We start from the raw sequence: 144,179 nt of genomic DNA, 5'->3' as shown, positions 1-144,179 counted from the left end.
TCGGCCTTGGCAGACGACGTTGCTGGCATTTCATCGTCTCGGCCATGACTAGTGGCAGCAGCTTCAGCACGAGGTGGAAGTGGATCTTGATCTTTCCCTAATTTTGGAACCTCAACATTTTTGTTCTCCATATTTTAATAGGCACAACTAAAAGGCACCTCAGGTAAACAATGCAGATGGATGGATTGGATACTAGTATACAATTATGGACGGGCTGCCGAGTGCCGACACAGAGGTAGCCACAGCCGTGAACTACCGCACTGTACTGTGTCTGCTGCTAATATATAGACTGGTTGATAAAGAGATAGTATACTCGTAACTAGTATGTATGTATAAAGAAAGAAAAAAAAACCACGGTTAGGTGGTATATACAATTATGGACGGGCTGCCGAGTGCCGACACAGAGGTAGCCACAGCCGTGAACTACCGCACTGTACTGTGTCTGCTGCTAATATATAGACTGGTTGATAAAGAGATAGTATACTCGTAACTAGTATGTATGTATAAAGAAAGAAAAAAAAACCACGGTTAGGTCACTGGTATATACAATTATGGACGGGCTGCCGAGTGCCGACACAGAGGTAGCCACAGCCGTGAACTACCGCACTGTACTGTGTCTGCTGCTAATATATAGACTGGTTGATAAAGAGATAGTATACTCGTAACTAGTATGTATGTATAAAGAAAGAAAAAAAAACCACGGTTAGGTCACTGGTATATACAATTATGGACGGGCTGCCGAGTGCCGACACAGAGGTAGCCACAGCCGTGAACTACCGCACTGTACTGTGTCTGCTGCTAATATATAGACTGGTTGATAAAGAGATAGTATACTCGTAACTAGTATGTATGTATAAAGAAAGAAAAAAAAACCACGGTTAGGTCACTGGTATATACAATTATGGACGGGCTGCCGAGTGCCGACACAGAGGTAGCCACAGCCGTGAACTACCGCACTGTACTGTGTCTGCTGCTAATATATAGACTGGTTGATAAAGAGATAGTATACTCGTAACTAGTATGTATGTATAAAGAAAGAAAAAAAAACCACGGTTAGGTGGTATATACAATTATGGACGGGCTGCCGAGTGCCGACACAGAGGTAGCCACAGCCGTGAACTACCGCACTGTACTGTGTCTGCTGCTAATATATAGACTGGTTGATAAAGAGATAGTATACTCGTAACTAGTATGTATGTATAAAGAAAGAAAAAAAAACCACGGTTAGGTCACTGGTATATACAATTATGGACGGGCTGCCGAGTGCCGACACAGAGGTAGCCACAGCCGTGAACTACCGCACTGTACACTGGTTGATAAAGAGATAGTAGTATACTCGTAACAACTAGTATGACGACGGTATAAAGAATGAAAAAAAAACCACGGTTAGGTGGTATATAATACAATTATGGTTGGACGGACTGCCTGCCGAGTGCCGACACAGAGGTAGCCACAGCCGTGAACTACCGCACTGTACACTGGTTGATAAAGAGATAGTAGTATACTCGTAACAACTAGTATGACGACGGTATAAAGAATGAAAAAAAAACCACGGTTAGGTGGTATATAATACAATTATGGTTGGACGGACTGCCTGCCGAGTGCCGACACAGAGGTAGCCACAGCCGTGAACTACCGCACTGTACACTGGTTGATAAAGAGATAGTAGTATACTCGTAACAACTAGTATGACGACGGTATAAAGAACGAAAAAAAAACCACGGTTAGGTGGTATATATTATAATACAATTATGGATGGACGGACTGCCTGCCGAGTTCCGACACAGAGGTAGCCACAGCCGTGAACTACCGCACTGTACACTGGTTGATAAAGAGATAGTAGTATACTCGTAACAACTAGTATGACGACGGTATAAAGAACGAAAAAAAAAACCACGGTTAGGTGGTATATATTATAATACAATTATGGATGGACGGACTGCCTGCCGAGTTCCGACACAGAGGTAGCCACAGCCGTGAACTACCGCACTGTACACTGGTTGATAAAGAGATAGTAGTATACTCGTAACAACTAGTATGACTATGACGACGGTATAAAGAAAGAAAAAAAAAACCACGGTTAGGTGGTATATAATACAATTATGGATGGACGGACTGCCTGCCGAGTGCCGACACAGAGGTAGCCACAGCCGTGAACTACCGCACTGTACTGTGTCTGCTGCTAATATAGACTGGTTGATAAAGAGATAGTATACAATACTACTAATATACTGGTGGTCAGGCACTGGTCACCACTAGTCACACTGGCAGTGGCACTCCTGCAGCAAAAGTGTGCACTGTTTAATTTTAATATAATATTATTTATCATGTACTCCTGGCTCCTGCTATAACAACCTGCAGTGCTCCCCAGTCTCCCCCACAATTATAAGCTTTATATACAATACATTGATGTGCAGCACACTGGGCTGAGCAGTGCACACAGACTGAGTCACTGTGTGACTGTGTATCGTTTTTTTCAGGCAGAGAACGGATATATTAAATAAAACAAACAACTGCACTGTCTCTGGTGGTCACTGGTCACTGTGGTCGTCAGTCACTAAACTCTGTCTGCACTCTCTTCTAATCTACAGTATCACAGCAATCTCTCTCTCTCTCTCTCTTCTAAATCTAATCTAAATGGAGAGGACGCCAGCCACGTCCTCTCCCTATCAATCTCAATGCACGTGTGAAAATGGCGGCGACGCGCGGCTCCTTATATAGAATCCGAGTCTCGCGAGAATCCGACAGCGTCATGATGACGTTCGGGCGCGCTCGGGTTAACCGAGCAAGGCGGGAAGATCCGAGTCGCTCGGACCCGTGAAAAAAAACATGAAGTTCGTGCGGGTTCGGATTCAGAGAAACCGAACCCGCTCATCTCTAGTCTGAACTCCGGCTTCCCAGCAGCCATTCCCCAGCGATTCCCAGCTTCACTTCATGCTTCACCTGTGCTTCTAAGTACAATAGTGCATTTCTATCTGCGAACCCCAGCTTCACTCAAAGCTTACCAACGATCCCAAAGTAACCATCGGTGTTCCGTCATCGATTCCAAATCACCATCTGTGTTCCGTCATCGATCCCAAGTATTTCTCTGAACTGTGTTTCCTATTACCAGTACCAAGTCATCAGTATTCCTCTGAACTGTGTTTAATAAAACCTTTGAACTTTCCCTTGTTGTCGTGGTCACTGGTCACGCCTTCGGGAACTTGTTCTAAAGGTTCCCTGCATGTCCAAGAACTCTGTACTGCCTCCGAGGTACACATATATACCTCAGCCCCTACAACTGAGGCTTCCCACTGGTCAGCACCAGCCCTCAGTTGTGACTAGAGATGAGCGCCGGAAATTTTTCGGGTTTTGGTTTTGGGTTCGGTTCCGCGGCCGTGTTTTGGGTTCGACCGCGTTTTGGCAAAACCTCACCGAATTTTTTTTGTCGGATTCGGGTGTGTTTTGGATTCGGGTGTTTTTTTCAAAAAACCCTAAAAAACAGCTTAAATCATAGAATTTGGGGGTCATTTTGATCCCAAAGTATTATTAACCTCAAAAACCATAATTTACACTCATTTTCAGTCTATTCTGAATACCTCACACCTCACAATATTATTTTTAGTCCTAAAATTTGCACCGAGGTCGCTGTGTGAGTAAGATAAGCGACCCTAGTGGCCGACACAAACACCGGGCCCATCTAGGAGTGGCACTACAGTGTCACGCAGGATGTCCCTTCCAAAAAACCCTCCCCAAACAGCACATGACGCAAAGAAAAAAAGAGGCGCAATGAGGTAGCTGACTGTGTGAGTAAGATAAGCGACCCTAGTGGCCGACACAAACACCGGGCCCATCTAGGAGTGGCACTGCAGTGTCACGCAGGATGTCCCTTCCAAAAAACCCTCCCCAAACAGCACATGACGCAAAGAAAAAAAGAGGCGCAATGAGGTAGCTGACTGTGTGAGTAAGATAAGCGACCCTAGTGGCCGACACAAACACCGGGCCCATCTAGGAGTGGCACTGCAGTGTCACGCAGGATGGCCCTTCCAAAAAACCCTCCCCAAACAGCACATGACGCAAAGAAAAAAAGAGGCGCAATGAGGTAGCTGACTGTGTGAGTAAGATAAGCGACCCTAGTGGCCGACACAAACACCGGGCCCATCTAGGAGTGGCACTGCAGTGTCACGCAGGATGGCCCTTCCAAAAAACCCTCCCCAAACAGCACATGACGCAAAGAAAAAAAGAGGCGCAATGAGGTAGCTGACTGTGTGAGTAAGATAAGCGACCCTAGTGGCCGACACAAACACCGGGCCCATCTAGGAGTGGCACTGCAGTGTCACGCAGGATGTCCCTCCCAAAAAACCCTCCCCAAACAGCACATGACGCAAAGAAAAATAAAAGAAAAAAGAGGTGCAAGATGGAATTGTCCTTGGGCCCTCCCACCCACCCTTATGTTGTATAAACAGAACATGCACATTTTAACCAACCCATCATTTCAGTGACAGGGTCTGCCACACGACTGTGACTGATATGACGGGTTGGTTTGGACCCCCACCAAAAAAGAAGCAATTAATCTCTCCTTGCACAAACTGGCTCTACAGAGGCAAGATGTCCACCTCATCATCATCCTCCGATATATCACCGTGTACATCCCCCTCCTCACAGATTATCAATTCGTCCCCACTGGAATCCACCATCTCAGCTCCCTGTGTACTTTGTGGAGGCAATTGCTGCTGGTCAATGTCTCCGCGGAGGAATTGATTATAATTCATTTTAATGAACATCATCTTCTCCACATTTTCTGGATGTAACCTCGTACGCCGATTGCTGACAAGGTGAGCGGCGGCACTAAACACTCTTTCGGAGTACACACTTGTGGGAGGGCAACTTAGGTAGAATAAAGCCAGTTTGTGCAAGGGCCTCCAAATTGCCTCTTTTTCCTGCCAGTATAAGTACGGACTGTGTGACGTGCCTACTTGGATGCGGTCACTCATATAATCCTCCACCATTCTTTCAATGTTGAGAGAATCATATGCAGTGACAGTAGACGACATGTCCGTAATCGTTGTCAGGTCCTTCAGTCCGGACCAGATGTCAGCATCAGCAGTCGCTCCAGACTGCCCTGCATCACCGCCAGCGGGTGGGCTCGGAATTCTGAGCCTTTTCCTCGCACCCCCAGTTGCGGGAGAATGTGAAGGAGGAGATGTTGACAGGTCGCGTTCCGCTTGACTTGACAATTTTCTCACCAGCAGGTCTTTCAACCCCAGCAGACTTGTGTCTGCCAGAAAGAGAGATCCAAGGTAGGTTTTAAATCTAGGATCGAGCACGGTGGCCAAAATGTAGTGCTCTGATTTCAACAGATTGACCACCCGTGAATCCTTGTTAAGCGAATTAAGGGCTCCATCCACAAGTCCCACATGCCTAGCGGAATCGCTCCGTGTTAGCTCCTCCTTCAATGTCTCCAGCTTCTTCTGCAAAAGCCTGATGAGGGGAATGACCTGACTCAGGCTGGCAGTGTCTGAACTGACTTCACGTGTGGCAAGTTCAAAGGGCATCAGAACCTTGCACAACGTTGAAATCATTCTCCACTGCACTTGAGACAGGTGCATTCCACCTCCTATATCGTGCTCAATTGTATAGGCTTGAATGGCCTTTTGCTGCTCCTCCAACCTCTGAAGCATATAGAGGGTTGAATTCCACCTCGTTACCACTTCTTGCTTCAGATGATGGCAGGGCAGGTTCAGTAGTTTTTGGTGGTGCTCCAGTCTTCTGTACGTGGTGCCTGTACGCCGAAAGTGTCCCGCAATTCTTCTGGCCACCGACAGCATCTCTTGCACGCCCCTGTCGTTTTTTAAAAAATTCTGCACCACCAAATTCAAGGTATGTGCAAAACATGGGACGTGCTGGAATTTGCCCATATTTAATGCACACACAATATTGCTGGCGTTGTCCGATGCCACAAATCCACAGGAGAGTCCAATTGGGGTAAGCCATTCTGCGATGATCTTCCTCAGTTGCCGTAAGAGGTTTTTAGCTGTGTGCGTATTCTGGAAAGCGGTGATACAAAGCGTAGCCTGCATAGGAAAGAGTTGGCGTTTGCGAGATGCTGCTACTGGTGCCGCCGCTGCTGTTCTTGCGACGGGAGTCCATACATCTACCCAGTGGGCTGTCACAGTCATATAGTCCTGACCCTGCCCTGCTCCACTTGTCCACATGTCCGTGGTTAAGTGGACATTGGGTACAACTGCATTTTTTAGGACACTGGTGAGTCTTTTTCTGACGTCCGTGTACATTCTCGGTATCGCCTGCCTACAGAAGTGGAACCTAGATGGTATTTGGTAACGGGGGCAAACTGCCTCAATAAATTGTCTAGTTCCCTGTGAACTAACGGCGGATACCGGACGCACGTCTAACACCAACATAGTTGTCAAGGCCTCAGTTATCCGCTTTGCAGCAGGATGACTGCTGTGATATTTCATCTTCCTCGCAAAGGACTGTTGGACAGTCAATTGCTTACTGGAAGTAGTACAAGTGGGCTTACGACTTCCCCTCTGGGATGACCATCGACTCCCAGCAGCAACAACAGCAGCGCCAGCAGCAGTAGGCGTTACACGCAAGGATGCATCGGAGGAATCCCAGGCAGGAGAGGACTCGTCAGAATTGCCAGTGACATGGCCTGCAGGACTATTGGCATTCCTGGGGAAGGAGGAAATTGACACTGAGGGAGTTGGTGGGGTGGTTTGCGTGAGCTTGGTTACAAGAGGAAGGGATTTACTGGTCAGTGGACTGCTTCCGCTGTCGCCCAAAGTTTTTGAACTTGTCACTGACTTATTATGAATGCGCTGCAGGTGACGTATAAGGGAGGATGTTCCGAGGTGGTTAACGTCCTTACCCCTACTTATTACAGCTTGACAAAGGGAACACACGGCTTGACAAATGTTGTCCGCATTTCTGGTGAAATACTTCCACACCGAAGAGCTGATTTTTTTGGTATTTTCACCAGGCATGTCAACGGCCATATTCCTCCCACGGACAACAGGTGTCTCCCCGGGTGCCTGACTTAAACAAACCACCTCACCATCAGAATCCTCCTGGTCAATTTCCTCCCCAGCGCCAGCAACACCCATATCCTCCTCATCCTGGTGTACTTCAACACTGACATCTTCAATCTGACTATCAGGAACTGGACTGCGGGTGCTCCTTCCAGCACTTGCAGGGGGCGTGCAAATGGTGGAAGGCACATGCTCTTCACGTCCAGTGTTGGGAAGGTCAGGCATCGCAACCGACACAATTGGACTCTCCTTGTGGATTTGGGATTTCGAAGAACGCACAGTTCTTTGCGGTGCTTTTGCCAGCTTGAGTCTTTTCAGTTTTCTAGCGAGAGGCTGAGTGCTTCCATCCTCATGTGAAGCTGAACCACTAGCCATGAACATAGGCCAGGGCCTCAGCCGTTCCTTGCCACTCCGTGTGGTAAATGGCATATTGGCAAGTTTACGCTTCTCCTCCGACAATTTTATTTTAGGTTTTGGAGTCCTTTTTTTACTGATATTTGGTGTTTTGGATTTGACATGCTCTGTACTATGACATTGGGCATCGGCCTTGGCAGACGACGTTGCTGGCATTTCATCGTCTCGGCCATGACTAGTGGCAGCAGCTTCAGCACGAGGTGGAAGTGGATCTTGATCTTTCCCTAATTTTGGAACCTCAACATTTTTGTTCTCCATATTTTAATAGGCACAACTAAAAGGCACCTCAGGTAAACAATGGAGATGGATGGATACTAGTATACAATTATGGATGGACTGCCGAGTGCCGACACAGAGGTAGCTACAGCCGTGGACTATTGTACTGTACTGTGTCTGCTGCTAATATAGACTGGATGATAATGAGATGTAGTATGTATGTATAAAGAAGAAAGAAAAAAAAACCACGGGTAGGTGGTATACAATTATGGATGGACTGCCGAGTGCCGACACAGAGGTAGCTACAGCCGTGGACTACTGTACTGTGTCTGCTGCTAATATAGACTGGTTGATAAAGAGATGTAGTATGTATGTATAAAGAAGAAAGAAAAAAAAAACCACGGGTAGGTGGTATACAATTATGGACGGACTGCCGAGTGCCGACACAGAGGTAGCTACAGCCGTTGACTACCGTACTGTACTGTGTCTGCTGCTAATATAGACTGGTTGATAAAGAGATGTAGTATGTATGTATAAAGAAGAAAGAAAAAAAAACCACGGGTAGGTGGTATACAATTATGGATGGACTGCCGAGTGCCGACACAGAGGTAGCTACAGCCGTGGACTACTGTACTGTGTCTGCTGCTAATATAGACTGGTTGATAAAGAGATGTAGTATGTATGTATAAAGAAGAAAGAAAAAAAACCCACGGGTAGGTGGTATACAATTATGGACGGACTGCCGAGTGCCGACACAGAGGTAGCTACAGCCGTGGACTACCGTACTGTACTGTGTCTACTGCTAATATAGACTGGTTGATAAAGAGATGTAGTATGTATGTATAAAGAAGAAAGAAAAAAAAACCACGGGTAGGTGGTATACAATTATGGATGGACTGCCGAGTGCCGACACAGAGGTAGCTACAGCCGTGGACTACTGTACTGTGTCTGCTGCTAATATAGACTGGTTGATAAAGAGATGTAGTATGTATGTATAAAGAAGAAAGAAAAAAAAACCACGGGTAGGTGGTATACAATTATGGATGGACTGCCGAGTGCCGACACAGAGGTAGCTACAGCCGTGAACTACCGTACTGTGTCTGCTGCGACTGGATGATAAATAATGATATAAATATATATATATATATCACTACTGCAGCCGGACAGGTATATATTATATAATGACGGACCTGCTGGACACTGTCTGTCAGCAGAATGAGTTTTTTATAGAATAAAAAAAAAAACACCACACAAGTCACACGACGAGTGTTTAACTTTTTCAGGCAATCACAATATAGTATACTACTAACTATACTGGTGGTCAGTGTGGTCAGGTCACTGGTCAGTCACACTGGCAGTGGCACTCCTGCAGCAAAAGTGTGCACTGTTTAATTTTAATAATATGTACTCCTGGCTCCTGCTATAACCTATAACTGCTCCCCAGTCTCCCCCACAATTAAGCTGTGTGAGCACAGTCAGATATTATACATAGATGATGCAGCACACTGGGCTGAGCACAGATATGGTATGTGACTGAGTCACTGTGTATCGTTTTTTTCAGGCAGAGAACGGATTATATTAAATAAAACTGCACTGTCTGGTGGTCACTGTGGTCAGTCACTACTAAACTCTGCACTCTCTACAGTACTCCTAAGCTCCAGTAAATCAAGTGTCTCTGTCTCAAATCAATCTCACTCTCTCTCTTCTAATCTAAATGGAGAGGACGCCAGCCACGTCCTCTCCCTATCAATCTCAATGCACGTGTGAAAATGGCGGCGACGCGCGGCTCCTTATATAGAATCCGAGTCTCGCGAGAATCCGACAGCGTCATGATGACGTTCGGGCGCGCTCGGGTTAACCGAGCAAGGCGGGAAGATCCGAGTCGCTCGGACCCGTGAAAAAAAACATGAAGTTCGGGCGGGTTCGGATTCCGAGGAACCGAACCCGCTCATCTCTAGTTGTGACACTATCTCCTTGACTCCCTGAATACACCAGCAATCTCCCTGACTCCCTGAATACACCAGCAATCTCCCTGACTCCCTGAATACACCAGCAATCCCCCTGACTCCCTGAATAGACCAGCGATCCCCCTGACTCCCTGAATACACCAGCGATCCCCCTGACTCCCTGAATAGACCAGTGATCCCCCTGACTCCCTGAATACACCTGCAATCTCCCTGACTCTCTGAATACACCAGCAATCTCCCTGACTCCCTGAATAGACCAGCGATCTCCCTGACTCCCTGAATAGACCAGCAATCTCCCCGACTCCCTGAATAGACCAGCGATCTCCCTAACTCCCTGAATACACCAGCAATCTCCCTGACTCTCTGAATACACCAGCAATCTCCCTGACTCCCTGAATAGACCAGCGATCTCCCTGACTCCCTGAATAGACCAATCTCCCCGACTCCCTGAATAGACCAGCGATCTCCCTAACTCCCTGAATACACCAGCAATCTCCCGGACTCCCTGAATACACCAGCAATCTCCCTGACTCCCTGAATACACCAGCAATCTCCCGGACTCCCTGAATAGTCCAGCAATCTCCCTGACTCCCTGAATACACCAGCAATCTCCCGGACTCCCTGAATACACCAGCAATCTCCCGGACTCCCTGAATAGTCCAGCAATCTCCCTGACTCCCTGAATACACCAGCAATCTCCCTGACTCCCTGACATAGCAGCAATCTCCCGGACTCCCTGAATACACAAGCAATCTCCCTGACTCCCTGAATACACCAGCAATCTCCCTGACTCCCTGAATACACCAGCAATCTCCCTGACTCCCTGACTCCACCAGCAATCTCCCTGACTCCCTGAATAGACCAGCAATCTCCCTGACACTCCGAGATACATACATTCACATTGGATCATCAGAGCCCGTTCCCTGTATTGGGTATAAGGCACAATGATCCATATGGCTACATACATTATATATAAGGTTTCTCATGGCCACTTACAGTATATGGGGGGAGATGTACTAAGCCTGAAAAGTGATAAATATCACTGTGATAAAGCACCAGCCAATCGGCTCCTAACTGTCATGTCACAGGCTGTGTTTGAAAAATGACAGTTAGGAGCCGATTGGCTGGTGCTTTATCACAGTGATATTTATCACTTTTCAAGCTTAGTACATCTGGCCCATGGAACCTCCTGTAAAACACAAACACATCCTGCAAAATATCACTGTCACCTACTAACGCTGGGGTTATTTACATGCGGCTGTCAGTCATGTGTACGACGCACCTCTCACATGTAGCCGCGCACATCCGCTCTGATGGGTGTCACTGTCACATCTCCCTGACCGGCTTTAGCAACAGTAGGCGAGTATAGGGTAGCAATCTGGGAAGCAGTCAGGATACCGACGCCGGAATACTGACGCCCTTTTGATTGCCAAATCTGGCATCCAGAAGAATACAACATCCCAGCGCCCGAATACAGACAGCTGGGTTCCTGAATGTGGAGACACCAGGCCGCACGTCAGATAAACTGCGCAGGGGGGGTGTTAATGCTTTTACCACTTCTGATCGGTCATTCAGCCTTTCACTTTGTGCAACACACAGACTAGGGAGTAATTGCTACTTTCCACCACTAGATGGAGCTATAATACCTGGTAATTCACTTTTATGTCCAGCTATGCGATTATGATATTACTACAATAGTCCATATATGGCGTGATCCCGGCTATACTTTATACTATACTAAGGCTGCGGATGTGAGGTGATAAAATCGTCTGAATCCGCACTGCGATGATTGATTACATTGCACGGAACGTGTGACAGACGGTGAGACCCTTGTAGCCGGTGGAGCAGACTCCTGAGCCCGGCCCCAGCAAGCAGCGAGTTACAGCCAGGGGGCACAGTAGAGCAGAAGCTATCTAGGGACCTGAGTGAAGGAGAGAGCAGCCTAGGGATGGCCATTGCTGGGTTACTCATCGATGGTCACCATCAATGGGTAACCTCAGTGCTGAGAAACCATCTGCAAAGAATCCATTAGTATCGTATTTAGAATGTTTGCAGTGTGTGGTGCCAGAGCCGGCCCTAGCCAATTTGATGCCCTAGGCAAAATTTTGTCTGGTGCCCCCTAGCTCCGCCGCTAGTTCTGCATCTGTACCTGCAACGCTCAGGTAGTGGGGCCCACCGGGGGGTTACCCTGTGGGCCAGTTCAACTCTGCACAATGCCACACAGTAATGACCATAATACATATAATTCCACACAGTAAAGGAACCTTACACATATGCCCCACATTAGTAATGCCCATAATACACATAATGCCACACAGTAATGCACCTTACACATATGCCCCACATTAGTAATGCCCATAATACACATATACTGCCACAGATACTGCCACACTTGCTGGTTATACAAAAAGATCAGTATCAAACATGTAGAAACTGTCCATTCTCTTCACTATTCAGTGTGTTTGCTGGTGTCTGTTACTGCATGCCCTTTACTTTATACTGTGGGAGCTAAATGCTCTGCCCTCCAGTCTGATGTGTCCGAAAGTCACGCTGCACTGATGTTTCATATAGAAATAGCACAACGCAACTTACTGACCACGTTACAATGCTAGATGGCAGGGGAATTTTACGGTATGGACTGACTAGGAAATAAAGTGTGGGGAGAACACTGCCCATGTTATGTCACTGCAGACACCTGGGGTTTGCACAGGGATAAGGGACACACACAGGATGGCAGGGCCCCCCTCCCCCATGTGCACAAGCAGTATAGGTGATATCAGGTTTCTGTGATGCAGTCTTCCAAAATACACGTGTTATCATAAGAAGCCATCCAGTAATAACCTTATATAGTCAGTAAACATGTCACAGGTCCAGGAATTGCATTTACTGGGCTTCTGCTGTCTGTCTGAGGTCTCACAAGTCAGGGGCATTCAAGCATGTCAGAGGAAGTTTAAGGCACAGTGTGCATTTTTTTGACAAATGTAAACAGCAGTGTATACAAGTACTGATTGAATACATTTGGAAAGTAACAGTTAGTTTGCGGACTGTCCCTCTCAGCATGAGATGCTGCAGGGACATGCTTGGATGCCCCTAGACATGCTTGAATGCCCTAGGCAAATGCCTAGCCTGCCTATAGCTAAGGCCGGCTCTGTGCGGTGCACATGGGCCCAGACCGCACACACTGCAAACATTGTTATCAATACTTAATTACGTGTATGTGTGTGTGCGGGTGTGTATGTGTGTGTGTATGTGTGTGTGCGGGTGCGTGTGTGCGTGAGTGCGTGCGTGCGTGCGTGTGTATTTGTTTAATTTAAATTTTTCCTTTTACAAATGGGACTGAAAGCGTAAACCTGCCGGCTGGGGCATGCCCACAACTACTCAGACTGGCCCGTCAGATGGGTAAGTTGCCCCTTGGTCATATATAACTGTAGGTAAGGGGAACAGCGACACACGGGCCACGCCGTCTCTCGCTGATCATGTGACAGTATTACAGATGCTTTGCTGCAGTCGGCTAAACATTAACCGCTCTCCATACCGCGCAGCGCCAGGCACACTGTCCTTGACACGGCTGATATGAGGGTGAGAACGGGCTGCTGTACTAGTTATATATAGGAGACATATCTGCTGGGAGAGCGAGACAGACCCTTATTCTCCAGGAACCAAATCTCTGTATGACTAGTAGCGTCACGTGATGACATCACAGTGTTATATATCAGGACGCCAGCACCAGGGCGGTCAATGGGTTGTTTTTTTAATGGAATATGTTTTTATTGGCAATACACGCAGTGAATGCAGAATGTGTCACATCCTTGTTGTCATGTATATCCCAGCGACCTACGATGCCCATACACCTAAAGATGTAATATCAGGGCCTAGCGATCGCAGTCTGAATCGCTATGCTGAGGGCGCACTACGCGTGCGTACCCTGAGTGCCCAGTGAGATGACAGGCAGAGGCGGTCGTGGGACAGGAGGGGGCGTGCCAATGACTTTAGAACGCCTCTGGCGGGGCACAGTCCGGACATCGTAGACGTGTCCGGACCGTTGTGGGGACGGGCCGGTTCAGGTTGCTATCGCGGGCGGGGGCGGAGCTGGCATCAGGGCAGGTGTGGAGGCGGCACTGGGAGATGACATCATCTCCGCGCCGCCTCTCCCTATGCAGTGAACGGGTCCCTGGTTGCATCAACTCGGCAAAGCGTTCACACTGCGCCTGACCTGGTATTTAACTCCGGAATAACACTGCTGTATTCCCGGGTTGAATTACCGGGTCAGGTGACCTGGGAATTCCACCATGGCCCCTTTCACACCGCACACCGACACGTGTCGACCCGGCAATATTCCAGGTCGATACCGGGGTATTTTTGCGGTATGAAAGGGGTATAAATGATCCAGTGTTTTCTCTATCTGCCTGCTATGGGGACATACATGATATAAGTCAGCGGTTTCCATACTTTGTTGAATCACGGCGCCCCAGAGTATCATCATTGGTTCCCGCCTCCCCTTCACCAAACTCAGTCGTCTCTCATCCTAACCCTCTGTGGCCCATGTTTCACTTTCATCCGTGTCACTCCTGTCCCCTCCACTTAGACTGTAAGCTCTCACGAGCAGGGCCCTCTTCCCTCATGTGCTTTTACGTCTCTTACCTAACCTATCTTCTCTTCAATACTCCCTTTGATGGCACCAAATTCTTCGGTTTTCTGCCGCGTTGATACCTATGTCAGTGTCGCCTGCTGACGCAGCTATGTGTATATACCCTGTACTTGTCCTATATTGTATTGAGCTGTAAGTCACTGTCTACTTGTTTTGCTTATTTGTTGACTCTGTAAGTGGGCACTGTGGAACCCTTGTGGCGCCATATAACTAAAGGAGAATAATAATAATAATAATAATAATAATAATAAGCCAAAAGTCTCTCATTAAGAAATGTAGCAGAAATGAATAGATGAGTGAAATCTGCTTACCTGGCGTCCTGACGCTCAGTCATGTGATGGTGGCCAGGGCCGCGCTTCTATTTCTCCATGTTTTACGATTGTTAGCCAATAGCACTTTTCTCAGAGATAATGTTATTTGGTCCTGGACCACCAATCCGTGGCTCCCCTGCAAGTGCCCCGTGGTACACAGTGTGTAACCCCTGCATGGTGATTATCTGCCGCAGTCTCCTAATCCTAGTAGTGTATTAGATGAAGAGGTAATATTCTATAGCTGCAGTTATTTCAGCTATATACTATATGGTAACTTCTAGATGCTTATGGGTGCCCCGGTAGGCTTTGGGCGATCACCCGATCATCTGCCTAAGAGCCTGGCAATGCCCTTGTGGTGGGCACACCTCTGCAGTAGTATGGCACTTCTTTTGCAGGATGCCCCATTTCCCTTTGCCCTAGCCTGCTGACCAAGGAACACATTTTCTTCTCCCAGTCGATAGTCCGGGGTTTATTTATTGCTCTTTTCACCTCATCCTTTTGTGGGTTTTTTTGTGTGTGACTGTGTCATGTTTGTGGGGGTTTGGATGAGACCCTTATGGGACACCCACGTCCTAAGATGGATCTACCATTGGTGCAGCAGGTGCATTGCACCGGGGCCCCAGGACCCAGACCAGCAAGGAGTTATCCCCTGGCCCCCACAGACCATTTTGAGCAATGTCGGCTGAATGGCCCGGTGCAGAGAGCAGGGTGGGCCCCACTGCCTGAGGGACTGGCCCCTTACCTTAGGTAGGCGGAGCTGACATTGTATGTGCCGGACTGATCACCTACCTGTGTTGATGATCACAGTCACTTACTGCCTCGTAGCAAGACACAGCTGTACAGTATTTCGGACACACTGCTGTCTGTGACTACCCGGCATCTCACATCTGACCGAGCGCCACACTGAGGAAAGCACACGGTGCGGGGGGTTCCCAGTCACAGACGGAGCAGAGTCCGCTGTGTTCCTGCCCCCACCAAGGTACATGCCCCCTGTTCTCTGCACAACACAGGACATTGTGCTTGTACCACTGTTACCTACTATATCTCCCTGTCGCTCACTGCCTCTCCCTGTCACCCACTGTCTCTCCCTGTCACCCACTGCCTACCCCTGTCACTTACTGCCTCCCCTGTTACACACGGTCTCTCCCTGTCACCCACTGCCTCTCCCTGTAACCTACTGCCTCTCACTGTCACCTACTGCCTCTCCGTGTCACCTACTGTCTCTCCCTGTCACCCACTGCCTCTCCCTGTCACCTACTGCCTCTCCCTGTCACCTACTGCCTCTCCGTGTCACTTACTGCCTCCCCCTATTACCCACTGTCTCTCCCTATCACCCACTGTCTCTCCCTGTCCACCTACTACCTCTCCTTGTTACACACTGTCCCTCCCTGTCACCCACTATCTCTCCCTGTCCACCTACTGCCTCTTCTTGTTACACACTGCCTCTCCCTGTCACCTACTGCCTCTCCCTGTCACCTACTGCCTCTCCTTGTCACCCACTGTCTTTCCCTGTCACCCACTGTCTTTCCCTGTCACCGACTGTCTTTCCCTGTCACCGACTGTCTTTCCCTGTCACCTACTGCCTCTCCCTGTCACCCACTGTCTTTCCCTGTCACCCACTGTCTTTTCCTGTCACCTACTGCCTCTCCCTGTCACCTACTGCCTCTCCCTGTCACCCACTGTCCTTCCCTGTCACCCACTGTCCTTCCCTGTCACCCACTGTCTCTCCCTGTCACCCACTGCCTCTCCCTGTCACCCACTGCCTCTCCCTGTCACACACTTTCTTGCTCTGTCACTTACTGCCTCCCCCTATTACCCACTGTCTCTCCCTATCACCCACTGTCTCTACCTGTCCACCTACTACCTCTCCTTGTTACACACTGTCCCTCCCTGTCACCCACTATCTCTCCCTGTCCACCTACTGCCTCTCCTTGTTACACACTGCCTCCCCCTGTCACCTACTGCCTCTCCCTGTCACCCACTGCCTCTCCCTGTCACCTACTGCCTCTCCCTGTCACCCACTGTCTTTCCCTGTCACCCACTGCCTCTCCCTGTCACCTAGTGCCTCTCCCTGTCACCCACTGTCTTTCCCTGTCACCCACTGTCTTTCCCTGTCACCCACTGCCTCTCCCTGTCACCCACTGTCTTTCCCTATCACCCACTGTCTTTCCCTGTCACCTACTGCCTCTCCCTGTCACCTACGGCCTATCCCTGTCACCCATTGCCTCTCCCTGTCACCTACTGCCTCTCCCTGTGACACACTGTCTCTCTGTCACTTACTGCCTCCCCTTTTTACACACTGTCTCTCCCTGTCACCCACTGTCTCTCCCTGTCATCCTTTGCCTTCCATTGTCACCCTCTGTCTCTCTATGTTAACCTTTGCCTCCCCCTGCCTCTCTATGTTAACCTTTGCCTCCCCCTGCCTTATGCTGTCACCTCTGCCTCACCTGTTGCTGTGTGGCATATTGTGAATATTGGTTGGGGTGGAGGAGGGGAGCCCAAATTTCTGTCCCTCTTCCCAAGTTTCCTGAGGATCTCTCCTACTGGGGAAACCCAAACAAATGAATTCCCCATGGAAAGCTTCAGCCAACCGTGAAGAGAAAGGCTGCAACCCCGAGCCTTGTGGTAGAGGAAAGCCAGAAGACCCTCGACCCCGAAAGAGGTAAAGAGATGTGTTACCGCTTATCCTGCAAATAGTTGGCTGCTACATTGCATACGCACGTGGCAGAGATTATATGCCACAGCATGCAACCGCTTCTATTGCTTTGGATGGGAGCAGATGCATACACACAGGTGAATAGTGTTGGGCATGCTATTACCGGCACAATGTCTACATTAATGTTCAGGGCGTTACTAAGTTCTTCTACTGCTCCCCCTGACTCCTGCACTTCCTCCAGTGTTCCGCAGAGCGGGAGACTGTGTAATGCATTTGGAAACCCCCCCTCTAGAACTCCTGCGCTTGCCACCGGTGTGAAAGGGTCAACCCGGTTTGAAATTCCCGGGACTTCAACCCAGGAATTTAGCAGGGTCAGAGACCCGGGAATCACCCCCCTTTCACACAGACGAAATACCCATGCTGATCCGCAAATTACCAGGGAGAAATTCTTCACCTGGTAATTTGCTTGTCTGTGTGAAAGGGGAGTCAGGCAGGGACCGGTGAAACGACCCGGCACTGAAATGCCGGGTAAAAGCCGGGATATTCCGACATAATGCCGGGTAGAAGCCGGGATATTCCGACATAAGATTGCAGCTTTATTTTTCTTTTTGAATTTCTACAGAGGGGAAGCAGTTAAAATGCCGACTGTTGTGATCCCGTCATTCAGGATACCGACACCGAAATCCCAACAGCTGACACCCATAGAGTGGGAATAGATCCTGTGGTGAGTGCAAGGGACTATGGCCCTCATTCCGAGTTGTTCGCTCGCTAGCTGCTTTTAGCAGCATTGCACACGCTAGGCCGCCGCCCTCTGGGAGTGTATCTTAGTTTAGCAGAAGTGCGAACGAAAGATTAGCAGAATTGCTACTAAATAATTCTTTGTAGTTTCTGAGTAGCTCCAGACCTACTCCCAGATTGCGATCACCTCAGTCCGTTTAGTTCCTGGTTTGACGTCACAAACACGCCCTGCGTTCGGCCAGCCACTCCCCCATTTCTCCAGACACTCCCGCGTTTTTCCCTGACACGCCTGCGTTTTTTAGCACACTCCCGGAAAACGCTCAGTTACCTCCCAGAAACGCCCCTTTCCTGTCAATCATTTACCGATCAGCAGTGCGACTGAAAAGTGTCGTACGAACACCAGCAAAACTGCTAGGTTTTTAGTTAAATAACTTAGTGCATGCGCCCTGCGTACCATGCGCATGCGCATTTAGCAGCAAATCGCAGCATAGCGAAAATCGGCAACGAGCGAACAACTTGGAATGAGGGCCATTGAGAGTCGGCATCCCGTCTGCCGGTAAAACGTATGTAATCCCTCCAGAGTCTGGTTTCAGTGGCTGAAGTTGCAGGTCTCGGGGATGTCTCAGTATTTGTCACTTACTGCCGGTGGAACATAGAGGTGACGCCGCAATGAGGGAACCAGGCGATGAATACCGCACAAGCGTCAGAATTACGTGGAAGTAAACAAAGCTCTGTCTTTGGTGATGACACATTCTCCCAGAAGCCGACAGGTGCACTACATATACACCACTCTAGGCGGTGCCTGAGCATATATGCGTAGCTCGTGCCTCGTCTGTCTGATAGCGCCCTGCCTCATTTTATTACTGGCTGTAAGCTGCTGCCATAGGAACACATGTAAATAAGTCCATAATATTATGATGGAGCATACGTGGGGCTAGTAGCAGCGACCGCACTTATGGCTGTAGGTGGACGCAGCTCTTCCTGACCACAGAATGACCAGATCACCGGTGACTGAGACCCTGCGGTTATCTGGTGTCCGCACAACGGAGCGTTCCACAGGGGCAGCACCAAGCACAGTTACTGTACTCAGCTGCGCGACAGAGACCCCGCACACTGGCTGCAATGCACGTGCGCGACCCTTCACCTTACGCAAGTTGGGCGGCGGTGTCTCTGCGTTTTGTGGGCAACACAGATGTGTCTGGACTGTTTTCAGGACGGCTGCATGACATCACACACAGTCGCTCTGAGACGAAAAATGAGGGTGGACCGCCCGCCAGCGCAGCCAGGGGTCAACCTTAAATCAAATCACCCGCAATTAAATTGTGAACGCATTGCGGGGCAGCGTCACACACATGCTGTGCGTTCTTGCTCTGTGTTGGGCGGCCCCAGCATATGAGTAGATGGATGTAGATCTGGCTGCGGGAAGCAAAACTGCGCCATTTCTGAATAACCTCTAAACCCAGCCGGTGTGTAACATGCCGGTGTGTTGTGTGCCGGTGTGTTGTATGCTGGTGTGTTGTATGCCGGTGTGTTGTATGCCGGTGTGTTACATGGCAATTCTTTATTTATTAACAGTTTCTTATATAGCAGCATATTCCGTTGCGCTTTACAATTAGAGCAACAGTAATAGTACAAAACTGGGTAATATCAGACAGACAGAGGTAGGAAGGCCCTGCTCGCAAGCTTACAATCTATAGGGAAATAGGCATTGATACTAGAGATGTGGACCGGAAATTTTTTGTGTTTTGTGTTTTGGTTTTGGATTAGGTTCCGCGGCCGTGTTTTGGATTCGGACGCGTTTTGGCAAAACCTCCCTTAAAATTTTTTGTCGGATTAGGGTGTGTTTTGGATTCGGGTGTTTTGTTTTTTGTTTTTCAAAAACCCCTCAAAAACAGCTTAAATCATAGAATTTTGGGGTAATTTTGATCCCATAATATTATTAACCTAAATAACCATAATTTCCACTCATTTTCAGTCTATTCTGAACACCTCACACCTCACAATATTATTTTTAGTCCTAAAATTTGCACCAAGGTCGCTGGATGGCTAAGCTAAGACACAAGTGGCCGACATAAACACCTGGCCCATCTAGGAGTGGCACTGCAGTGTCAGGCAGGATGGCACTTCAAAAAAATAGTCCCCAAACAGCACATGATGCAAAGAAAAAAAGAGGCGCAATGAGGTAGCTGTGTGACTAAGCAAAGCGACCCAAGTGGCCGACACAAACACCGGGCCCATCTAGGAGTGGCACTGCAGTGTCAGGCAGGATGGCACTTCAAAAAAATAGTCCCCAAACAGCACATGATGCAAAGAAAAAAAGAGGCGCAATGAGGTAGCTGTGTGACTAAGCAAAGCGACCCAAGTGGCCGACACAAACACCTGGCCCATCTAGGAGTGGCACTGCAGTAACAGACAGGATGGCACTTAAAAAAATTGGCCCCAAACGGCACATGATGCAAAGATAAAAAAAAAAAAGATGTGCAAGATGGAAGTGTCCTTGGGCCCTCCCACCCACCCTTATGTTGTATAAACAGGACATGCACACTTTAACCAACCCATCATTTCAGTGACAGGGTCTGCCACACGACTGTGACTGATATGACGGGTTGGTTTGGGCCCCCACCAAAAAAAGAAGCAATCAATCTCTCCTTGCTCAAACTGGCTCTACAGAGGCAAGATGTCCACCTCATCATCATCCTCCGATATATCACCGTGTACATCCCCCTCCTCACAGATTATCAATTCGTCCCCACTGGAATCCACCATCTCAGCTCCCTGTGTACTTTGTGGAGGCAATTGCTGCTGGTGAATGTCTCCACGGAGGAATTGATTATAATTCATTTTAATGAACATCATCTTCTCCACATTTTCTGGATGTAACCTCGTACGCCGATTGCTGACAAGGTGAGCGGCGGCACTAAACACTCTTTCGGAGTACACACTTGTGGGAGGGCAACTTAGGTAGAATAAAGCCAGTTTGTGCAAGGGCCTCCAAATTGCCTCTTTTTCCTGCCAGTATACGTACGGACTGTGTGACGTGCCTACTTGGATGCGGTCACTCATATAATCCTCCACCATTCTTTCAATGGTGACAGAATCATATGCAGTGACAGTAGACGACATGTCAGTAATCGTTGGCAGGTACTTTAGTACGGACCAGATGTCAGTTTTCGCTCCTGACTGCCCTGCATCACCGCCAGCGGGTGGTTTTGGAAATCTGATCCTTTTCCTGGCAGCTCTAGTGGCGGTAGAATGTGAAGGAGGAGCTGTTGACGGGTCACGTTCCGCTTGACTTGATAAGTGTCTCACCAGCAGGTCTTTGAACATCTGCAGATTTGTGTCTGCCGGAAAGAGAGATACAACGTAGGTTTTAAATCTAGGATCGAGCACGGTGGCCAAAATGTAGTGCTCTGATTTCAACAGATTGACCACCCGTGAATCCTGGTTAAGCGAATGAAGGGCTCCATCCACAAGTCCCACATGCCTAGCGGAATCGCTCTGTTTTAGCTCCTCCTTCAATGTCTCCAGCTTCTTCTGCAAAAGCCTGATGAGGGGAATGACCTGACTCAGGCTGGCAGTGTCTGAACTTACTTCACGTGTGGCAAGTTCAAAGGGTTGCAGAACCTTGCACAACGTTGAAATCATTCTCCACTGCGCTTGAGTCAGGTGCATTCCCCCTCCTTTGCCTATATCGTAGGCAGATGTATAGGCTTGAATGGCCTTTTGCTGCTCCTCCATCCTCTGAAGCATATAGAGGGTTGAATTCCACCTCGTTACCACCTCTTGCTTCAGCTGATGCTCCAGTTTTCAGCATGCGGTGGCTGAATGCCGAAAGTGGCCTGCAATTCTTCGGGCCACCGACAGCATCTCTTGCACGACCCTGTCGTTTTTTTTTAAAATTCTGCACCACCAAATTCAATGTATGTGCAAAACATGGGACGTGCTGGAATTTGCCCAGATGTAATGCACGCACAATATTGCTGACGTTGTCCGATGTCACAAATCCCCAGGAGAGTCCAATTGGGGTAAGCCATTCTGCGATGATCTTCCTCAGTTTCCGTAAGAGATTGTCAGCTGTGTGCCTCTTATGGAAAGCGGTGATACAAAGCTGCTACTGGTGCCGCCGCTGCTGTTGTTGCTGCGGGAGGCAATACATCTACCCAGTGGGCTGTCACAGTCATATAGTCCTGAGTCTGCCCTGCTCCACTTGTCCACATGTCCGTGGTTAAGTGGACACTGGGTTCAACTGCATCTTTTAGGACACTGGTGACTCTTTTTCTGACGTCTGTGTACATTCTCGGTATCGCCTGCCTAGAGAAGTGGAACCTAGATGGTATTTGGTACCAGGGGGATACACTACCTCAAGAAATTCTCTAATTCCCTGTGAGCTAACGGCGGATACCGGACACACGTCTAACACCAACACAACTGCCAAGGCCTGAGTTATCCACTTTGCAGCAGTATGACTGCTGTGATATCTCATCTTCCTCGCAAAGGACTGTTGGACAGTCAATTGCTTACTGGAAGTAGTACAAGTGGTCTTCCGACTTTCCACTCTGGGATGATGATCGACTCCCAGCAGCAACAACAGCAGCGCCAGCAGCAGTAGGCGTTACACTCAAGGATCCATCGGAGGAATCCCAGGCAGGAGAGGACTCGTCAGAATTGCCAGTGACATGGCCTGCAGGACTATTGGCTTTCCTGTGTAAGGTGGAAATTGACACTGAGGGAGTTGGTGGTGTGGTTTGTAGGAGCTTGGTTACAAGAGGAAGGGATTTAGTGGTCAGTGGACTGCTTCCGCTGTCACCCAAAGTTTTTGAACTTGTCACTGACTTACGATGAATGCGCTGCAGGTGACGTATAAGGGAGGATGTTCCGAGGTGGTTAACGTCCTTACCCCTACTTATTACAGCTTGACAAAGGCAACACACGGCTTGACACCTGTTGTCCGCATTTGTGTTAAAATAATTCCACACCGAAGAGCTGATTTTTTTTGTATTTTGACCAGGCATGTCAATGGCCATATTCGTCCCACGGATAATAGGTGTCTCCCCGGGTGCCTGACTTAAACAAACCACCTCACCATCAGAATCCTCCTTGTCAATTTCCTCCCCAGCGCCAGCAACACCCATATCCTCCTCATCCTGGTGTACTTCAACACTGACATCTTCAATCTGACTATCAGGAACTGGACTGTGGGTGCTCCTTCCAGCACTTGCAGGGGGCGTGCAAATGGTGGAAGGCGCGAGCTCTTCCCGTCCAGTGTTGGGAAGGTCAGGCATCGCAACCGACACAATTGGACTCTCCTTGGGGATTTGTGATTTCGAAGAACGCACAGTTCTTTGCTGTGCTTTTGCCAGCTTAAGTCTTTTCTTTTTTCTAGCGAGAGGATGAGTGCTTCCATCCTCATGTGAAGCTGAACCACTAGCCATGAACATAGGCCAGGGCCTCAGCCGTTCCTTGCCACTCCGTGTCGTAAATGGCATATTGGCAAGTTTACGCTTCTCCTCAGACGCTTTTAATTTAGATTTTTGGGTCATTTTACTGAACTTTTGTTTTTTGGATTTTACATGCTCTCTGCTATGACATTGGGCATCGGCCTTGGCAGATGACGTTGATGGCATTGAATCGTCTCGGCCATGACTAGTGGCAGCAGCTTCAGCACGAGGTGGAAGTGGATCTTGATCTTTTCCCATTTTAACCCTCAACATTTTTGTTCTCCATTTTTTAATGTGTGGAATTATATGCCAGTAATATTAATATATCAATAGCAATGGCCTACTGTACTGTACTACTATATACTGTTGGTCACCAAAATGCTGCACTGTACTACTATATATACTGCTCACAACAATGCAGCACAGATATGGATACTTGAAGTGACACGGAGCTGCAAGGTACAGCAATGGCCTACTGTACTGTACTACTATATATACTGGTGGCATACCTCCCAACTTTGTCCTGTGTGGAGGAGGGACACACGCACGGTGAAGCCACGCGCGCTCCCGGAAAGGGGCGTGACCTACAAAAGGGGGCATGGCTTGGGATGACCCACGGTCACGAGCCACACCCCCGTTTTCATCACTGAGGAGGCATGCCCAGCGCTCTGTGAGCCGCTGGCATGCCCCCTCTCCCTCTGACTCCAGTGAATAGACGCTGTGCGCATGCGCACAGCGTCTATTCACCGCTGCTCTGCTAAGCAGGGCAGCGAGAGACAGAGCCTCCCAACTGCTCCCCCCCACCGCGGGACACTGCGGCCCGTGGGTGGGACAGCGGGACAGTCCCCAAAAAATGGGACTGTCCCGCGAAAATCGGGACAGTTGGGAGATATGTGGTGGTCACCAAAATGCTTCACTGTACTACTATATACTGCTCACAACAATGCAGCACAGATATGGATACTTGAAGTGACATGGAGCTGCAAGATACAGCAATGGCCTACTGTACTGTATGTCACAACTGAGGGCCTGAGCTGACGGGAGGCAGCCTCAGTTGTAGGGGCTGAGATGTACCGGAACCTGGGAGGTTGTATCAGACCCCTGGACATGTAAGTAACATGAATAATAACTGCCCGAAGGCGTGACCACGACAACTTGGATAAAAGTCAATGATGTTTATTATGACAACTCCGCAACACAGCAGCAGTAAAAGAAAACGTAAAAGTCAGCAAAGAATAAATACAGTTCCTGGGTACTACAGGATGGCAGGAGCCACAGGGCACTGGTAGTGTGAGATAGTTCTTATGATCTTCTAGATGGAAAGTCCTTACCAGGCCCGACTGTAGCAATGGAGATAACCCAGGATTGTGCCAGCTGGTGTTCCAGGAAAAGCTGGGTTGCTGAAGATAAAACAGCTGCTGTGGATACTGGCTGGAACCAGACTGTTGTTAGCACGGAGTGGATACTGGCTGGAACCAGTTAAATAATAAATGAACTTGGGAGCGATGAAATATGAACTGAAATGTAGAACTTGAGAGCGGAGAAATAATAATACCGGTGGAGAGTGGTAAAGTGTAGAAAGGACACCGGCCCTTTAAGGGAAGCTGTACTCTGCTGGAAGCTGAGCTGGAAGCAGGTAATGTTGTAGCTGGAAACAGATGAATCCACAATGGATTGGAGAGTCAGGCTACACCGCAGGTGGAATGCTGGTGCGGGTCTCTATGGTGGAAGTCTTGAGACAGGAGCTGGAACCTGGAAGACAATCACAGGAGAGAGACAAACAGGAACTAGGTTTGACAACCAAAGCACTGACGCCTTCCTTGCTCAGGCACAGTGTATTTATACCTGCAGCAAGGAAGGGATTGGCTAGGCAATTATGCAGATTATCAATACTGAGAACAGATTGGTGGAAATGATCAGCTGACAGAATCCAAGATGGCTGCGCCCATGCAGACACTTGGAGGGAAGTTTGGTTTGTAATCCATGTGGTAATGAAAACAGTAATGGCGGCGCCGGCCACCGGAGACAGGAGGCGCCAGGCTGACAGATGCACATCCAACCACGCGGACACAGCGGAGGCCGCGGCTGACGTAATCGCCACTCAGACACTCTGCATGCAGAAGTTCAGGGACGGCGGCGGAGGCCGCGGGAGACGCCATGCCAGGTGTAATATGGCGTTTACTGTGACAGCGTCCCAGAGTGACAGGAGAGGATACAGGAATGTACACATCAGGATAACAGATGGGATCCGGTCCTGGAGCGCTGAGCCAGCCTTAGGAGGCATCTGATGGGTAAGAAATGGCGTCCAGATACCCGGATCGTGACAGCACCCCCCCCTTTAGGAGTGGCCCCAGGACACTTCTTTGGCTTTTGAGGAAACTTGGAATGGAATCTCCGGACCAAGGCAGGAGCATGGACATCAGAAGCATTGGTCCATGAACGTTCCTCAGGACCATAACCCTTCCAGTCAATAAGATATTGTAGTTGACCGTAACGGTGACGTGAGTCCAGGATCTTGGCCACTTCATACTCAACGCCTCGTTGAGTTTGGACTTTCGGAGTTGGAGGAAGTGAGGAATGAAACCGATTCAAGATCAGCGGTTTCAACAGGGAAACATGGAATGTCCTGGGTATTTTTAAGAAGGGAGGCAACTGGAGTTTGTAAGCAACAGGATTGATGACTTGTTCAATCTTGAAAGGACCGATATAGCGAGGTGCAAACTTCATACTGGGAACTCTTAACCTCAAATTCTTCGTGGATAACCATACCCGATCACCCACCTTGAGAGCAGGAACTGCTCGACGCTTCTTATCCGCAAACTTCTTGTACCTGAACGATGCCTTGAGCAGAGCTGATCGTACGCTCTTCCAGATATTGGCAAACTGATGCAAGGTGATATCCACTGCGGGAACAGAAGTTGCTGGAAGCGGTTGGAACTCAGGGACTTTAGGGTGGAATCCAAAGTTAGTGAAGAATGGTGTTGAAGCAGATGAAGAATGATACTGGTTGTTATGACAGAACTCGGCCCAGGGAAGTAATTGAACCCAGTCATCTTGAGAGGAGGACACATAGATGCGGAGGAAGGCCTCCAAGTCCTGATTCACCCTCTCGGTTTGACCATTGGTCTGAGGATGGTAAGCCGTGGAAAACTTTAGCTTGACTTGGAGGACTTGACATAAACTTCGCCAGAATTTGGCTGTGAATTGAACTCCTCGATCAGAGATAATTTCTTCAGGAAGACCGTTGAGTCGGAAGATCTCTTGTATGAATACTTGAGCCAACTTGGAAGCTGACGGAAGACCGGTGAGAGGAATGAAGTGTGCCATCTTGGTGAACCGGTCAACTACCACCCAGATGGTATTGAACTTGTTGCACATGGGTAAGTCTGTAATGAAATCCATCGACAAGTGGGTCCATGGTCGACGGGGAACGGATAGTGGAACCAGTTGCCCCGCAGGCGACTGGCGGGATACTTTATGTTGGGCACACTTTGGGCAAGATGCAATAAACTCCAAGACGTCCTTTTTCAGAGTTGGCCACCAATAGGACCTAGAGATAAACTCCAGGGTTTTTTGGATACCTGTATGTCCGGCAAAACGGGAAGCATGGGCCCAATGCATGAGCTTCTTCCTTAGCGTCGGCTTCACAAAACTTTTCCCTGATGGGGGCGTAGAGTCCATCCCTACCGTGGAGAATGCCAACGGACTTATAATAGGATACTTGTCTGAAGACTCTGACTCATTTTCTTGCTCCCATGAGCGGGAAAGGGCATCGGCCTTGCGATTCTGAGAGCCCGGACAGAACTGGAGTTTAAAGTCGAACCTGGAAAAGAAAAGTGCCCATCTGGCCTGACGAGGGTTGAGACATTGTGCGCCTTTCAAATATAGAAGGTTCTTGTGGTCTGTAAGGATGGTGATTGAATGAGAAGCTCCCTCCAACAGATATCTCCACTCCTCTAGAGCGAGCTTGATGGCTAGCAACTCCTGGTCGCCAATGGCATAGTTGCGCTCCGCTGGGGAGAACTTCCGTGAGAAGAAACTGCAAGGATGTAAATGGCCATCTTTAGCCCTCTGAGATAACACCGCTCCTACTCCAACGGAGGAGGCATCCACCTCTAGGATGAAAGGAGAGTCGATGTCAGGCTGTTTCAGGACAGGCGCAGAGATGAACCTCTGTTTTAAAAGATGAAAAGCTTGCATGGCTTCTTCAGACCACTTGGACGGGTTAGCACCCTTCTTGGTGAAAGCAGTAATAGGCGCCACAATGGTGGAAAAGTCTCGTATAAACTTTCGGTAATAATTGGCGAACCCTAAGAACCTCTGGACCCCTTTGAGGGTTAAGGGTACCGGCCAATTCTGAATTGCTTGTAGTTTCTCAGGATCCATCTCTAGTCCGGAACCGGACACAATGTATCCTAGAAACGGAATGGACTTGACTTCAAAGACGCATTTCTCTAATTTGCAATAGAGATGATTGACACGGAGACGGGACAGAACCTCCTTTACCCAAAAACGATGTTCCTCTAAATTGTTGGCAAAAATGAGGATATCATCTAGATAGACCACGACATGACGGTATAGAATGTCTCTGAAGATCTCATTGACGAAATGCTGGAAGACAGCTGGAGCATTGCTCAATCCGAAGGGCATGACGAGGTACTCATAATGTCCGTCACGGGTATTAAATGCGGTCTTCCACTCGTCACCCTCACGGATCCGGATGAGATTGTATGCACCTCGCAAGTCCAGCTTTGTAAAGATGGTAGCTCCGCTAACTCTGTCAAAGAGCTCAGTAATCAGGGGTAAAGGATAACGGTTCTTGATGGTAATGTCGTTCAAACCTCTGTAGTCGATGCACGGCCGCAGACCACCATCTTTCTTTTTTACAAAAAAGAAGCCTGCGCCGGCTGGAGAAGAAGAAGGTCGAATGAACCCCTTTGCTAGGTTCTCTTTAATATATTCCTCCATAGAATGCGTCTCAGGCAGAGACAACGGATAAGTTCGGCCTCGAGGTGGAACCTTCCCTGGAACGAGATCAATCGGACAGTCCCATTCTCTATGAGGAGGAAGGATATCAGCAGAAGCTTTACTGAACACATCCGTGAAATCTTGATATGGAGGAGGTGGAACATCAGACGACCTGGGGGAGGAAGAACAGACAGGCAATACTTTAAACAAACATGTCTCAGCACAGGAGGAACCCCATGCCAGGATTTGCGTAGTCGTTCAATCAATTGTAGGATAGTGAAGACGGAGCCATGGAAGGCCCAGGACCACAGGATGTGTGGCTCTTGGAATCACTAAAAAAGAAATAAGTTCGGAATGAAGAACTCCCACTCTCAGACGAACTGGTAGAGTCCTTAAAGAAATAACTGCATCAAAAATTTTGCTGCCATCCACGGCAGTTAAAGAAATGGACGAAGGAAGTCTCTCGGTGGGTAGGGACCACCGTTTAACATAGGCTTCGGTAATAAAGTTCCCAGCTGCTCCGGAATCAAGGAGGGCAATGACGTTCCGATAACGTTGAGCAACTTGAAGCGAGACTGGGAGATTACAATCTTGAGAAGATGGAGAGGAGATCATTACTCCTAGCCGGCCCTCTCCTTGGCGAGCTAGGATTTGGAGTTTCCCGGACGTTTGGGACAGGCATTAATGGTGTGAGACGGAGCTGCACAATAGAGACAGAGAAACTCGGAGAGACGTCTTCGGCGCTCAGCAGGAGTTAAACGGGAACGGCCAAGTTGCATGGGCTCATCTTTAGATGGTGACAGTTGACGAGGAGGAGGAGCAGAAGATTTTGGAGCAGATGATCTTCCACGCTCAGTTGCTCTCTCTCTGAAACGTAAATCAACTTTCGTGCAGAGTGAGATTAGCTCATCTAACTTAGAAGGTAAGTCTCTGGTAGCTAACTCATCTTTAATACGCTCAGATAAGCCATGCCAGAATGCAGCATACAGGGCCTCGTTGTTCCATGCCAGTTCGGACGCCAGGATCTGGAACTGTATCAGATATTGTCCTACAGTACGTGACCCCTGGCGTAAACGGAGAATCTCGGATGAAGCTGAGGTTACCCGGCCTGGCTCGTCGAAGATGCGCCTGAATGTTGACACGAAGGCAGTGTAGGAAGATAGCAGGGTGTCGGACCTCTCCCATAACGGTGATGCCCAATCAAGGGCTGAGCCACTGAGAAGAGAAATAATGTAGGCAATTTTTGTACGGTCACTGGGAAAATTGCCAGGTTGTAGCTCAAACTGAATCTCACACTGGTTGAGAAATCCCCTGCAGAATCTTGGAGATCCGTCAAATTTTGCTGGCGTTGGAAGATGAAGACGTGGAGCAGAAATGGGTAAGGTGGGTGGGGTTATAGCTGGAGTCACTGTGGTTGACGCACCAGACGCGCCTGATCCACGGAGAGTTGTCTGAATCCCATCCAGCCGAGTAGAGAGATCCTGGAGACAGCGGATGATGTGGCCCTGTGCAGCCTCCTGATGTTCTAGTCGGGCTGCCAGTTCTTGCATCGGCCTGGCCGCTTGATCCTGGTCTCCGGCTGGATTCATTAGGTCAGTGCTTACTGTCACAACTGAGGGCCTGAGCTGACGGGAGGCAGCCTCAGTTGTAGGGGCTGAGATGTACCGGAACCTGGGAGGTTGTATCAGACCCCTGGACATGTAAGTAACATAAATAATAACTGCCCGAAGGCGTGACCACGACAACTTGGATAAAAGTCAATGATGTTTATTATGACAACTCCGCAACACAGCAGCAGTAAAAGAAAACGTAAAAGTCAGCAAAGAATAAATACAGTTCCTGGGTACTACAGGATGGCAGGAGCCACAGGGCACTGGTAGTGTGAGATAGTTCTTATGATCTTCTAGATGGAAAGTCCTTACCAGGCCCGACTGTAGCAATGGAGATAACCCAGGATTGTGCCAGCTGGTGTTCCAGGAAAAGCTGGGTTGCTGAAGATAAAACAGCTGCTGTGGATACTGGCTGGAACCAGACTGTTGTTAGCACGGAGTGGATACTGGCTGGAACCAGTTAAATAATAAATGAACTTGGGAGCGATGAAATATGAACTGAAATGTAGAACTTGAGAGCGGAGAAATAATAATACCGGTGGAGAGTGGTAAAGTGTAGAAAGGACACCGGCCCTTTAAGGGAAGCTGTACTCTGCTGGAAGCTGAGCTGGAAGCAGGTAATGTTGTAGCTGGAAACAGATGAATCCACAATGGATTGGAGAGTCAGGCTACACCGCAGGTGGAATGCTGGTGCGGGTCTCTATGGTGGAAGTCTTGAGACAGGAGCTGGAACCTGGAAGACAATCACAGGAGAGAGACAAACAGGAACTAGGTTTGACAACCAAAGCACTGACGCCTTCCTTGCTCAGGCACAGTGTATTTATACCTGCAGCAAGGAAGGGATTGGCTAGGCAATTATGCAGATTATCAATACTGAGAACAGATTGGTGGAAATGATCAGCTGACAGAATCCAAGATGGCTGCGCCCATGCAGACACTTGGAGGGAAGTTTGGTTTGTAATCCATGTGGTAATGAAAACAGTAATGGCGGCGCCGGCCACCGGAGACAGGAGGCGCCAGGCTGACAGATGCACATCCAACCACGCGGACACAGCGGAGGCCGCGGCTGACGTAATCGCCACTCAGACACTCTGCATGCAGAAGTTCAGGGACGGCGGCGGAGGCCGCGGGAGACGCCATGCCAGGTGTAATATGGCGTTTACTGTGACAGCGTCCCAGAGTGACAGGAGAGGATACAGGAATGTACACATCAGGATAACAGATGGGATCCGGTCCTGGAGCGCTGAGCCAGCCTTAGGAGGCATCTGATGGGTAAGAAATGGCGTCCAGATACCCGGATCGTGACACTGTACTACTATATATACTGGTGGTCACCAAAATGCTGCACTGTACTACTATATAGTATATACTCATGGTCACACAACAATGCAGCAGATATTGTGCACTGATCAGGATACTGTCTAGAACGGAGTCTGACACGGAGCTGCAAGATACAGCAATGGCCTACTGTACTGTACAACTATATACTGTTGGTCACCAAAATGCAGCACACTGAGCACAGATATTTGCAGCACACTGAGCACAGATATTTGCAGCACACTGAGCACAGATATTTGCAGCACACTGTGCACAGATATTTGCAGCACACTGAGCACAGATATTTGCATCACACTGAGCACAGATATTGAGCTTTTCAGGGAGAGAACGCAGCCACAACCTCTCCGCTCAATCTCCAATGCACGAGTGAAAATGGCGGCGACGCGCGGCTCTTTATATGGAATAGGAATCTCGCGAGAATCTGACAGCGGGATGATGACGTTCGGCCTCGTTCGGGTTAACCGAGCAAGGCGGAAAGATCCGAGGCTGCCTCGGACACGTGTAAAACACGTGAAGTTCGGGGGGGTTCGGATCTCGACGAACTGAACCCGCTCATCTCTAATTGATACACAAGGATATATGCTACCTGTTGCATAATGGTCCACCAGATTGCTAGGTTCTTAATGGGTTGTATGATGATACCCCACAATGTTGGACAAGTGTCAGGAGGGTGTGAGAGTAAAGAAAGACAAGATATGTGATGTTATGTATACTGTACAGAGAGGATGTAATTAGATAGGGAAGCACTGAAGGTTATGTGGGTGGGTCTGGAATTTGATAGGCTTGTCTGAAGAGGTGAGTTTTCAGGGAACGATTAAAGGTTTGGAGACTAGAGGTGAGTCTTATTGTGCGTGGGAGGGCATTCCACAGAGTGGGTGAAGCCCGGATAAAGTCCTGTAAATTTGAGTGTGAACAAGTAATGAGTGTGGATGAGAGACGTAGATCTTGTGCAGAGCGGAGAGGTCGGGTAGGAAGATATTATGAGATGAGTGAGGAGATGTATGTTGGTGTAGTTTGGTTAATGGCCTTGTATGTAAGTAAAAGTATTTTATATTGAGTACGGTAGAATACCGGTAACCAATGGAGGGACTGACAGAGCGGATCTGCAGACGATGAACGTCTGGCAAGGAAGATTAGCCTCGCAGCTGCAGTCAGAATGGATTGTAGTGGTGAGAGCCTATGTTTGGGAAGACCGGTCAGGAGACTATTACAATAATCAATGCGGGAGATAATGAGAGCATGGATTAGAGTTTTAGTAGTGTCTTGTGTATAATATGGGCGTATTTTGGATATGTTTCTTAGATGTATGTAACATGATTTAGGGACAGATTGAATGTGGGAAACAAAGGACAGATCAGAGTCAGGGATGACACCTAGGCAGCGAGCTTGTGGGGTAGGGATGATTGCCGAGTTCTCAACAGTGATAGAGATATCAGGTTGGAAACTACTATTGGCCGGTGGAAATTCTGTTTTGGAAATATTAAGTTTGAGGTGGCGAGATGTCATCCAAGATGAAACAGAAGAAAGGCATTCAGTGACACGGCCCAATACAGATGGTGACAAATCAGGGGAGGATAGGTAGATTTGAGTATCATCAGCATACAGATGGTACTGAAATCCGAAAGAGTTGATTAGTTTCCCAAGAGATGAGGTATAGATAGAGAAAAGCAGAGGACCTAAGACTGAGCCTTGTGGTACTCCAACTGAGAGAGGTAGAGAAGAGGAGGTGGAATCAGAGAAACGAACACTGAAGGAGCGATTAGATAGGTAGGATAGGAACCAAGTAAGGGCTGTGTCCTGAAGACGTAGGGATTGCAGTGTCTGTATGAGGAGAGAGTGGCCAACAGTGTCACAGGCAGCAGAGAGATCTAGAAGAATAAGTAGAGAGTAATGTCCTTTATATCTAGCAGTGACCAGATCATTCACTACCTTACTCAGTGCTGTCTCTGTGGAGCGTTGGGCACAAAATCGTGACTGAAGTGGGTCCAGTAAGCTGTGTGGGTTAAGAAAGTGTGTGAGGCGAGTGTAGGAAAGTCTCTCAAGTAGCTTGGAGGGACATGGGAGCTGAGAGATGGGAGAGAGGCATGGGAGCTGAGAGATGGGAGAGAGGCATGGGAGCTGAGAGATGGGAGAGAGACATGGGAGCTGAGAGATGGGACGGGGGAGAGAGGCATGGGAGCTGAGAGATGGGACGGGGAGAGAGGCATGGGAGCTGAGAGATGGGATAGGGGAGATAGGCGTGGGAGCTGAGAGATGGGACAGGGGAGAGAGGCATGGGAGCTGAGAGATGGGACGGGGAGAGAGGCATGGGAGCTGAGAGATGGGATAGGGGAGATAGGCGTGGGAGCTGAGAGATGGGACAGGGGAGAGAGGCATGGGAGCTGAGAGATGGGATGGGGGAGAGAGAGGCATGGGAGCTTAGAGATGGGACGGGGGAGAGAGGCATGGGAGCTGAGAGATGGGACGGGGAGAGAGGCATGGGAGCTGAGAGATGGGATGGGGGAGATAGGCGTGGGAGCTGAGAGATGGGACGGGGGAGAGAGGCATGGGAGCTGAGAGATGGGACGGGGGAGAGAGAGGCATGGGAGCTGAGAGGTGGGACGGGGGACAGAGGCATGGGAGCTGAGAGATGGGACAGGGGAGAGAGGCATGCGAGCTGAGAGATGGGACGGGAGAGAGGCATGGGAGCTGAGAGATGGGATGGGACAGAGACATGGGAGCTGAGAGATGGGACGGGAGAGAGGCATGGGAGCTGAGAGATGGGACGGGAGAGAGGCGTGGGAACTGAGAGATGGGACGGGGGAGAGAGACATGGCAGCTGAGAGATGGGACGAGAGAGGCATGGGAGCTGAGAGACGGGACGAGAGAGGCATGGGAGCTGAGAGATGGGACGGGGGAGAGAGACATGGGAGCTGAGAGATGGGACGAGAGAGAGGCATGGGAGCTGAGAGATGGGATAGGACAGAGACATGGGAGCTGAGAGATGGGACGGGAGAGAGACATGGGAGCTGAGAGATGGGATGGGAGAGGCATGGGAGCTGAGAGATGGGACGGGGGAGAGAGACATGGGAGCTGAGAGATGGGACGAGAGAGGCATGGGAGCTGAGAGATGGGACGGGGGAGAGAGGCGTGGGAGCTGAGAGATGGGACGGGGGAGAGAGACATGGGAGCTGAGAGATGGGACGAGAGAGGCATGGGAGCTGAGAGATGGGATGGGGGAGAGAGGCGTGGAAGCTGAGAGATGGGACGGGGGAGAGAGGCATGGGAGCTGAGATGAGACGGGCGAGAGAGGCGTGGGATCTGAGAGATGGGACGGGGAGATGCTTGGGAGCTGAGAGATGGGACGGGGAGAGGCATGGGAGCTGAGAGATGGGACAGTAGTTTGAGAGAGAGTTAGGGTCAGAAGGTTGTATTGTCAGAATAGGAGTAATCACTGCATGCTTGTATAGAGAAGGATAGATACCAGTAGACAGGGAGAGATTACAGATTTTGGTTAAGGTTGGGATGAGCACAGGAGACAGAGCTTTACTAATTTGTGAGGTTATAGAGTCAAGGGGAGAGGTAGTAGAGTAGGCAGATGAAAAGAGTGCATATACTTCATCTTCATTTGTAGGATCAAAGGAAGAGAAGGTGTTAGAGGGTAGTGATGAGCGGGTTCGGAGCCTCGGGATCTGAACCCCCCCGAACTTCACCCATTTTACACGGGTCCGAGGCAGACTCGGATCCTCCCGCCTTGCTCGGTTAACCCGAGCGCGCCCGAACGTCATCATCCCGCGGTTGGATTCTCGCGAGATTCGTATTCTATATAAGGAGCCGCGCGTCGCCGCCATTTTTCACTCGTGCATTGGAGATGATCGTGAGAGGACGTGGCTGGCGTCCTCTCAGTTTCTATGTTCAGTGGCCTGCAAATTGTGCTGCAAATATCTGTGCTCAGTGTGCTGCAAATATCTGTGCTCAGTGTGCTGCAAGTGCAAATATCTACGTTCTCTGCCTGAAAAACGCTCCATATCTGACTGTGCTCAGTCTGCTGCAAATATCTGTGCTCAGTGTGCTAATTGCTTTATTGTGGGGACTGGGGACCAGCAGTATTATATAGTAGGAGGACAGTGCAGAGTTTTGCTGACCAGTGACCAGTGACCACCAGTATTATACGTTCTCTGCCTGAAAAACGCTCCATATCTGTGCTGCATTGTAGTATATAGCAGTACGGTACAGAAGGCCACTGCTCTACCTACCTTTGTGTCGTCAAGCATACTATCCATCCATACCTGTGGTGCATTTCAGTTTTGTACAGTTTGCTGACCACCAATATATACTATATAGCAGTACGGTACAGTAGGCCACTGCTCTACCTACCTCTGTGTCGTCAAGTATACTAGTATCCATGCATACCTGTGGTGCATTTCAGTTTTGCACAGTTTGCTGTCCACCAGTATATAATATATAGCAGTACGGTACAGTAGGCCACTGCTCTACCTACCTCTGTGTCGTCAAGTATGCTATCCATCCATACCTGTGGTGTATTTCAGTTTTGCACAGTTTGCTGTCCACCAGTATATACTATATAGCAGTACGGTACAGTAGGCCACTGCTCTACCTACCTCTGTGTCGTCAAGTATACTATCCATCCATACCTGTGGTGCATTTCAGTTTTGCACAGTTTGCTGACCACCAGTATATAGAGCCAGTTTGTGCAAGGAGAGATTGATTGCTTCTTTTTTGGTGGGGGCCCAAACCAACCAGTCATTTCAGTCACAGTCGTGTGGCAGACCCTGTCGCTGAAATGATGGGTTCGTTAAAGTGTGCATGTCCTGTTTATACAACGTAAGGGTGGGTGGGAGGGCCCAAGGACAATTCCATCTTGCACCTCTTTTTTCTTTCATTTTTCTTTGCATCATGTGCTGTTTGGGGATTATTTTTTTGAAGTGCCATCCTGTCTGACACTGCAGTGCCACTCCTAGATGGGCCAGGTGTTTGTGTCGGCCACTTGGGTCGCTGAGCTTAGTCACACAGCTACCTCATTGCGCCTCTTTTTTTCTTTGCATCATGTGCTGTTTGGGGACTATTTTTTTCAAGTGCCATCCTGTCTGACACTGCAGTGCCACGCCTAGATGGGTCAGGTGTTTGTGTCGGCCACTTGTGTCGCAAAGCTTAGCCATCCAGCGACCTTGGTGCACCTCTTTTTTTCTTTGCATCATGTGCTGTTTGGGGACTATTTTTTAAATCTGCCATCCTGTCTGACACTGCAGTGCCACGCCTAGATGGGCCAGGTGTTTGTGTCGGCCACTTGGGTCGCTTAGCTTAGCCATCCAGTGACTTTGGTGCACCTCTTTTTTTCTTTGCATCATGTGCTGTTTGGGGATTATTTTTTAAATCTGCCATCCTGTCTGACACTGCAGTGCCACTCCTAGATGGGCCAGGTGTTTGTGTCGGCCACTTGTGTCGCTTAGCTTAGCCATCCAGCGACCTTGGTGCACCTCTTTTTTTCTTTGCATCATGTGCTGTTTGGGGACTATTTTTTAAATCTGCCATCCTGTCTGACACTGCAGTGCCACTTCTAGATGGGCCAGGTGTTTGTGTCGGCCACTTGGGTCACTTAGCTTAGTCACACAGCGACCTTGGTGCAAATTTTAGGACTAGAAATAATATTGTGAGGTGTGAGGTGTTCAGAATAGACTGAAAATGAGTGCAAATTATGGTTATTGAGGTTAATAATACTATGGGATCAAAATGACCCCCAAATTCTATGATTTAAGTTGTTTTTGAGGGTTTTTTGTAAAAAAACACCCGAATCCCGGACGCGTTTTGGCAAAACCTCCCTGAAAATTTTTTGTCGGATTCGGGTGTGTTTTGGATTCGGGTGTTTTTTTTCAAAAAACCCTAAAAAACAGCTTAAATCATAGAATTTGGGGGTCATTTTGATCCCAAAGTATTATTAACCTCAATAACCATAATTTCCACTCATTTTCAGTCTATTCTGAACACCTCACACCTCACAATATTATTTTTAGTCCTAAAATTTGCACCGAGGTCGCTGGAAGACTAAGCTCAGCGACCCAAGTGGCCGACACAAACACCTGGCCCATCTAGGAGTGGCACTGCAGTGTCACGCAGGATGGCCCTTCAAAAAAACACTCCCCAAACAGCACATGACGCAAAGAAAAAAAGAGGCGCAATGAGGTAGCTGTGTGACTAAGCTCAGCGACCCAAGTGGCCGACACAAACACCTGGCCCATCTAGGAGTGGCACTGCAGTGTCAGGCAGGATGGCCCTTCCAAAAAATACTCCCCAAACAGCACATGACGCAAAGAAGAAAAAAAAGAGGCGCAATGAGGTAGCTGTGTGACTAAGCTCAGCGACCCTAGTGGCCGCCACAAACACCTGGCCCATCTAGGAGTGGCACTGCAGTGTCAGGCAGGATGGCCCTTCCAAAAAACACTCCCCAAACAGCACATGACGCAAAGAAAAAAAGAGGCGCAATGAGGTAGCTGTGTGAGTAAGCTCAGCGACCCTAGTGGCCGACACAAACACCTGGCCCATCTAGGAGTGGCACTGCAGTGTCACGCAGGATGGCCCTTCAAAAAAACACTCCCCAAACAGCACATGACGCAAAGAAAAAAAGAGGCGCAATGAGGTAGCTGTGTGAGTAAGCTAAGCGACCCTAGTGGCCGACACAAACACCTGGCCCATCTAGGAGTGGCACTGCAGTGTCACGCAGGATGGCCCTTCAAAAAAACACTCCCCAAACAGCACATGACGCAAAGAAAAAAAGAGGCACAATGAGGTAGCTGTGTGACTAAGCTCAGCGACCCAAGTGGCCGACACAAACACCTGGCCCATCTAGGAGTGGCACTGCAGTGTCAGGCAGGATGGCCCTTCCAAAAAATACTCCCCAAACAGCACATGACGCAAAGAAAAAAAGAGGCGCAATGAGGTAGCTGTGTGAGTAAGCTCAGCGACCCTAGTGGCCGACACAAACACCTGGCCCATCTAGGAGTGGCACTGCAGTGTCACGCAGGATGGCCCTTCAAAAAAACACTCCCCAAACAGCACATGACGCAAAGAAAAAAAGAGGCGCAATGAGGTAGCTGTGTGAGTAAGCTAAGCGACCCTAGTGGCCGACACAAACACCTGGCCCATCTAGGAGTGGCACTGCAGTGTCACGCAGGATGGCCCTTCAAAAAAACACTCCCCAAACAGCACATGACGCAAAGAAAAAAAGAGGCGCAATGAGGTAGCTGTGTGACTAAGCTCAGCGACCCAAGTGGCCGACACAAACACCTGGCCCATCTAGGAGTGGCACTGCAGTGTCAGGCAGGATGGCCCTTCCAAAAAATACTCCCCAAACAGCACATGACGCAAAGAAAAAAAGAGGCGCAATGAGGTAGCTGTGTGAGTAAGCTAAGCGACCCTAGTGGCCGACACAAACACCTGGCCCATCTAGGAGTGGCACTGCAGTGTCACGCAGGATGGCCCTTCAAAAAAACACTCCCCAAACAGCACATGACGCAAAGAAAAAAAGAGGCGCAATGAGGTAGCTGTGTGACTAAGCTCAGCGACCCAAGTGGCCGACACAAACACCTGGCCCATCTAGGAGTGGCACTGCAGTGTCAGGCAGGATGGCCCTTCCAAAAAATACTCCCCAAACAGCACATGACGCAAAGAAAAAAAGAGGCGCAATGAGGTAGCTGTGTGAGTAAGCTCAGCGACCCTAGTGGCCGACACAAACACCTGGCCCATCTAGGAGTGGCACTGCAGTGTCACGCAGGATGGCCCTTCAAAAAAACACTCCCCAAACAGCACATGACGCAAAGAAAAAAAGAGGCGCAATGAGGTAGCTGTGTGAGTAAGCTAAGCGACCCTAGTGGCCGACACAAACACCTGGCCCATCTAGGAGTGGCACTGCAGTGTCACGCAGGATGGCCCTTCAAAAAAACACTCCCCAAACAGCACATGACGCAAAGAAAAAAAGAGGCGCAATGAGGTAGCTGTGTGACTAAGCTCAGCGACCCAAGTGGCCGACACAAACACCTGGCCCATCTAGGAGTGGCACTGCAGTGTCAGGCAGGATGGCCCTTCCAAAAAATACTCCCCAAACAGCACATGACGCAAAGAAAAAAAGAGGCGCAATGAGGTAGCTGTGTGAGTAAGCTAAGCGACCCTAGTGGCCGACACAAACACCTGGCCCATCTAGGAGTGGCACTGCAGTGTCACGCAGGCTGGCCCTTCCAAAAAACACTCCCCAAACAGCACATGACGCAAAGAAAAATGAAAGAAAAAAGAGGTGCAAGATGGAATTGTCCTTGGGCCCTCCCACCCACCCTTATGTTGTATAAACAGGACATGCACACTTTAACCAACCCATCATTTCAGTGACAGGGTCTGCCACACGACTGTGACTGAAATGACGGGTTGGTTTGGACCCCCACCAAAAAAGAAGCAATTAATCTCTCCTTGCACAAACTGGCTCTACAGAGGCAAGATGTCCACCTCATCATCATCCTCCGATTCATCACCGTGTACATCCCCCTCCTCACAGATTATCAATTCGTCCCCACTGGAATCCACCATCACAGCTCCCTGTGTACTTTCTGGAGGCAATTGCTGCTGGTGAATGTCTCCACGGAGGAATTGATTATAATTCATTTTAATGAACATCATCTTCTCCACATTTTCTGGAAGTAACCTCGTACGCCGATTGCTGACAAGGTGAGCGGCGGCACTAAACACTCTTTCGGAGTACACACTTGTGGGAGGGCAACTTAGGTAGAATAAAGCCAGTTTGTGCAAGGGCCTCCAAATTGCCTCTTTTTCCTGCCAGTATACGCACGGACTGTCTGACGTGCCTACTTGGATGTGGTCACTCATATAATCCTCCACCATTCTTTCAATGGGGAGAGAATCATATGCAGTGACAGTAGACGACATGTCCGTAATCGTTGGCAGGTCCTTCAGTCCGGACCAGATGTCAGCATCAGCAGTCGCTCCAGACTGCCCTGCATCACCGCCAGCGGGTGGGCTCGGAATTCTTAGCCTTTTCCTCGCACCCCCAGTTGCGGGAGAATGTGAAGGAGGAGATGTTGACAGGTCGCGTTCCGCTTGACTTGACAATTTTCTCACCAGCAGTTCTTTGAACCCCTGCAGACTTGTGTCTGCCGGAAAGAGAGATCCAAGGTAGGTTTTAAATCTAGGATCGAGCACGGTGGCCAAAATGTAGTGCTCTGATTTCAACAGATTGACCACCCGTGAATCCTTGTTAAGCGAATTAAGGGCTCCATCCACAAGTCCCACATGCCTAGCGGAATCGCTCTGTGTTAGCTCCTCCTTCAATGTCTCCAGCTTCTTCTGCAAAAGCCTGATGAGGGGAATGACCTGACTCAGGCTGGCAGTGTCTGAACTGACTTCACGTGTGGCAAGTTCAAAAGGTTGCAGAACCTTGCACAACGTTGAAATCATTCTCCACTGCGCTTGAGACAGGTGCATTCCACCTCCTATATCGTGCTCAGTTGTATAGGCTTGAATGGCCTTTTGCTGCTCCTCCAACCTCTGAAGCATATAGAGGGTTGAATTCCACCTCGTTACCACTTCTTGCTTCAGATGATGGCAGGGCAGGTTCAGGCGTTTTTGGTGGTGCTCCAGTCTTCTGTACATGGTGCCTGTACGCCGAAAGTGTCCCGCAATTCTTCTGGCCACCGACAGCATCTCTTGCACGCCCCTCTCGTTTTTTAAATAATTCTGCACCACCAAATTCAAGGTATGTGCAAAACATGGGACGTGCTGGAATTTGCCCATATATAATTCACACACAATATTGCTGGCATTGTCCGATGCCACAAATCCACAGGAGAGTCCAATTGGGGTAAGCCATTCTGCGATGATCTTCCTCAGTTGCCGTAAGAGGTTTTTAGCTGTGTGCGTATTCTGGAAAGCGGTGATACAAAGCGTAGCCTGCCTAGGAAAGAGTTGGCGTTTGCGAGATGCTGCTACTGGTGCCGCCGCTGCTGTTCTTGCGGCGGGAGTCAATACATCTACCCAGTGGGCTGTCACAGTCATATAGTCCTGAGTCTGCCCTGCTCCACTTGTCCACATGTCCGTGGTTAAGTGGACATTGGGTACAACTGCATTTTTTAGGACACTGGTGAGTCTTTTTCTGAGGTCTGTGTACATTTTCGGTATCGCCTGCCTAGAGAAATGGAACCTAGATGGTATTTGGTACCGGGGACACAGTACCTCAAACAAGTCTATAGTTGGCTCTGCAGTAATGATGGATACCGGAACCACGTTTCTCACCGCCCAGGATGCCAAGGCCTCAGTTATCCGCTTTGCAGCAGGATGACTGCTGTGATATTTCATCTTCCTCGCAAAGGACTGTTGGACAGTCAATTGCTTGGTGGAAGTAGTAAAAGTGGTCTTACGACTTCCCCTCTGGGATGACCATCGACTCCCAGCAGCAACAACAGCAGCGCCAGCAGCAGTAGGCGTTACACGCAAGGATGCATCGGAGGAATCCCAGGCAGGAGAGGACTCGTCAGAATTGCCAGTGACATGGCCTGCAGGACTATTGGCATTCCTGGGGAAGGAGGAAATTGACACTGAGGGAGTTGGTGGGGTGGTTTGCGTGAGCTTGGTTACAAGAGGAAGGGATTTACTGGTCAGTGGACTGCTTCCGCTGTCGCCCAAAGTTTTTGAACTTGTCACTGACTTATGATGAATGCGCTGCAGGTGACGTATAAGGGAGGATGTTCCGAGGTGGTTAACGTCCTTACCCCTACTTATTACAGCTTGACAAAGGCAACACACGGCTTGACAAATGTTGTCCGCATTTCTGTTGAAATACTTCCACACCGAAGAGCTGATTTTTTTGGTATTTTCACCAGGCATGTCAATGGCCATATTCCTCCCACGGACAACAGGTGTCTCCCCGGGTGCCTGACTTAAACAAACCACCTCACCATCAGAATCCTCCTGGTCAATTTCCTCCCCAGCGCCAGCAACACCCATATCCTCCTCATCCTGGTGTACTTCAACACTGACATCTTCAATCTGACTATCAGGAACTGGACTGCGGGTGCTCCTTCCAGCACTTGCAGGGGGCGTGCAAATGGTGGAAGGCGCATGCTCTTCACGTCCAGTGTTGGGAAGGTCAGGCATCGCAACCGACACAATTGGACTCTCCTTGTGGATTTGTGATTTCGAAGAACGCACAGTTCTTTGCTGTGCTTTTGCCAGCTTAAGTCTTTTCATTTTTCTAGCGAGAGGCTGAGTGCTTCCATCCTCATGTGAAGCTGAACCACTAGCCATGAACATAGGCCAGGGCCTCAGCCGTTCCTTGCCACTCCGTGTCGTAAATGGCATATTGGCAAGTTTACGCTTCTCCTCAGACGCTTTTAATTTAGATTTTTGGGTCATTTTACTGAACTTTTGTTTTTTGGATTTTACATGCTCTCTGCTATGACATTGGGCATCGGCCTTGGCAGATGACGTTGATGGCATTGAATCGTCTCGGCCATGACTAGTGGCAGCAGCTTCAGCACGAGGTGGAAGTGGATCTTGATCTTTTCCCATTTTAACCCTCAACATTTTTGTTCTCCATTTTTTAATGTGTGGAATTATATGCCAGTAATATTAATATATCAATAGCAATGGCCTACTGTACTGTACTACTATATACTGTTGGTCACCAAAATGCTGCACTGTACTACTATATATACTGCTCACAACAATGCAGCACAGATATGGATACTTGAAGTGACACGGAGCTGCAAGGTACAGCAATGGCCTACTGTACTGTACTACTATATATACTGGTGGCATACCTCCCAACTTTGTCCTGTGTGGAGGAGGGACACACGCACGGTGAAGCCACGCGCGCTCCCGGAAAGGGGCGTGACCTACAAAAGGGGGCATGGCTTGGGATGACCCACGGTCACGAGCCACACCCCCGTTTTCATCACTGAGGAGGCATGCCCAGCGCTCTGTGAGCCGCTGGCATGCCCCCTCTCCCTCTGACTCCAGTGAATAGACGCTGTGCGCATGCGCACAGCGTCTATTCACCGCTGCTCTGCTAAGCAGGGCAGCGAGAGACAGAGCCTCCCAACTGCTCCCCCCCACCGCGGGACACTGCGGCCCGTGGGTGGGACAGCGGGACAGTCCCCAAAAAATGGGACTGTCCCGCGAAAATCGGGACAGTTGGGAGATATGTGGTGGTCACCAAAATGCTTCACTGTACTACTATATACTGCTCACAACAATGCAGCACAGATATGGATACTTGAAGTGACATGGAGCTGCAAGATACAGCAATGGCCTACTGTACTGTATGTCACAACTGAGGGCCTGAGCTGACGGGAGGCAGCCTCAGTTGTAGGGGCTGAGATGTACCGGAACCTGGGAGGTTGTATCAGACCCCTGGACATGTAAGTAACATAAATAATAACTGCCCGAAGGCGTGACCACGACAACTTGGATAAAAGTCAATGATGTTTATTATGACAACTCCGCAACACAGCAGCAGTAAAAGAAAACGTAAAAGTCAGCAAAGAATAAATACAGTTCCTGGGTACTACAGGATGGCAGGAGCCACAGGGCACTGGTAGTGTGAGATAGTTCTTATAATCTTCTAGATGGAAAGTCCTTACCAGGCCCGACTGTAGCAATGGAGATAACCCAGGATTGTGCCAGCTGGTGTTCCAGGAAAAGCTGGGTTGCTGAAGATAAAACAGCTGCTGTGGATACTGGCTGGAACCAGACTGTTGTTAGCACGGAGTGGATACTGGCTGGAACCAGTTAAATAATAAATGAACTTGGGAGCGATGAAATATGAACTGAAATGTAGAACTTGAGAGCGGAGAAATAATAATACCGGTGGAGAGTGGTAAAGTGTAGAAAGGACACCGGCCCTTTAAGGGAAGCTGTACTCTGCTGGAAGCTGAGCTGGAAGCAGGTAATGTTGTAGCTGGAAACAGATGAATCCACAATGGATTGGAGAGTCAGGCTACACCGCAGGTGGAATGCTGGTGCGGGTCTCTATGGTGGAAGTCTTGAGACAGGAGCTGGAACCTGGAAGACAATCACAGGAGAGAGACAAACAGGAACTAGGTTTGACAACCAAAGCACTGACGCCTTCCTTGCTCAGGCACAGTGTATTTATACCTGCAGCAAGGAAGGGATTGGCTAGGCAATTATGCAGATTATCAATACTGAGAACAGATTGGTGGAAATGATCAGCTGACAGAATCCAAGATGGCTGCGCCCATGCAGACACTTGGAGGGAAGTTTGGTTTGTAATCCATGTGGTAATGAAAACAGTAATGGCGGCGCCGGCCACCGGAGACAGGAGGCGCCAGGCTGACAGATGCACATCCAACCACGCGGACACAGCGGAGGCCGCGGCTGACGTAATCGCCACTCAGACACTCTGCATGCAGAAGTTCAGGGACGGCGGCGGAGGCCGCGGGAGACGCCATGCCAGGTGTAATATGGCGTTTACTGTGACAGCGTCCCAGAGTGACAGGAGAGGATACAGGAATGTACACATCAGGATAACAGATGGGATCCGGTCCTGGAGCGCTGAGCCAGCCTTAGGAGGCATCTGATGGGTAAGAAATGGCGTCCAGATACCCGGATCGTGACAGCACCCCCCCCTTTAGGAGTGGCCCCAGGACACTTCTTTGGCTTTTGAGGAAACTTGGAATGGAATCTCCGGACCAAGGCAGGAGCATGGACATCAGAAGCATTGGTCCATGAACGTTCCTCAGGACCATAACCCTTCCAGTCAATAAGATATTGTAGTTGACCGTAACGGTGACGTGAGTCCAGGATCTTGGCCACTTCATACTCAACGCCTCGTTGAGTTTGGACTTTCGGAGTTGGAGGAAGTGAGGAATGAAACCGATTCAAGATCAGCGGTTTCAACAGGGAAACATGGAATGTCCTGGGTATTTTTAAGAAGGGAGGCAACTGGAGTTTGTAAGCAACAGGATTGATGACTTGTTCAATCTTGAAAGGACCGATATAGCGAGGTGCAAACTTCATACTGGGAACTCTTAACCTCAAATTCTTCGTGGATAACCATACCCGATCACCCACCTTGAGAGCAGGAACTGCTCGACGCTTCTTATCCGCAAACTTCTTGTACCTGAACGATGCCTTGAGCAGAGCTGATCGTACGCTCTTCCAGATATTGGCAAACTGATGCAAGGTGATATCCACTGCGGGAACAGAAGTTGCTGGAAGCGGTTGGAACTCAGGGACTTTAGGGTGGAATCCAAAGTTAGTGAAGAATGGTGTTGAAGCAGATGAAGAATGATACTGGTTGTTATGACAGAACTCGGCCCAGGGAAGTAATTGAACCCAGTCATCTTGAGAGGAGGACACATAGATGCGGAGGAAGGCCTCCAAGTCCTGATTCACCCTCTCGGTTTGACCATTGGTCTGAGGATGGTAAGCCGTGGAAAACTTTAGCTTGACTTGGAGGACTTGACATAAACTTCGCCAGAATTTGGCTGTGAATTGAACTCCTCGATCAGAGATAATTTCTTCAGGAAGACCGTTGAGTCGGAAGATCTCTTGTATGAATACTTGAGCCAACTTGGAAGCTGACGGAAGACCGGTGAGAGGAATGAAGTGTGCCATCTTGGTGAACCGGTCAACTACCACCCAGATGGTATTGAACTTGTTGCACATGGGTAAGTCTGTAATGAAATCCATCGACAAGTGGGTCCATGGTCGACGGGGAACGGATAGTGGAACCAGTTGCCCCGCAGGCGACTGGCGGGATACTTTATGTTGGGCACACTTTGGGCAAGATGCAATAAACTCCAAGACGTCCTTTTTCAGAGTTGGCCACCAATAGGACCTAGAGATAAACTCCAGGGTTTTTTGGATACCTGTATGTCCGGCAAAACGGGAAGCATGGGCCCAATGCATGAGCTTCTTCCTTAGCGTCGGCTTCACAAAACTTTTCCCTGATGGGGGCGTAGAGTCCATCCCTACCGTGGAGAATGCCAACGGACTTATAATAGGATGCTTGTCTGAAGACTCTGACTCATTTTCTTGCTCCCATGAGCGGGAAAGGGCATCGGCCTTGCGATTCTGAGAGCCCGGACAGAACTGGAGTTTAAAGTCGAACCTGGAAAAGAAAAGTACCCATCTGGCCTGACGAGGGTTGAGACATTGTGCGCCTTTCAAATATAGAAGGTTCTTGTGGTCTGTAAGGATGGTGATTGAATGAGAAGCTCCCTCCAACAGATATCTCCACTCCTCTAGAGCGAGCTTGATGGCTAGCAACTCCTGGTCGCCAATGGCATAGTTGCGCTCCGCTGGGGAGAACTTCCGTGAGAAGAAACTGCAAGGATGTAAATGGCCATCTTTAGCCCTCTGAGATAACACCGCTCCTACTCCAACGGAGGAGGCATCCACCTCTAGGATGAAAGGAGAGTCGATGTCAGGCTGTTTCAGGACAGGCGCAGAGATGAACCTCTGTTTTAAAAGATGAAAAGCTTGCATGGCTTCTTCAGACCACTTGGACGGGTTAGCACCCTTCTTGGTGAAAGCAGTAATAGGCGCCACAATGGTGGAAAAGTCTCGTATAAACTTTCGGTAATAATTGGCGAACCCTAAGAACCTCTGGACCCCTTTGAGGGTTAAGGGTACCGGCCAATTCTGAATTGCTTGTAGTTTCTCAGGATCCATCTCTAGTCCGGAACCGGACACAATGTACCCTAGAAACGGAATGGACTTGACTTCAAAGACGCATTTCTCTAATTTGCAATAGAGATGATTGACACGGAGACGGGACAGAACCTCCTTTACCCAAAAACGATGTTCCTCTAAATTGTTGGCAAAAATGAGGATATCATCTAGATAGACCACGACATGACGGTATAGAATGTCTCTGAAGATCTCATTGACGAAATGCTGGAAGACAGCTGGAGCATTGCTCAATCCGAAGGGCATGACGAGGTACTCATAATGTCCGTCACGGGTATTAAATGCGGTCTTCCACTCGTCACCCTCACGGATCCGGATGAGATTGTATGCACCTCGCAAGTCCAGCTTTGTAAAGATGGTAGCTCCGCTAACTCTGTCAAAGAGCTCAGTAATCAGGGGTAAAGGATAACGGTTCTTGATGGTAATGTCGTTCAAACCTCTGTAGTCGATGCACGGCCGCAGACCACCATCTTTCTTTTTTACAAAAAAGAAGCCTGCGCCGGCTGGAGAAGAAGAAGGTCGAATGAACCCCTTTGCTAGGTTCTCTTTAATATATTCCTCCATAGAATGCGTCTCAGGCAGAGACAACGGATAAGTTCGGCCTCGAGGTGGAACCTTCCCTGGAACGAGATCAATCGGACAGTCCCATTCTCTATGAGGAGGAAGGATATCAGCAGAAGCTTTACTGAACACATCCGTGAAATCTTGATATGGAGGAGGTGGAACATCAGACGACCTGGGGGAGGAAGAACAGACAGGCAATACTTTAAACAAACATGTCTCAGCACAGGAGGAACCCCATGCCAGGATTTGCGTAGTCGTTCAATCAATTGTAGGATAGTGAAGACGGAGCCATGGAAGGCCCAGGACCACAGGATGTGTGGCTCTTGGAATCACTAAAAAAGAAATAAGTTCGGAATGAAGAACTCCCACTCTCAGACGAACTGGTAGAGTCCTTAAAGAAATAACTGCATCAAAAATTTTGCTGCCATCCACGGCAGTTAAAGAAATGGACGAAGGAAGTCTCTCGGTGGGTAGGGACCACCGTTTAACATAGGCTTCGGTAATAAAGTTCCCAGCTGCTCCGGAATCAAGGAGGGCAATGACGTTCCGATAACGTTGAGCAACTTGAAGCGAGACTGGGAGATTACAATCTTGAGAAGATGGAGAGGAGATCATTACTCCTAGCCGGCCCTCTCCTTGGCGAGCTAGGATTTGGAGTTTCCCGGACGTTTGGGACAGGCATTAATGGTGTGAGACGGAGCTGCACAATAGAGACAGAGAAACTCGGAGAGACGTCTTCGGCGCTCAGCAGGAGTTAAACGGGAACGGCCAAGTTGCATGGGCTCATCTTTAGATGGTGACAGTTGACGAGGAGGAGGAGCAGAAGATTTTGGAGCAGATGATCTTCCACGCTCAGTTGCTCTCTCTCTGAAACGTAAATCAACTTTCGTGCAGAGTGAGATTAGCTCATCTAACTTAGAAGGTAAGTCTCTGGTAGCTAACTCATCTTTAATACGCTCAGATAAGCCATGCCAGAATGCAGCATACAGGGCCTCGTTGTTCCATGCCAGTTCGGACGCCAGGATCTGGAACTGTATCAGATATTGTCCTACAGTACGTGACCCCTGGCGTAAACGGAGAATCTCGGATGAAGCTGAGGTTACCCGGCCTGGCTCGTCGAAGATGCGCCTGAATGTTGACACGAAGGCAGTGTAGGAAGATAGCAGGGTGTCGGACCTCTCCCATAACGGTGATGCCCAATCAAGGGCTGAGCCACTGAGAAGAGAAATAATGTAGGCAATTTTTGTACGGTCACTGGGAAAATTGCCAGGTTGTAGCTCAAACTGAATCTCACACTGGTTGAGAAATCCCCTGCAGAATCTTGGAGATCCGTCAAATTTTGCTGGCGTTGGAAGATGAAGACGTGGAGCAGAAATGGGTAAGGTGGGTGGGGTTATAGCTGGAGTCACTGTGGTTGACGCACCAGACGCGCCTGATCCACGGAGAGTTGTCTGAATCCCATCCAGCCGAGTAGAGAGATCCTGGAGACAGCGGATGATGTGGCCCTGTGCAGCCTCCTGATGTTCTAGTCGGGCTGCCAGTTCTTGCATCGGCCTGGCCGCTTGATCCTGGTCTCCGGCTGGATTCATTAGGTCAGTGCTTACTGTCACAACTGAGGGCCTGAGCTGACGGGAGGCAGCCTCAGTTGTAGGGGCTGAGATGTACCGGAACCTGGGAGGTTGTATCAGACCCCTGGACATGTAAGTAACATAAATAATAACTGCCCGAAGGCGTGACCACGACAACTTGGATAAAAGTCAATGATGTTTATTATGACAACTCCGCAACACAGCAGCAGTAAAAGAAAACGTAAAAGTCAGCAAAGAATAAATACAGTTCCTGGGTACTACAGGATGGCAGGAGCCACAGGGCACTGGTAGTGTGAGATAGTTCTTATGATCTTCTAGATGGAAAGTCCTTACCAGGCCCGACTGTAGCAATGGAGATAACCCAGGATTGTGCCAGCTGGTGTTCCAGGAAAAGCTGGGTTGCTGAAGATAAAACAGCTGCTGTGGATACTGGCTGGAACCAGACTGTTGTTAGCACGGAGTGGATACTGGCTGGAACCAGTTAAATAATAAATGAACTTGGGAGCGATGAAATATGAACTGAAATGTAGAACTTGAGAGCGGAGAAATAATAATACCGGTGGAGAGTGGTAAAGTGTAGAAAGGACACCGGCCCTTTAAGGGAAGCTGTACTCTGCTGGAAGCTGAGCTGGAAGCAGGTAATGTTGTAGCTGGAAACAGATGAATCCACAATGGATTGGAGAGTCAGGCTACACCGCAGGTGGAATGCTGGTGCGGGTCTCTATGGTGGAAGTCTTGAGACAGGAGCTGGAACCTGGAAGACAATCACAGGAGAGAGACAAACAGGAACTAGGTTTGACAACCAAAGCACTGACGCCTTCCTTGCTCAGGCACAGTGTATTTATACCTGCAGCAAGGAAGGGATTGGCTAGGCAATTATGCAGATTATCAATACTGAGAACAGATTGGTGGAAATGATCAGCTGACAGAATCCAAGATGGCTGCGCCCATGCAGACACTTGGAGGGAAGTTTGGTTTGTAATCCATGTGGTAATGAAAACAGTAATGGCGGCGCCGGCCACCGGAGACAGGAGGCGCCAGGCTGACAGATGCACATCCAACCACGCGGACACAGCGGAGGCCGCGGCTGACGTAATCGCCACTCAGACACTCTGCATGCAGAAGTTCAGGGACGGCGGCGGAGGCCGCGGGAGACGCCATGCCAGGTGTAATATGGCGTTTACTGTGACAGCGTCCCAGAGTGACAGGAGAGGATACAGGAATGTACACATCAGGATAACAGATGGGATCCGGTCCTGGAGCGCTGAGCCAGCCTTAGGAGGCATCTGATGGGTAAGAAATGGCGTCCAGATACCCGGATCGTGACACTGTACTACTATATATACTGGTGGTCACCAAAATGCTGCACTGTACTACTATATAGTATATACTCATGGTCACACAACAATGCAGCAGATATTGTGCACTGATCAGGATACTGTCTAGAACGGAGTCTGACACGGAGCTGCAAGATACAGCAATGGCCTACTGTACTGTACAACTATATACTGTTGGTCACCAAAATGCAGCACACTGAGCACAGATATTTGCAGCACACTGAGCACAGATATTTGCATCACACTGAGCACAGATATTGAGCTTTTCAGGGAGAGAACGCAGCCACAACCTCTCCGCTCAATCTCCAATGCACGAGTGAAAATGGCGGCGACGCGCGGCTCTTTATATGGAATAGGAATCTCGCGAGAATCTGACAGCGGGATGATGACGTTCGGCCTCGTTCGGGTTAACCGAGCAAGGCGGAAAGATCCGAGGCTGCCTCGGACACGTGTAAAACACGTGAAGTTCGGGGGGGTTCGGATCTCGACGAACTGAACCCGCTCATCTCTAATTGATACACAAGGATATATGCTACCTGTTGCATAATGGTCCACCAGATTGCTAGGTTCTTAATGGGTTGTATGATGATACCCCACAATGTTGGCCAAGTGTCAGGAGGGTGTGAGAGTAAAGAAAGACAAGATATGTGATGTTATGAATACTGTACAGAGAGGATGTAATTAGATAGGGAAGCACTGAAGGTTATGTGGGTGGGTCTGGAATTTGATAGGCTTGTCTGAAGAGGTGAGTTTTCAGGGAACGATTAAAGGTTTGGAGACTAGAGGAGAGTCTTATTGTGCGTGGGAGGGCATTCCACAGAGTGGGTGAAGCCCGGATAAAGTCCTGTAAATTTGAGTGTGAACAAGTAATGAGTGTGGATGAGAGACGTAGATCTTGTGCAGAGCGGAGAGGTCGGGTAGGAAGATATTATGAGATGAGTGAGGAGATGTATGTTGGTGTAGTTTGGTTAATGGCCTTGTATGTAAGTAAAAGTATAGAGATATCAGGTTGGAAACTACTATTGGCCGGTGGAAATTCTGTTTTGGAAATATTAAGTTTGAGGTGGCGAGATGTCATCCAAGATGAAACAGAAGAAAGGCATTCAGTGACACGGCCCAATACAGATGGTGACAAATCAGGGGAGGATAGGTAGATTTGAGTATCATCAGCATACAGATGGTACTGAAATCCGAAAGAGTTGATTAGTTTCCCAAGAGATGAGGTATAGATAGAGAAAAGCAGAGGACCTAAGACTGAGCCTTGTGGTACTCCAACTGAGAGAGGTAGAGAAGAGGAGGTGGAATCAGAGAAACGAACACTGAAGGAGCGATTAGATAGGTAGGATAGGAACCAAGTAAGGGCTGTGTCCTGAAGACGTAGGGATTGCAGTGTCTGTATGAGGAGAGAGTGGCCAACAGTGTCACAGGCAGCAGAGAGATCTAGAAGAATAAGTAGAGAGTAATGTCCTTTATATCTAGCAGTGACCAGATCATTCACTACCTTACTCAGTGCTGTCTCTGTGGAGCGTTGGGCACAAAATCGTGACTGAAGTGGGTCCAGTAAGCTGTGTGGGTTAAGAAAGTGTGTGAGGCGAGTGTAGGAAAGTCTCTCAAGTAGCTTGGAGGGACATGGGAGCTGAGAGATGGGAGAGAGGCATGGGAGCTGAGAGATGGGAGAGAGGCATGGGAGCTGAGAGATGGGAGAGAGACATGGGAGCTGAGAGATGGGACGGGGGAGAGAGGCATGGGAGCTGAGAGATGGGACGGGGAGAGAGGCATGGGAGCTGAGAGATGGGATAGGGGAGATAGGCGTGGGAGCTGAGAGATGGGACAGGGGAGAGAGGCATGGGAGCTGAGAGATGGGACGGGGAGAGAGGCATGGGAGCTGAGAGATGGGATAGGGGAGATAGGCGTGGGAGCTGAGAGATGGGACAGGGGAGAGAGGCATGGGAGCTGAGAGATGGGATGGGGGAGAGAGAGGCATGGGAGCTTAGAGATGGGACGGGGGAGAGAGGCATGGGAGCTGAGAGATGGGACGGGGAGAGAGGCATGGGAGATGAGAGATGGGATGGGGGAGATAGGCGTGGGAGCTGAGAGATGGGACGGGGGAGAGAGGCATGGGAGCTGAGAGATGGGACGGGGGAGAGAGAGGCATGGGAGCTGAGAGGTGGGACGGGGGACAGAGGCATGGGAGCTGAGAGATGGGACAGGGGAGAGAGGCATGCGAGCTGAGAGATGGGACGGGAGAGAGGCATGGGAGCTGAGAGATGGGATGGGACAGAGACATGGGAGCTGAGAGATGGGACGGGAGAGAGGCATGGGAGCTGAGAGATGGGACGGGAGAGAGGCGTGGGAACTGAGAGATGGGACGGGGGAGAGAGACATGGCAGCTGAGAGATGGGACGAGAGAGGCATGGGAGCTGAGAGACGGGACGAGAGAGGCATGGGAGCTGAGAGATGGGACGGGGGAGAGAGACATGGGAGCTGAGAGATGGGACGAGAGAGAGGCATGGGAGCTGAGAGATGGGATAGGACAGAGACATGGGAGCTGAGAGATGGGACGGGAGAGAGACATGGGAGCTGAGAGATGGGATGGGAGAGGCATGGGAGCTGAGAGATGGGACGGGGGAGAGAGACATGGGAGCTGAGAGATGGGACGAGAGAGGCATGGGAGCTGAGAGATGGGACAAGAGAGGCATGGGAGCTGAGACATGGGACGGGGGAGAGAGGCGTGGGAGCTGAGAGATGGGACGGGGGAGAGAGACATGGGAGCTGAGAGATGGGACGAGAGAGGCATGGGAGCTGAGAGATGGGATGGGGGAGAGAGGCGTGGAAGCTGAGAGATGGGACGGGGGAGAGAGGCATGGGAGCTGAGATGAGACGGGCGAGAGAGGCGTGGGATCTGAGAGATGGGACGGGGAGATGCTTGGGAGCTGAGAGATGGGACGGGGAGAGGCATGGGAGCTGAGAGATGGGACAGTAGTTTGAGAGAGAGTTAGGGTCAGAAGGTTGTATTGTCAGAATAGGAGTAATCACTGCATGCTTGTATAGAGAAGGATAGATACCAGTAGACAGGGAGAGATTACAGATTTTGGTTAAGGTTGGGATGAGCACAGGAGACAGAGCTTTACTAATTTGTGAGGTTATAGAGTCAAGGGGAGAGGTAGTAGAGTAGGCAGATGAAAAGAGTGCATATACTTCATCTTCATTTGTAGGATCAAAGGAAGAGAAGGTGTTAGAGGGTAGTGATGAGCGGGTTCGGAGCCTCGGGATCTGAACCCCCCCGAACTTCACCCATTTTACACGGGTCCGAGGCAGACTCGGATCCTCCCGCCTTGCTCGGTTAACCCGAGCGCGCCCGAACGTCATCATCCCGCGGTTGGATTCTCGCGAGATTCGTATTCTATATAAGGAGCCGCGCGTCGCCGCCATTTTTCACTCGTGCATTGGAGATGATCGTGAGAGGACGTGGCTGGCGTCCTCTCAGTTTCTATGTTCAGTGGCCTGCAAATTGTGCTGCAAATATCTGTGCTCAGTGTGCTGCAAATATCTGTGCTCAGTGTGCTGCAAGTGCAAATATCTACGTTCTCTGCCTGAAAAACGCTCCATATCTGACTGTGCTCAGTCTGCTGCAAATATCTGTGCTCAGTGTGCTAATTGCTTTATTGTGGGGACTGGGGACCAGCAGTATTATATAGTAGGAGGACAGTGCAGAGTTTTGCTGACCAGTGACCAGTGACCACCAGTATTATACGTTCTCTGCCTGAAAAACGCTCCATATCTGTGCTGCATTGTAGTATATAGCAGTACGGTACAGAAGGCCACTGCTCTACCTACCTTTGTGTCGTCAAGCATACTATCCATCCATACCTGTGGTGCATTTCAGTTTTGTACAGTTTGCTGACCACCAATATATACTATATAGCAGTACGGTACAGTAGGCCACTGCTCTACCTACCTCTGTGTCGTCAAGTATACTAGTATCCATGCATACCTGTGGTGCATTTCAGTTTTGCACAGTTTGCTGTCCACCAGTATATAATATATAGCAGTACGGTACAGTAGGCCACTGCTCTACCTACCTCTGTGTCGTCAAGTATGCTATCCATCCATACCTGTGGTGTATTTCAGTTTTGCACAGTTTGCTGTCCACCAGTATATACTATATAGCAGTACGGTACAGTAGGCCACTGCTCTACCTACCTCTGTGTCGTCAAGTATACTATCCATCCATACCTGTGGTGCATTTCAGTTTTGCACAGTTTGCTGACCACCAGTATATAGAGCCAGTTTGTGCAAGGAGAGATTGATTGCTTCTTTTTTGGTGGGGGCCCAAACCAACCAGTCATTTCAGTCACAGTCGTGTGGCAGACCCTGTCGCTGAAATGATGGGTTCGTTAAAGTGTGCATGTCCTGTTTATACAACGTAAGGGTGGGTGGGAGGGCCCAAGGACAATTCCATCTTGCACCTCTTTTTTCTTTCATTTTTCTTTGCATCATGTGCTGTTTGGGGATATTTTTTTGAAGTGCCATCCTGTCTGACACTGCAGTGCCACTCCTAGATGGGCCAGGTGTTTGTGTCGGCCACTTGGGTCGCTGAGCTTAGTCACACAGCTACCTCATTGCGCCTCTTTTTTTCTTTGCATCATGTGCTGTTTGGGGACTATTTTTTTCAAGTGCCATCCTGTCTGACACTGCAGTGCCACGCCTAGATGGGTCAGGTGTTTGTGTCGGCCACTTGTGTCGCAAAGCTTAGCCATCCAGCGACCTTGGTGCACCTCTTTTTTTCTTTGCATCATGTGCTGTTTGGGGACTATTTTTTAAATCTGCCATCCTGTCTGACACTGCAGTGCCACTCCTAGATGGGCCAGGTGTTTGTGTCGGCCACTTGGGTCGCTGAGCTTAGTCACACAGCTACCTCATTGCGCCTCTTTTTTTCTTTGCATCATGTGCTGTTTGGGGACTATTTTTTTCAAGTGCCATCCTGTCTGACACTGCAGTGCCACGCCTAGATGGGTCAGGTGTTTGTGTCGGCCACTTGTGTCGCAAAGCTTAGCCATCCAGCGACCTTGGTGCACCTCTTTTTTTCTTTGCATCATGTGCTGTTTGGGGACTATTTTTTAAATCTGCCATCCTGTCTGACACTGCAGTGCCACTCCTAGATGGGCCAGGTGTTTGTGTCGGCCACTTGGGTCGCTTAGCTTAGCCATCCAGTGACTTTGGTGCACCTCTTTTTTTCTTTGCATCATGTGCTGTTTGGGGATTATTTTTTAAATCTGCCATCCTGTCTGACACTGCAGTGCCACTCCTAGATGGGCCAGGTGTTTGTGTCGGCCACTTGTGTCGCTTAGCTTAGCCATCCAGCGACCTTGGTGCACCTCTTTTTTTCTTTGCATCATGTGCTGTTTGGGGACTATTTTTTAAATCTGCCATCCTGTCTGACACTGCAGTGCCACTTCTAGATGGGCCAGGTGTTTGTGTCGGCCACTTGGGTCACTTAGCTTAGTCACACAGCGACCTCGGTGCAAATTTTAGGACTAGAAATAATATTGTGAGGTGTGAGGTGTTCAGAATAGACTGAAAATGAGTGCAAATTATGGTTATTGAGGTTAATAATACTATGGGATCAAAATGACCCCCAAATTCTATGATTTAAGTTGTTTTTGAGGGTTTTTTGTAAAAAAACACCCGAATCCCGGACGCGTTTTGGCAAAACCTCCCTGAAAATTTTTTGTCGGATTCGGGTGTGTTTTGGATTCGGGTGTTTTTTTCAAAAAACCCTAAAAAACAGCTTAAATCATAGAATTTGGGGGTCATTTTGATCCCAAAGTATTATTAACCTCAATAACCATAATTTCCACTCATTTTCAGTCTATTCTGAACACCTCACACCTCACAATATTATTTTTAGTCCTAAAATTTGCACCGAGGTCGCTGGATGACTAAGCTCAGCGACCCAAGTGGCCGACACAAACACCTGGCCCATCTAGGAGTGGCACTGCAGTGTCACGCAGGATGGCCCTTCAAAAAAACACTCCCCAAACAGCACATGACGCAAAGAAAAAAAGAGGCGCAATGAGGTAGCTGTGTGACTAAGCTCAGCGACCCAAGTGGCCGACACAAACACCTGGCCCATCTAGGAGTGGCACTGCAGTGTCAGGCAGGATGGCCCTTCCAAAAAATACTCCCCAAACAGCACATGACGCAAAGAAGAAAAAAAAGAGGCGCAATGAGGTAGCTGTGTGACTAAGCTCAGCGACCCTAGTGGCCGCCACAAACACCTGGCCCATCTAGGAGTGGCACTGCAGTGTCAGGCAGGATGGCCCTTCCAAAAAACACTCCCCAAACAGCACATGACGCAAAGAAAAAAAGAGGCGCAATGAGGTAGCTGTGTGAGTAAGCTCAGCGACCCTAGTGGCCGACACAAACACCTGGCCCATCTAGGAGTGGCACTGCAGTGTCACGCAGGATGGCCCTTCAAAAAAACACTCCCCAAACAGCACATGACGCAAAGAAAAAAAGAGGCGCAATGAGGTAGCTGTGTGAGTAAGCTAAGCGACCCTAGTGGCCGACACAAACACCTGGCCCATCTAGGAGTGGCACTGCAGTGTCACGCAGGATGGCCCTTCAAAAAAACACTCCCCAAACAGCACATGACGCAAAGAAAAAAAGAGGCACAATGAGGTAGCTGTGTGACTAAGCTCAGCGACCCAAGTGGCCGACACAAACACCTGGCCCATCTAGGAGTGGCACTGCAGTGTCAGGCAGGATGGCCCTTCCAAAAAATACTCCCCAAACAGCACATGACGCAAAGAAAAAAAGAGGCGCAATGAGGTAGCTGTGTGAGTGAGCTCAGCGACCCTAGTGGCCGACACAAACACCTGGCCCATCTAGGAGTGGCACTGCAGTGTCACGCAGGATGGCCCTTCAAAAAAACACTCCCCAAACAGCACATGACGCAAAGAAAAAAAGAGGCGCAATGAGGTAGCTGTGTGAGTAAGCTAAGCGACCCTAGTGGCCGACACAAACACCTGGCCCATCTAGGAGTGGCACTGCAGTGTCACGCAGGATGGCCCTTCAAAAAAACACTCCCCAAACAGCACATGACGCAAAGAAAAAAAGAGGCGCAATGAGGTAGCTGTGTGACTAAGCTCAGCGACCCAAGTGGCCGACACAAACACCTGGCCCATCTAGGAGTGGCACTGCAGTGTCAGGCAGGATGGCCCTTCCAAAAAATACTCCCCAAACAGCACATGACGCAAAGAAAAAAAGAGGCGCAATGAGGTAGCTGTGTGAGTAAGCTAAGCGACCCTAGTGGCCGACACAAACACCTGGCCCATCTAGGAGTGGCACTGCAGTGTCACGCAGGATGGCCCTTCAAAAAAACACTCCCCAAACAGCACATGACGCAAAGAAAAAAAGAGGCGCAATGAGGTAGCTGTGTGACTAAGCTCAGCGACCCAAGTGGCCGACACAAACACCTGGCCCATCTAGGAGTGGCACTGCAGTGTCAGGCAGGATGGCCCTTCCAAAAAATACTCCCCAAACAGCACATGACGCAAAGAAAAAAAGAGGCGCAATGAGGTAGCTGTGTGAGTAAGCTCAGCGACCCTAGTGGCCGACACAAACACCTGGCCCATCTAGGAGTGGCACTGCAGTGTCACGCAGGATGGCCCTTCAAAAAAACACTCCCCAAACAGCACATGACGCAAAGAAAAAAAGAGGCGCAATGAGGTAGCTGTGTGAGTAAGCTAAGCGACCCTAGTGGCCGACACAAACACCTGGCCCATCTAGGAGTGGCACTGCAGTGTCACGCAGGATGGCCCTTCAAAAAAACACTCCCCAAACAGCACATGACGCAAAGAAAAAAAGAGGCGCAATGAGGTAGCTGTGTGACTAAGCTCAGCGACCCAAGTGGCCGACACAAACACCTGGCCCATCTAGGAGTGGCACTGCAGTGTCAGGCAGGATGGCCCTTCCAAAAAATACTCCCCAAACAGCACATGACGCAAAGAAAAAAAGAGGCGCAATGAGGTAGCTGTGTGAGTAAGCTAAGCGACCCTAGTGGCCGACACAAACACCTGGCCCATCTAGGAGTGGCACTGCAGTGTCACGCAGGCTGGCCCTTCCAAAAAACACTCCCCAAACAGCACATGACGCAAAGAAAAATGAAAGAAAAAAGAGGTGCAAGATGGAATTGTCCTTGGGCCCTCCCACCCACCCTTATGTTGTATAAACAGGACATGCACACTTTAACCAACCCATCATTTCAGTGACAGGGTCTGCCACACGACTGTGACTGAAATGATGGGTTGGTTTGGACCCCCACCAAAAAAGAAGCAATTAATCTCTCCTTGCACAAACTGGCTCTACAGAGGCAAGATGTCCACCTCATCATCATCCTCCGATTCATCACCGTGTACATCCCCCTCCTCACAGATTATCAATTCGTCCCCACTGGAATCCACCATCACAGCTCCCTGTGTACTTTCTGGAGGCAATTGCTGCTGGTGAATGTCTCCACGGAGGAATTGATTATAATTCATTTTAATGAACATCATCTTCTCCACATTTTCTGGAAGTAACCTCGTACGCCGATTGCTGACAAGGTGAGCGGCGGCACTAAACACTCTTTCGGAGTACACACTTGTGGGAGGGCAACTTAGGTAGAATAAAGCCAGTTTGTGCAAGGGCCTCCAAATTGCCTCTTTTTCCTGCCAGTATACGTACGGACTGTCTGACGTGCCTACTTGGATGTGGTCACTCATATAATCCTCCACCATTCTTTCAATGGGGAGAGAATCATATGCAGTGACAGTAGACGACATGTCCGTAATCGTTGGCAGGTCCTTCAGTCCGGACCAGATGTCAGCATCAGCAGTCGCTCCAGACTGCCCTGCATCACCGCCAGCGGGTGGGCTCGGAATTCTTAGCCTTTTCCTCGCACCCCCAGTTGCGGGAGAATGTGAAGGAGGAGATGTTGACAGGTCGCGTTCCGCTTGACTTGACAATTTTCTCACCAGCAGTTCTTTGAACCCCTGCAGACTTGTGTCTGCCGGAAAGAGAGATCCAAGGTAGGTTTTAAATCTAGGATCGAGCACGGTGGCCAAAATGTAGTGCTCTGATTTCAACAGATTGACCACCCGTGAATCCTTGTTAAGCGAATTAAGGGCTCCATCCACAAGTCCCACATGCCTAGCGGAATCGCTCTGTGTTAGCTCCTCCTTCAATGTCTCCAGCTTCTTCTGCAAAAGCCTGATGAGGGGAATGACCTGACTCAGGCTGGCAGTGTCTGAACTGACTTCACGTGTGGCAAGTTCAAAAGGTTGCAGAACCTTGCACAACGTTGAAATCATTCTCCACTGCGCTTGAGACAGGTGCATTCCACCTCCTATATCGTGCTCAGTTGTATAGGCTTGAATGGCCTTTTGCTGCTCCTCCAACCTCTGAAGCATATAGAGGGTTGAATTCCACCTCGTTACCACTTCTTGCTTCAGATGATGGCAGGGCAGGTTCAGGCGTTTTTGGTGGTGCTCCAGTCTTCTGTACATGGTGCCTGTACGCCGAAAGTGTCCCGCAATTCTTCTGGCCACCGACAGCATCTCTTGCACGCCCCTCTCGTTTTTTAAATAATTCTGCACCACCAAATTCAAGGTATGTGCAAAACATGGGACGTGCTGGAATTTGCCCATATATAATTCACACACAATATTGCTGGCGTTGTCCGATGCCACAAATCCACAGGAGAGTCCAATTGGGGTAAGCCATTCTGCGATGATCTTCCTCAGTTGCCGTAAGAGGTTTTTAGCTGTGTGCGTATTCTGGAAAGCGGTGATACAAAGCGTAGCCTGCCTAGGAAAGAGTTGGCGTTTGCGAGATGCTGCTACTGGTGCCGCCGCTGCTGTTCTTGCGGCGGGAGTCAATACATCTACCCAGTGGGCTGTCACAGTCATATAGTCCTGAGTCTGCCCTGCTCCACTTGTCCACATGTCCGTGGTTAAGTGGACATTGGGTACAACTGCATTTTTTAGGACACTGGTGAGTCTTTTTCTGAGGTCTGTGTACATTTTCGGTATCGCCTGCCTAGAGAAATGGAACCTAGATGGTATTTGGTACCGGGGACACAGTACCTCAAACAAGTCTATAGTTGGCTCTGCAGTAATGATGGATACCGGAACCACGTTTCTCACCGCCCAGGATGCCAAGGCCTCAGTTATCCGCTTTGCAGCAGGATGACTGCTGTGATATTTCATCTTCCTCGCAAAGGACTGTTGGACAGTCAATTGCTTGGTGGAAGTAGTAAAAGTGGTCTTACGACTTCCCCTCTGGGATGACCATCGACTCCCAGCAGCAACAACAGCAGCGCCAGCAGCAGTAGGCGTTACACGCAAGGATGCATCGGAGGAACCCCAGGCAGGAGAGGACTCGTCAGAATTGCCAGTGACATGGCCTGCAGGACTATTGGCATTCCTGGGGAAGGAGGAAATTGACACTGAGGGAGTTGGTGGGGTGGTTTGCGTGAGCTTGGTTACAAGAGGAAGGGATTTACTGGTCAGTGGACTGCTTCCGCTGTCGCCCAAAGTTTTTGAACTTGTCACTGACTTATGATGAATGCGCTGCAGGTGACGTATAAGGGAGGATGTTCCGAGGTGGTTAACGTCCTTACCCCTACTTATTACAGCTTGACAAAGGCAACACACGGCTTGACAAATGTTGTCCGCATTTCTGTTGAAATACTTCCACACCGAAGAGCTGATTTTTTTGGTATTTTCACCAGGCATGTCAATGGCCATATTCCTCCCACGGACAACAGGTGTCTCCCCGGGTGCCTGACTTAAACAAACCACCTCACCATCAGAATCCTCCTGGTCAATTTCCTCCCCAGCGCCAGCAACACCCATATCCTCCTCATCCTGGTGTACTTCAACACTGACATCTTCAATCTGACTATCAGGAACTGGACTGCGGGTGCTCCTTCCAGCACTTGCAGGGGGCGTGCAAATGGTGGAAGGCGCATGCTCTTCACGTCCAGTGTTGGGAAGGTCAGGCATCGCAACCGACACAATTGGACTCTCCTTGTGGATTTGTGATTTCGAAGAACGCACAGTTCTTTGCTGTGCTTTTGCCAGCTTAAGTCTTTTCATTTTTCTAGCGAGAGGCTGAGTGCTTCCATCCTCATGTGAAGCTGAACCACTAGCCATGAACATAGGCCAGGGCCTCAGCCGTTCCTTGCCACTCCGTGTGGTAAATGGCATATTGGCAAGTTTACGCTTCTCCTCCGACGATTTTATTTTAGATTTTTGAGTCCTTTTTTTACTGATATTTGGTGTTTTGGATTTTACATGCTCTGTACTATGACATTGGGCATCGGCCTTGGCAGACGACGTTGATGGCATTTCATCGTCTCGGCCATGACTAGTGGCAGCAGCTTCAGCACGAGGTGGAAGTCGATCTTGATCTTTCCCTATTTTTGGAACCTCAACATTTTTGTTCTCCATATTTTAATAGGCACAACTAAAAGGCACCTCAGGTAAACAATGGAGATGGATGGATACTAGTATACTTATGGATGACGAGTGACTGCCGACACAGACGTAGCTACAGGCGTGGACTACCGTACTGCGTCTGCTAGTATAGACTGGATGATAATGATATAAAATATATATATATATCACTACTGCAGGACAGGTATATATTATATAATGACGGACCTGCTGGACACTGTCAGCAGCAGACTCCTAAACTACTAGTATGAAGAAGATAGAAAAAAAAAACCCACCACAGGTAGGTATACAATTATGGACGAGCACTGCCGACACATAGGTAGCTACAGCCGTGGACTACCGTACTGCGTCTGCTAGTATAGACTGGATGATAATGATATAAAAAATATATATATATATCACTATTGCAGGACAGGTATATATTATATAATGACGGACCTGCTGGACACTGTCAGCAGCAGACTCCTAAACTACTAGTATGAAGAAGATAGAAAAAAAAAACCCCACCACAGGTAGGTATACAATTATGGACGAGCACTGCCGACACAGAGGTAGCTACAGCCGTGGACTACCGTACTGCGTCTGCTAGTATAGACTGGATGATAATTATATAAAAAATATATATATATCACTACTGCAGGACAGGTATATATTATATAATGACGGACCTGCTGGACACTGTCAGCAGCAGACTCCTAAACTACTAGTATGAAGAAGATAGAAAAAAAAAAACCACCACAGGTAGGTATACAATTATGGACGAGCACTGCCGACACAGAGGTAGCTACAGCCGTGGACTACCGTACTGCGTCTGCTAGTATAGACTGGATGATAATGATATAAAAAATATATATATATCACTACTGCAGGACAGGTATATATTATATAATGACGGACCTGCTGGACACTGTCAGCAGCAGACTCCTAAACTACTAGTATGAAGAAGATAGAAAAAAAAAACCCCACCACAGGTAGGTATACAATTATGGACGAGCACTGCCGACACAGAGGTAGCTACAGCCGTGGACTACCGTACTGCGTCTGCTAGTATAGACTGGATGATAATGATATAAAAATATATATATATATATCACTACTGCAGGACAGGTATATATTATATAATGACGGACCTGCTGGACACTGTCAGCAGCAGACTCCTAAACTACTAGTATGAAGAAGATAGAAAAAAAAAACCCCACCACAGGTAGGTATACAATTATGGACGAGCACTGCCGACACAGAGGTAGCTACAGCCGTGGACTACCGTACTGCGTCTGCTAGTATAGACTGGATGATAATGATATAAAAAATATATATATATCACTACTGCAGGTATATATTATAATATAATGAATGACGGACCTGCTGGACACTGTCTGTCAGCAGAATGCGTTTATAGAATTAAAAAAAAAAACACCACACGAGTGTTTAACTTTTTCAAGCAGACAATATACTGGTGGTCACTGGTCAGTCACACTGGCAGCAAAAGTGTGCACTGTACTCCTGCTATAACTGCACCCCAGTCTTCCCCACAATTCAGCTGTGTGAGCAGTGAGCACTCAGCACAGTCAGATATACATATAGATGATATTATCATGCAGCACACTGAGGCTGAGCACAGATATGGTATGTGACTGTGTATCATTTTTTTTCAGGCAGAGAACGGATTTTAAATAATAAATAAAACTGGTGGTCACTAGTATAACTATCAGCAAAACTCTGCACTCTCTGAGTACTCCTAATGCTCCCCAAAATTACTAAAATTAAATTACTAAATCAAGTGTCTCACTCTCTATCTAAACGGAGAGGACGCCAGCCACGTCCTCTCCCTATCAATCTCAATGCACGTGTGAAAATGGCGGCGACGGGCGGCTCCTTATATAGAATCCGAGTCTCGCGATAGAATACGAGCCTCGCGAGAATCCGACAGCGGGATGATGACGTTCGGGCGCGCTCGGGTTAGCCGAGCAAGGCGGGAAGATCCGAGTCTGCCTCGGACCCGTGTAAAAAGGCTGAAGTTCGGGGGGGTTCGGATTCCGAGGAACCGAACCCGCTTATCACTAGTGAAAAGGTTGTGATCTGAGAGGGGGAAAGGAGTGTTAGTGAGTTCAGAAACAGATAATAGTCTGGTGAATACAAGATCAAGGCAGTGGCCTCCTGATGAGTAGAGGAGTCAGTCCATTGGAAGAGGCCGAGAGAGGAGGTTAGAGAGAGAAGTTTGGAGGCATGGGGAGATTGTGGACTGTCAATAGCGATATTGAAATCGCCTATAATGATGGTGGAGATGTCAGAGGATAAGAAGTGAGGGAGCCAAGCAGAAAAATCTTCCAGAAACTTTTTGGGTTGACCACGGGGGCGATAGATAGCTGCAACACGCAGAGAGAAAGGGGTGAAAATCCTAATAGTGTACTTCAATTGATGTAAATGTGAGAGAGGGAACATGCCAGTGTGTTGTATGACAGTGTGTTGTATGCCGGTGTGTTGTATGTCGGTGTGTTGTATGACAGTGTGTTGTATGTCGGTGTGTTGTATTTCGGTGTGTTGTATGACAGTGTGTTGTATGCCGGTGTGTTGTATGCCGTTGTGTTGTATGACGGTGTGTTGTATGCCATTTTGTTGTATGTCGGTGTGTTGTATGACAGTGTGTTGTATGTCGGTATGTTGTATGTTGGTGTGTTGTATGACAGTGTGTTGTATGCCGGTGTGTTACATGTCGGTGTGTTACATGCCGGTGTGTTGTATGTCGGTGTGTTGTATGTCGGTGTGTTGTATGACAGTGTGTTGTATGCCGGTGTGTTGTATGCCGGTGTGTTGTATGCCGGTGTGTTGTATGTCGGTGTGTTGTATGTCGGTGTGTTACATGTCGGTGTGTTACATGTCGATGTGTTACATGTCGGTGTGTTGTATGCCGGTGTGTTGTTGTGGTACCCACGTTTGGGGATACCCCTTGCAGCCCCCCCTTGGAGCCATAACTGCAGCCAGTGCTGCCTAGGGACCCTCTTTTGTTGTTATTTTGTTGCTGGCACTGATAGGGTTAAAACTCCCTACCTGGTGCCTGTAAATAGTTAGGGCACTGGGACCCAGGACAGCCCGCCGGATCCAGGAGAGTGGGAACCTCTGGAGACTCAGGGATTGGAGGAGGAAAAGGCGCCAAGGAAGGGGGAGGAGTTGGTTAAAAAACGAGAGGAGAAGGCGGCATCGGTGTTCCATGGTGTGGCTGCGCAGGGAGGGGAAACCGCCAGCCGCCGCTGCAGTGTGAAGGGAGAAGCTGCCGACGTAGCCGGAGAGAGAGAGAGCCGCTGCCGTGCAGCGAGCCCCGCTGCTGCTGACAAAGCCGCCGGCAGAGATCCGCCGCGTGTGAGCAGTGAGCCGCGGCTAGCCGGAGAGGAAACCACCGGCTACTCGCCGCTCAGCAAAGGAGAGACAGAGCCGCGTCGCTGCAGGACGGAGCCGCCAGCCGCCTGCCGTTGCCGTGGAAACAGAGCCGCTGCAGGGGAAAGAGACGCCTCTGAGCTGCAGGGACCCACAGGAGAGAGGAACTACCCGAGGAGGACGCCCAGTAGTGTGTCCGCCACCACCAGACTCCACCGATCAGACAGCCGGCACCCAGGAGGAACTTACCCAACAACCGCCAGTGCCATCCACCAGACCGCAGGTACCCCCTTCTCCCCAGTTTAGCTGCCACATAGACTGGAGAGGTTGTGGCTGTAGACACAAACACCCAGCCTCAGGGGGATATGAATAGGGTTATGTATAGTGGGGACATTGTACCAGGATTGGCCTACTACATATAATGGGGGACGCCCCTGCTCACGAATATTTAACATCAAGCCTCCCAGAGTAACGTACCGCACCCTGCCAGAGCTGTGGCGACCCACTAGTTAACCCTGTGAAGTTTTGTATTAAAGTTGACTTACTTTTCCGTGGATCCAAATACGGATAGTACCGTACCCATTGCTGCTGCGTTGTATTACCGCACACCCTCCTACAAGTATTTACCTTACGTCCACCGACATCCCCTCCGGAGTTTACTGTTAGAGTGCAAGTACTCTGTTAAAGGGACACTGACCGCAAACGCCCACTGGGCGCAGGAACTGAACATTAGTGCCCGGCGTGTAGCGCCATCCTATGGATAGTTTAAGAGGTGCAACAGAATTACTGTCAGGACATTCCTTACTCTAAGATATCATTACATACCACATGATTGCTATTGCATGTAACAATATTTGCTCGTCTGACGAGTTATTGTCATGCCTGCTGAAATACATAAGCTGTAATTACTGTTGTAGACAGGGAAAGAAATAGGGTGTTGAGATGATGTTTAAGATATGCATTTGCTCCAAGTGAGAACGGAGTTATAGCGGTGACTGATATCTTCAGCGCAATAAGGCGCCCATAATTTTATTGCGATTGACATAAACACTTCTTTAAGCTAGCTTACCACTAAAATAACGACACACTAAAATAACGACACGGACACGGTTAGCTGTAGTTAAAGGTCAGACGATATTTATTGATCGCTGACCTGTTCTTTAAACTATAATTGTAATTGAATTGATTTTATATTGGAGGATGGCAAAGGACAAGTCGCTACCAGACACCAGCTCCAGTCCCTTGGATGAAATCCAACCACCAAGGAGGGGAGTACCGAAACCCCGCCTCCTCCCTGCATAACCCTCATTGTGCAGGACTCACCACTCTTTTCTCTGGCAAACGTTCGGTTCCCGCAGGGGAACGTCTAGATGTCCAACCGCAAGGTAAGGACACACCTGCCGTCCTTCTAAAGAGGGTGCCCCACAATGACCACTTATGCCCATCTGACCGCTGGTTGGTAGCGACTTCCCGCCACAAAGGTTTAACAAACCGCCCCGCCATCCAAACCAATAAAAACCAGGAAAACAAGATCGCTAATGGAAAAGACCAAAAAACCCCATCTAATAAAACCCGAAAACTCCAGCCGGAGAAAGACGAAACCCATCCTCCTTGTAGAACTGCCGCTGACGCAGTACAAGCAGAGGATGCCTGACAACCAATACCTAAAAGCTGTAACAAACAAACGAAACAACAGAATTACTATCTTGCGGGCTGTCTCAATAATTGAGAAACGCACCATCCCCTTACAACGAAAAAACGCTGGACTTTTTGACCACCCAAAACGGATCTCCGGCCAGTGACAACAAGGCCCACGAAATTAGCCTTAACAAACAAATAGAGGTAGATGCCTTTGGCGCAACCCCTAGCAACGCCGCACAAATGCAGGACCATACCGCCAGGACGATCCCAACTATGCTCACGGTGGCAAAGGAGCTGTACAAATACCCCTTAGTATCCCTGAACCACGGACACCCAACCAACAAACCACCCCGGAACCAACATCAGCTGTCCTACGCGCCAAGGGATGCCCTGCCGCCCAAAAATGTAAGAGTGGCCAACCAGCCACGCCTGTTCAAACCATCGACGGCTGCAAAAGAAAAACACCCTAACATCATCACACTGACATAAATCACATAGGAAAACCAAGTGACAGAGAACGGAAATAACCCAAGTGAAGGAGAAAACTCAAAAACCTCCCGTGGACCTTTGATGAGCCAATTGTAATTAGGCCCCCTCGGAGGAAAATTCAAAAAATTCACTTCACACCCTCGATTCCTGAACGCTACCCGTTCAAAAACCGACGGGTAAACCAAGTTTTTGGGTTAGCGCAACAGGCGCAACTAAACATTATCCACATGCATGTAGAACTTATAGAAGCATACCTCCAATGGACCACCTCCTGAATAGCAGCCGTGGAGGACCCTGTGGCTGCCGCATGGTAGCCACCCCCATCCGCAAAGAATAGGATCTAAGAAGTATACCTCCAACGCCCCGCTCCTGAAACAACTGCCGTGGAGGACCCTGTGGCTGCCGCAAGGTAGCCACCCCCATCCGCAAGGAAAAGGCCCTAAGACGTATATCTCCAACGGCCCAGCTCCTGAATAGCTGCAGTGGAGGACCCTGTGGCTGCCGCATGGCAGCCTCCCCAATCCGCAAGGAATAGGACCTAAGAAGTATACCGCCAACGGCCCAGCTACCGAACAGCTGCCGTGGAGGACCCCGTAGCTGCCGCATGGTCAGCCGCCTTATTCCGCAAGGAATAGGTACCAACCCCAAACACAGTACCAAACTGTAAATTAGTAAGAGGACCAGCGAGCGCCTGTATCAGCAACCGATCGCCCCCCCCGGCGGCCCAGCTATTCTCATGCGCCAGGCGCAGCGGGCAGCCACCCGCGACCTCCTGGGCCCCCAAGGACACCCAGCGACCCCCAGCCGTTTGATCCGATTTGGATCACACCATCCTGCAGAGCAACCGACCATCCTGCAACCCGTGTTACAGAGAAGGCCCCGGAATCCCGAAATGCCTGCTGCTCACCACCCCTCGCTTACCCGCACAACCCAGAAGAAAGCCAAAGCAAAGGCTAATCTAAACAGGGGCCACCTCCAACACCAAGTCGGCGACAGGAGGCAGCACACCCAGCAACTCCGCCAAAAGTTGCCACGTAGCAGGCCTACGGGTATCCGCAGGCGTGGGGCGCACCCTATCCCAACCCTAACGCGCTAACGAAAGGGAAGAAAGACCAGGCGGGGTCCACCAGTCCGCGCAGCCTAGAACGGAAGGAAACGCCCGCAAGGGCAGGATACCTGGCCGCCTAGGACCTACCTCCCAGAGAATGCTCGAACACGAAAACCATGAACCGTCTACTAGGGACACACCCGTTGTATCCAACCTACTGAAAAACACCAGGACGCAGCAGACGTCCCCAACGAGGAAGGAGCCAACGCATGCCTAGTCCGAGTAGCCAACCCGCCTGTACAATCTGCCCGACAGAAGACGGGCATGAGAAACCCTATGTCGCACACCCGGAACCCACGCACGGCACTTATAAAACCTAAAATGAGACAAAGCATCTGCAAACCCAGTACGACTCCGGGAGCGCGATGGGAAAACCGCGCCGCCAGCAGACAAGCAGATGTCGCAACAGTCGTAAAACCTGTGGGGACCGGAGGGAACAAGGAGGAGGAGGCCCAATAAACCTCCCCGTAAAAAGACTATAGGAATGAAGACCAAATCCACCAGAACATCTCTGATCTCGCGGGAAGGGAAACTGCGGGACGCTACCTGGCCAACCCTGCAGCGGCCCGAAGGTGTCCTGCAAACTATGCCACCCATGGGGATAAACCTGCTCGCAAAAGGGGAGGAGCCAACGACTGCACCCGCTTAAGCCGAACGTCGCGTTACCCTAAGCAGTCGTTACTAAAACCCAAAAGTGACGGTACCTTGTCAGCGGGGAGGCGACAGCAACCCGCAATTGCACCCAGCGCCAACCCCTGAAAACCCAGGCAACCGGTAGGGCCCAAGCAGCGTACCGGGGCAAGGGGAACACCCAGGACCCCGAACAAAGACCTGGCAACCTACAGAAGGATAGCTTCAACCGAAATGCCTCCCAATTGCTCAAAAGAGGCACATGAGACAGAAAAACCCAGGGCACCCACCCGTCAGCATAAAACTGGCACCTAATCGAGGCCCGAAAACTCGCCGGGGATAGGGGCGCCGGAGAAGAGGGGAAAACACGACCCGACGCATAAGTCAGCCAAAAGGAGGAACCCGGCCCATATTTCCGAAACAAAACGCAGAGTCCCTAAAAGACCGATACTCACCCTGCGCCCGGCCTCGGAAATGGAGCATGAAAAGAAAACCTCATGAAGATAATACCAATGTAGGATAAGGCGGAACTAGACCGGGGTCCCCGAGCACCAACCCCACGGGGAAGATGCACAAGTCGGGAAGAGTGGAAAAAACGGCATAGGGCCCACACGAGCCCCAAGCCGGTTCCGCGACCACCTTCCGCCGGACCTGATGTGGGAAAGCGTGAGCGGACTTAAAACCCCGATGTGTCACCACGGCCAAGGTTACCAGTTCGTGGCTGGGGCACCGCCACCGGACGGGAGACAGGCCTCGCAAATTCGCAGGAGTGACGAAAACGGGAGCGGACGCCTATGGTGTACTTGCCCCTGCCATAAGCGAAAAAACCCCACCCCACCAAGGAGCGCAAAACAGAAGATCCAACTGCGAGGGGCCTGCGGCCTGGGACCCCACTGTGCGGACCGGCCTGCCGGGTGACCCCCAACCACAAACCCAAGAAAAATCGTCATAACCACCTCGAACACGATGGACGTCACGTCGTAATCTCCCCAGGCGTAAACCACGTATTTAAATTGCATGGCGCATAGGTATGAGCACTGGGTCAGTATTAGGGTACAGCACAGGTGATGGTAATTATACAGTAAGAGGGAAGAGCAGGAGCAGAGCATTGTGTCCTCCTGGAGAGGTCATGTTGGGAGGTATGACATAGGTATGAGCACTGGGTCAGTATTAGGGTACAGCACAGGTGATGGTAATCATACAGTAAGAGGGAAGAGCAGGAGCAGAGCATTGTGTCCTCCTGGAGAGGTCATGTTGGGAGGTATGACATAGGTATGAGCACTGGGTCAGTATTAGGGTACAGCACAGGTGATGGTAATCATACAGTAAGAGGGAAGTGCAGGAGCAGAGCATTGTGTCCTCCTGGAGAGGTCATGTTGGGAGGTGTGACATAGGTATGAGCACTGGGTCAGTATTAGGGTACAGCACAGGTGATGGTAATTATACAGTAAGAGGGAAGAGCAGGAGCAGAGCATTGTGTCCTCCTGGAGAGGGAAATGTTGGGAGGTATGACATAGGTATGAGCACTGGGTCAGTATTGTCAGTATTAGGGTACAGCACAGGTGATGGTAATCATACAGTAAGAGGGAAGAGCAGGAGCAGAGCATTGTGTCCTCCTGGAGAGGTCATGTTGGGAGGTATGACATAGGTATGAGCACTGGGTCAGTATTAGGGTACAGCACAGGTGATGGTAATCATACAGTAAGAGGGAAAAGCAGGAGCAGAGCATTGTGTCCTCCTGGAGAGGGTCATGTTAGGAGGTATGACATAGGTATGAGCACTGGGGCAGTATTAGGGTACAGCACAGGTGATGGTAATCATACAGTAAGAGGGAAGTGCAGGAGCAGAGCATTGTGTCCCTCCTGGAGAGGTCATGTTGGGAGGTATGACATAGGTATGAGCACTGGGTCAGTATTAGGGTACAGCACAGGTGATGGTAATCATACAGTAAGAGGGAAGTGCAGGAGCAGAGTATTGTGTCCTCCTGGAGAGGTCATGTTGGGAGGTATGACATAGGTATGAGCACTGGGTCAGTATTAGGGTACAGCACAGGTGATGGTAATCATACAGTAAGAGGGAAGAGCAGGAGCAGAGCATTGTGTCCTCCTGGAGAGGTCATGTTGGGAGGTATGACATAGGTATGAGCACTGGGTCAGTATTGGGGTACAGCACAGGTGATGGTAATCATACAGTAAGAGGGAAGAGCAGGAGCAGAGCATTGTGTCCTCCTGGAGAGGTCATGTTGGGAGGTATGACATAGGTATGAGCACTGGGTCAGTATTAGGGTACATCACAGGTGATAGTAATCGTACAGTAAGAGGGAAGAGCAGGAGCAGAGCATTGTGTCCGCCTGGAGAGGGTCATGTTGGGAGGTTTGACATAGGTATGAGCACTGGGTCAGTATTAGGGTACAGCACAGGTGATGGTAATCATACAGTAAGAGGGAAGAGCAGGAGCAGAGCATTGTGTCCTCCTGGAGAGGTCATGTTGGGAGGTATGACATAGGTATGAGCACTGGGTCAGTATTAGGGTACAGCACAGGTGATGGTAATCATACAGTAAGAGAAAAGTCCAGGAGCAGAGCATTGTGTCCTCCTGGAGAGGGTCATGTTGGGAGGTGTGCTTTCTGGGAGATTCCAGGTGGTACCATAATGCTTTGCACGGAGCGCCGTTGATGGTGTACCATGCTCCACCCCAAGGGCGTGTCTAGCTCCACCTATGGGTATATTTACGTCACAATCACTCATGTTCTATGACTTACCTCAGTATTTCCTGCAAGCCTGCACCTGCTCTGCAGCCCAGTATACGCTGCAAACCTGCACCTGCTTCACAGTTCAGCACACAAGCTGCGGTGTAAATTCCTAATCAGTCACCTGTGTGAGGATTCCTCTGTCCAGCATCTGATTCTCCATAGTGCTCTGCTTACTGGTGTTTAAGCTTCAGTATTTTCCCTGCCTGCTAGGCCTCAATCCACATCAGAGCCTAACCTGGAGTACTGATGTCACAGGTTCTGATCACCTGACCATGAGCCGTGCACTCCTGAGCCCAACAGAGACTCCCTGAGTCACGTGACTCTATCCACCAATCATCAAGTCAATCATCAAGCTCCAAGGGGTATAAGTAAGGAGACCTGAGTTTCAGAATCTGCCAGTTCCAAGAGTCACACAGCTCAGCGTGTGAGCCTAGTAGGTAAGTGTCCAAGAGGTTTCAGATATTGGGGCTGATCAGTCACAGCAGCAATTAGGTCTGAGCTGCGCATGGCAGACAGCCGATGGCTGTCATAGCCCTATGATCGCCTCTGCCTGATTGACAGGCAGAAGCGGTCACTGGGCAGGAGGGGGCGGGCCGGCTGCATTTAGCCGCCGTTTAGGGGGCACAGTCTGGGCAATGCAGGTGTGCCCGGACCGTTGGAGTGGTGGGCCGCAGCGGCTGCGTGACGTCACACGCGGCCACTGTGACCTGGGCAGCGATGAGTAGCTCCCTGCCAGCGCGCAGGAGCTGCGCTGGCAGGGAGCTACTCCTGAAGCACAAAAGCATCGCCACTGTGCGATGCTTTTGTACTTGTACGACGGGGCAGGGACTGACATGCAGGGTGGGCCAGCCCTGTGCTGGGTGTCCCCCCGCATGTCAGTGTCACTGATCATAGATGTGATAAACTTATCACATCTACGATCAGGTCTGACTCACCCCCATTGTCTTAGTACCTGCATTACTTTGTACCTTTGCACTCAAGTCTGGTTCCAGTCTGGTTTCACTTCAGTTCAGTTCGTCCAGTTGTGCTCCATTCCGGTTGTACTCTAGTCCGGTTTCAGGCCAGTTGCACTCCAGTCCGGTGTCAGTCTGGTTTCATTCCAGTCCAGTGTCAGTCCCGTTGCACTCCAGTCGGGTGTCAGTCCGGTTGCACTCCAGTCGGGTGTCATTCCGGTTGCACTCCAGTCGAGTGTCAGTCCGGTTGCACTCCAGTCGGGTGTCATTCCGGTTGCACTCCAGTCGGGTGTCATTCCGGTTGCACTCCAGTCGGGTGTCATTCCGGTTGCACTCCAGTCGGGTGTCATTCCGGTTGCACTCCAGTCGGGTGTCATTCCGGTTGCACTCCAGTCGGGTGTCATTCCGGTTGCACTCCAGTCGGGTGGCAGTCCGGTTGCACTCCAGTGGGGTGGCAATCCGGTTGTACTCCATGTTCCATCGTGTCTCCCTTAGGTGTGACCCACAGAAACCCAGCATGTTATGTACCACCGTTATCCCCTAGATGTGGCCCACTAATATTTAGGATGTTATGCCCCTCTAGTTCTCCCTTAGATGTGGTCTACAGATACTAATGGTGTTATGTCTCATCAGTTCTCCCTCAGATGTGGCTCACTGACACAGATCCTCAGGATGTTATGTCCCTCCAGGTCTCACCTAGATGTGGCCCACAGATCCTCAGGATGCTATGTCCCTCCAGGTCTCTTCTAGATGTGGCCCTCAAATACTCAGGATGTTATGTCCCTCCAGGTCTCTCCTAGACGTGGCCCTCATATACTCAGGATGTTATGTCCCTCCAGGTCTCTCCTAGATGTGGCCCTCATATACTCAGGATGTCACATCCCCCCGATTCCACCCTAGATGTGGCCCTCAGATACTCAGGATGTTAGGTCACTCCAGGTCTCCCCTAGGTGTGACCCACAGAAACCCAGCATGTTATGTCCCACCGTCATCCCCTAAATGTGGCCCACAGATACTCAGGATGTTATGCCCCTTTAGTTCTCCCTTAGATGTGGTCTACAGATACTAAGGGTGTTATGTCTCATCAGTTCTCCCTCAGATGTGGCTCACAGACTCAGATCCACAGATGTTATGACCCTCCAGCTCACTCCTGGTTATGGCCCTTAGATACTCAGGATGTTGTGTCCCTTCAGGTTTCTCTTAGATGTGGCCCTCATATACTCAGGATGTTATGTCCACCCGATTCTACCCTAGATGCAGACCACAGATACTCAAGATGATATGTCCCTCCAGGTCTCTCCTAGATGTGGCCCTCATATACTCAGGATATTACAACCCCCCAATTCTACCATAGATGTGGCCCTCAGATACTCAGGATGTTATGTCCCTGCAGGTCTCTCTTAGATGTGGCCCTAATATACTCAGGATGTTATGTCCCCCCGGTTCTACCCTAGATGCAGCCCACAGATACTCAGGATGTTATGTCCCTCCAGGTCTCTCCTAGATGTGTCCCTCATATACTCAGGATGTTATGTCCCCCCGGTTCTACCCTAGATGCAGCCCACAGATACTCAAGATGTTATGTCCCCCCGGTTCTACCCTTGATGCAGCCCACAGATACTCAAGATGTTATGTCCCTACAGGTCTCTCCTAGATGTGGTCCTCATATACTCAGAATGTTACATCCCCCCAGTTCTACCATAGATGTGGCCCTCAGATACTCAGGATGTTATGTCCCTCCAGGTCTCTCCTAGATATGGCCCTCATATACTCAGGATGTTATGTCCCCCCGGTTCTACCCTAGATGCAGACCATAGATACTCAAGATGTTATGTCCCTCCAGGTCTCTCCTAGATGTGGCCCTCATGTAATCAGGATGTTATGTCCCCCCGGTTCTACCCTAGATGAAGCCCACAGATACTCAAGATGTTATGTCCCTCCAGGTCTCTCCTAGATGCAGCCCACAGATACTCAGGATGTTACATCTCATTGTTTGTCCCCTAGATGTGGCCTACTGATACTCTGGTACATTTGTCCCACTGGTTTTCTAGCTGATGTAGCCCACTGGCACACACTGCATGGAAAGTGACTTATGTTTGGGTGCCAGCCTATAGGATAAGAAGAACCCCTAATCTAGGACATGCTGACCCACCATAAGGCTTCTCTGAGGACAGACAGTACTGTAAGGGGATCAGCTGATCCCAGGACAGTAGAAGGAAGGATTGTACATCTCCCAGTAGGGTGAGGCTCTGCTAACTGAACTTTGCTATCTGAACAATTACAATCTATCTCTTTCTTAGATTGCAGTAACGGGGCGGTGGGGTGACGGTGACATGCTCTGCCCGCTTATCACTGGAGAATCAGGCTCATCCTCCTTATGTCTCAGGGCAGCAGCTTGGAGGCCATGTAAAGCAGAGGAATGACGGAGGTATGAAAGGGTTAATCAGTTTATAATAAGTAACACTTTACTTTGCAGGGAAAGAAGAGCGCAGGTGAGTGCAGAGTAGTACGTATAGACTGTATATAGACTGAGCCAGAACAAGGTCATCTTACGGAGCGTTCCCTGCAGCCGCCATGAGGTCCTGTGTCCTGCTGTTCTTTCTCCTCTGCCTGCCCGGATCCCCAGCCATAAAGATACAGGTGAGTGTTTCTACGGCCACATGGACGGGGCTGGGGGAGACTGAGCCCCTCATTATTCTGTATTACTCATAGGCTAGCGAGATACAGGGCATGAGGGTGGGTAACAGTGCACAGTCACACATTATACATACGTATATACAGTATAAGTGAGTATAGCAAGGGTTATTTGTCTGCTAACGTGGTGGGAACAATGTACCTACCAAACAGCTGGAGGAAGAGTAACGGCAGCACTAGCCCGGATGTTACAGTACATACAGAGAGACAGAGTAATGGCAGCACTAGCCCTGATGTTACAGTACATACAGAGAGGCAGAGTAATGCACTAGCCCTGATGTTACAGTACATACAGAGAGGCAGAGTAATGCACTAGCCCGGATGTTACAGTACATACAGAGAGACAGAGTAATGGCAGCACTAGCCCGGATGTTACAGTACATACAGAGAGGCAGAGTAATGCACTAGCCCGGATGTTACAGTACATACAGAGAGGCAGAGTAATGCACTAGCCCGGATGTTACAGTACATATAGAGAGACAGAGTAACGGCAGCACTAGCCCGGATGTTATAGTACATACAGAGAGACAGAGTAATGCACTAGCCCGGATGTTACAGTACATACAGAGAGACAGAGTAATGCACTAGCCCGGATGTTACAGTACATACAGAGAGGCAGAGTAATGCACTAGCCCGGATGTTACAGTACATATAGAGAGACAGAGTAACGGCAGCACTAGCCCGGATGTTACAGTACATACAGAGAGGCAGAGTAATGCACTAGCCCGGATGTTACAGTACATATAGAGAGACAGAGTAACGGCAGCACTAGCCCGGATGTTACAGTACATACAGAGAGGCAGAGTAATGCACTAGCCCGGATGTTACAGTACATATAGAGAGACAGAGTAACGGCAGCACTAGCCCGGATGTTATAGTACATACAGAGAGACAGAGTAATGCACTAGCCCGGATGTTACAGTACATACAGAGAGGCAGAGTAATGCACTAGCCCGGATGTTACAGTACATATAGAGAGGCAGAGTAATGCACTAGCCCGGATGTTACAGTACATATAGAGAGGCAGAGTAATGCACTAGCCTCGATGTTACAGTACATACAGAGAGGCAGAGTAACGGCAGCACTAGCCCAGATGTTACAGTACATATAGAGAGGCAGAGTAATGCACTAGCCCGGATGTTACAGTACATACAGAGAGGCAGAGTAATGCACTAGCCTGGATGTTACAGTACATACAGAGAGACAGAGTAATGCACTAGCCCGGATGTTACAGTACATACAGAGAGGCAGAGTAACGGCAGCAATAGCCCAGATGTTACAGTACATACAGAGAGGCAGAGTAATGCACTAGCCCGGATGTTACAGTACATACAGAGAGGCAGAGTAATGCACTAGCCCGGATGTTACAGTACATACAGAGAGGCAGAGTAATGCACTAGCCCGGATGTTACAGTACATACAGAGAGGCAGAGTAATGCACTAGCCCAGATGTTACAGTACATACAGAGAGGCAGAGTAATGCACTAGCCCGGATGTTACAGTACATACAGAGAGGCAGAGTAATGCACTAGCCCGGATGTTACAGTACATACAGAGAGGCAGAGTAATGCACTAGCCCGGATGTTACAGTACATATAGAGAGGCAGAGTAATGCACTAGCCCAGATGTTACAGTACATATAGAGAGACAGAGTAATGGCAGCACTAGCCCAGATGTTACAGTACATACAGAGAGGCAGAGTAATGCACTAGCCCGGATGTTACAGTACATACAGAGAGACAGAGTAATGCACTAGCCCGGATGTTACAGTACATATAGAGAGGCAGAGTAATGCACTAGCCCAGATGTTACAGTACATACAGAGAGACAGAGTAATGCACTAGCCCAGATGTTATAGTACATACAGAGAGGCAGAGTAATGCACTAGCCCGGATGTTACAGTACATACAGAGAGGCAGAGTAATGCACTAGCCTGGATGTTACAGTACATACAGAGAGACAGAGTAACGCCAGCACTAGCCCGGATGTTACAGTAAATATAGAGAGGCAGAGTAATGCACTAGCCCAGATGTTACAGTACATACAGAGAGGCAGAGTAATGCATTAGCCCAGATGTTACAGTACATACAGAGAGAGACAGAGTAATGCACTAGCCCAGATGTTACAGTACATACAGAGAGACAGAGTAATGCACTAGCCCAGATGTTACAGTACATACAGAGAGGCAGAGTAACGCCGGCACTAGCCCGGATGTTACAGTACATACAGAGAGGCAGAGTAATGCACTAGCCCAGATGTTACAGTACATACAGAGAGGCAGAGTAATGCACTAGCCCGGATGTTACAGTACATACAGAGAGACAGAGTAATGCACTAGCCCAGATGTTACAGTACATACAGAGAGGCAGAGTAATGCACTAGCCCGGATGTTACAGTACATACAGAGAGACAGAGTAATGCACTAGCCCGGATGTTACAGTACATACAGAGAGACAGAGTAATGGCAGCACTAGCCCAGATGTTACAGTACATACAGAGAGGCAGAGTAATGCACTAGCCCGGATGTTACAGTACATACAGAGAGACAGAGTAATGCACTAGCCCGGATGTTACAGTACATACAGAGAGACAGAGTAATGGCAGCACTAGCCCAGATGTTACAGTACATACAGAGAGGCAGAGTAATGCACTAGCCCGGATGTTACAGTACATATAGAGAGGCAGAGTAATGCACTAGCCCAGATGTTACAGTACATATAGAGAGGCAGAGTAATGCACTAGCCCGGATGTTACAGTACATACAGAGAGACAGAGTAATGGCAGCACTAGCCCGGATGTTACAGTACATACAGAGAGGCAGAGTAATGCACTAGCCCAGATGTTACAGTACATACAGAGAGACAGAGTAACGCCAGCACTAGCTCGGATGTTACAGTACATACAGAGAGACAGAGTAATGCACTAGCCCGGATGTTACAGTACATACAGAGAGGCAGAGTAATGCACTAGCCCGGATGTTACAGTACATACAGAGAGGCAGAGTAATGCACTAGCCCGGATGTTACAGTACATATAGAGAGGCAGAGTAATGCACTAGCCCAGATGTTACAGTACATACAGAGAGGCAGAGTAATGCACTAGCCCAGATGTTACAGTACATATAGAGAGGCAGAGTAATGCACTAGCCCAGATGTTACAGTACATACAGAGAGGCAGAGTAATGCACTAGCCCGGATGTTACAGTACATATAGAGAGGCAGAGTAATGCACTAGCCCAGATGTTACAGTACATATAGAGAGGCAGAGTAATGCACTAGCCCAGATGTTACAGTACATACAGAGAGACAGAGTAACGCCAGCACTAGCCCGGATGTTACAGTACATACAGAGATACAGAGTAATGACAGCACTAGCCCGGATGTTACAGTACATACAGAGAGACAGAGTAATGCACTAGCCCGGATGTTACAGTACATACAGAGAGACAGAGTAATGCACTAGCTCGGATGTTACAGTACATACAGAGAGGCAGAGTAATGCACTAGCCCAGATGTTACAGCACATACAGAGAGACAGAGTAATGCACTAGCCCAGATGTTACAGTACATATAGAGAGACAGAGTAACGGCAGTACTAGCCCGGATGTTACAGTACATACAGAGAGACAGAGTAATGCACTAGCCCGGATGTTACAGTACATATAGAGAGACAGAGTAATGCACTAGCCCGGATGTTACAGTACATACAGAGAGGCAGAGTAATGCACTAGCCCGGATGTTACAGTACATATAGAGAGACAGAGTAACGGCAGCACTAGCCCGGATGTTATAGTACATACAGAGAGACAGAGTAATGCCAGCACTAGCCCAGGTGTTACAGTACATACAGAGAGACAGAGTAATGCACTAGCCCGGATGTTACAGTACATACAGAGAGACAGAGTAATGCACTAGCCCGAATGTTACAGTACATACAGAGAGACTGAGTAACGCCAGCACTAGCCCAGGTGTTACAGTACATACAGAGAGACAGAGTAATGCACTAGCCCGGATGTTACAGTCCATACAGAGAGACAGAGTAATGCACTAGCCCGGATGTTACAGTACATACAGAGAGACAGAGTAACGGCAGCACTAGGCCGGATGTTACAGTACATACAGAGAGGCAGAGTAATGCACTAGCCCGGATGTCACAGTACATACAGAGAGACAGAGTAATGCACTAGCCCGGATGTTACAGTACATACAGAGAGACAGAGTAATGCCAGCACTAGCCCAGGTGTTACAGTACATACAGAGAGGCAGAGTAATGCACTAGCCCGGATGTTACAGTCCATACAGAGAGACAGAGTAATGCACTAGCCCGGATGTTACAGTACATACAGAGAGACAGAGTAACGGCAGCACTAGGCCGGATGTTACAGTACATACAGAGAGGCAGAGTAATGCACTAGCCCGGATGTTACAGTACATACAGAGAGACAGAGTAATGCACTAGCCCGGATGTTACAGTACATACAGAGAGACAGAGTAATGCCAGCACTAGCCCAGGTGTTACAGTACATACAGAGAGACAGAGTAATGCACTAGCCCGGATGTTACAGTACATACAGAGAGACAGAGTAACGGCAGCACTAGGCCGGATGTTACAGTACATACAGAGAGGCAGAGTAATGCACTAGCCCGGATGTTACAGTACATACAGAGAGACAGAGTAATGCACTAGCCCGGATGTTACAGCACATATAGAGAGGCAGAGTAATGCACTAGCCCGGATGTTACAGTACATACAGAGAGGCAGAGTAATGCACTAGCCCAGATGTTACAGTACATACAGAGAGGCAGAGTAATGCACTAGGCCGGATGTTACAGTACATACAGAGAGACAGAGTAATGCCAGCACTAGCCCAGGTGTTACAGTACATACAGAGAGGCAAAGTAATGCACTAGCCCGGATGTTACAGTACATACAGAGAGGCAGAGTAACGCCAGCACTAGCCGGATGTTACAGTACATACAGAGAGGCAGAGTAATGCACTAGCCCAGATGTTACAGTACGTACAGAGAGACAGAGTAACGACAGCACTAGCCCGGATGTTACAGTACATACAGAGAGACAGAGTAACGGCAGCACTAGCCGGATGTTACAGTACATACAGAGAGGCAGAGTTATGCACTAGCCCAGATGTTACAGTACATACAGAGAGGCAGAGTAATGCACTAGCCTGGATGTTACTGTACATACAGAGAGACAGAGTAACGCACTAGCCCGGATGTTACAGTACATACAGAGAGGCAGAGTAATGCACTAGCCCGGATGTTACAGTACATACAGAGAGGCAGAGTAATGCACTAGCCCAGATGTTACAGTACATACAGAGAGACAGAGTAATGCACTAGCCCGGATATTACAGTACATATAGAGAGACAGAGTAACGCACTAGCCCGGATGTTATAGTACATACAGAGAGACAGAGTAATGCACTAGCCCAGATGTTACAGTACATACAGAGAGACAGAGTAACGCCAGCACTAGCCGGATGTTACAGTACATACAGAGATGCAGAGTAATGCACTAGCCCGGATGTTACAGTACATACAGAGAGACAGAGTAACGCCAGCACTAGCCGGATGTTACAGTACATACAGAGAGACAGAGTAATGCACTAGCCCGGATGTTACAGTATATACAGAGAGACAGAGTAATGCCAGCACTAGCCCAGGTAATACAGTACATACAGAGAGGCAGAGTAATGCACTAGCCCGGATATTACAGTACATACAGAGAGGCAGAGTAATGCCAGCACTAGCCCAGATGTTACAGTACATACAGAGAGGCAGAGTAATGCACTAGCCCGGATGATACAGTACATACAGAGAGACAGAGTAATGCACTAGCCCAGATGTTACAGTACATACAGAGAGGCAGAGTAATGCAGTAGCCCGGATGTTACAGTACATACAGAGAGACAGAGTAATGCCAGCACTAGCCCAGATGTTACAGTACATACAGAGAGGCAGAGTAATGCACTAGCCCGGATGTTACCGTACATACAGAGAGACAGAGTAATGCCAGCACTAGCCCAGATGTTACAGTACATACAGAGAGGCAGAGTAACACCAGCACTAGCCCAGGTAATACAGTACATACAGAGAGGCAGAGTAATGCACTAGCCCGGATGTTACAGTACATACAGAGAGGCAGAGTAATGCCAGCACTAGCCCAGATGTTACAGTACATACAGAGAGACAGAGTAATGCACTAGCCCAGATGTTACAGTACATATAGAGAGGCAGAGTAATGCACTAGGCCGGATTTTACAGTACATACAGAGAGACAGAGTAATGCACTAGCCCAGATGTTACAGTACATACAGAGAGGCAGAGTAATGCACTAGCCCGGATGTTACAGTACATAAAGAGAGACAGAGTAATGCACTAGCCCGGATGTTACAGTACATACAGAGAGACAGAGTAATGCACTAGCCCGGATGTTACAGTACATACAGAGAGACAGAGTAATGCACTAGCCCGGATGTTACAGTACATACAGAGAGACAGAGTAATGCACTAGCCCGGATGTTACAGTACATACAGAGAGGCAGAGTAATGCCAGCACTAGCCCAGATGTTACAGTACATACAGAGAAGCAGAGTAATGCACTAGCCCGGATGTTACAGTACATACAGAGAGACAAAGTAACGGCAGCACTAGCCCGGATGTTACAGTACATACAGAGAGGCAGAGTAATGCACAAGCCCGGATGTTATAGTACATACAGAGAGACAGAGTAATGCCAGCACTAGCCCGGATGTTACAGTACATACAGAGAGGCAGAGTAACGGCAGCACTAGCCCGGATGTTACAGTACATACAGAGAGGCAGAGTAATGCACTAGCCCGGATGTTACAGTACATACAGAGAGGTAGAGTAATGCACTAGCCTGGATGTTACAGTACATACAGAGAGGCAGAGTAATGCACTAGCCCGGATGTTACAGTACATACAGAGAGGCAGAGTAATGCCAGCACTAGCCGGATGTTACAGTATATACAGAGAGACTGAGTAACGCCAGCACTAGCCGGATGTTACAGTATATACAGAGAGACTGAGTAACGCCAGCACTAGCCGGATGTTACAGTACATACAGTGAGGCAGAGTAATGCACTAGCCCGGATGTTACAGTACATACAGGGAGGCAGAGTAATGCACTATACCCGGATGTTACAGTACATACAGAGAGACAGAGTAATGCCAGCACTAGCCCGGATGTTACAGTACATACAGGGAGACAGAGTAACGGCAGCACTAGCCGGATGTTACAGTACATAAAGAGAGGCAGAGTAATGCACTAGCCCGGATGTTACCGTACATACAGAGAGACAGAGTAATGCCAGCACTAGCCCAGATGTTACAGTACATACAGAGAGGCAGAGTAACACCAGCACTAGCCCAGGTAATACAGTACATACAGAGAGGCAGAGTAATGCACTAGCCCGGATGTTACAGTACATACAGAGAGGCAGAGTAATGCCAGCACTAGCCCAGATGTTACAGTACATACAGAGAGACAGAGTAATGCACTAGCCCAGATGTTACAGTACATATAGAGAGGCAGAGTAATGCACTAGGCCGGATTTTACAGTACATACAGAGAGACAGAGTAATGCACTAGCCCAGATGTTACAGTACATACAGAGAGGCAGAGTAATGCACTAGCCCGGATGTTACAGTACATAAAGAGAGACAGAGTAATGCACTAGCCCGGATGTTACAGTACATACAGAGAGACAGAGTAATGCACTAGCCCGGATGTTACAGTACATACAGAGAGACAGAGTAATGCACTAGCCCGGATGTTACAGTACATACAGAGAGACAGAGTAATGCACTAGCCCGGATGTTACAGTACATACAGAGAGGCAGAGTAATGCCAGCACTAGCCCAGATGTTACAGTACATACAGAGAAGCAGAGTAATGCACTAGCCCGGATGTTACAGTACATACAGAGAGACAAAGTAACGGCAGCACTAGCCCGGATGTTACAGTACATACAGAGAGGCAGAGTAATGCACAAGCCCGGATGTTATAGTACATACAGAGAGACAGAGTAATGCCAGCACTAGCCCGGATGTTACAGTACATACAGAGAGGCAGAGTAACGGCAGCACTAGCCCGGATGTTACAGTACATACAGAGAGGCAGAGTAATGCACTAGCCCGGATGTTACAGTACATACAGAGAGGCAGAGTAATGCACTAGCCTGGATGTTACAGTACATACAGAGAGGCAGAGTAATGCACTAGCCCGGATGTTACAGTACATACAGAGAGGCAGAGTAATGCCAGCACTAGCCGGATGTTACAGTATATACAGAGAGACTGAGTAACGCCAGCACTAGCCGGATGTTACAGTATATACAGAGAGACTGAGTAACGCCAGCACTAGCCGGATGTTACAGTACATACAGTGAGGCAGAGTAATGCACTAGCCCGGATGTTACAGTACATACAGAGAGGCAGAGTAATGCACTATACCCGGATGTTACAGTACATACAGAGAGACAGAGTAATGCCAGCACTAGCCCGGATGTTACAGTACATACAGGGAGACAGAGTAACGGCAGCACTAGCCGGATGTTACAGTACATAAAGAGAGGCAGAGTAATGCACTAGCCCGGATGTTACAGTACATATAGAGAGACAGAGTAACGGCAGCACTAGCCCGGATGTTACAGTACATACAGAGAGGCAGAGTAATGCCAGCACTAGCCCGGATGTTACAGTACATACAGAGACTCAGAGTAACGGCAGCACTAGCCCAGATGTTACAGTACATACAGAGAGACAGAGTAATGCACTAGCCCGGTTGTTACAGTACATACAGAGAGACAGAGTAACGCCAGCACTAGCCGGATGTTACAGTACATACAGAGAGACAGAGTAACGCCAGCACTAGCCGGATGTTACAGTACATACAGAGAGACTGAGTAACGCCAGCACTAGCCGGATGTTACAGTACATACAGAGAGGCAGAGTAATGCACTAGCCCGGATGTTACAGTACATACAGAGAGGAAGAGTAATGCACTATACCCGGATGTTACAGTACATACAGAGAGGAAGAGTAATGCACTATACCCGGATGTTACAGTACATACAGAGAGACAGAGTAATGCACTAGCCCGGATGTTACAGTACATACAGAGAGACAGAGTAATGCACTAGCCCAGATGTTACAGTACATACAGAGAGGCAGAGTAATGCACTAGGCCGGATGTTACAGTACATACAGAGAGACAGAGTAATGCACTAGCCCAGATGTTACAGTACATACAGAGAGACAGAGTAATGCCAGCACTAGCCCGGATGTTACAGTACATACAGAGAGACAGAGTAATGCACTAGCCCGGATGTTACAGTACATACAGAGAGACAGAGTAATGCACTAGCCCGGATGTTACAGTACATACAGAGAGACAGAGTAATGCACTAGCCCAGATGTTACAGTACATACAGAGAGACAGAGTAATGCAGTAGCCCGGATTAGTGATGAGCACCGGAAATTTTTCGGGTTTTGTGTTTTGGTTTTGGGTTCGGTTCCGCGGCCGTGTTTTGGGTTCGAACGCGTTTTGGCAAAACCTCACCGAATTTTTTTTGTCGGATTCGGGTGTGTTTTGGATTCGGGTGTTTTTTTTCAAAAAACCCTAAAAAACAGCTTAAATCATAGAATTTGGGGGTCATTTTGATCCCAAAGTATTATTAACCTCAATAACCATAATTTCCACTCATTTTCAGTCTATTCTGAACACCTCACACCTCACAATATTATTTTTAGTCCTAAAATTTGCACCGAGGTCGCTGGATGGCTAAGCTAAGCGACCCAAGTGGCCGACACAAACACCTGGCCCATCTAGGAGTGGCACTGCAGTGTCAGGCAGAATGGCACTTCAAAAAAATAGTCCCCAAACAGCACATGATGCAAAGAAAAAAAGAGGCGCAATGAGGTAGCTGTGTGAGTAAGCTAAGCGACCCTAGTGGCCGACACAAACACCTGGCCCATCTAGGAGTGGCACTGCAGTGTCACGCAGGATGGCCCTTCCAAAAAACACTCCCCAAACAGCACATGACGCAAAGAAAAAAAGAGGCGCAATGAGGTAGCTGTGTGAGTAAGCTAAGCGACCCTAGTGGCCGACACAAACACCTGGCCCATCTAGGAGTGGCACTGCAGTGTCACGCAGGATGGCCCTTCCAAAAAACACTCCCCAAACAGCACATGACGCAAAGAAAAAAAGAGGCGCAATGAGGTAGCTGTGTGAGTAAGCTAAGCGACCCTAGTGGCCGACACAAACACCTGGCCCATCTAGGAGTGGCACTGCAGTGTCACGCAGGATGGCCCTTCCAAAAAACACTCCCCAAACAGCACATGACGCAAAGAAAAAAAGAGGCGCAATGAGGTAGCTGTGTGAGTAAGCTAAGCGACCCTAGTGGCCGACACAAACACCTGGCCCATCTAGGAGTGGCACTGCAGTGTCACGCAGGATGGCCCTTCCAAAAAACACCCCCCAAACAGCACATGACGCAAAGAAAAATGAAAGAAAAAAGAGGTGCAAGATGGACTTGTCCTTGGGCCCTCCCACCCACCCTTATGTTGTATAAACAGGACATGCACACTTTAACCAACCCATCATTTCAGTGACAGGGTCTGCCACACGACTGTGACTGAAATGACGGGTTGGTTTGGACCCCCACCAAAAAAGAAGCAATTAATCTCTCCTTGCACAAACTGGCTCTACAGAGGCAAGATGTCCACCTCATCATCATCCTCCGATATATCACCGTGTACATCCCCCTCCTCACAGATTATCAATTCGTCCCCACTGGAATCCACCATCTCAGCTCCCTGTGTACTTTGTGGAGGCAATTGCTGCTGGTGAATGTCTCCACGGAGGAATTGATTATAATTCATTTTAATGAACATCATCTTCTCCACATTTTCTGGATGTAACCTCGTACGCCGATTGCTGACAAGGTGAGCGGCGGCACTAAACACTCTTTCGGAGTACACACTTGTGGGAGCCTGGGAGGGCAACTTAGGTAGAATAAAGCCAGTTTGTGCAAGGGCCTCCAAATTGCCTCTTTTTCCTGCCAGTATAAGTACGGACTGTCTGACGTGCCTACTTGGATGCGGTCACTCATATAATCCTCCACCATTCTTTCAATGGGGAGAGAATCATATGCAGTGACAGTAGACGACATGTCCGTAATCGTTGTCAGGTCCTTCAGTCCGGACCAGATGTCAGCATCAGCAGTCGCTCCAGACTGCCCTGCATCACCGCCAGCGGGTGGGCTCGGAATTCTGAGCCTTTTCCTCGCACCCCCAGTTGCGGGAGAATGTGAAGGAGGAGATGTTGACAGGTCGCGTTCCGCTTGACTTGACAATTTTGTCACCAGCAGTTCTTTGAACCCAAGCAGACTTGTGTCTGCCGGAAAGAGAGATCCAAGGTAGGTTTTAAATCTAGGATCGAGCACTGTGGCCAAAATGTAGTGCTCTGATTTCAACAGATTGACCACCCGTGAATCCTTGTTAAGCGAATTAAGGGCTCCATCCACAAGTCCCACATGCCTAGCGGAATCGCTCTGTGTTAGCAACTCCTTCAATGTCTCCAGCTTCTTCTGCAAAAGCCTGATGAGGGGAATGACCTGACTCAGGCTGGCAGTGTCTGAACTGACTTCACGTGTGGCAAGTTCAAAAGGTTGCAGAACCTTGCACAATGTTGAAATCATTCTCCACTGCGCTTGAGACAGGTGCATTCCACCTCCTATATCGTGCTCAGTTGTATAGGCTTGAATGGCCTTTTGCTGCTCCTCCAACCTCTGAAGCATATAGAGGGTTGAATTCCACCTCGTTACCACTTCTTGCTTCAGATGATGGCAGGGCAGGTTCAGGCGTTTTTGGTGGTGCTCCAGTCTTTTGTACGTGGTGCCTGTACGCCGAAAGTGTCCCGCAATTCTTCTGGCCACCGACAGCATCTCTTGCACGCCCCTCTCGTTTTTTAAATAATTCTGCACCACCAAATTCAAGGTATGTGCAAAACATGGGACGTGCTGGAATTTGCCCAGATTTAATGCACACACAATATTGCTGGCGTTGTCCGATGCCACAAATCCACAGGAGAGTCCAATTGGGGTAAGCCATTCTGCGATGATCTTCCTCAGTTGCCGTAAGAGGTTTTTAGCTGTGTGCGTATTCTGGAAAGCGGTGATACAAAGCGTAGCCTGCCTAGGAAAGAGTTGGCGTTTGCGAGATGCTGCTACTGGTGCCGCCGCTGCTGTTCTTGCGGCGGGAGTCCATACATCTACCCAGTGGGCTGTCACAGTCATATAGTCCTGAGCCTGCCCTGCTCCACTTGTCCACATGTCCGTGGTTAAGTGGACATTGGGTACAACTGCATTTTTTAGGACACTGGTGAGTCTTTTTCTGAGGTCTGTGTACATTTTCGGTATCGCCTGCCTAGAGAAATGGAACCTAGATGGTATTTGGTACCGGGGACACAGTACCTCCAACAAGTCTCTAGTTGCCTCTGCAGTAATGATGGATACCGGAACCACGTTTCTCACCGCCCAGGATGCCAAGGCCTCAGTTATCCGCTTTGCAGCAGGATGACTGCTGTGATATTTCATCTTCCTCGCAAAGGACTGTTGGACAGTCAATTGCTTGGTGGAAGTAGTAAAAGTGGTCTTACGAGTACGACTTCCCCTCTGGGATGACCATCGACTCCCAGCAGCAACAACAGCAGCGCCAGCAGCAGTAGGCGTTACACGCAAGGATGCATCGGAGGAATCCCAGGCAGGAGAGGACTCGTCATAATTGCCAGTGACATGGCCTGCAGGACTATTGGCATTCCTGGGGAAGGAGGAAATTGACACTGAGGGAGTTGGTGGGGTGGTTTGCGTGAGCTTGGTTACAAGAGGAAGGGATTTACTGGTCAGTGGACTGCTTCCACTGTCGCCCAAAGTTTTTGAACTTGTCACTGACTTATGATGAATGCGCTGCAGGTGACGTATAAGGGAGGATGTTCCGAGGTGGTTAACGTCCTTACCCCTACTTATTACAGCTTGACAAAGGCAACACACGGCTTGACAAATGTTGTCCGCATTTCTGGTGAAATACTTCCACACCGAAGAGCTGATTTTTTTGGTATTTTCACCAGGCATGTCAACGGCCCTATTCCTCCCACGGACAACAGGTGTCTCCCCGGGTGCCTGACTTAAACAAACCACCTCACCATCAGAATCCTCCTGGTCAATTTCCTCCCCAGCGCCAGCAACACCCATATCCTCCTCATCCTGGTGTACTTCAACACTGACATCTTCAATCTGACTATCAGGAACTGGACTGCGGGTGCTCCTTCCAGCACTTGCAGGGGGCGTGCAAATGGTGGAAGGCGCATGCTCTTCACGTCCAGTGTTGGGAAGGTCAGGCATCGCAAACGACACAATTGGACTCTCCTTGTGGATTTGTGATTTCGAAGAACGCACAGTTCTTTGCTGTGCTTTTGCCAGCTTGAGTCTTTTCATTTTTCTAGCGAGAGGCTGAGTGCTTCCATCCTCATGTGAAGCTGAACCACTAGCCATGAACATAGGCCAGGGCCTCAGCCGTTCCTTGCCACTCCGTGTGGTAAATGGCATATTGGCAAGTTTACGCTTCTCCTCCGACAATTTTATTTTAGATTTTTGAGTCCTTTTTTTACTGATATTTGGTGTTTTGGATTTTACATGCTCTGTACTATGACATTGGGCATCGGCCTTGGCAGACGACGTTGCTGGCATTTCATCGTCTCGGCCATGACTAGTGGCAGCAGCTTCAGCACGAGGTGGAAGTCGATCTTGATCTTTCCCTATTTTTGGAACCTCAACATTTTTGTTCTCCATATTTTAATAGGCACAACTAAAAGGCACCTCAGGTAAACAATGGAGATGGATGGATACTAGTATACTTATGGATGGACGAGCGACTGCCGACACAGAGGTAGCTACAGCCGCGGACTACCGTACTGCTGGATGATAATGATATAAAAAATATATATATATATCACTACTGCAGCCGGACAGGTATATATTATATAATGACGGACCTGCTGGACACTGTCAGCTCAGCACTGCAGACTCCTAAAGTAAGCTACTAGTAGTATCAAGAAGATAGAAAAAAAAAAACCACCACAGGTAGGTGGTATACAATTATGGATGGACGAGCGACTGCCGACACAGAGGTAGCTACAGCCGTGGACTACCGTACTGCGTCTGCTGCTAATATAGACTGGATGATAATGAGATATGAAATATGTATATATCACTACTGCAGCCGGACAGGTATATATTATATAATGACGGACCTGCTGGACACTGTCAGCTCAGCACTGCAGACTCCTAAAGTAAGCTACTAGTATCAAGAAGATAGAAAGAAAAAAAAAACACCACGGGTAGGTGGTATACAATTATGGATGGACGAGCGACTGCCGACACAGAGGTAGCTACAGCCGTGGACTACCGTACTGCGTCTGCTGCTAATATAGACTGGATGATAATGAGATATAAAATATATATATATCACTACTGCAGCCGGACAGGTATATATTATATAATGACGGACCTGCTGGACACTGTCAGCTCAGCACTGCAGACTCCTAAAGTAAGCTACTAGTAGTATCAAGAAGATAGAGAAAAAAAAAAAACACAGGTAGGTGGTATACAATTATGGATGGACGAGCGACTGCCGACACAGAGGTAGCTACAGCCGTGGACTACCGTACTGCGTCTGCTGCTAATATAGACTGGATGATAATGAGATATAAAATATATATATATCACTACTGCGGCCTGACAGGTATATATTATATAATGACGGACCTGCTGGACACTGTCAGCTCAGCACTGCAGACTCCTAAAGTAAGCTACTAGTATCAAGAAGATAGAAAGAAAAAAAAAACACCACGGGTAGGTGGTATACAATTATGGATGGACGAGCGACTGCCGACACAGAGGTAGCTACAGCCGTGGACTACCGTACTGCGTCTGCTGCTAATATAGACTGGATGATAATGAGATATAAAATATATATATATCACTACTGCAGCCGGACAGGTATATATTATATAATGACGGACCTGCTGGACACTGTCAGCTCAGCACTGCAGACTCCTAAAGTAAGCTACTAGTATCAAGAAGATAGAAAAAAAAAAAACACCATGGGTAGGTGGTATACAATTATGGATGGACGAGCGACTGCCGACACAGAGGTAGCTACAGCCGTGGACTACCGTACTGCGTCTGCTGCTAATATAGACTGGATGATAATGATATAAAAAATATATATATACCACTACTACAGCCGGACAGGTATATATTATATAATGACGGACCTGCTGGACACTGTCAGCTCAGCACTGCAGACTCCTAAAGTAAGCTACTAGTATCAAGAAGATAGAAAAAAAAAAACACCACGGGTAGGTGGTATACAATTATGGATGGACGAGCGACTGCCGACACAGAGGTAGCTACAGCCGTGGACTACCGTACTGCGTCTGCTGCAGTGCTAATATAGACTGGATGATAATGATATAAAAAATATATATATATCACTACTGCAGCCGGACAGGTATATATTATATAATGACGGACCTGCTGGACACTGTCAGCAGAATGCGTTTATAGAATAAAAACACCACACGACGAGTGTTTAACTTTTTCAGGCAGACAATCACAATATACTGGTGGTCAGTGGTCACTGGTCAGTCACACTGGCAGTGGCACTCTGGCAGCAAAAGTGTGCACTGTTAAAATATGTACTCCTGCTATAACTGCTCCCCAGTCTCCCCCACAATTAAGCTGTGTGAGCAGTGAGCACTCAGCACAGTCAGATATACAGTATTACATAGATGATGCAGCACACTGAGGGCACACTGAGGCTGAGCACAGATATGGTATGTGACTGTGTCACACTGTGTATCGTTTTTTTTCAGGCAGAGAACGGATTAATTAAACTGGTGGTCACTGGTCACACTATCAGCAAGTAGTACTCCTAATATGCTCCCCAAAATTAGTAAATCAAGTGTCTCTACTACTCTCTAGTCTACTCTAAACGGAGAGGACGCCAGCCACGTCCTCTCCCTATCAATCTCAATGCACGTGTGAAAATGGCGGCGACGCGCGGCTCCTTATATAGAATCCGAGTCTCGCGATAGAATCCGAGCCTCGCGAGAATCCGACAGCGGGATGATGACGTTCGGGCGCGCTCGGGTTAACCGAGCAGGGCGGGAAGATCCGAGTCTGCCTCGGACCCGTGTAAAAAGCGTGAAGTTCGGGGGGGTTCGGTTTCCGAGAAACCGAACCCGCTCATCACTAGCCCGGATGTTACAGTACATACATAGAGACAGAGTAATGCACTAGCCCGGATGTTACAGTACATACAGAGAGACAGAGTAATGCACTAGCCCGGATGTTACAGTACATACAGAGAGACAGAGTAATGCACTAGCCCGGATGTTACAGCACATACAGAGAGACAGAGTAATGCACTAGCCCGGATGTTACAGTACATACAGAGAGGCAGAGTAATGCACAAGCCCGGATGTTACAGCACATACAGAGAGACAGAGTAATGCACTAGCCCGGATGTTACAGTACATAGAGAGGCAGAGTAATGCACTAGCCCGGATGTTACAGTACATAATGAGAGACAGAGTAATGTACTAGCCCGGATGTTACAGCACATACAGAGAGGCAGAGTAACGGCAGCACTAGCCGGATGTTACAGTACATATAGAGAGGCAGAGTAATGCACTAGCCCGGATGTTACAGTACATACAGAGAGACAGAGTAATGCACTAGCCCAGATGTTACAGTACATACAGAGAAGCATAGTAATGCACTAGCCCGGATGTTACAGTACATACAGAGAGGCAAGAGTAATGCACTAGCCCGGATGTTACAGTACATACAGAGAGGCAGAGTTATGCACTAGCCCGGATGTTACAGTACATACAGAGAGGCAGAGTAATGCACTAGCCCGGATGTTACAGTACATACAGAGAGGCAGAGTAATGCACTAGCCCGGATGTTACAGTACATACAGAGAGGCAAGAGTAATGCACTAGCCCAGGTGTTACAGTACATACAGAGAGGCAGAGTAATGCACTAGCCCGGATGTTACAGTACATACAGAGAGGCAGAGTAATGCACTAGCCCGGATGTTACAGTACATACAGAGAGGCAGAGTTATGCACTAGCCCGGATGTTACAGTACATACAGAGAGGCAGAGTAATGCACTAGCCCGGATGTTACAGTACATACAGAGAGGCAGAGTAATGCACTAGCCCGGATGTTACAGTACATACAGAGAGGCAAGAGTAATGCACTAGCCCAGATGTTACAGTACATACAGAGAGACAGAGTAATGCACTAGCCCGGATGTTACAGTACATACAGAGAGACAAGAGTAATGCACTAGCCCGGATGTTACAGTACATACAGAGAAGCATAGTAATGCACTAGCCCGGATGTTACAGTACATACAGAGAGGCAGAGTAATGCACTAGCCCGGATGTTACAGTACATACAGAGATGCAGAGTAATGCACTAGCCCGGATGTTACAGTACATACAGAGAGACAGAGTAATGCACTAGCCCAGATGTTACAGTACATACAGAGAGACAGAGTAATGCACTAGCCCAGATGTTACAGTACATACAGAGAGACAGAGTAATGCACTAGCCCAGATGTTACAGTACATACAGAGAGGCAGAGTAATGCACTAGCCCAGATGTTACAGTACATACAGAGAGACAGAGTAATGCACTAGCCCGGATGTTACAGTACATACAGAGAGACAGAGTAATGCACTAGCCCAGATGTTACAGTACATACAGAGAGACAGAGTAATGCACTAGCCCAGATGTTACAGTACATACAGAGAGACAGAGTAATGCCAGCACTAGCCCAGATGTTACAGTACATACAGAGAGGCAGAGTAATGCACTAGCCCGGATGTTACAGTACATACAGAGAGACAGAGTAATGCACTAGCCCAGATGTTACAGTACATACAGAGAGACAGAGTAATGCACTAGCCCGGATGTTACAGTACATACAGAGAGACAGAGTAATGCACTAGCCCAGATGTTACAGTACATACAGAGAGACAGAGTAATGCCAGCACTAGCCCAGATGTTACAGTACATACAGAGAGACAGAGTAATGCCAGCACTAGCCCAGATGTTACAGTACATACAGAGAGGCAGAGTAATGCACTAGCCCGGATGTTACAGTACATACAGAGAGACAGAGTAATGCACTAGCCCGGATGTTACAGTACATACAGAGAGACAGAGTAATGCACTAGCCCGGATGTTACAGTACATACAGAGAGACAGAGTAATGCACTAGCCCAGATGTTACAGTACATACAGAGAGACAGAGTAATGCCAGCACTAGCCCAGATGTTACAGTACATACAGAGAGGCAGAGTAATGCACTAGCCCAGATGTTACAGTACATACAGAGAGACAGAGTAATGCACTAGCCCAGATGTTACAGTACATACAGAGAGACAGAGTTATGCACTAGCCCAGATGTTACAGTACATACAGAGAGGCAGAGTAATGCACTAGCCCGGATGTTACAGTACATACAGAGAGACAGAGTAATGCACTAGCCCAGATGTTACAGTACATACAGAGAGGCAGAGTAATGCCAGCACTAGCCCAGATGTTACAGTACATACAGAGAGGCAGAGTAATGCACTAGCCCGGATGTTACAGTACATACAGAGAGACAGAGTAATGCCAGCACTAGCCCAGATGTTACAGTACATACAGAGAGACAGAGTAACGGCAGCACTAGCCCGGATGTTACAGTACATATAGAGAGGCAGAGTAATGCACTAGCCCGGATGTTACAGCACTTGCAGAGAGACAGAGTAATGCACTAGCCCGGATGTTACAGTACATACAGAGAGGCAGAGTAATGCACTAGCCCGGATGTTACAGTACATACAGAGAGGCAGAGTAATGCACTAGCCCAGATGTTACAGTACATACAGAGAGGCAGAGTTATGCACTAGCCCGGATGTTACAGTACATACAGAGAGGCAGAGTAATGCACTAGCCCGGATGTTACAGTACATACAGAGAGGCAAGAGTAATGCACTAGCCCAGATGTTACAGTACATACAGAGAGACAGAGTAATGCACTAGCCCGGATGTTACAGTACATACAGAGAGACAAGAGTAATGCACTAGCCAGGATGTTACAGTACATACAGAGAGACAGAGTAATGCACTAGCCCGGATGTTACAGTACATACAGAGAGGCAGAGTAATGCACTAGCCCGGATGTTACAGTACATACAGAGATGCAGAGTAATGCACTAGCCCGGATGTTACAGTACATACAGAGAGACAGAGTAATGCACTAGCCCAGATGTTACAGTACATACAGAGAGACAGAGTAATGCACTAGCCCAGATGTTACAGTACATACAGAGAGACAGAGTAATGCACTAGCCCAGATGTTACAGTACATACAGAGAGGCAGAGTAATGCACTAGCCCAGATGTTACAGTACATACAGAGAGACAGAGTAATGCACTAGCCCGGATGTTACAGTACATACAGAGAGACAGAGTAATGCACTAGCCCGGATGTTACAGTACATACAGAGAGACAGAGTAATGCACTAGCCCAGATGTTACAGTACATACAGAGAGACAGAGTAATGCCAGCACTAGCCCAGATGTTACAGTACATACAGAGAGGCAGAGTAATGCACTAGCCCGGATGTTACAGTACATACAGAGAGACAGAGTAATGCACTAGCCCAGATGTTACAGTACATACAGAGAGACAGAGTAATGCACTAGCCCGGATGTTACAGTACATACAGAGAGACAGAGTAATGCACTAGCCCAGATGTTACAGTACATACAGAGAGACAGAGTAATGCCAGCACTAGCCCAGATGTTACAGTACATACAGAGAGACAGAGTAATGCCAGCACTAGCCCAGATGTTACAGTACATACAGAGAGGCAGAGTAATGCACTAGCCCGGATGTTACAGTACATACAGAGAGACAGAGTAATGCACTAGCCCCGATGTTACAGTACATACAGAGAGACAGAGTAATGCACTAGCCCAGATGTTACAGTACATACAGAGAGACAGAGTAATGCACTAGCCCGGATGTTACAGTACATACAGAGAGACAGAGTAATGCACTAGCCCAGATGTTACAGTACATACAGAGAGACAGAGTAATGCACTAGCCCAGATGTTACAGTACATACAGAGAGGCAGAGTAATGCACTAGCCCGGATGTTACAGTACATACAGAGAGACAGAGTAATGCACTAGCCCAGATGTTACAGTACATACAGAGAGGCAGAGTAATGCCAGCACTAGCCCAGATGTTACAGTACATACAGAGAGGCAGAGTAATGCACTAGCCCGGATGTTACAGTACATACAGAGAGACAGAGTAATGCCAGCACTAGCCCAGATGTTACAGTACATACAGAGAGACAGAGTAACGGCAGCACTAGCCCGGATGTTACAGTACATATAGAGAGGCAGAGTAATGCACTAGCCCGGATATTACAGCACTTACAGAGAGACAGAGTAATGCACTAGCCCGGATGTTACAGTACATACAGAGAGGCAGAGTAATGCACTAGCCCGGATGTTACAGTACATACAGAGAGGCAGAGTAATGCACTAGCCCAGATGTTACAGTACATACAGAGAGACAGAGTAATGCACTAGCCCAGATGTTACAGTACATACAGAGAGACAGAGTAATGCACTAGCCCGGATGTTTCAGTACATACAGAGAGACAGAGTAATGCACTAGCCCGGATGTTACAGTACATACAGAGAGACAGAGTTATGCACTAGCCCGGATGTTACAGCACATACAGAGAGGCAGAGTAACGCCAGCACTAGCCGGATGTTACAGTACATACAGAGAGACAGAGTAACGCCAGCACTAGCCCGGATGTTACAGTACATACAGAGAGACAGAGTAACGCCAGCACTAGCCGGATGTTACAGTACATATAGAGAGGCAGAGTAATGCACTAGCCCGGATGTTACAGTACATACAGAGAGACAGAGTAATGCCAGCACTAGCCGGATGTTACAGTACATACAGAGAGACAGAGTAATGCACTAGCCCGGATGTTACAGTACATACAGAGAGACAGAGTAACGGCAGCACTAGCCGGATGTTACAGTACATATAGAGAGGCAGAGTAATGCACTAGCCCAGATGTTACAGTACATACAGAGAGGCAGAGTAACGCCAGCACTAGCCCTGATGTTACAGTACATACAGAGAGACAGAGTAATGCACTAGCCCGGATGTTACAGTACATACAGAGAGACAGAGTAATGGCAGCACTAGCCCGGATGTTACAGTACATACAGAGAGGCAGAGTAATGCACTAGCCCGGATGTTACAGTACATACAGAGAGGCAGAGTTATGCACTAGCCCGGATGTTACAGTACATACAGAGAGGCAGAGTAATGCCAGCACTAGCCCGGATGTTACAGCACATACAGAGAGGCAGAGTAATGCACTAGCCCAGATGTTACAGTACATAGATAGAGGTAGATTAATGCCAGCACTAGCCCGGATGTTACAGTACATACAGAGAGACAGAGTAATGGCATCACTAGCCCAGATGTTACAGTACATACAGAGAGACAGAGTAATGCACTAGCCCGGATGTTACAGTACATACAGAAAGACAGAGTAATGCACTAGCCCGGATGTTACAGTACATACAGAGAGGCAGAGTAATGCACTAGGCCGGATGTTACAGTACATACAGAGAGGCAGAGTAATGCACTAGCCCGGATGTTACAGTACATACAGAGAGACAGAGTAACGGCAGCACTAGCCCAGATGTTACAGTACATACAGAGAGGCAGAGTAATGCACTAGCCCGGATGTTACAGTACATACAGAGAGGCAGAGTAATGTACTAGCCCGGATGTTACAGTACATACAGAGAGGCAGAGTAATGCACTAGCCCGGATGTTACAGTACATACAGAGAGGCAGAGTAATGGCAGCACTAGCCCAGATATTACAGTACATACAGAGAGGCAGAGTAATGCACTAGCCCGGATGTTACAGTACATACAGAGAGACAGAGTAACGGCAGCACTAGCCCGGATGTTACAGTACATACGGAGAGACAGAGTAATGCACTAGCCCGGATGTTACAGTACATATAGAGAGGCAGAGTAATGCACTAGCCCAGATGTTACAGTACATATAGAGAGACAGAGTAATGCACTAGCCCGTATGTTACAGCACATACAGAGAGGCAGAGTAATGCACTAGCCCGGATGTTACAGTACATACAGAGAGACAGAGTAATGCACTAGCCCGGAGGTTACAGTACATATAGAGAGACAGAGTAATGCACTAGCCCGGATGTTACAGTACATACAGAGAGACAGAGTAACGGCAGCACTAGCCCGGATGTTACAGTACATACGGAGAGACAGAGTAATGCACTAGCCCGGATGTTACAGTAAATACAGAGAGGCAGAGTAATGCACTAGCCCAGATGTTACAGTACATATAGAGAGACAGAGTAATGCACTAGCCCGGATGTTACAGTACATACAGAGAGGCAGAGTAATGCACTAGCCCGGATGTTACAGTACATACAGAGAGGCAGAGTAATGCACTAGCCCGGATGTTACAATACATATAGAGAGGCAGAATAATGCACTAGCCCGGATGTTACAGTAAATACAGAGAGGCAGAGTAATGCACTAGCCCGGATGTTACAGTACATACAGAGAGGCAGAGTAACGGCAGCACTAGCCCGGATGTTACAGTACATACAGAGAGACAGAGTAATGCACTAGCCCAGATGTTACAGTACATACAGAGAGACAGAGTAATGCACTAGCCCGGATGTTACAGTACATACAGAGAGACAGAGTAATGCACTAGCCCAGGTGTTACAGTACATACAGAGAGGCAGAGTAATGCACTAGCCCAGATGTTACAGTACATACAGAGAGACAGAGTAATGCACTAGCCCGGATGTTACAGTACATACAGAGAGACAGAGTAACGGCAGCACTAGCCCGGATGTTACAGTACATACAGAGAGGCAGAGTAATGCACTAGCCCGGATGTTACAGTACATACAGAGAGACAGAGTAACGGCAGCACTAGCCCGGATGTTACAGTACATACAGAGAGACAGAGTAATGCCAGAACTAGCCCAGATGTTACAGTACATACAGAGAGACAGAGTAATGCACTAGGCCGGATGTTACAGTACATACAGAGAGGCAGAGTAATGCACTAGCCCGGATGTTACAGTACATACAGAGAGGCAGAGTAATGCACTAGCCCGGATGTTACAGTACATACAGAGAGACAGAGTAATGCACTAGCCCGGATGTTACAGTACATACAGAGAGACAGAGTAACGGCAGCACTAGCCCGGATGTTACAGCACATACAGAGAGGCAGAGTAATGCACTAGCCCGGATGTTACAGTACATACAGAGAGACAGAGTAATGCACTAGCCCGGATGTTACAGTACATACAGAGAGGCAGAGTAATGCACTAGCCCGGATGTTACAGCACATACAGAGAGGCAGAGTAATGCACTAGCCCAGATGTTACAGTACATACAGAGAGGCAGAGTAATGCACTAGCCCGGATGTTACAGCACATACAGAGAGGCAGAGTAATGCACTTGCCCGGATGTTACAGTACATAGAGAGAGGCTGAATAATGCACTAGCCCGGATGTTACAGCACATACAGAGAGACAGAGTAATGCACTAGCCCGGATGTTACAGTACATACAGAGAGGCAGAGTAATGCAGTAGCCCGGATGTTACAGTACATACAGAGAGACAGAGTAATGCAGTAGCCCGGATGTTACAGTACATACAGAGAGACAGAGTAATGCACTAGCCCGGATGTTACAGTACATACAGAGAGGCAGAGTAATGCACTAGCCCGGATGTTACAGTACATACAGAGAGGCAGAGTAATGCACTAGCCCGGATGTTACAGTACATACAGAGAGACAGAGTAATGCACTAGCCCGGATGTTACAGTACATACAGAGAGACAGAGTAACGGCAGCACTAGCCCGGATGTTACAGCACATACAGAGAGGCAGAGTAATGCACTAGCCCGGATGTTACAGTACATACAGAGAGACAGAGTAATGCACTAGCCCGGATGTTACAGTACATACAGAGAGGCAGAGTAATGCACTAGCCCGGATGTTACAGCACATACAGAGAGGCAGAGTAATGCACTAGCCCAGATGTTACAGTACATACAGAGAGGCAGAGTAATGCACTAGCCCGGATGTTACAGCACATACAGAGAGGCAGAGTAATGCACTTGCCCGGATGTTACAGTACATAGAGAGAGGCTGAATAATGCACTAGCCCGGATGTTACAGCACATACAGAGAGACAGAGTAATGCACTAGCCCGGATGTTACAGTACATACAGAGAGGCAGAGTAATGCAGTAGCCCGGATGTTACAGTACATACAGAGAGACAGAGTAATGCAGTAGCCCGGATGTTACAGTACATACAGAGAGACAGAGTAATGCACTAGCCCGGATGTTACAGTACATACAGAGAGACAGATTAATGCACTAGCCCGGATGTTACAGTACATACAGAGAGGCAGAGTAATGCACTAGCCCAGGTGTTACAGTACATACAGAGAGGCAGAGTAATGCACTAGCCCAGATGTTACAGTACATACAGAGAGGCAGAGTAATGCACTAGCCCGGATGTTACAGTACATATAGAGAGGCAGAATAATGCACTAGCCCGGATGTTACAGTAAATACAGAGAGGCAGAGTAATGCACTAGCCCGGATGTTACAGTACATACAGAGAGGCAGAGTAACGGCAGCACTAGCCCGGATGTTACAGTACATACAGAGAGACAGAGTAATGCACTAGCCCAGATGTTACAGTACATACAGAGAGACAGAGTAATGCACTAGCCCGGATGTTACAGTACATACAGAGAGACAGAGTAATGCACTAGCCCAGGTGTTACAGTACATACAGAGAGGCAGAGTAATGCACTAGCCCAGATGTTACAGTACATACAGAGAGACAGAGTAATGCACTAGCCCGGATGTTACAGTACATACAGAGAGACAGAGTAACGGCAGCACTAGCCCGGATGTTACAGTACATACAGAGAGGCAGAGTAATGCACTAGCCCGGATGTTACAGTACATACAGAGAGACAGAGTAACGGCAGCACTAGCCCGGATGTTACAGTACATACAGAGAGACAGAGTAATGCACTAGCCCGGATGTTACAGTACATACAGAGAGGCAGAGTAATGCACTAGCCCGGATGTTACAGCACATACAGAGAGGCAGAGTAATGCACTAGCCCAGATGTTACAGTACATACAGAGAGGCAGAGTAATGCACTAGCCCGGATGTTACAGCACATACAGAGAGGCAGAGTAATGCACTTGCCCGGATGTTACAGTACATAGAGAGAGGCTGAATAATGCACTAGCCCGGATGTTACAGCACATACAGAGAGACAGAGTAATGCACTAGCCCGGATGTTACAGTACATACAGAGAGGCAGAGTAATGCAGTAGCCCGGATGTTACAGTACATACAGAGAGACAGAGTAATGCAGTAGCCCGGATGTTACAGTACATACAGAGAGACAGAGTAATGCACTAGCCCGGATGTTACAGTACATACAGAGAGACAGATTAATGCACTAGCCCGGATGTTACAGTACATACAGAGAGGCAGAGTAATGCACTAGCCCAGGTGTTACAGTACATACAGAGAGGCAGAGTAATGCACTAGCCCAGATGTTACAGTACATACAGAGAGGCAGAGTAATGCACTAGCCCGGATGTTACAGTACATATAGAGAGGCAGAATAATGCACTAGCCCGGATGTTACAGTAAATACAGAGAGGCAGAGTAATGCACTAGCCCGGATGTTACAGTACATACAGAGAGGCAGAGTAACGGCAGCACTAGCCCGGATGTTACAGTACATACAGAGAGACAGAGTAATGCACTAGCCCAGATGTTACAGTACATACAGAGAGACAGAGTAATGCACTAGCCCGGATGTTACAGTACATACAGAGAGACAGAGTAATGCACTAGCCCAGGTGTTACAGTACATACAGAGAGGCAGAGTAATGCACTAGCCCAGATGTTACAGTACATACAGAGAGACAGAGTAATGCACTAGCCCGGATGTTACAGTACATACAGAGAGACAGAGTAACGGCAGCACTAGCCCGGATGTTACAGTACATACAGAGAGGCAGAGTAATGCACTAGCCCGGATGTTACAGTACATACAGAGAGACAGAGTAACGGCAGCACTAGCCCGGATGTTACAGTACATACAGAGAGACAGAGTAATGCCAGAACTAGCCCAGATGTTACAGTACATACAGAGAGACAGAGTAATGCACTAGGCCGGATGTTACAGTACATACAGAGAGGCAGAGTAATGCACTAGCCCGGATGTTACAGTACATACAGAGAGGCAGAGTAATGCACTAGCCCGGATGTTACAGCACATACAGAGAGGCAGAGTAATGCACTAGCCCAGATGTTACAGTACATACAGAGAGGCAGAGTAATGCACTAGCCCGGATGTTACAGCACATACAGAGAGGCAGAGTAATGCACTAGCCCGGATGTTACAGTACATAGAGAGAGGCAGAATAATGCACTAGCCCGGATGTTACAGCACATACAGAGAGACAGAGTAATGCACTAGCCCGGATGTTACAGTACATACAGAGAGGCAGAGTAATGCAGTAGCCCGGATGTTACAGTACATACAGAGAGACAGAGTAATGCACTAGCCCGGATGTTACAGTACATACAGAGAGACAGAGTAATGCACTAGCCCGGATGTTACAGTACATACAGAGAGGCAGAGTAATGCACTAGCCCATGTGTTACAGTACATACAGAGAGGCAGAGTAATGCACTAGCCCAGATGTTACAGTACATACAGAGAGACAGAGTAATGCACTAGCCCGGATGTTACAGTACATACAGAGACACAGAGTAATGCACTAGGCCGGATGTTACAGTACATACAGAGAGGCAGAGTAATGGCAGCACTAGCCCGGATGTTACAGTACATACAGAGAGACAGAGTAATGCACTAGCCCGGATGTTACAGTACATATAGAGAGGCAGAGTAATGCACTAGCCCAGATGTTACAGTACATAGATAGAGGTAGAGTAATGCCAGCACTAGCCCGGATGTTACAGTACATACAGAGAGACAGAGTAATGGCATCACTAGCCCAGATGTTACAGTACATACAGAGAGACAGAGTAATGCACTAGCCCGGATGTTACAGTACATACAGAAAGACAGAGTAATGCACTAGCCCGGATGTTACAGTACATACAGAGAGGCAGAGTAATGCACTAGGCCGGATGTTACAGTACATACAGAGAGGCAGAGTAATGCACTAGCCCGGATGTTACAGTACATACAGAGAGACAGAGTAACGGCAGCACTAGCCCAGATGTTACAGTACATACAGAGAGGCAGAGTAATGCACTAGCCCGGATGTTACAGTACATACAGAGAGGCAGAGTAATGTACTAGCCCGGATGTTACAGTACATACAGAGAGGCAGAGTAATGCACTAGCCCGGATGTTACAGTACATACAGAGAGGCAGAGTAATGGCAGCACTAGCCCAGATATTACAGTACATACAGAGAGGCAGAGTAATGCACTAGCCCGGATGTTACAGTACATACAGAGAGACAGAGTAACGGCAGCACTAGCCCGGATGTTACAGTACATACGGAGAGACAGAGTAATGCACTAGCCCGGATGTTACAGTACATATAGAGAGGCAGAGTAATGCACTAGCCCAGATGTTACAGTACATATAGAGAGACAGAGTAATGCACTAGCCCGTATGTTACAGCACATACAGAGAGGCAGAGTAATGCACTAGCCCGGATGTTACAGTACATACAGAGAGACAGAGTAATGCACTAGCCCGGAGGTTACAGTACATATAGAGAGACAGAGTAATGCACTAGCCCGGATGTTACAGTACATACAGAGAGACAGAGTAACGGCAGCACTAGCCCGGATGTTACAGTACATACAGAGAGACAGAGTAATGCACTAGCCCGGATGTTACAGTAAATACAGAGAGGCAGAGTAATGCACTAGCCCAGATGTTACAGTACATATAGAGAGACAGAGTAATGCACTAGCCCGGATGTTACAGTACATACAGAGAGGCAGAGTAATGCACTAGCCCGGATGTTACAGTACATACAGAGAGGCAGAGTAATGCACTAGCCCGGATGTTACAATACATATAGAGAGGCAGAATAATGCACTAGCCCGGATGTTACAGTAAATACAGAGAGGCAGAGTAATGCACTAGCCCGGATGTTACAGTACATACAGAGAGGCAGAGTAACGGCAGCACTAGCCCGGATGTTACAGTACATACAGAGAGACAGAGTAATGCACTAGCCCAGATGTTACAGTACATACAGAGAGACAGAGTAATGCACTAGCCCGGATGTTACAGTACATACAGAGAGACAGAGTAATGCACTAGCCCAGGTGTTACAGTACATACAGAGAGGCAGAGTAATGCACTAGCCCAGATGTTACAGTACATACAGAGAGACAGAGTAATGCACTAGCCCGGATGTTACAGTACATACAGAGAGACAGAGTAACGGCAGCACTAGCCCGGATGTTACAGTACATACAGAGAGGCAGAGTAATGCACTAGCCCGGATGTTACAGTACATACAGAGAGACAGAGTAACGGCAGCACTAGCCCGGATGTTACAGTACATACAGAGAGACAGAGTAATGCCAGAACTAGCCCAGATGTTACAGTACATACAGAGAGACAGAGTAATGCACTAGGCCGGATGTTACAGTACATACAGAGAGGCAGAGTAATGCACTAGCCCGGATGTTACAGTACATACAGAGAGGCAGAGTAATGCACTAGCCCGGATGTTACAGTACATACAGAGAGACAGAGTAATGCACTAGCCCGGATGTTACAGTACATACAGAGAGACAGAGTAACGGCAGCACTAGCCCGGATGTTACAGCACATACAGAGAGGCAGAGTAATGCACTAGCCCGGATGTTACAGTACATACAGAGAGACAGAGTAATGCACTAGCCCGGATGTTACAGTACATACAGAGAGGCAGAGTAATGCACTAGCCCGGATGTTACAGCACATACAGAGAGGCAGAGTAATGCACTAGCCCAGATGTTACAGTACATACAGAGAGGCAGAGTAATGCACTAGCCCGGATGTTACAGCACATACAGAGAGGCAGAGTAATGCACTTGCCCGGATGTTACAGTACATAGAGAGAGGCTGAATAATGCACTAGCCCGGATGTTACAGCACATACAGAGAGACAGAGTAATGCACTAGCCCGGATGTTACAGTACATACAGAGAGGCAGAGTAATGCAGTAGCCCGGATGTTACAGTACATACAGAGAGACAGAGTAATGCAGTAGCCCGGATGTTACAGTACATACAGAGAGACAGAGTAATGCACTAGCCCGGATGTTACAGTACATACAGAGAGGCAGAGTAATGCACTAGCCCGGATGTTACAGTACATACAGAGAGGCAGAGTAATGCACTAGCCCGGATGTTACAGTACATACAGAGAGACAGAGTAATGCACTAGCCCGGATGTTACAGTACATACAGAGAGACAGAGTAACGGCAGCACTAGCCCGGATGTTACAGCACATACAGAGAGGCAGAGTAATGCACTAGCCCGGATGTTACAGTACATACAGAGAGACAGAGTAATGCACTAGCCCGGATGTTACAGTACATACAGAGAGGCAGAGTAATGCACTAGCCCGGATGTTACAGCACATACAGAGAGGCAGAGTAATGCACTAGCCCAGATGTTACAGTACATACAGAGAGGCAGAGTAATGCACTAGCCCGGATGTTACAGCACATACAGAGAGGCAGAGTAATGCACTTGCCCGGATGTTACAGTACATAGAGAGAGGCTGAATAATGCACTAGCCCGGATGTTACAGCACATACAGAGAGACAGAGTAATGCACTAGCCCGGATGTTACAGTACATACAGAGAGGCAGAGTAATGCAGTAGCCCGGATGTTACAGTACATACAGAGAGACAGAGTAATGCAGTAGCCCGGATGTTACAGTACATACAGAGAGACAGAGTAATGCACTAGCCCGGATGTTACAGTACATACAGAGAGACAGAGTAATGCACTAGCCCGGATGTTACAGTACATACAGAGAGGCAGAGTAATGCACTAGCCCAGGTGTTACAGTACATACAGAGAGGCAGAGTAATGCACTAGCCCAGATGTTACAGTACATACAGAGAGGCAGAGTAATGCACTAGCCCGGATGTTACAGTACATATAGAGAGGCAGAATAATGCACTAGCCCGGATGTTACAGTAAATACAGAGAGGCAGAGTAATGCACTAGCCCGGATGTTACAGTACATACAGAGAGGCAGAGTAACGGCAGCACTAGCCCGGATGTTACAGTACATACAGAGAGACAGAGTAATGCACTAGCCCAGATGTTACAGTACATACAGAGAGACAGAGTAATGCACTAGCCCGGATGTTACAGTACATACAGAGAGACAGAGTAATGCACTAGCCCAGGTGTTACAGTACATACAGAGAGGCAGAGTAATGCACTAGCCCAGATGTTACAGTACATACAGAGAGACAGAGTAATGCACTAGCCCGGATGTTACAGTACATACAGAGAGACAGAGTAACGGCAGCACTAGCCCGGATGTTACAGTACATACAGAGAGGCAGAGTAATGCACTAGCCCGGATGTTACAGTACATACAGAGAGACAGAGTAACGGCAGCACTAGCCCGGATGTTACAGTACATACAGAGAGACAGAGTAATGCCAGAACTAGCCCAGATGTTACAGTACATACAGAGAGACAGAGTAATGCACTAGGCCGGATGTTACAGTACATACAGAGAGGCAGAGTAATGCACTAGCCCGGATGTTACAGTACATACAGAGAGGCAGAGTAATGCACTAGCCCGGATGTTACAGCACATACAGAGAGGCAGAGTAATGCACTAGCCCAGATGTTACAGTACATACAGAGAGGCAGAGTAATGCACTAGCCCGGATGTTACAGCACATACAGAGAGGCAGAGTAATGCACTAGCCCGGATGTTACAGTACATAGAGAGAGGCAGAATAATGCACTAGCCCGGATGTTACAGCACATACAGAGAGACAGAGTAATGCACTAGCCCGGATGTTACAGTACATACAGAGAGGCAGAGTAATGCAGTAGCCCGGATGTTACAGTACATACAGAGAGACAGAGTAATGCACTAGCCCGGATGTTACAGTACATACAGAGAGACAGAGTAATGCACTAGCCCGGATGTTACAGTACATACAGAGAGGCAGAGTAATGCACTAGCCCATGTGTTACAGTACATACAGAGAGGCAGAGTAATGCACTAGCCCGGATGTTACAGTACATACAGAGAGGCAGAGTAATGCACTAGCCCAGATGTTACAGTACATACAGAGAGACAGAGTAATGCACTAGCCCGGATGTTACAGTACATACAGAGACACAGAGTAATGCACTAGGCCGGATGTTACAGTACATACAGAGAGGCAGAGTAATGCACTAGCGCGGATGTTACAGTACATACAGAGAGGCAGAGTAATGCACTAGCCCGAATGTTACAGTACATACAGAGAGACAGAGTAATGCACTAGCCCGGATGTTACAGTACATACAGAGAGACAGAGTAACGGCAGCACTAGCCCGGATGTTACAGTACATACAGAGAGACAGAGTAATGCACTAGCCCGGATGTTACAGTACCTACAGAGAGACAGAGTAATGCACTAGGCCGGATGTTACAGTACATACAGAGAGGCAGAGTAATGCACTAGCCCGGATGTTACAGTACATACAGAGAGACAGAGTAATGCACTAGCCCGGATGCTACAGTACATACAGAGAGGCAGAGTAATGCACTAGGCCGGATGTTACAGTACATACAGAGAGACAGAGTAACGGCAGCACTAGCCCGGATGTTACAGTACATACAGAGAGACAGAGTAATGCACTAGCGCGGATGTTACAGTACATACAGAGAGACAGAGTAATGCACTAGCCCGGATGTTACAGTACATACAGAGAGACAGAGTAACGGCAGCACTAGCCCGGATGTTACAGTACATACAGTGGGTGGGGGTATTTGGTAGGATAGTATATAGGGAGGGTATTTTTGGAGAATATAATAGAGGAGGAGGGGGGGTATTTGGGTATGACAGAATAGAGGGAGGATATTTGGTGGGAATATAATAGAGGAGGGGGGTATTTAGGTAGGACAGAATAGAGGAAGGGTATTTGGGGGGTATATAATAGAGGAGGGGGTATTTGGGTAGGACAAAATAGAGGGAAGATATTTGGGGGAGAATATAATAGAGGACAGGGGTATTTATGTAGGACAGAATAGATGGAGGTTATTTGGGGAGAATATAAAAGAGATGGGGGTATTTAGGTAGGACAGAATAGAGAGAGGATATTTGGGGAGAATATAATAGAGCGGGGGGGGGGGGGTATTTAGGTAGGACAGAATAGATGGAGGTTATTTGGGGAGAATATAATAGAGATGGGGGGGGTATTTAGGTAGGAAAGAATAGAGGGAGGATATTTGGGGAGAATATAATAGAGGAGGGGGGTATTTAGGTAGGACAGAATAGATGGAGGTTATTTGGGGAGAATATAATAGAGATGGGGGGGTATTTAGGTTGGATAGAACAGAGGGAGGATATATGGGGGGAATATAATAGAGGTGGGGGGTATTTAGGTAGGACAGAATAGAGGGATGATATATGGGGAGAATATAATAGAGGAGGGGGGTATTTGGGTAGGACAGAATAGAGGAAGGATATTTGGGGGGTATATAATAGAGGAGGGGGGTATTTTGGTAGTACAGAATAGAGGGTGGATATTTGGGGAGAATATAATAGAGGAGGGGGGTGTTTGGGTAGGACAGAATAGAGGGAGGATATTTGGGGGGTATATAATAGAGGAGGGGGGTATTTGGGTAGTACAGAATAGAGGGAGGATATTTGGGGAGAATATAATAGAGGAGGGGGGGTGTTTCGGTAGGACAGAATAGAGGGAGGATATTTGGGCGGTATATAATAGAGGAGGGGGGTATTTGGGTAGTACAGAATAGAGGGAGGATATTTGGGGAGAATATAATACAGGAGGGGGGGTGTTTGGGTAGGACAGAAAAGAGGGCGGATATTTGGGGAGAATATAATAGAGATGGGGGGTATTTGGGTAGGACAGAATAGAGGGAGGGTATTTGGGGGAATATAATAGATGAGGGGAGTATTTAGGTAGTACGGAATAGAGGGAGGATATTTTGGGCGAATATAATAGAGGAAGGGGGTATTTGGGTAGGACAGACAGAGGGAGTATTTTTTGGGGGAATATAATAGAGGAGGGTCTATTTGGGTAGGACAGAATTGAGGGAGGATATTTGGGGGGAATATAATAGAGGAGGGGGGTATTTGGGTAGTACAGAATAGAGGGAGGATATTTGGGGGGAATATAATAGAGAGGGGGGGGTGTTTGGGTAGGACAGAATAGAGGGAGGATATTTGGGCGGTATATAATAGAGGAGGGGGGTATTTGGGTAGTACAGAATAGAGGGAGGATATTTGGGGAGAATATAATAGAGGAGGGGGGGTGTTTGGGTAGGACAGAATAGAGGGCGGATATTTGGGTAGAATATAATAGAGATGGGGGGTATTTGGGTAGGACAGAATAGAGGGAGGGTATTTGGGGGAATATAATAGAGGAGGGGGGTATTTAGGTAGTACGGCATAGAGGGAGGATATTTTGGGCGAATATAATAGAGGAAGGGGGTATTTGGGTAGGACAGACAGAGGGAGTATTTTTGGGGGGAATATAATAGAGGAGGGTCTATTTGGGTAGGACAGAATTGAGGGAGGATATTTGGGGGGAATATAATAGAGGAGGGGGGTATTTGGGTAGGACAGAATAGAGGAAGGGTATTTGGGGGGAATATAATAGAGGAGGGGGGTATTTAGGTAGTACAGAATAGAGGGAGGATATTTGGTAGGAATATAATAGAGGAAGGGGGGTGTTTGGGTAGGACAGAATAGAGGGAGGATATTGGGGAGAATATAGTAGAGGAGGGGGGTATTTGGGTAGGACAGAAAAGAGGGAGGATATATGGGGGGAATATAATAGATGAGGGGGTATTTGGGTAGTACAGAATAGAGTGAGGATATTTGGGGGGAATATAATAGAGGGGGGGGGGTGTTTGGGTAGGACAGAATAGAGGGAGGATATTTGGGGAGAATATAATAGAGGAGGGGGATATTTGGGTAGGACAGAATAGAGGGAGGGTATTTGGGGGGAATATAATAAAGGAGGGGGTATTTAGGTGGTACGGAATAGAGGGAGGATATTTTAGGTGAATATATTAGAGGAGGGGGGTATTTGGGTAGGACAGACAGAGGGAGGATATTTGGCGGGTATATAATAGAGGAGGGGGTATTTGGGTAGGACAGAATAGAGGGAGGGTATTTGGGGGGAATATAATAGAGGAGGAGGGTGGGTGTTTGGGTAGGACAGAATAGAGGGAGGATATTTGGGGAGAATATAATAGAGGAGGGGGGTATTTGGGTAGGACAGACCAGAGGGAGGATATTTTGGGGGAATATAATAGAGGGGGGTTATTTGGGTAGGACAGAATAGAGGGAGGGTATTTGGGGGGAATATAATAGAGGAGGGGGGTATTTGGGTAGGACAGAATAGAGGGAGGATATTTGGGGGGAATATAATAGAGGAGGGGGGTATTTAGGTAGGACAGAATAGAGGGAGGATATTTGGGGATAATATAATAGAGGAGAGGGGTATTTGGGTAGGACAGAATAGAGGGAGGATATTTGGGGAGAATATAATAGAGGAGGGAGTTAGTTAGGTAGGACAGAATAGAGGGAGGTTATATGGGGGGAATGTAATAGTGGAGAGGTTTATTTGGGTAGGACAGAATAGAGGGAGGCTATTTGGGGGGAATGTAATAGAGGAGGGGGGTATTTAGGTAGGACAGAATAGAGGGAGGATATTTCGGGAGAATATAATAGAGGAGGGGGGAGGGGTATTTAGGTAGGACAGAATAGAGGGAGGGTATTTGGGGAGAATATAATAAAGGAGGGGGTTATTTAGGTAGGACAGAATAGATGGAGGTTATTTGGGGAGAATATAATAGAGATGGGGGGGGGGGTATTTAGGTAAGACAGAATAGAGGGAGGATATTTGGGGAGAATATAACAGAGGAGGGGGTATTTGGGTGGGACAGAATAGAGGGAGGATATTTGGGGGGAATATAATAGAGGAGGGGGGGTATTTGGGTAGGACAGAATAGAGGGAGGATATTTGGGGGGTATATAATAGAGGTGGTTTTTTTTTTGGGTAGTACAGAATAGAGGGAGGATATTTGGGGAGAATATAATAGAGGAGGGGGGTGTTTGGGTAGGACAGAATAGAGGGAGGATAATTGGGGGGTATATATAATAGAGGAGGGGGGTATTTGGGTAGTACAGAATAGAGGGAGGATATTTGGGGAGAATATAATAGAGGAGGGGGGGTATTTGGGTAGGACAGAATAGAGGGAGGATATTTGGGGAGAATATAATAGAGGAGGGGGTATTTGGGTAGGACAGAATAGAGGGAGGGTATTTGGGGGTATATAATAGAGGAGGGGGGTATTTAGGTAGTACGGAATAGAGGAAAGGAAATTTTTGGCGAATATAATAGAGGAAGGGGGTATTTGGGTAGGACAGACAGAGGGAGTATTTTTTGGGGGAATATAATAGAGGAGGGTCTATTTGGGTAGGACAGAATAGAGGGATGGTATTTGGGGGGAATATAATAGAGGAGGAGGGTGGGTGTTTGGGTAGGACAGAATAGAGTGAGGATATTTGGGGAGAATATAATAGAGGAGGGGGTATTTGGGTAGGACAGAATAGAGGAAGGGTATTTGGGGGGAATATAATAGAGGAGGGGGGTATTTAGGTAGGACAGAATAGATGGAGGTTATTTGGGGAGAATATAATAGAGATGGGGGGGTATTTAGGTAGTACAGAATAGAGGGAGGATATTTGGGGGGAATATAATAGAGGAGGGGGGGTGTTTGGGTAGCACAGAATAGAGGGAGGATATTTGGGGGGAATATAATAGAGGAGGGGGGGTGTTTGGGTAGAACAGAATAGAGGAAGGATATATGGGGGGAATATAATAGAGGAGGGGGGTATTTGGGTAGTACAGAATAGAGGGAGGATATTTGGGGGGAATATAATAGAGGGGGGGGGGTTGTTTGGGTAGGACAGAATAGAGGGAGGATATTTGGGGAGAATATAATAGAGGAGGGGGTTATTTGGGTAGGACAGAATAGAGGGAGGGTATTTGGGGGGAATATAATAGAGGAGGGGGTATTTAGGTAGTACGGAATAGAGGGAGGATATTTTGGGCGAATATATTAGAGGAGGGGCGTATTTGGGAAGCACAGACAGAGGGAGGATATTTGGGGGGTATATAATAGAGGAGGGGGTATTTGGGTTGGACAGAATAGAGGGAGAGTATTTGGGGGGAATATAATAGAGGAGGAGGGTGGGTGTTTGGGTAGGACAGAATAGAGGGAGGATATTTGGGGAGAATATAATAGAGGAGGGGGTATTTGGGTAGGACAGACCAGAGGGAGGATATTTGGGGAAAATATAATAGAGGAGGGGGGTATTTGGGTATGACAGAATAGAGGGAGGATATTTGGGGGGAATATAATAGAGGAGGGGGGTATTTAGGTAGGACAGAATAGAGGGAGGATATTTTGGGGGAAATATAATAGAGGAAAGGGGTATTTGGGTATGACAGAATAGAGGGAGGATATTTGGGGAGAATATAATAGAGGAGGGAGGTAGTTGGGTAGGACAGAATAGAGGGAGGATATATGGGGGGAATGTAATAGTGGATAGGGGTATTTGGGTAGGACAGAATAGAGGGAGGCTATTTGGGGGGAATGTAATAGAGGAGGGGGGTATTTAGGTAGGACGGAATAGAGGGAGGATATTTGGGGAGAATATAATAGAGGAGGCGGGGGGGGTATTTAGGTAGGACAGAACAGAGGGACAATATTGGGGGGAATATAATAGAGGAGAGGGGTATTTGGGTAGGACAGAATAGAGGGAGGATATTTGGGGGGAATATAATAGAGGAGGGGGGTATTTGGGTAGGACAGAATAGAGGGAGGATATTTGGGGGGAATATAATAGAGGAGGGTGGTATTTGTGTAGGACAGAATAGAAGGTGGTATTTGGGGGAATATAGTAGAGTATGGGGGTATTTAGGTAGGACAGAATAGAGGGAGGGTATTTGGGCGGAATATAATAGAGGAGGGGGGTATTTCGGTAGGATGGTATAGAGGGAGGATATTTGAGGGGAATATATTAGAGGATGGGGGTATTTAGGTAGTACAGAATAGATGGATAGTATTTGGGGGGAATATAATAGAGCAGGGGGGGTTTAGGTAGTACAGAATAGATGGAGGGTATTTGGGGGGAATATAATAGAGGGTGGGGGGGGGGGTGTTTAGGTAGGACAGAATAGAGGGAGGATATTTGGGGAGAATATAATAGAGGAGAGGGGTACTTGGGTAGGACAGAACAGAGGGAGGATATTTGGGGAGAATATAATAGAGGAGTTTTTTTTTGTTTTGTTGGTAGGACAGAATAGAGGGAGGATATTTGGGTGGAATATAATAGAGGGGGGGGGGGGTATTTAGGTAGGACAGAATAGAGGGTGGTATTTGGGGGGAATATAGTAGAGGATGGGGCTATTTAGGTAGGACAGAATAGAGGGAGGGTATTTGGGGGGATATAATAGAGGAGGGGGTATTTAGGAAGGACAGAATAGAGGGAGGATATTTGGGAGAATATAATAGAGGAGGGGGTATTTAGGTGGGACAGAATAGAGGGAGGGTATTTGGGGAGAATATAATAGAGGAGGGGGGTATTTGGGTAGGACAGAATAGAGGGAGTATATTTTGGGAGAATATAATAGAGGAGGGGGTATTTGGGTAGGACAGAATAGAGGGTGGTATTTGGGGGGAATATAGTAGAGGATGGGGCTATTTAGGTAGGACAGAATAGAGGGAGGATATTTGGGGAATATAATAGAGGAGGGGCGTATTTAGGTAGGATGGAATAGAGGGAGGATATTTGGGAGAATATAATAGAGGAGAGGGGTATTTAGGTAGGACGGAATAGAGGGAGGATATTTGGGGAGAATATAATAGAGGAGGGGGGTATTTAGGTAGGACGGAATAGAGGGAGGGTATTTGGGGAGAATATAATAGAGGAGGGGGGTATTTGGGAAGGACAGAATAGAGGGAGGATATTTAGGGAGAATATAATAGAGGAGGGGGGTATTTGGGTAGGACAGAATAGAGGGAGGATATTTGGGGAGAATATTATAGAGGAGGGGGGTATTTGGGTAGGACAGAATAGAGGGTGGTATTTGGGGGGAATATAGTAGAGGATGGGGCTATTTAGGTAGGACAGAATAGAGGGAGGGTATTTGGTGGGAATATAATAGAGGAGGGGGGTATTTAGGTAGGACGGAATAGAGGGAGGATATTTGGGAGAATATAATAGAGGAGGGGGTTATTTAGGTAGGACAGAATAGAGGGAGGGTATTTGGGGAGAATATAATAGAGGAGGGGGGTATTTGGGTAGGACAGAATAGAGGGAGGATATTTGGGGGGAATATAATAGAGGAGGGTGGTATTTGTGTAGGACAGAATAGAAGGTGGTATTTGGGGGAATATAGTAGAGTATGGGGGTATTTAGGTAGGACAGAATAGAGGGAGGGTATTTGGGCGGAATATAATAGAGGAGGGGGGTATTTCGGTAGGATAGTATAGAGGGAGGATATTTGGGGGGAATATATTAGAGGATGGGGGTATTTAGGTAGTACAGAATAGATGGATGGTATTTGGGGGGAATATAATAGAGCAGGGGGGTTTAGGTAGTACAGAATAGATGGAGGGTATTTGGGGGGAATATAAGAGAGGGTGGTGGGGGGGGGGGGGTATTTAGGTAGGACAGAATAGAGGGAGGATATTTGAGTAGAATATAATAGAGGAGAGGGGTATTTGGGTAGGACAGAACAGAGGGAGGATATTTGGGGAGAATATAATAGAGGAGGTTTTTTTTGTTTTGTTGGTAGGACAGAATAGAGGGAGGATATTTGGGTGGAATATAATAGAGGAGGGGGGGGGGGTATTTAGGTAGGACAGAATAGAGGGTGGTATTTGGGGGGAATATAGTAGAGGATGGGGCTATTTAGGTAGGACAGAATAGAGGGAGGGTATTTGGGGGGATATAATAGAGGAGGGGGTATTTAGGTAGGACAGAATAGAGGGAGGATATTTGGGAGAATATAATAGAGGAGGGGGTATTTAGGTAGGACAGAATAGAGGGAGGATATTTGGGAGAATATAATAGAGGAGAGGGGTATTTAGGTAGGACGGAATAGAGGGAGGATATTTGGGGAGAATATAATAGAGGAGGGGGGTATTTAGGTAGGACGGAATAGAGGGAGGGTATTTGGGGAGAATATAATAGAGGAGGGGGGTATTTGGGAAGGACAGAATAGAGGGAGGATATTTAGGGAGAATATAATAGAGGAGGGGGGTATTTGGGTAGGACAGAATAGAGGGAGGATATTTGGGGAGATTATTATAGAGGAGGGGGGTATTTGGGTAGGACAGAATAGAGGGTGGTATTTGGGGGGAATATAGTAGAGGATGGGGCTATTTAGGTAGGACAGAATAGAGGGAGGATATTTGGTGGGAATATAATAGAGGAGGGGGGTATTTAGGTAGAACGGAATAGAGGGAGGATATTTGGGAGAATATAATAGAGGAGGGGGTTATTTAGGTAGGACAGAATAGAGGGAGGGTATTTGGGGAGAATATAATAGAGGAGGGGGGTATTTGGGTAGGACAGAATAGAGGGAGGATATTTGGGGGGAATATAATAGAGGAGGGTGGTATTTGTGTAGGACAGAATAGAAGGTGGTATTTGGGGGAATATAGTAGAGTATGGGGGTATTTAGGTAGGACAGAATAGAGGGAGGGTATTTGGGCGGAATATAATAGAGGAGGGGGGTATTTCGGTAGGATAGTATAGAGGGAGGATATTTGGGGGGAATATATTAGAGGATGGGGGTATTTAGGTAGTACAGAATAGATGGATGGTATTTGGGGGGAATATAATAGAGCAGGGGGGTTTGGGTAGTACAGAATAGATGGAGGGTATTTGGGGGGAATATAATAGAGGGTGGTGGGGGGGGGTATTTAGGTAGGACAGAATAGAGGGAGGATATTTGGGTAGAATATAATAGAGGAGAGGGGTATTTGGGTAGGACAGAACAGAGGGAGGATATTTGGGGAGAATATAATAGAGGAGGTTTTTTTTGTTTTGTTGGTAGGACAGAATAGAGGGAGGATATTTGGGTGGAATATAATAGAGGAGGGGGGGGAGTATTTAGGTAGGACAGAATAGAGGGTGGTATTTGGGGGGAATATAGTAGAGGATGGGGCTATTTAGGTAGGACAGAATAGAGGGAGGGTATTTGGGGGGATATAATAGAGGAGGGGGTATTTAGGTAGGACAGAATAGAGGGAGGATATTTGGGAGAATATAATAGAGGAGGGGGTATTTAGGTAGGACAGAATAGAGGGAGGGTATTTGGGGAGAATATAATAGAGGAGGGGGGTATTTGGGTAGGATAGAATAGAGGGAGTATATTTTGGGAGAATATAATAGAGGAGGGGGTATTTGGGTAGGACAGAATAGAGGGTGGTATTTGGGGGGAATATAGTAGAGGATGGGGCTATTTAGGTAGGACAGAATAGAGGGAGGGTATTTGGTGGGAATATAATAGAGGAGGGGGGTATTTAGGTAGGACGGAATAGTGGTAGGATATTTGGGAGAATATAATAGAGGAGGGGGGTATTTAGGTAGGACAGAATAGAGGGAGGGTATTTGGGGAGAATATAATAGAGGAGGGGGGTATTTGGGAAGGACAGAATAGAGGGAGTGTATTTGGGGGGAGTATAATAGAGGAGGGGGGTATTTAGGTAGGACGGAATAGAGGGAGGATATTTGGGGAATATAATAGAGGAGGGGCGTATTTAGGTAGGATGGAATAGAGGGAGGATATTTGGGAGAATATAATAGAGGAGAGGGGTATTTAGGTAGGACAGAATAGAGGGATGATATTTGGGAGAATATATTAGAGGAGAGGTGTATTTAGGTAGGACGGAATAGAGGAGGGTATTTGGGGAGAATATAATAGAGGAGGGGGGTATTTGGGAAGGACAGAATAGAGGGAAGATATTTGGGGAGAATATAATAGAGGAGGGGGGTATTTGGGTAGGACAGAATAGAGGGAGGATATTTGGGGAGAATATTATAGAGGAGGGGGGTATTTGGGTAGGACAGAATAGAGGGTGGTATTTGGGGGGAATATAGTAGAGGATGGGGCTATTTAGGTAGGACAGAATAGAGGGAGGGTATTTGGTGGGAATATAATAGAGGAGGGGGGTATTTAGGTAGGACGGAATAGAGGGAGGATATTTGGGAGAATATAATAGAGGAGGGGGTTATTTAGGTAGGACAGAATAGAGGGAGGGTATTTGGGGAGAATATAATAGAGGAGGGGGGTATTTGTGTAGGACAGAATAGAGGGAGGATATTTGGGGAATATAATAGAGGAGGGGCGTATTTAGGTAGGATGGAATAAAGGGAGGATATTTGGGAGAATATAATAGAGGAGAAGGGTATTTAGGTATGACAGAATAGAGGGTGGTATTTGGGGGGAATATAGTAGAGGATGGGGCTATTTAAGTAGGACAGAATAGAGGGAGGATATTTGGGGAATATAATAGAGGAGGGGCGTATTTAGGTAGGATGGAATAGAGGGAGGATATTTGGGAGAATATAATAGAGGAGAAGGGTATTTAGGTAGGACAGCATAGAGGGAGGATATTTGGGAGAATATAATAGAGAAGAGGGGTATTTACGTAGGACGGAATAGAGGGAGGATATTTGGGGAGAATATAATAGAGGAGGGGGGGGGGTGTTTGGGTAGGACAGAATAGAGGGAGGATATTTGGGGAGAATATAATAGAGGAGGCGGGTATTTGGGTAGGACGGAATAGAGGGAGGATATTTGGGGAGAATATAATAGAGGAGGGGGTATTTGGGTAGGACAGAATAGAGGAAGGGTATTTGGGGGGAATATAATACAGGAGGGGGTATTTGGGTAGGACAGAATAGAGGGAGGGTATTTGGGGGGAATATAATAGAGGAGGGTGGTATTTCGGTAGGACAGAATAGAGGGAGGGTATTTGGGGGGAATAAAGTAGAGCATAAGGGTATTTGGGTAGGACGGAATAGAGGGAGGATATTTGGGGAGAATATAATAGAGGAGGGGGTATTTGGGTAGTACAGAATAGAGGGAGGGTATTTGGGGGAAATATAATAGAGGAGAAGGGTATTTGGGTAGTACGGAATAGAGGGAGGGTATTAGGGGAGAATAGCTCGGGGGGTGTAAGAGGTGCTTTGGTAGATTACACAGGGGAGCTATGAGGGAATGCTGGAAGGTGTGGAGACTGGAGTAAAGTCTTGCTGTGTGAGGGAGAGTATTCCACAGAGCGGATGTAGCCGGGACAGGGAACTTGGAATGCGTGCGCAGAGCAGAGGGGGAGCTGGGGATATTAGGACAGAAGAGGTGTCAGTGCAGTGCTGCTTATGGCCTGTACGTTAGTAGAAGTATTATATATTGGACTCTGTAATATAGTATGTAGTGACTGACAGCGGAGCAGCAGCACAATGCTCTGCAGGGAAGATCCGCCTCAGCGCTGCTCACACAGCAGATTCAGTTGAGTCTTGTTAGGGGAAGACCAGTGGGGGATATTGCCATAGTGTCAGCATTGGGACACAGAGCAGAAGGGACAGGATAATAATAATAATAATAATAATAATAATTTTATTCATATAGCGCTCTTTCTCCAATAGGACGCGATAACACCGGCGAGTGAGGAATAAGGGCTGTTGTGTATAAAGTACATTGGGGCAGTAGTATAATAGAATACTATGGACAGACATATAACACCCTGACCGCTGCGTTGTTGTTTAGGTTGGGAAGTTCACTTACCTGTTGGAGTCAGTCCGCAAACTGGGGGACTTCATGTCGCGATATGAAAAGGACGAGGCGCTGGATGCTGGACAGATGTGTCATGACCCACAACTGCCGGAGGAGTTCCAGCCGGTGTGCGAGGAAGACGATGCCCACAGCATTCTTATTGAGCTGGGTATGTACTCCAGACCAGAGAAAGGTAAAGTACCCCAGACGGCACTGCTTTCTCTGGAGAATGTGCAGAATACGGGTAATGGTGTATATGGGGAGGGGGAGACGACCTCCCTGTACCTGTCTGACACCGGAACCCCAAACACTATAGAGAATATTATACGCCTTTATTAATGAGTAGTGATTGTACCAATTCTGTTGTTACTGCATTTCCCACCGATCAGGAGATCCTCATTCACCATAAGTCAGACAGCAGCATTCATATTAGCTGCATAGAATTGCACTGCCACTTCCCAATGCTTCCCAGAGACTTCCCTGCACTTCTCTGTGACTTCCCTGTGGCTTCCCTGCACTTCTGTTACTTCCCTGTGGTTTCCCTGGACTTCCCTGTGACTTCCCTGTGGCTTTCCTGTGGCTTTCCTGTGCTTCCCTCTAACTTCCCTGCACAGCCCTGCACCTCCCCACACTTCCTAGTGACCTCCCTGCACTTCTCTGTGACTTCCCTGCACTTTTCTGTTACTTCCCTGTGGTTTCCCTGCACTTCTGTTACTTCCCTGTTGCTTCCCTGTGGTTTCCCTGGTCTTCCCTGCACTTCCTCACGCTTCCCTGTGACTTCCCTGCACTTTTCTGTTACTTCCCTGTGGCTTCCCTGTGGTTTCCCTGGACTTCCCTGTGACTTCCCTGCACTTCCCTGTGGCTTTCCTGTGCTTCCCTCTAACTTCACTCCACGGAGATGGCACTGACCAAAGTAGTGAATGATCTAGTCACTGCTAGATCAAAAGGCCATTACTCACTACTTATTCTTCTAGATCTCTCTGCTGCTTTTGACACTGTTGACCACTCTCTTCTCATACAAACACTAGAGTCCCTAGGTCTTCAGGACACTGCCCTTTCTTGGTTCTCATCCTACCTATCTAATCGCTCTTTCAGTGTTCACTTCTCTGATTCTACCTCCTCTTCTCTACCTCTATCAGTTGGAGTACCGCAAGGCTCAGTCTTAGGTCCTCTGCTTTTCTCAATCTATACCTCCTCTCTTGGTAAACTAATCAGCTCCTTCGGATTTCAGTATCATTTGTACGCTGATGATACTCAAATCTACCTATCCTCCCCAGATTTATCACCATCTGTATTGGCTCGTGTCACTGGATGCCTGTCTGCCATTTCATCTTGGATGTCATCTCGCCACCTCAAACTCAACATTTCCAAAACAGAATTAATTATTTTCCCACCAGCTAAGGGTAGTTACCAACCTGATATTGCCATAACTGTTGACAATGCAACTATCCACCCTACCCCACAAGCTCGCTGCCTAGGTGTCATCCTTGACTCTGAACTGTCCTTTGTTCCACACATTCAATCTGTCTCTAAATCATGTTACATGCACCTTAAAAACATATCCAAAATACGCCCTTATCTTACACAAGACACTGCAAAAACTCTGATCCATGCACTCATCATCTCCCGCATTGATTATTGTAATTGTCTCCTTACTGTTCTTCCCAAACATAGGCTATCACCACTTCAATCCATTTTAAATGCAGCTGCGAGGCTAATCTTCTTCGCCAGACGTTCTTCGTCTGCTGATCCGCTCTGTCAGTCCCTCCATTGGTTACCGGTATTCTACCGTGTCAAATCTAAAATACTTTTACTCACATACAAGGCTATTAACCAAACTGCACCATCATACATCACTTCACTCATCTCATAATATCTCCCTACCAGACCTCTCCGCTCTGCACAAGATATGCGTCTCTCATCCAGATGTATTACCCGTTCCCACTCAAAATTACAGGACTTTACCCGGGCTTCACCCACTCTGTGGAATGCCCTCCCACGCACAATAAGACTCTCCACTTGTCTCCAAACCTTTAAACGATCCCTGAAAACTCATCTCTTCAGACAAGCCTACCAAATTCCTGACCCACACACATAACCTTCAATGCTTCCCTATCCAGTTACATTCCCTCTGCACAGTCCCCATAACCTCACATTTTGTCTTCCAACATTGCTGGGTGATCATATCATACAACCCACTAAGAACCTAGCAATCTGGGGAACCATTATGTGACAGGTAGCATCTATCCTTGTGTATCCATGCCTATTTCCCTATAGATTGTAAGCTTGCGAGCAGGGCCTTCCTACCGCTATGTCTGTCTTTGCCCTGTTTTGTTCTATAACTGTTGTTCTAATTGTAAAGCGCAACGGAATATGCTGCGCTATATAAGAAACTGCTAATAAATAAATAATAAAACTTCCCTGCACTTCCCCACACTTCGCAGTGACCTCCCTGCACTTCTCTGTGACTTCCCTGCACTTTTCTGTTACTTCCCTGTGGCTTGCCTGTGGTTTCCCTGCACTTCTGTTACTTCCATGTGGCTTCCCTGTGGTTTCCCTGGTCTTCCCTGCACTTCCTCATGCTTCCCTGTGACTTCCCTGCACTTCCCTGTGGATTTCCTGCGCTTCCCTGGACTTCCTTGCATTTCCCCACACTTCCCAGTGACTTCCCTGCACTTCTCTGTGACTTCCCTGCACTTTTATGTTACTTCCCTGTGGCTTCCCTGGACTTCCCTGTGACTTCCTTGCACTTCCCTGTGGCTTTCCTGTGCTTCCCTGTAACTTCCCTGCACTTCCCCACACTTCCCAGTGACCTCCCTGCACTTCTCTGTGACTTCCCTGCACTTTCTGTTACTTCCCTGTGGCTTCCCTGTAACTTCCCTGCACTTCCCTGTGGCTTTCCTGTGCTTCACTGTAACTTCCCTGCACTGCCCTGCACTTCCCCACGCTTCCCAATGACTTCCCTGCACTTCTCTGTGACTTCCCTGTGGCTTCCCTGCACTTCTGTTACTTCCCTGTGGTTTCCCTGGACTTCCCTGTAACTTCCCTACACTTCCCTGTGGCTTTCCTGTGCTTCCCTGTAACTTCCCTGCGCTGCCCTGCACTTCCCCACACTTCCCTGTGACTTTCCTGCACTTTTCTGTGACTTTCCTGTGGCTTCCCTGTACTTCTGATGCTTCCCTGTCGCTTTCCTGTGCTTCCCTGTAACTTCCCTGTGCTGCTCTGCACTTCCCCACACTTCCCTGCACTTTTCTGTGACTTCCCTGTAACTTCCCTGTGCTTCCCTGTAACTTCACTACGCTGCGTTGCACTTCCCCACACTTCCCAATGACTTCCCTGCACTTCTCTGTGACTTCCTGTGGCTTCCCTGCACTTCTGTTACTTCCCTGTGGTTTCCCTGGACTTCCCTGTAACTTCCCTGCACTTCCCTGTGGCTTTTCTGTGCTTCCCTGTAACTTCCCTGCGCTGCCCTGCACTTCCCCACACTTTCCTGTGACTTCCCTGCACTTTTCTGTGACTTCCCTGTGGCTTCCCTTTACTTCTGTTACTTCCCTGTCGCTTTCCTGTGCTTCCCTGTAACTTCCCTGCACTGCTCTGCACTTCCCCACACTTCCCTGCACTTTCTGTGACTTCCCTGTGACTTCCCTGTAACTTCCCTGTGCTTCCCTGTAACTTCACTATGCTGCACTGCACTTTCCCACGCTTCCCAATGAGTCCCCTGTGCTTCCCTGTAACTTCCCTGCGCTGCCCTGCACTTCCCCATGCTTCCCTGTGGCTTTCCTGTGCTTCCCTGCACTTCCCCACACTTCCCTGTAACTTCCCTAAGGCTTTCCTGCACTTCCCTGTGGCTTTCCTGTGGCTTGCCTGCGCTTCCGTGCGCTTCCCTGAAATTTCCTGTGGCTTCTCTCTGATTCCCTGTGGCTTTACTGCATTTCCTTGTGGCTTCACTGCGCTTCTCTGTGGCTTCCCTATGTTTCCCTGCGCTTCCCTATAGCTTCCCTTTGACTTCCCTTTGACTTCCCTATGACTTCTCTGTGGCTTCCCTGCGCTTCCCTCTGGCTTTACTGCACTTCCCTGCGTCTTCCCTGCGTCTTCCCTGTAACTTCCCTGTAACTTCCCTGTAACTTCCCTATGGCTTCTCTGTGGCTTCTCTGTGGCTTCCCTGTGGTTTCTTTGTGGCTTCCCTGCCCTTCCCAATACATGTCTGGCATGTTTCCTCCAGTCAGGGTCCTATAAGCGATCCTCTGACCCCTGAAGCTCAATCACATGAAACTGAATCCCAAGAACAGGGCAGCATTAAGGAATGCCCCTGTTCAAGCCTTCTTCTCTCGGGGGGCCGGCAAGGATCCGGTACAGGACCTTCTCCCTTGATGAGGGGGGAGGGCAGGGGTGATACTTCCTTACCAAGGCCATCTAATGGCCCCCTCTATGATGGCCCCTTCTATGACAGCTCCCTCTATTACAGCTCCCTCTATAATGGCTCCCTTTATAATGGACCCCTCTATAATGGCCCCCTCTATAATGGCTCCCTCTATAATGGCTCCCTCTATAATGGCTCCCTCTATAATGGCCCCTTCTATAATGGCCCCCTCTCTTATGGCTCCCTCTATGATGGCCCCCTCTATGATGGCCCCTCTATAATGGCTCCCTCTATAATGGCTCCCTCTATTATGGCCCCTCTATGATGGCTCCCTCTATGATGGCCCCCTCTATAATGGCCCTCTATAATGGCCCCCTCTATGATGGCTCCCTCTATAATGGCCCCTCTATAATGGCCCCCTCTATAATGGCCCCCTCTATAATGGCCCCCTCTATAATGTCTCCCTCTATAATGGCCCCCTCTATAATGGCCCCTCTATGATGGCTCCTTCTATAATGGCTCCTCTATGATGGCCCCTCTATGATGGCCCCTCTATAATGGTTCCCTCTATAATGGCCCCTCTATAATGGACCCCTCTCTGATGGCTCTCTCTATGATGGCCCCTCTATAATGGCCCCCTCTATAATGGCTCCCTCTATAATGGCTCCCTCTATAATGGCCCCCTCTATAATGGCCCCCTCTCTGATGGCTCCCTCTATGATGGCCCCCTCTATGATGGCCCCTCTATAATGTTTCCCTCTATAATGGCTCCCTCTATTATGGCCCCTCTATGATGGCTCCCTCTATGATGGCCCCCTCTATAATGGCCCCACTATAATGGCTCCCTCTATAATGGCCCCTCTATAATGCCCCCCTCTATGATAGCTCCCTCTATAATGGCCCCTCTATAATGGCCCCCTCTATGATGGCTCCCTCTATAATGGCCCCCTCTATAATGGCCCCCTCTATAATGTCTCCCTCTATAATGGCCCCCTCTATAATGGCCCCTCTATGATGGCTCCTTCTATAATGGCTCCTCTATGATGGCCCCTCTATAATGGCTCCCTCTATAATGGTTCCCTCTATGATGGCCCCCTCTATAATGGCCCCTCTATAATGGCTCCCTCTATAATGGCCCCTCTATGATGGCCCCCTCTATAATGGCTCCCTCTATAATGGCCCCCTCTATAATGTCTCCCTCTATGATGGCCCCATCTATAATGGCCCCCTCTATGATGGCCCCCTCTATGATGGCCCCCTCTATAATGGACCCCTCTATAATGGCCCCCTCTATGATGGCCCCCTCTATGACAGCTCCCTCTATAATGGCTCCCTCTATAATGGCCCCCTCTATAATGGCTCCCTCTATAATGGCCCCCTCTATAATGGCCCCCTCTCGGATGGCTCTCTCTATGATGGCCCCTCTATAATGGCCCCCTCTATAATGGCTCCCTCTATAATGGCTCCCTTTATAATGGCCCCTCTATGATGGCTCCCTCTATGATGGCTCCCTCTATGATGGCCCCCTCTATAATGGCCCCACTATAATGGCTCCCTCTATGATGGCCCCCTCTATGATGGCTCCCTCTATAATGGCCCCCTCTATAATGGCCCCCTCTATAATGTCTCCCTCTATAATGTCTCCCTCTATAATGTCTCCCTCTATAATTGCTCCCTCTATAATGGCCCCTCTATGATGGCTCCTTCTATAATGGCCCCTCTATAATGGCCCCTCTATGATGGCTCCCTCTATGATGGCCCCCTCTATAATGACCCCTCTATGATGGCTCCTTCTATAATGGCCCCCTCTATGATGGTCCCCTCTATGATGACCCCTCTATAATGGCTCCCTCTATAATGACCCCCTCTATGATGGCTCCCTCTATAATGGCCCCCTCTATAATGGCCCCCTCTATAATGGCCCCTCTATAATGGCTCCCTCTATAATGGCCCCCTCTATAATGGCCCCTCTATGATGGCCCCCTCTATAATGGCCTCCTCTATAATGGCCCCCTCTATAATGGATCCCTCTATAATGGCTCCCTCTATAATTGATGCAATGCCCATATGACTATAAATATAAACTATCTTGGCACCAAAGCCAATGCACAAATGGTACAGCACATCGCCATTTCCAGAAGAATTGACAAGGCAGCTCCTACTTAGTGATGAGAGGCGGGATAGGGACAGTTGATGGCGGTCATGTTGGGGGACAGTGCGGCAAGTTTCTAGCACTTGCCTAATGTCTTCTATATGTTCATGGAAGGGAAATCCAAAACTGCTTTATCATTTGTCATGGGTGGAGATATAAGTCCCTCTTCGTAGGAGAAGGCCCACTAGCCACATTGTGCCAGAACATTAGGGGAAGGTGAAGAGAAGCAGAATATTCACTGGAGAAGACAAAAGGTCTATGACGGGGAGGTCAGTGATGTCAGGTGGTCTGCTCATCCAGGAGAGTTTACCTTGAGCAGTTCAATGAGAAATCTGATGAAGGGCACTTAGCAGACACCAGAGAGAGCCATATGCGTGTACAACCAGGCATTGTGGAGGTTTATATGTGAAGTTAGAGCCTAGATGGAGGCTAGTCCGAAAGACAGAGAAAAAGATGGGTTCCTCAAGAGAAGAAGGATAAATGTTTTAGCCGAGAGCAGAATAAACTGAAGTATGGGTGTGGAGGGTCCGGAGGTTCTCAGTTGAGGTGAGATTTGATATGAATGTTTTCTATCTTGTCCTAGAAGTAACAGACATGATTTTGGACTGTGAAGTCCTTGGTGGGTGGTGTCATTTATAACCGATACGTAATATATTTCATTGTACTCTATAGATGAATATGATCCAATTACTGACATGTAACATAAAATGTCATATTTTCCAACAGTGGAAACAGCAAGTAGATTGGATGAATGTGAAATCTGTGCCAATCCAGCCTGCCCTGGGTGCAGATAATCACCACCCTCACCAAGAGCCACCCTCCCCGAGACGATCTTGCAATCATATACAGTATGTTATCTCGGCTCTCCCCTCTACCATGATGTGCAAAGAATCCTGTCCCAACTCACCCCTCTCATCTGTCCAACCGGACCATCCTACTGACCTCTCCTTGTGGACGATAATTATATTTCATTCAGAAGAAAAAATTCCCTACAGATCTCAGTGACTTTCCTGACTGGATCAGGTCCTACAGCACTCACCTTCCCTGACTCTTTTCATAATGTGTTTGAAGACCCGGAACCTACACCAGCTAGATGAAATCTCCAAAAGTGACTGACCGAAGGGCATAGCCCGTGACCTCTCTTGTCCGATGGTCTCTCTCTAGTACAAGGAACTTTTCTGTAGATTATGGCAGAGCCAGTCTACAAAGAGGCTTCAATTATTCTTGGTATCTAAATTTCCACCTGACTCTCCTGCTGACCGATGTGTAAAGCTCCAACGCTGGTGTAATAATACTAAATACTGTAACATCTAAAGCAACGAATAGCTGCATGCTTGTGGACGGAAGCCAATAGCATGTATCCTTACATCATATTAAAGAAAGCACAAACCTGATTGGCTGCCGCAGACATTTTTCCTTTTTATCTGGTGTATGTATTTGTCTGATTTTGGGGCAGGTTGGTCTCCCATTACTCTCATATATGAGCCCCAGATGCAGAGAGAGGGGATAGGGGAGGAACAGATGGTGACCTAGCCACAGGTAGCCCGGTACATGGCTACGTACTGTCTGGCAATAGTGCCGCACTCACGCCTGGAGCACATGGCTGTGCAATTCTACCGAGTCTCATCATTTGTCTAGAAACTCACTAATATAATAACAATTCCAACCCCTGCATATAGTATGTACAAGGGCACACCGCGAAGATATGTGTTCCACACGCATGTAAATCGTATTTATAAACATATATCATGCATGCCTAATAAACAGGAATAGCAATATAAGGTTGTGCTGTATCCTTACTGACAGATTCTGCTTCTGTCCTACCAACATACACTGCAGCGCTGTACAATAAGGGGGCATATAGACTATACCATGATAACAGGAACATACAGTGATACAGAAGGTGAGAGGACCCCACTGCATGTTGTATTCCCAGTGATGTCATCGGTTGCTAATGAATACACAGGACACTTACTCAGTGATGTCACAAGTTCCTAGTAAATGTCAATGGTAAGATGCATTCACAGTGATGTCATTTATTTATTTATTTATTAACAGTTTCCTATTGGAAACAACAGTGATAAAAGAAAACTGGGTAATAACTAGTGATGAGCGGGTTCGGTTTCTCGGAAACCGAACCCCCCGAACTTCACGCTTTTTACACGGGTCCGAGGCAGACTCGGATCTTCCCGCCTTGCTCGGCTAACCCGAGCGCGCCCGAACGTCATCATCCCGCTGTCGGATTCTCGCGAGGCTCGTATTCTATCGCGAGACTCGGATTCTATATAAGGAGCCGCGCGTCGCCGCCATTTTCACACGTGCATTGAGATTGATAGGGAGAGGACGTGGCTGGCGTCCTCTCCATTTAGAGTAGACTAGAGAGTAGTAGAGAGTAGAGACACTTGATTTACTAATTTTGGGGAGCATATTAGGACGGAGTACTACTTGCTGATAGTGTGACCAGTGACCACCAGTTTAATTAATCCGTTCTCTGCCTGAAAAAAAACGATACACAGTGTGACACAGTCACATACCATATCTGTGCTCAGCCTCAGTGTGCCCTCAGTGTGCTGCATCATCTATGTAATACTGTATATCTGACTGTGCTGAGTGCTCACTGCTCACACAGCTTAATTGTGGGGGAGACTGGGGAGCAGTTATAGCAGGAGTACATATTTTAACTGCACACTTTTGCTGCCTGAGTGCCACTGCCAGTGCCAGTGTGACTGACCAGTGACCACTGACCACCAGTATATTGTGATTGTCTGCCTGAAAAAGTTAAACACTCGTCGTGTGGTGTTTTTATTCTATAAACGCATTCTGCTGACAGTGTCCAGCAGGTCCGTCATTATATAATATATACCTGTCCGGCTGCAGTAGTGATATATATATATATTTTTTATATCATTATCATCCAGTCTATATTAGCACTGCAGCTGACGCAGTACGGTAGTCCACGGCTGTAGCTACCTCTGTGTCGGCAGTCGCTCGTCCATCCATAATTGTATACCACCTACCCGTGGTGGTTTTTTTTTTCTATCTTCTTGATACTAGTAGCTTACTTTAGGAGTCTGCAGTGCTGAGCTGACAGTGTCCAGCAGGTCCGTCATTATATAATATATACCTGTCCGGCTGCAGTAGTGATATATATATATATTTTTTATATCATTATCATCCAGTCTATATTAGCAGCAGACGCAGTACGGTAGTCCACGGCTGTAGCTACCTCTGTGTCGGCAGTCGCTCGTCCATCCATAATTGTATACCACCTACCTGTGGTGTTTTTTTTTTTTTTCTATCTTCTTGATACTACTAGTAGCTTACTTTAGGAGTCTGCAGTGCTGAGCTGACAGTGTCCAGCAGGTCCGTCATTATATAATATATACCTGTCCGGCTGCAGTAGTGATATATATATATTTTTTTTATATCATTATCATCCAGTCTATATTAGCAGCAGACGCAGTACGGTAGTCCACGGCTGTAGCTACCTCTGTGTCGGCAGTCGCTCGTCCATCCATAATTGTATACCACCTACCTGTGGTGTTTTTTTTTTCTTTCTATCTTCTTGATACTAGTAGCTTACTTTAGGAGTCTGCAGTGCTGAGCTGACAGTGTCCAGCAGGTCCGTCATTATATAATATATACCTGTCCGGCTGTAGTAGTGATATATATATATTTTATATCTCATTATCATCCAGTCTATATTAGCAGCAGACGCAGTACGGTAGTCCACGGCTGTAGCTACCTCTGTGTCGGCAGTCGCTAGTCCATCCATAATTGTATACCACCTACCTGTGGTGTTTTTTTTTTTTCTATCTTCTTGATACTACTAGTAGCTTACTTTAGGAGTCTGCAGTGCTGAGCTGACAGTGTCCAGCAGGTCCGTCATTATATAATATATACCTGTCCGGCTGCAGTAGTGATACATATATATATATTTTTTATATCATTATCATCCAGTCTATATTAGCAGCAGACGCAGTACGGTAGTCCACGGCTGTAGCTACCTCTGTGTCGGCAGTCGCTCGTCCATCCATAATTGTATACCACCTACCCGTGGTGTTTTTTTTATTTCTATCTTCTTGATACTAGTAGCTTACTTTAGGATTCTGCAGTGCTGAGCTGACAGTGTCCAGCAGGTCCGTCATTATATAATATATACCTGTCCGGCTGCAGTAGTGATATATATATATATTTTTTATATCATTATCATCCAGTCTATGTTAGCAGCAGACGCAGTACGGTAGTCCACGGCTGTAGCTACCTCTGTGTCGGCAGTCGCTCGTCCATCCATAATTGTATACCACCTACCTGTGGTGTTTTTTTTTTCTATCTTCTTGATACTAGTAGCTTACTTTAGGAGTCTGCAGTGCTGAGCTGACAGTGTCCAGCAGGTCCGTCATTATATAATATATACCTGTCCGGCTGCAGTAGTGATATATATATATTTTATATCTCATTATCATCCAGTCTATATTAGCAGCAGACGCAGTACGGTAGTCCACGGCTGTAGCTACCTCTGTGTCGGCAGTCGCTAAACCATCCATAATTGTATACCACCTACCTGTGGTGTTTTTTTTTTTTCTATCTTCTTGATACTAGTAGCTTACTTTAGGAGTCTGCAGTGCTGAGCTGACAGTGTCCAGCAGGTCCGTCATTATATAATATATACCTGTCCAGCTGCAGTAGTGATATATATATATTTTATATCTCATTATCATCCAGTCTATATTAGCAGCAGACGCAGTACGGTAGTCCACGGCTGTAGCTATCTCTGTGTCGGCAGTCGCTAGACCATCCATAATTGTATACCACCTACCTGTGGTGTTTTTTTTTTTTTTTCTATCTTCTTGATACTACTAGTAGCTTACTTTAGGAGTCTGCAGTGCTGAGCTGACAGTGTCCAGCAGGTCCGTCATTATATAATATATACCTGTCCGGCTGCAGTAGTGATATATATATATTTTATATCTCATTATCATCCAGTCTATATTAGCAGCAGACGCAGTACGGTAGTCCACGGCTGTAGCTACCTCTGTGTCGGCAGTCGCTAGTCCATCCATAATTGTATACCACCTACCTGTGGTGTTTTTTTTTCTTTCTATCTTCTTGATACTACTAGTAGCTTACTTTAGGAGTCTGCAGTGCTGAGCTGACAGTGTCCAGCAGGTCCATCATTATATAATATATACCTGTCCGGCTGCAGTAGTGATATATATATATATTTTTTATATCATTATCATCCAGTCTATATTAGCAGCAGACGCAGTACGGTAGTCCACGGCTGTAGCTACCCCTGTGTCGGCAGTCGCTCGTCCATCCATAATTGTATACCACCTACCTGTGGTGTTTTTTTTTTCTATCTTCTTGATACTAGTAGCTTACTTTAGGAGTCTGCAGTGCTGAGCTGACAGTATCCAGCAGGTCCGTCATTATATAATATATACCTGTCCGGCTGTAGTAGTGATATATATATATTTTATATCTCATTATCATCCAGTCTATATTAGCAGCAGACGCAGTATGGTAGTCCACGGCTGTAGCTACCTCTGTGTCGGCAGTCGCTAGTCCATCCATAATTGTATACCACCTACCTGTGGTGTTTTTTTTTTTTTTCTATCTTCTTGATACTACTAGTAGCTTACTTTAGGAGTCTGCAGTGCTGAGCTGACAGTGTCCAGCAGGTCCGTCATTATATAATATATACCTGTCCGGCTGCAGTAGTGATATATATATATATTTTTTATATCATTATCATCCAGTCTATATTAGCAGCAGACGCAGTACGGTAGTCCACGGCTGTAGCTACCTCTGTGTCGGCAGTCGCTCGTCCATCCATAATTGTATACCACCTACCCGTGGTGTTTTTTTTATTTCTATCTTCTTGATACTAGTAGCTTACTTTAGGAGTCTGCAGTGCTGAGCTGACAGTGTCCAGCAGGTCCGTCATTATATAATATATACCTGTCCGGCTGCAGTAGTGATATATATATTTTATATCTCATTATCATCCAGTCTATATTAGCAGCAGACGCAGTACGGTAGTCCACGGCTGTAGCTACCTCTGTGTCGGCAGTCACTAGTCCATCCATAATTGTATACCACCTACCTGTGGTGTTTTTTTTTTTTTCTATCTTCTTGATACTACTAGTAGCTTACTTTAGGAGTCTGCAGTGCTGAGCTGACAGTGTCCAGCAGGTCCGTCATTATATAATATATACCTGTCCGGCTGCAGTAGTGATATATATATATATTTTTTATATCATTATCATCCAGTCTATGTTAGCAGCAGACGCAGTACGGTAGTCCACGGCTGTAGCTACCTCTGTGTCGGCAGTCGCTCGTCCATCCATAATTGTATACCACCTACCTGTGGTGTTTTTTTTTTCTATCTTCTTGATACTAGTAGCTTACTTTAGGAGTCTGCAGTGCTGAGCTGACAGTGTCCAGCAGGTCCGTCATTATATAATATATACCTGTCCGGCTGCAGTAGTGATATATATATATATTTTATATCTCATTATCATCCAGTCTATATTAGCAGCAGACGCAGTACGGTAGTCCACGGCTGTAGCTACCTCTGTGTCGGCAGTCGCTAAACCATCCATAATTGTATACCACCTACCTGTGGTGTTTTTTTTTTTCTATCTTCTTGATACTAGTAGCTTACTTTAGGAGTCTGCAGTGCTGAGCTGACAGTGTCCAGCAGGTCCGTCATTATATAATATATACCTGCCCAGCTGCAGTAGTGATATATATATATTTTATATCTCATTATCATCCAGTCTATATTAGCAGCAGACGCAGTACGGTAGTCCACGGCTGTAGCTATCTCTGTGTCGGCAGTCGCTAGACCATCCATAATTGTATACCACCTACCTGTGGTGTTTTTTTTTCTTTTCTATCTTCTTGATACTACTAGTAGCTTACTTTAGGAGTCTGCAGTGCTGAGCTGACAGTGTCCAGCAGGTCCGTCATTATATAATATATACCTGTCCGGCTGCAGTAGTGATATATATATATTTTTTTATATCATTATCATCCAGTCTATATTAGCAGCAGACGCAGTACGGTAGTCCACGGCTGTAGCTACCTCTGTGTCGGCAGTCGCTCGTCCATCCATAATTGTATACCACCTACCTGTGGTGTTTTTTTTTTTCTATCTTCTTGATACTAGTAGCTTACTTTAGGAGTCTGCAGTGCTGAGCTGACAGTGTCCAGCAGGTCCGTCATTATATAATATATACCTGTCCGGCTGCAGTAGTGATATATATATATTTTATATCTCATTATCATCCAGTCTATATTAGCAGCAGACGCAGTACGGTAGTCCACGGCTGTAGCTACCTCTGTGTCGGCAGTCGCTAGTCCATCCATAATTGTATACCACTTACCCGTGGTGTTTTTTTTTCTTTCTATCTTCTTGATACTACTAGTAGCTTACTTTAGGAGTCTGCAGTGCTGAGCTGACAGTGTCCAGCAGGTCCGTCATTATATAATATATACCTGTCCGGCTGCAGTAGTGATATATATATTTTTTTATATCATTATCATCCAGTCTATATTAGCACTGCAGCTGACGCAGTACGGTAGTCTACGGCTGTAGCTACCTCTGTGTCGGCAGTCGCTCGTCCATCCATAATTGTATACCACCTACCCGTGGTGGTTTTTTTTTTCTATCTTCTTGATACTAGTAGCTTACTTTAGGAGTCTGCAGTGCTGAGCTGACAGTGTCCAGCAGGTCCGTCATTATATAATATATACCTGTCCGGCTGCAGTAGTGATATATATATATATTTTTTATATCATTATCATCCAGTCTATATTAGCAGCAGACGCAGTATGGTAGTCCACGGCTGTAGCTACCTCTGTGTCGGCAGTCGCTCGTCCATCCATAATTGTATACCACCTACCCGTGGTGTTTTTTTTTTTTCTATCTTCTTGATACTAGTAGCTTACTTTAGGAGTCTGCAGTGCTGAGCTGACAGTGTCCAGCAGGTCCGTCATTATATAATATATACCTGTCCGGCTGCAGTAGTGATATATATATATATTTTATATCTCATTATCATCCAGTCTATATTAGCAGCAGACGCAGTACGGTAGTCCACGGCTGTAGCTACCTCTGTGTCGGCAGTCGCTAGTCCATCCATAATTGTATACCACCTACCTGTGGTGTTTTTTTTTTTTTCTATCTTCTTGATACTACTAGTAGCTTACTTTAGGAGTCTGCAGTGCTGAGCTGACAGTGTCCAGCAGGTCCGTCATTATATAATATATACCTGTCCGGCTGCAGTAGTGATATATATATATATATATTTTATATCATTATCATCCAGTCTATATTAGCAGCAGACGCAGTACGGTAGTCCACGGCTGTAGCTACCTCTGTGTCGGCAGTCGCTCGTCCATCCATAATTGTATACCACCTACCTGTGGTGTTTTTTTTTTTTTCTATCTTCTTGATACTAGTAGCTTACTTTAGGAGTCTGCAGTGCTGAGCTGACAGTGTCCAGCAGGTCCGTCATTATATAATATATACCTATCCGGCTGCAGTAGTGATATATATATTTTATATCTCATTATCATCCAGTCTATATTAGCAGCAGACGCAGTACGGTAGTCCACGGCTGTAGCTACCTCTGTGTCGGCAGTCACTAGTCCATCCATAATTGTATACCACCTACCTGTGGTGTTTTTTTTTTCTATCTTCTTGATACTACTAGTAGCTTACTTTAGGAGTCTGCAGTGCTGAGCTGACAGTGTCCAGCAGGTCCGTCATTATATAATATATACCTGTCCGGCTGCAGTAGTGATATATATATATATTTTTTATATCATTATCATCCAGTCTATGTTAGCAGCAGACGCAGTACGGTAGTCCACGGCTGTAGCTACCTCTGTGTCGGCAGTCGCTCGTCCATCCATAATTGTATACCACCTACCTGTGGTGTTTTTTTTTTCTATCTTCTTGATACTAGTAGCTTACTTTAGAAGTCTGCAGTGCTGAGCTGACCGTGTCCAGCAGGTCCGTCATTATATAATATATACCTGTCCGGCTGCAGTAGTGATATATATATATTTTATATCTCATTATCATCCAGTCTATATTAGCAGCAGATGCAGTACGGTAGTCCACGGCTGTAGCTACCTCTGTGTCGGCAGTCGCTAAACCATCCATAATTGTATACCACCTACCTGTGGTGTTTTTTTTTTCTATCTTCTTGATACTAGTAGCTTACTTTAGGAGTCTGCAGTGCTGAGCTGACAGTGTCCAGCAGGTCCGTCATTATATAATATATATCTGTCCAGCTGCAGTAGTGATATATATATATTTTATATCTCATTATCATCCAGTCTATATTAGCAGCAGACGCAGTACGGTAGTCCACGGCTGTAGCTATCTCTGTGTCGGCAGTCGCTAGACCATCCATAATTGTATACCACCTACCTGTGGTGTTTTTTTTTTTTTCTATCTTCTTGATACTACTAGTAGCTTACTTTAGGAGTCTACAGTGCTGAGCTGACAGTGTCCAGAAGGTCCGTCATTATATAATATATACCTGTCCGGCTGCAGTAGTGATATATATATATAGATTTTTATATCATTATCATCCAGTCTATATTAGCAGCAGACGCAGTACGGTAGTCCACGGCTGTAGCTACCTCTGTGTCGGCAGTCGCTCGTCCATCCATAATTGTATACCACCTACCTGTGGTGTTTTTTTTTTTTTTCTATCTTCTTGATACTAGTAGCTTACTTTAGGAGTCTGCAGTGCTGAGCTGACAGTGTCCAGCAGGTCCGTCATTATATAATATATACCTGTCCGGCTGCAGTAGTGATATATATATATTTTATATCTCATTATCATCCAGTCTATATTAGCAGCAGACGCAGTACGGTAGTCCACGGCTGTAGCTACCTCTGTGTCGGCAGTCGCTAGTCCATCCATAATTGTATACCACCTACCTGTGGTGTTTTTTTTTCTTCTATCTTCTTGATACTACTAGTAGCTTACTTTAGGAGTCTGCAGTGCTGAGCTGACAGTGTCCAGCAGGTCCGTCATTATATAATATATACCTGTCCGGCTGCAGTAGTGATATATATATATATTTTTTATATCATTATCATCCAGTCTATATTAGCAGCAGACGCAGTACGGTAGTCCACGGCTGTAGCTACCTCTGTGTCGGCAGTCGCTCGTCCATCCATAATTGTATACCACCTACCTGTGGTGTTTTTTTTTTTCTATCTTCTTGATACTACTAGTAGCTTACTTTAGGAGTCTGCAGTGCTGAGCTGACAGTGTCCAGCAGGTCCGTCATTATATAATATATACCTGTCCGGCTGCAGTAGTGATATATATATATATTTTTTATATCATTATCATCCAGTCTATATTAGCAGCAGACGCAGTACGGTAGTCCACGGCTGTAGCTACCTCTGTGTCGGCAGTCGCTCGTCAATCCATAAGTATACTAGTATCCATCCATCTCCATTGTTTACCTGAGGTGCCTTTTAGTTGTGCCTATTAAAATATGGAGAACAAAAATGTTGAGGTTCCAAAAATAGGGAAAGATCAAGATCGACTTCCACCTCGTGCTGAAGCTGCTGCCACTAGTCATGGCCGAGACGATGAAATGCCATCAACGTCGTCTGCCAAGGCCGATGCCCAATGTCATAGTACAGAGCATGTAAAATCCAAAACACCAAATATCAGTAAAAAAAGGACTCAAAAATCTAAAATAAACTTGTCGGAGGAGAAGCGTAAACTTGCCAATATGCCATTTACCACACGGAGTGGCAAGGAACGGCTGAGGCCCTGGCCTATGTTCATGGCTAGTGGTTCAGCTTCACATGAGGATGGAAGCACTCAGCCTCTCGCTAGAAAAATGAAAAGACTCAAGCTGGCAAAAGCACAGCAAAGAACTGTGCGTTCTTCGAAATCACAAATCCACAAGGAGAGTCCAATTGTGTCGTTTGCGATGCCTGACCTTCCCAACACTGGACGTGAAGAGCATGCGCCTTCCACCATTTGCACGCCCCCTGCAAGTGCTGGAAGGAGCACCCGCAGTCCAGTTCCTGATAGTCAGATTGAAGATGTCAGTGTTGAAGTACACCAGGATGAGGAGGATATGGGTGTTGCTGGCGCTGGGGAGGAAATTGACCAGGAGGATTCTGATGGTGAGGTGGTTTGTTTAAGTCAGGCACCCGGGGAGACACCTGTTGTCCGTGGGAGGAATAGGGCCATTGACATGCCTGGTGAAAATACCAAAAAAATCAGCTCTTCGGTGTGGAAGTATTTCAACAGAAATGCGGACAACATTTGTCAAGCCGTGTGTTGCCTTTGTCAAGCTGTAATAAGTAGGGGTAAGGACGTTAACCACCTCGGAACATCCTCCCTTATACGTCACCTGCAGCGCATTCATCATAAGTCAGTGACAAGTTCAAAAACTTTGGGCGACAGCGGAAGCAGTCCACTGACCAGTAAATCCCTTCCTCTTGTAACCAAGCTCACGCAAACCACCCCACCAACTCCCTCAGTGTCAATTTCCTCCTTCCCCAGGAATGCCAATAGTCCTGCAGGCCATGTCACTGGCAATTCTGACGAGTCCTCTCCTGCCTGGGATTCCTCCGATGCATCCTTGCGTGTAACGCCTACTGCTGCTGGCGCTGCTGTTGTTGCTGCTGGGAGTCGATGGTCATCCCAGAGGGGAAGTCGTACTCGTAAGACCACTTTTACTACTTCCACCAAGCAATTGACTGTCCAACAGTCCTTTGCGAGGAAGATGAAATATCACAGCAGTCATCCTGCTGCAAAGCGGATAACTGAGGCCTTGGCATCCTGGGCGGTGAGAAACGTGGTTCCGGTATCCATCATTACTGCAGAGGCAACTAGAGACTTGTTGAAGGTACTGTGTCCCCGGTACCAAATACCATCTAGGTTCCATTTCTCTAGGCAGGCGATACCGAAAATGTACACAGACCTCAGAAAAAGACTCACCAGTGTCCTAAAAAATGCAGTTGTACCCAATGTCCACTTAACCACGGACATGTGGACAAGTGGAGCAGGGCAGACTCAGGACTATATGACTGTGACAGCCCACTGGGTAGATGTATGGACTCCCGCCGCAAGAACAGCAGCGGCGGCACCAGTAGCAGCATCTCGCAAACGCCAACTCTTTCCTAGGCAGGCTACGATTTGTATCACCGCTTTCCAGAATACGCACACAGCTAAAAACCTCTTACGGCAACTGAGGAAGATCATCGCAGAATGGCTTACCCCAATTGGACTCTCCTGTGGATTTGTGGCATCGGACAACGCCAGCAATATTGTGTGTGCATTAAATCTGGGCAAATTCCAGCACGTCCCATGTTTTGCACATACCTTGAATTTGGTGGTGCAGAATTATTTAAAAAACGAGAGGGGCGTGCAAGAGAAGTTGTCGGTGGCCAGAAGAATTGCGGGACACTTTCGGCGTACAGGCACCACGTACAGAAGACTGGAGCACCACCAAAAACGCCTGAACCTGCCCTGCCATCATCTGAAGCAAGAAGTGGTAACGAGGTGGAATTCAACCCTCTATATGCTTCAGAGGTTGGAGGAGCAGCAAAAGGCCATTCAAGCCTATACAACTGAGCACGATATAGGAGGTGGAATGCACCTGTCTCAAGCGCAGTGGAGAATGATTTCAACGTTGTGCAAGGTTCTGCAACCTTTTGAACTTGCCACACGTGAAGTCAGTTCAGACACTGCCAGCCTGAGTCAGGTCATTCCCCTCATCAGGCTTTTGCAGAAGAAGCTGGTGACATTGAAGGAGGAGCTACTACAGAGCGATTCCGCTAGGCATGTGGGACTTGTGGATGGAGCCCTTAATTCGCTTAACCAGGATTCACGGGTGGTCAATCTGTTGAAATCAGAGCACTACATTTTGGCCACCGTGCTCGATCCTAGATTTAAAACCTACCTTGGATTTCTCTTTCCGGCAGACACAAGTCTGCTGGGGTTCAAAGAACTGCTGGTGACAAAATTGTCAAGTCAAGCGGAACGCGACCTGTCAACATCTCCTCCTTCACATTCTCCCGCAACTGGGGGTGCGAGGAAAAGGCTCAGAATTCTGAGCCCACCCGCTGGCGGTGATGCAGGGCAGTCTGGAGCGACTGCTGATGCTGACATCTGGTCCGGACTGCAGGACCTGCCAACGATTACGGACATGTCGTCTACTGTCACTGCATATGATTCTCTCCCCATTGAAAGAATGGTGGAGGATTATATGAGTGACCGCATCCAAGTAGGCACGTCAGACAGTCCGTACTTATACTGGCAGGAAAAAGAGACAATTTGGAGGCCCTTGCACAAACTGTCTTTATTCTACCTAAGTTGCCCTCCCACAAGTGTGTACTCCGAAAGAGTGTTTAGTGCCGCCGCTCACCTTGTCAGCAATCGGCGTACGAGGTTACATCCAGAAAATGTGGAGAAGATGATGTTCATTAAAATGAATTATAATCAATTCCTCCGTGGAGACATTGACCAGCAGCAATTGCCTCCACAAAGTACACAGGGAGCTGAGATGGTGGATTCCAGTGGGGACGAATTGATAATCTGTGAGGAGGGGGATGTACACGGTGATATATCGGAGGATGATGATGAGGTGGACATCTTGCCTCTGTAGAGCCAGTTTGTGCAAGGAGAGATTAATTGCTTCTTTTTTGGTGGGGGTCCAAACCAACCCGTCATTTCAGTCACAGTCATGTGGCAGACCCTGTCACTGAAATGATGGGTTGGTTAAAGTGTGCATGTCCTGTTTATACAACATAAGGGTGGGTGGGAGGGCCCAAGGACAATTCCATCTTGCACCTCTTTTTTCTTTCATTTTTCTTTGCGTCATGTGCTGTTTGGGGGGTGTTTTTTGGAAGGGCCATCCTGCGTGACACTGCAGTGCCACTCCTAGATGGGCCAGGTGTTTGTGTCGGCCACTAGGGTCGCTTAGCTTACTCACACAGCTACCTCATTGCGCCTCTTTTTTTCTTTGCGTCATGTGCTGTTTGGGGAGTGTTTTTTGGAAGGGCCATCCTGCGTGACACTGCAGTGCCACTCCTAGATGGGCCAGGTGTTTGTGTCGGCCACTAGGGTCGCTTAGCTTACTCACACAGCTACCTCATTGCGCCTCTTTTTTTCTTTGCGTCATGTGCTGTTTGGGGAGTGTTTTTTGGAAGGGCCATCCTGCGTGACACTGCAGTGCCACTCCTAGATGGGCCAGGTGTTTGTGTCGGCCACTAGGGTCGCTTAGCTTACTCACACAGCTACCTCATTGCGCCTCTTTTTTTCTTTGCGTCATGTGCTGTTTGGGGAGTGTTTTTTGGAAGGGCCATCCTGCGTGACACTGCAGTGCCACTCCTAGATGGGCCAGGTGTTTGTGTCGGCCACTAGGGTCGCTTAGCTTAGCCATCCAGCGACCTCGGTGCAAATTTTAGGACTAAAAATAATATTGTGAGGTGTGAGGTGTTCAGAATAGACTGAAAATGAGTGGAAATTATGGTTATTGAGGTTAATAATACTTTGGGATCAAAATAACCCCCAAATTCTATGATTTAAGCTGTTTTTTAGGGTTTTTTGAAAAAAACACCCGAATCCAAAACACACCCGAATCCGACAAAAAAAATTCGGTGAGGTTTTGCCAAAACGCGTTCGAACCCAAAACACGGCCGCGGAACCGAACCCAAAACCAAAACACAAAACCCGAAAAATTTCCGGTGCTCATCACTAGGGGAAGCCCGGATAAAGTCCTGTAATTCTGAGTGGGAACAGGTAATACATGTGGATGAGAGACTCAGGATCTTGTGCAGAGCAGAGAAGTCGGTAGGGAGATATTTTGAGATGAGTGAAGAGATGTACATTGGTGTAGTTTGGTTAATAGCCTTGTATGTGAGTAAAAGTATTTTATATTGAATACGGTAGAATACCGGTAACCAATGGAGGGACTGACAGAGCGGATCTGCAGACGATGAATGTCTAGCGAGGAAGATGAGCCTCGCCGCTGCAGTCAGAATGGATTGTAGTGGTGAGAGTCTATGTTTGGGAAGACCGGTCAGGAGACTATTGCAATAATCAATGCGGGAGATAATGAAAGCATGGATTAGAGTTCTTGCTGTGTCTTGTGTAAGTTAAGGTCATATGTTGGATATGGTTTTTTTTAGATGCATGTAACATGATTTAGAGCCAGATTGAATGTGTGGAACAAAGGACAGTTCTGAGTCAGGAATGACACCTAGGCAGCGAGCTTGTGGGGTAGGGATGATTGTAAAGTTCTCAACAGTGATAGAGATATCAGGTTGGTAACTACTATTGGCCGGTGGAAATACAATTAATTCTGTTTTGGAAATATTAAGTTTGAGGTGACGAGATGACATCCAAGATGAAATGGCAGAACGGCATCAGTGACACGTACTAATACAGATGGTGACAAATCCATGGAGGATAGGTAGATCTGAGTATCATCCACGTACATTTGATACTAAAATCCAAAAGAGCTGATTAGTTTACCAAGAGATGAAGTATAGATAGAGAAAAGCAGAGGTTCTAAGACTGAGCCTTGCGGTACTCCAACTGATAGAGGTAGTGAAGAGGAGGTGGAATCAGAGAAGCAGACACTGAAAGAGCAATTAGATAGGTAGGATGAGAACCAAGGAAGGGCTGTGTCCTGAAGATCTAGGGATTGTAGTGTCTGTATGAGACGAGAGTGGTCACAGTGTCACATGCAGCAGAGAGATCTAGAAGAATAAGTAGTGAGTAATGGTCTTTAGACTTAGCAGTCGCCAGAACATTCACTACTTTGTCTCTGTGGAGTGTTGGGAATGAAAGCCTGACTGAAGTGGGTCCAATAAGTTGTATGAGTTAAGAAAGTGTGTGAGGCGAGTGTAGTCAAGTCTCTCAAGTAGCTTGGAGGACCATGGGAGCTGAGAGATGGGACTGTAGTTTAAGAAAGAGTCTGGTTCAGAATTGTATTTTGTTACAATTGGCATAATCACTATAGGGGTCATTCCGAGTTGTTCGCTCGGTAAAAATCTTCGCATCGCAGCGATTTTCCGCTTAATGCGCATGCGCAATGTCCGCACTGCGACTGCGCCAAGTAAATTTGCTATGCACTTAGGAATTTTACTCACGGCTTTTTTATCGTTCTGGCGATCGTAATGTGATTGACAGGAAATGGGTGTTACTGGGCGGAAACAGGCCGTTTTATGGGCGTGTGGGAAAAAACGCTACCGTTTCCGGAAAAAACGCAGGAGTGGCTGGAGAAACGGGGGAGTGTCTGGGCGAACGCTGGGTGTGTTTGTGACGTCAAACCAGGAACGACAAGCACTGAACTGATCGCAGATGCCGAGTAAGTCTGAAGCTACTCAGAAACTGCTACGAGGTGTGTAATCGTAATATTGCGAATACATCGTTCGCAATTTTAAGATGCTAAGATTCACTCCCAGTAGGCGGCGGCTTAGCATGAGCAAATCTGCTAAAATTCACTTGCGAGCGAACAACTCGGAATGACCCCCTATGTGTGAACAGTGAATGAAAGATACAGTACCAGTAGAGAAAAAGAGAGATTACAGATTTCAGTTAAGGTTGGGATGAAGGTTTATTAATATTGTACTTGAGGTAGGGAGCAAGATCTTGCGCATTGATAGTGGCTGGTGGGTTGGGTGAGGGAGGGTTGTGAAGTTATTCAAATGTATTAAAAAATAACTTTGGGTTACAAGCTTGAGCAGAGATGAGAGCTTGGAAGAATGTTTGGCAGTGTTCATTACTGACATTCAACTTTACGTGAGAGGTTTTGTAGGTGTCTTGTTAATTTAGAGTGCTACGGTTGACATCTAGGCCTACGTGGAGTGTGATGGGTAGCTGGAGCCACTTCATCAAGGGCTATTTCTAGAGTCTGGTTCAGGTGTGATACAGCCGTCTCAGGAGAAATGAATACAGAAATTGGTGAGAGCAGTTGTTCCAGAGAATTGGAAAGTTCTTGATAATTAATTGTGTTAATATTTTTTGTGGGATTGAGGAGGATTGGAGGACTTCAGTGACATTGAGTTTGAAGTAATGGAGATCATGTAAAGTAGGTGATGAGTTGTGATCTGAGAGAGGGAAAGGAGTGTTAGTGAATTCAGAAACTGAGAATAGTCTGGTGAATACAAGATCAAGGCAGTGGCCCTACTGATGAATAGAGGAGTCAGTCCATTGGAAGAGGCTGAGAGACGATGTTAGAGAGATTAGTTTAGAGGCATGAGCAGCAGATTTTGAACTATAAATAGCAATATTGAAATCACCCATGATGATGGTGGAGATGTAAGAAGAAAGGAAGTAAGGGATCCAGGCAGAAAAATCTTCCAAAAATTGTTTTGGTTACCCAGGTGTGCGATAGATAGCTGCAACACATAGAGAGAAAGGACTGTAAATCCTGATAGAATGTACTTCAAATTATTTGAATGTGAGTATTGGAACCTGTGGTAGAACAGTGTGTGTGAAAGATTGGGATAGTAATATTCCAACCCCCCCACCTTTACTATTACCAGGCCTGGAGGTGTGAGTGAAGTGTGACAGTACTGCAGGGGAGGCTGCGTCTGATTGTGTGAGCCATATTTCTGTTATGGCCAGCAGATTGATGTTGTTAGATATGAAGAAGTGATAGATGGATGTTAATTTGTTACAAACCGAGCATGCATTCCACAAGGCACATTTTAGTGATTTGAAGGGTGATAGGAGACATGTGATGTTTATGAGGTTGGTTGCATTCATATGTTCATATATTGCTATGAATCAGGTTAAAGTAAGTGAGGCAAGTGGTTGGGAACTGTATTTAGTGAAATGTCACCAGCTAATAGAAGCAAGAGAGAGAGAGAGAGAGAGAGAGAGAGAGAGAGAGAGAGAGATAAATATACTTGTAGGAGGTTTGTGAATGTGTTTATAGTGACATGTTGTGGATGTTATTATCAATGTGTAAAGATAAGTAAAAAGTTCAATAACAAGGGAGTGGATATTTGAGGCTGCAATGTGTACAGAGGGGTGAGTTGGAGGGAGATTGAAGGATGCAATTGCTTTGGAGAGAATACCATGGTGTGAAATTGTTAGGGTCTCCTGCCCTGTGCTGCCACGTCGTCATGGCAACCGGGAGACAAGTGCTAGTGGAGTAACCTGAGCGCAGCTGATACTCCGGTTCGGGTCTTTTGCTGTGCAGTGGTTATAGGCTCTGTGCACGGCAGGGGATCCGGTGCTGGTTTTTGTGCTCACAGTCTGTGAGGTCTGAGTGGGGCGTGGACAGCACCTGCTTTATAAGGCCTCTTTTCAGGGTAAGCAGATGCTGCTGAATCTTTGTTGGTTAGTCAGTTCATGAACGTTAGCCAGTACTGTGTAGCTTTGTATTTGTTTGTTGCTTACTGCAAATAGGCCTGGGAATTTGGTATTACACTCTGCCAATCCAGACCTAGCAGTAAGACTGGAGTCAGTCGTTTAGCTTGCTGGGGTTCTGTTACTACCCTGTGAACTTAGCAAGTTTGCGGCTGTATTCTAAGACTTGCCTGTCTAATCCT

General features: G+C 47.8%; 1 protein-coding gene across 1 annotated transcript; it reads left to right on the top strand.

Annotated features, from left to right (window-relative positions):
* The first annotated feature begins 75,471 nt into the window (after positions 1-75,471).
* LOC134966871 (guanylate cyclase activator 2B-like) lies at positions 75,472-127,024 on the top strand. The gene is made up of 3 exons (XM_063943911.1): positions 75,472-75,625; positions 119,085-119,259; positions 126,329-127,024. The coding sequence occupies exons 1-3, from the start codon at positions 75,560-75,562 to the stop codon at positions 126,394-126,396; spliced, it is 309 nt and encodes a 102-aa protein (XP_063799981.1). The 5' UTR covers positions 75,472-75,559; the 3' UTR covers positions 126,397-127,024.
* Positions 127,025-144,179: the final 17,155 nt, after the last annotated feature.

This window comes from Pseudophryne corroboree, chromosome 10 (genome assembly GCF_028390025.1).
Source record: "Pseudophryne corroboree isolate aPseCor3 chromosome 10, aPseCor3.hap2, whole genome shotgun sequence".
NCBI lineage: Eukaryota > Metazoa > Chordata > Amphibia > Anura > Myobatrachidae > Pseudophryne > Pseudophryne corroboree.
This window is presented reverse-complemented; position numbering and strand designations above follow the sequence as displayed.

Bases quoted from the DNA above. Each gene is read 5' to 3' on its own strand.
- LOC134966871 (XM_063943911.1), top strand. From the start codon at position 75,560: ATGAGGTCCTGTGTCCTGCTGTTCTTTCTCCTCTGCCTGCCCGGATCC. The intron at 75,626-119,084 runs GTGAGTGTTTCT...GTTGTTGTTTAG, and splicing joins CCCCAGCCATAAAGATACAG to GTTGGGAAGTTCACTTACCT. The intron at 119,260-126,328 runs GTATGTACTCCA...ATTTTCCAACAG, and splicing joins CAGCATTCTTATTGAGCTGG to TGGAAACAGCAAGTAGATTG.